The sequence below is a fragment of the Myotis nattereri genome (assembly GCF_964212035.1).
Source record: "Myotis nattereri genome assembly, chromosome: X".
NCBI lineage: Eukaryota > Metazoa > Chordata > Mammalia > Chiroptera > Vespertilionidae > Myotis > Myotis nattereri.
Genome location: NC_138078.1, coordinates 110,560,516 through 110,704,694, shown reverse-complemented (window position 1 = coordinate 110,704,694; position 144,179 = coordinate 110,560,516). Strand labels below are relative to the sequence as shown.

The 144,179-nt window shown below is 44.3% G+C and overlaps 2 protein-coding genes across 2 annotated transcripts; one reads left to right on the top strand and one right to left on the bottom strand.

Annotated features, from left to right (window-relative positions):
• The first annotated feature begins 30,741 nt into the window (after positions 1-30,741).
• Positions 30,742-87,029, top strand: TMEM255A (transmembrane protein 255A). The gene is made up of 10 exons (XM_081115224.1): positions 30,742-30,990; positions 37,397-37,539; positions 49,123-49,185; positions 51,311-51,400; positions 56,414-56,482; positions 57,932-58,003; positions 58,384-58,472; positions 67,743-67,905; positions 74,498-74,641; positions 84,640-87,029. The coding sequence occupies exons 1-10, from the start codon at positions 30,933-30,935 to the stop codon at positions 84,796-84,798; spliced, it is 1,050 nt and encodes a 349-aa protein (XP_080971350.1). The 5' UTR covers positions 30,742-30,932; the 3' UTR covers positions 84,799-87,029.
• A 1,792-nt stretch (positions 87,030-88,821) lies between these two features.
• On the bottom strand, positions 88,822-95,966 carry ZBTB33 (zinc finger and BTB domain containing 33). Its single transcript, XM_081115223.1, has 2 exons — positions 95,800-95,966; positions 88,822-92,455 (listed from the first exon to the last, which is right to left on the bottom strand). The coding sequence occupies exon 2, from the start codon at positions 92,451-92,453 to the stop codon at positions 90,435-90,437; it is 2,019 nt and encodes a 672-aa protein (XP_080971349.1). The 5' UTR covers positions 92,454-92,455; positions 95,800-95,966; the 3' UTR covers positions 88,822-90,434.
• Between the last annotated feature and the right edge of the window lie 48,213 nt (positions 95,967-144,179).

The window sequence follows — 144,179 nt, the reverse complement described above, 5'->3', positions numbered from 1 at the left end:
AGGAGCCAGTGTGCCCATGGTCAGAGTGGGACCATCCAGATTGCAGCTCCTCGGATTCATAAAGGACACACTCAGGGGGCACACTCAGTGAGCACCAAAGCCCCATTGAAGCAAGTCTTGCCCCGGAGGGGTGTCTCCAGCACAGAAGTTCTCCCACTGCAGACACAGCTGATTCTCACAGCCAATTGGCCTGGAGGTCAATCCCTCCCAGTGTTACCTACAACAATCAAGGCTTAACTACAACAAGACTGTGCACAAAGCCCACAAGGGGGTGCACCAAGAATGTCTACCTTGGGTAATTGGGGAGGCTGAGCCACTGGGCCCTATAGGACACCTAGTACAGAAAGCCACTCTATCGACACAGCAAAGCATAAAAAAATGTGGAGACAAAGAAACAGGACACAAATGACAGAAATGGAGGAAAGCAAACTACTGGATATAGAGTTCAAAACCACACTTTCAAGGTTTATAATGAATTTTCTAGAAACCGCCGATAAAGAAATCTAATGAGACTCTCGAGGTTGTGATAAAGGACCAACTAGAAATTAAGCATACACTGACTGAAATAAAGAATATTATACAGGCTCCCAACAGCAGACTAGAGGATCGCAAGAATCAAGTCAAAAATTTGAAATACGAAGAAGCAAAAAACACCCAACCAGAAAAGCAAAATGAAAAAAAAATCCAAAAATATGAAGATAGTATAAGGAGCCTCTGGGACAGCTTCAAGTGTACCAACATCCGAATTATAGGGGTGCCAGAAGAAGAGAGAGGGCAAGATATTGAAAACCTATTTGAAGAAATAATGACAGAAAACTTCCCCTACCTGGTGAAAGAAATAGACTTACAAGTCCAGGAAGCACAGAGAACCCCAAACAAAAGGAATCCAAAGAGGACCACAGCAAGACACATCATAATTAAAATGCCAAGAGCAAAAGACAAAGAGAGAATCTTAAAAGCAGCAAGAGAAAGAAAGTCAGTTACCTACAAGGGAGTACCCATATGACTGTCAGCTGATTTCTCAACAGAAACTTTGCAGGCCAGAAGGGAGTGGCAAGAAATATTCAAAGTGATGAATACCAAGAACCTACAACCAAGATTACTTTATCCAGCAAAGCTATCATTCAGAACTGAAGGTCAGATAAAGAGCTTCACAGATAAGAAAAAGCTAAAGGAGTTCATCACCACTAAACCAGTATTATATGAAATGCTGAAAGGTATCTTTTAAGAAGAGGAGGAAGGAGAAAAAGGTAAAGATACAAATTATGAACAACAAATATGCATCTATCAACAAGTGAATCTAAGAATCAAGTGAATAAATAATCTGATGAACAGAATAAACTGGTGATTATAATAAAATCAGAGGCATAGAAAGGGAGTGGACTGACTATTCTTTGGGGGGAAAGGGGTGTGGGGGATACAGAAAGAGACTGAACAAAAATCGTGCACCTATGGATGAGGACAGTGGGGGGGGGTGAGGGCAGAAGGTGGAGTGGGGGGAAGGGTGGAGGGGAAATATGGGGGGAAAAAGAGGAACAACTGTAGTAATCTGAACAATAAATATTTAATTTAAAAAAAAGAAAATGGTCAGAGAACTCTGAAGTCATGTGGAGTTATTGCTCATTAGGGTGTATAATAAATATAGTGCTTAAAAGCATGGTCTCTATAATTGAACATGGATTTGAATCCAGTTCTAATTATCAATAGCTGTGTAACCCTGGGGATGTTACATTACCTCTCTGAGCCTCAATTTTCCCATCTGTAAAATCACTGGATTAGAATAAGTATCAAAGAATGTAATTTATATAAAGTGTTTGGCTTAGTTCATTCAAAAATAATAGCAATGATTATTGATAACAATACAAACAAATCAGACAATCAAAAATACCTTGTTCTTTTCCAAGGGCTCTTCATCACAAGGCCAATGATCTGAGTGGTAAAGGGAGCAAGCAAGCCTCCTCAGGTTGAAGGCAATAAATCCATTTGGCCTACTACTGTCTCTCATGCTAAGGATTTGGGGTCAGGCAAGAGGGAGGGGGTATTTGGAGGTAGAGTGAGAGGTGAATGGTGAAAGCAGACATGCTAAGCTTGGAGTGAGTCAGTATCTTAAAGGTAGATAGGGCCTTTGAGGAGCCCTGTGATGTGATCAGACTTCAGTGCACTCAAGAATCACCTTGACAGCTTGTTAAATATGTGTATTCATGATTGTTTCATAAATTACTTATTAATTTCAAAGAAGAAAATGTACTTTTACAACGAAAAGTCCTAGAAGACACCACCTTAAATAAGTGATCAAATTTAGCATCACCAATAACAGGGCAATGGCATATGGACCTCCTGGTGTGGTGCAATGAGAAGTAAACAAGATTCTTTTGTAGTATTCTTGCCAAATATGTTTAATATGAATCTAATTATGAGGAAACAATCAGACAAATCCAGAGTGTAAACAAAACAACTGAACTGGACTCTTCAAAAAATATCAGCATCATTAAGAAAAAAGCTAAAAGTACCGTTATAGTATCTAGGTTAAAAGAGACTAAAGAGAAAAGATACTCATATGAAATCCATGATTCTTGATTTAATCCTGTATCAACAAAAAGCTGGGGTGTTTTAGAGATAATTTGAAAAATTTTTACATGGAATTGATATGGATGATATTATTCTATCAATGTTATATTTCTTGGATGTGATAATGCTATTAGATTGTGCAAGATAATGAGTGAATGCTCTTGTTCTTAGGAGCTACAAACTGAAATATTTAGGTGCAAAGTTATGTGATACTGCAATTTAATTTCAGATGTTGTTGAAAATACATATATATTTGTATTACATATGGGTGTATATTTGTATGGAGAAAGAACATGTGTGCAAATCTAAAACGTTAATTTCTAGGTAAAGGGTATGCTGGTATTCATCATAGCTTACTTTCAAATTTTTCTAAATAAAAATTTTGGTGTTAAACACAAATCCTTTCCTACAGCTCTATTCCAGGTGTGTTTTCTCATATCCCCCAAACTCCCCATGCACCCCAGCTCTTATACACTTAATATCCCCTATGCCATAGCAACTGGAGATAGTTGGAGTTAAGGAGACATGAAATCATGGAAAGCTTCATGAAGGCAGCTACATCTGAGCATAGCCTCCAGGGATGGGGCAGGATTTTGCCAAGCAGAGATAACAGGGAAAGAACTTTCCAGAAAAAAAGCAACAAGTCAAGTGAAACTTGAAGAATATAGAGCAGAGGTTCTTGACTCTAGTGTGCACAGAGTACGATAGGAACTTGTTAACTATGATGATTCCCTGATCCCAACTCCAAAATTCTGATTCTATAGGTCTGAATTAAAGCCCAGAAATTTGAATGTTTAAAAAGCACTAAGCCCTAGCCGGTTTGGCTCAGTTGATAGAGTGTCAACCTGTAAAATGAAGGGTCCCAGGTTCGATTCCGGTCAAGGGCACATGCCTGGGTTGCGGGATTGATTCCCAGTTGGGGGCGTGCAAGAGGCAGCCGATCAATGATTACCTCTCATCATTGATGTTTCCAACTCTCTACCCCTCTCCCTTCCTCTCTGAAATCAATAAAAATATTTTTTAAAAAGCACTAAGATAAATCTGATGCAGGGGTTCAAGGATAATGACTTGGGAAACACTGGCATAGACAGTTACCTATTCCATATACACAGAAAACTAGCCATGTTTTATCCTGTTCAGCTAAATCTCTCATAGGTGAATTGTCACCAAGGCTGACATAAACCTTCAGAGGGAAGTCCTCTGTACTAGATCATATTAGTCATGGTGACTGCCATGTCCAATACTATACTCACTGCATCCTGCTCAGGAAAGCAAATGCAGCTAGTTGTGGCCTAAAGGTGACCTTGATTATACCAGGAATGGGCCCAACAATTTGGTGACAGATAAGGTAGCGAGGCACAGAGAGCTCTGCCTGATAGAATTGATAGTAAAAAGCTAAGGCAATCCAACCAGCACCCTGTGAAACTCTTCCTATAGACTGTGGAGGGAATTTCCAGTCAGTATCAAGAGAAGACTAGCACATACGTATAGAGGGAAGCAGGAGCATTATACAAGAGGAAGATAAAAAGATGGTGATAATTAAAGCTGCTTTGGAGTCTCAGTTTTCAAGGCTATCTTCACCATAATCTTTCTTCTCTCAAGGCACCCCTCACCCCTGCAATCACCACACTGTTGTCTATGTTCATAAGCTCTTTCTTTTTCTTTTTTACCCAATCCCTCCCCCACAACAGAGCTGTCTGACTGCTCTCTATCTATAAAGCTGTCTCTCTTTTGCTTGTTAGTTCAATTTGTTCATTAAATCCCACATATGAGTGAAATCACATATTTGTCTTTCTCTTACTGGATTATTTCATTTAGCATAATACTCCCTAGGTCCATCCATGCTGTCGCAAAGGGTAAAATTTTCTTCCTTTTTACAACTGAGTAGTATTCCATTTTGTAAATGTTCCGTGGCTGTTTTATCCATTCATCTTAAAATTTATTTATTATTTTTTAAAATATATATATTTTATTGATTTTTTTTTACAGAGAGGAAGGGAGAGGGACAAAGAGTTAGAAACATCAATTGCCGGGGTCCAGCCCCAGCGGTCCAGGGGTTCCCAAAGGTATGGACGGAGTCGGCGAAGAATGTTTTACACGGAGACAGCGTTCAGAGCTCTCTAGCTCTCTTTAGTCTCCGTGGATCTTCCTGTGCCTGGCTGAGGCCACAGAGAAAGATCCCGAGGCAACCTGAGCCTTTATTTTATAGTCAGAGGTAAACCCGGTAGTGGTTTCCATAGTTACACTGTTCTTGTGAGTTTCACTTGTTTTGGCAGCATTTGCTGCACCTCCCACTGCCCATTAGCTACCCAGATAAGATCTAGGGAGCATTATAAGGTCAAGCCTAATTATGCTAAGAGGACTGTGCCCTCTAAGCTGGGACTTGTTTGTGACTTTGCCAACAGGTCAGTCCGAGGCTTAACCCTATATCGGCTCCCCACAATCAATGAGAAAGAAACATCGATCAGCTGCGTCCTGCAATGGGGATGTGCCCGCAAACAAGGTACATACCCTTGACTGAAATCGAACCTGGGACCCTTCAGTCTGCAGGCCAATGCTCTATCCACTGAGCCAAACTGGTTAGGGCTTAAAATTTATTTTTAAATTATAGTTCACATACAATATTATGTTAATTTTAGGCATATAGCATAATGATTAGACATTTATATACCTTATGAAGTAATCACCACAATAAGTCTATCTACCCATCTGGCACTATAGTACATAGCTATTTTTAAAAAATATATTTTATTGATTTTTTCTTTACAGAGAGAAAGGGAGAGGGATAGAGAGTTAGAAACATCGATGAGAGAGAAACATCGATCAGCTGCCTCCTGCACAACCCCCACTGGGGATATGCCCGAAACCAAGGTACATGCCCTTGACCGGAATCAAACCCGGGACCCTTCAGTCCGCAGGCTGACGCTCTATCCACTGAGCCAAACTGGTTAGGGCTATAGTACATAGCTAGTACAATATTATTTTAAAAATTAAAAAAGTTTCAGTTACAGTTGACATACATTATTATATTAGTTTCAGGTGTACAACATAGAGATTAGATATTTATATAACTTAGGAAGTAATTGCCCTGATAAATGTTGTACCGATCCAATACCATACATAGTTATTACAATATTATTGACTATATTCCCTAGGCTACATTTTACATTCCTATTACTCTTTTTATAATTGTCAATTTGTACTTCTTAATCCCCTTCACCTTTTTTGCCCATCCCCGACCCTGTCCCATGTGGAAACTATCAGTTTGTTCTCTGTATCTGAGTTTGTTTCCATTTTAAAAATACATATTTTTTATTGATTTCAGGGAGGAATGGAGAGGGAGAGACTGAAACATCAATGATAAGAGAATCATTAGTTGGCCGCCTCCTGCATGCCCCCCACTGGGGAGGGTGTCCACAACCTGGGCGTGTGCCCTGACTGGGAATTGAACCAAGACCTCCTGGTTCATAGGCCCGTGTTCAACCACTGAGCCACACTGGCTGGGCTCTATTTTTTTGTTTGTTTTTTAGATTCTACATATAAGTAAAATCATACATTATTTGTCTTTTTCTGTCTATTTTACTTAGCACAATACCCTCCACCCATGTTGTTGCAAATGGCAAGATTTCATTCCTTTTATGGATGAGTAGTATTCCATTATATATGTGTACTTGCAAGCTAACAAGTTAGCCTGCCACATTTTCATGGATGCTGGCATAAGACATGAGACTCCTGGATCAGAGATAAGGAAACTTATTTCTTGCAGCAAAAGCAATAGCCAGAGTACCAGTTTGTCATTTTCTTGTGTCAGTTCCCATTTCCCCCAAATCTCATAGGAACTACTTGAAAAGGACCAGGTGACATGTGAACATGCTATGGGTTGTGTTATAGGGAAGTAACATTGAGCTTAATGAATCTGGATTGATCTGAATGAATCTTTAAGATGGGCGGTAAGTATGTCTTTCCTGGTTTCACAGGGAGACACTATCTTCCAAAGCTGTTCACTATACAAATATCCTTGAAAAAATAGTCCAGAACAATGTTAGTCAGTGTCTCTGGTCAGAAGATGGGCAGAAACAGGAGAGATACACAGGAAATTAACTAACAATAGTGACCTTGAGCTAATTATATAACCTCTTTTAGTCCTGTTTCTTTAATCTCTAAAAAAAAATAAATCCCATTTAATTAATTCTTCATTCACTTAACAAATATTTGTAGGACAATTACTATGTGTCAGATACTGTGTTAAGTATTGAGGATACAGCAGAGAATAAAGAAGATATAGTCACCACCCTCCCAGAGTCTGCCCTTTAGTTAGGAAAATAGACATTAAACAAATCAATCAAAATTATTGGTCATCAGGAAAGCATAACATATGGAAGAGAAGATTATCCCCATTTCCCTTATTCGATTTGCACTGCCTCACTGACACTGTCCACAAAGGATCATATCTCTTACCACTTTTCCTTGATGGAGTCAAACTTTACTTCTGAGCCCTAACTAGGTAAAAGGTCAATCTAAACTTGTAGACCAGTTAGGATGTAGAACACTGTCCAAGGAGTGGAGTCCTATTACTTTCCAAGACAGGCAGCAGCATTGTGATAAAAAGGAGAGTCAGGAAAATAAGGCTTCTAGAATATGCTGAGGATTTGAAAAAACAGATCCCAGTTGAATTTAACAGAGTCATTCTTTAAGAGAAAACACAGCTTTCAAAGGAGTCTGAAAGTAGATCTTTTGGCCTTTACTCTTAAGGAACCTATGGAGTGCCCTAAATTTTTACAGTTAATTCGCTACACAAAACTTCCTCTCTTTCTTCCAAGGTGAGCCTCACCTCTGACTTACAAAGCAATGATCATGCACTCCAAACCAGTGACATATTTCAGTGGTTTGCTATCATCCTTCCTCCTCCTACATGAATTTTTTTTCTCTCCAGTAGGATTGTAAGTACCTTGAAGGCAAGACCTTACACATGTCTTGTAACACACTTTCACTCCTTTCCTTCCTAGCAAAGCCTGCATCTGTTGGGTGACACAATCTGTTTTGTTTTGTTTAAATAAAAAAAAAAACTAGCTAAAAAAAGGAATGATGCTGTAGAATGGCATGGTGTTTACAAGCCGATTCATGGTTATTTTATTTATAAAAATTCCCAGACTTCTCTGGTCAGTCACTCTTATGGTATTAACAAAAACATTTTCCCCAAGTATTTTGTGAGCCTAAATAGATTGGTATCTCTACTTTCACAGATAGAAAGTCAGGTGTTAATTTGAACCAATCCCATACTAGTACAGTACTGCTAAGAATAGAAGCAAGGAAACATGATCCCTGACTCTCTCTTTAATCGTTAGCTCGGCCTCTTTCTTAGTCTAATCCTCTTGATCACAAGTCAGGGACCTTTCCAAGTGGTATGCCAAGGCTTCTGTCACTGTTCCTCCCCAAAGCAGGGGGTAAAGGGTGATTAACTTCAGGGGAGGGCATGAGGGAGGAGGTCATTATCTCTCAGCTATTGTAACTTGGAGATCAAGGAGAAGAAGGAACTCTTTGGAGAGAATGATATTGGAAGGAACTTTCAAACATGACAGCAAGGAGACCCTTACAAGTAGGAAAGAGAAAGAAGCTATGACAACTGCAAAAATTAGCCCAGGTGCTGAATATGGCTGTTCACTTATCAGGACTGAACCTAGGAGAACTTGGCTAGTTAATAATTCCAAACTTGATCCTACAGAAGAAGGATGGTGTAATGGGAAAAGCATTGAATTTGGACACTGACAGCCCAGTATACATATTAAATGTAAAATTAATATATTGATGTATCGCCTAAAAAATGAGAAACTTAGAGCACTATAACTATAATCACGTCTTTCTAGACATTTCCTCTTTTAAAAATTGTGACATATACATACAGATTTTTAAATAGACCTTACTTTTGAGCAGTTTTAGGTTCACAGCAAAATTGAACAGAAAGTACAGAGTTTCCATATACCCTCTGCCTTTACCCTCACACACAACTCCCCGACTATCAAAATTCTACACCAGAGTGGTACATGTGTTTTAATAGTTAAGCCAACATTGACAAATCACATCACCCAAAGTCCATAGTTTACATTAGAGTTCCCTCGTGGCATGTACTTTCTATGCATTTTGACAAGTATATAATGACATGTATTTACCATTATAGCATCATATAGAATAGTTTCACTGTCCTAAAATATTCTGTGATACATATGTTCATCCCTCCCTCCCCCTAGAAACCACTGACATTTTCACTGTTTTCATACTTTTGCCTTTTCCAGAAATCATACAGTATATAACATTTTCAGATTGGCTACTCTCACTAAGTATATGCACTTAAGGTTACTCCATGTCTTCTCATGGCTGAATAGCTCATTTCTTTTTAATACGGATTACATACAAATTTGATGCATAAAATGTTATTGTGTAGCTTTAATGAAAGTTTTAAAAAAACGAATACCATAGGGAAAACACTACCCAGCTTAAAAAAAAAAAAAAAAAAAGATTGACAGCACTCTCAGTGGTCACACATGACAAAGAATACACACTTCAGAGAATTACTTCAGAAGTCATGAAACAAAGAACAGCAACAATAATAAAAACAGAGAAACAAAACAAAACATAAAGCACCCTTGGCATAAGAGAGAATCTAATTTCTAGTTACCACATTATATTATAGAAAAATATCCAGTTTTCAAAAAAAAATTATGTGACATGCAAAGAAACAAGAACAACTGTCCCTGAGAAAGACCAAGCTTTGCAATTACTAGACAAAAACTTTAAATGAGATGTTTTAAATATGCTCAAATAAAGGAACCCAAGTTAACAGATCTAAAACAAAGTATGAAAATGATATTTTACCAAGTAGTGATTAATAATAAAGAGATAGAAATTATAAAATAAATGAAATCGAATTTATGGAGTTGAAAAGTAGAATAACTGAAATGAAAAATTCACTACAGGGATTTAACAAAAAATTGAGCAAGCAGAAGAAAGAATCAATGAACTTGAAAATAGGTCAGTTGAGGTTTTTTAACCTGAGAAGCAGAAAGAAAAAACCTCCACTAGATCCTCAGAGACCTGTTGGACACAACCAGGCATAGGCACAATGGGAGATTCAGAAGGAAAAGAGAGAAAGAATGGAACAAAGAGTATATCTGAAGAAATAATGTCAGGCCCAGCTGGCTTGGCTTAGTGGTTGAGCGTCAACCTATGAACCAGGAGGTCACAGTTTGATTCCCAGCCAGAGTATATGCCTGGATTATGGGCTTGATCCCCAATGTGGGCTGTGCAGGAGGCAGCCAATCAATGATTCTCTCTCCCCTTCCCTCTTCTCTGAAATCAATAATAATATATTTTTAAAAGAAATAATGTCAGAAAGCTTCCCAAATTTTACATATGTAAAAAAGAAAGCATGAACCTACACATCCAAGAAACTAAAAAAAACAGCCAAGTATGATGTTAAAAGATCCACATCTAGACTGTCAAAAGACAAAGAAAAAGAGGTCATCTTGAAAGCAGCAAGACAGAAGTGACTCATTAAATATAAGGGTTGCTCAACAAGATTAACAGCTAATTTCTCACCAGAAATAATGGAGGCCAGAAGACAGTAAGATGACATATTAAAAGTGCTGAAACAAAAAAAGACTTTCAGCTAAAAAAAACCTCATTCCCAGATGAACAAAAAATAAAGAAAATGTATTGCTGGCAGACAAGCTGTACAAGAAATACTAAAGGAGATTTTTAAGCTTAAGTGAAAGAACACTATGTAGTAACTCAAATCCACATGAAAAACTGATTGAATAGGTAAATATAAAAGACAACGTAATTTTTTTTCTTTATAACTTCTTGTTTTTGATCATCTCCTTTTCACATCATTGGTGAAGAATGGATTGATTCCCTATCCTAGGGTTATAAGGATGGCCAAACACCCAACATCCAACACTGGACAGATGAGATGGACAGCAGTTTATCAGTCACATATACTCACAGCGCAGGAGAGGGCCATGTAGGGCCACCGGGGGTTGTATTTGGAAACATGGTGAACAAACAGGATCTGAAGGAGTCAAACATAGTATCAAGAGGGAGAGGTTACCCTTGTTTCCCACTGAAGTATGTGATTGTTTGAATAACTCCATGGACTGGCATGGAACTGAGTCTTGCTACTCAGGAATAAGCAAGAACTGTGTCTGGTCCCCATGATAAGGAGAGTTTTTGGCTAAAGGAACATTGTCCATGGCAGCAGAATGAGGAGGGGAACTTGCTATTTAAGTGCCTTCTGATTTTACAAACTATCAAGGCAGCATTTAATATTAATTTTAGGTCAGGTGACAACTGATCACTTGAACATTTTGACATCAATTTAAATCTTGGTTATGACTGAGATTTTAGGGAGTAGGAGAAGTGCCTCTCTAGGAAGAGAAGTAGGCATTTGACCAGAAGGAAAAGGGCTTCGTGGCAAGGTGATCATCACAAAACCTTAACTTTAGAGGTGTCTCCCTTTGGGGTCAATAAAGACATTTGAAGGACCTGTGTGGCATTGGTATAGGGAGTTTAAGTACCCAGGGGCAAGAAATTTAGATTAATCAATGCCTGTGGTAATTGTGACACCCAGTGGGGGATCCATCTGCCACTTTGAAATTTAAATAAGAGTTCTCTGAAGAACTCAGTGTGTCTTTCAATTAAGCCAACTTCCCAAGGCCTATCAGAGAGGTGGAAGTTCCACTGAATATTTTCTTTAAGAACCAGCATTGTGGATTCTGAGAAGTGAAATGAGTACTGTATTGTGGCCTTGTTACATGTAGAGACATACGTGACCTTAATTTATATTTATGAGATAAGAGATTCCCAAGATTTTGCAAATATGTGCACATGGGACTATCTTTTTGCCAAGGCATCCAATGTTAAAATGACTACCTGAAGTGTAGCCAATTCAATTTGCTGACTCTTGTTTGGTATCTTTTTCAGAGACATTCTGCTTAAGGGATGAAAAACAGCAACTGTCTACTGAACTCTATCAAGTATGAGGTGCAATACCATCTATAAAGTGTATGAACTCCCAGTGTTAGTCCTAAAGGGGTCCCTAGGTAGTCAACGCTCTGGGAGAGGATTGACCTCCTCCAGCTACATGGCATTGGGCAAGTGACTGCAGATAGAGATTACCTCTCCTGTAGGTGAGATCTACTAAAGAGCCCAGGTTTGGCTCCTTCTTGTGGCAGGATGTCTCAATAGCTGTGATGTGCTTGTGCGGTACTGCCTCCATGACACAAGGCATAATGGACAGCTGGGTATGGAAAGTCACACGCTAAAGGACTGTAAGAGCCTCGATGTTCAGACTTCAGTATGTGGCCAGCAATTGCTTCCCTAATGGTATATGTATAGTGCAGGACTATGAAGGATAATTTTTTGCATCAGAAGGCCATAACCTATGGTCACTATAGGTGGCCTAGAGATTGCAGGAGGCATGAAAGGAGGTTACTAAAGTGACAATGAAGAAGTCTTGAGGACACTAACAGGAATGGTTGCTGATTTAATTTGGACAGATTCTGGAGTTTATTATTGGAGAAAAACCTATTCAAGGTGGATTAACTTGCAAGTAACAGCACCAGTGAAATTAAGTAGAATTTTTAAATGACAAATATGGTACCTCCAGAACTAAAAACAAAAACAAAAATCCTGAAAGATGTTGAACTTGTATTAACATTGTGAGTTTGGAAAGGTTCAATAGCTGTTTCTTGACAGTGTCAGAGATGGAACAGCCCTCAGTTTATCAAATAATTTTAAGAATGTAACAGAGGAGGTGAGACCTTGCACTATGTATGGAGCTATGTTCTATCCCCTTTCTGAGTTCCTGTGTAAATATTTATATGTCCTTAGTATGTGTAAAATAAAACTCCTTGGAGGAAGATGTCATCAATGTAATGTCATATCTATGTTCCTAGAGAAAGGTGGATGCAGTCATGGACTGTATGTAATGACAATATTGCTGAGGTACCCAGGGGTAGCCTGGTAAAGGTGCCCTTTTGGAGGTAAAGCCAAATTGTACTCAAGAAGCTTTTGAAATAGACACTAAACAGAATATATTATCCAAATAGATAATAACAAAATATTTGTGAATTGCTGAGTGGATGAAACTAGTAATCCTAGTAATATTGGGTATTGGATATGGAGGCCTTAATGGATGGGACCACAGCATTAAGGTTGCAGTTATTCACTGTGAGGCACAGTTTATTCTTTCTAGGCTTAAGAACACACCAAATTGGAGTGTTAAATCAAGGAGCAGGGGGATAATCACCCCTTTAATGATTAGGTATTACAAGTTTTCATCCTTGAAGGCCCTGTTTTAAGTTATATTAGGCCATATTAAAACTTTAATATAGGAGCCGAAACCGGTTTGGCTCAGTGGATGGAGCGTCGGCCTGCGGACTGAAAGGTCCCGGGTTCGATTCCGGTCAGGGGCATGTACCTGGGTTGCGGGCACATCCCCAGTGGGGGGTGTGCAGGAGGCGGCTGATCGATGTTTCTCTCTCATCGATGTTTCTGGCTCTCTGTCTCTCTCCCTTCCTCTCTGTAAAAAAGGAATAAAATATATTTAAAAAAAAAAAACTTTAATATAGGAATCCATGGCATCTCATTTAGCCTAGTCAGTTTGTAAGTGCTAAGTACTTTGTTTAACTTTAATTTATTACTCATTGGGTCAGAGTGTTCATGCCCACTACAAGATATTTTATAGTAATGGTTGCTATAGCCATGGGAAATTTAGACAAAATAATAATTCTGAAGGTTAAGGTGAGGCATATCTATTTGTCTTCTATTTTATATTCAGTGAGTCCCTTATGATTATAGAGGGTACCTTGTTTAAATTTAATGTGTCCCCAGGTATAACTGTAATTTGAGCCTCAATATTGATTAAGACCACGAAGATTTGCCAACTGGTGCATTTTAACAATGTTGAAATTCATTCAGAATCTATGTTGTAGTGAAGCAAAAGTGCCCTTTTGTCCTTTTGCTGCAAAATTATTTTAGTAAATTTTGTATTTCAATTGTGTCAGTGTCGACTTTTGTTTCAATTTATGGCCATCTTTTATCCTGCAACCTTGAGGATCAAGCTTTTTGTTGCCATGGAAGCATAAGAAGCATAGTGGCATAGCATAGCATTGGGTCCACAATTCTGCTATGGCCCCAGTCTTTTTCCAACAGGGGTTTCTTCCCCACCCCTTTCCTCTCTTTACAAATTCCCTCATAATAATTTAGATTTCTAGTCACAGAAAGCCATTGCTTTCAATTTTTGTCATTGCCCAGTTTCCTATGATGTGGACCTTCTGATGGTTATTGGAAAAGGTTCAGCAGTTCATAGACGGCTGCCTCCTTCTCCAGGAAATGCCAGTCAATCTTCCCAAGCTTGAAGTTCACATCCAGTAAAATCATTTCATCTATGTAGGGTCCGGATAGGGATCTATCAAGCCCCATGGTCACAAGATTAGCCCTTTGGTGAGCTGGTAAGCAGCAGCTCCAGGCAAAGCCTAGATACATTGGCTAGGAGTTATGCATTAAGAGAGTAATTAAGTATGAAACACTCCTTCCCATTTCTTTTAAATCATCAGTACCTGGGCCATGGGCCACTGTGGCTGTGCAAAATATCTTTGGGGGTCAGGAGAGCATACATGACAGCAGCAAGGGAAGCCGCAGCACAGGAGAGAAGCAAGGATGCTACCCTTGCCTGAACAACAATGACTACTAGGCAACTTGGGTGCTATGCTTAATTCTCCCCAGGATGGTCATCTCTTTCCTTTCCACAAACCTCACAAAGAGGTGTCCCCGGGGCTGTCCTTGTCACAAACAAGGTTTGTACGGCTGCCTAAGCTAGGCACAATGACCAGAGAGCTACAGCCCCACCCTTGGTAACTGAGACTGAAGTGCCAACTGGCTAAGATGCTGTGTGTACTGCCTCCACAGGCCAGAGCCTAAGAGACCACCAGCTAAAAGCAGGCAAAACCCAATGGCATATCCTGATGTGATATAGTCAACTAGCAGCAATTTTTGGTTTGAGGATTAGAGCATTTAGACTGGAAAGAGATGACAATACCTGGCAAAGACAACACAATGCCATGCAAGCCAAAGTGCAAGACCACCAGCAATTGGCAGTTCTGTCCCAGACAGCATTTGCCACATCATGGAACCAGTTAATTAGCCAGTAGCAATTAATTAATGCTGACCAGATGTCCTTGGTCATGGTTGGTTCATCCTGTTCATGATGCCAATTGTTCCTCCTCTTCACTCCATTGGTGAGGGAGAGATCTTGCCCTAGGGTTATGGGGACCACTGAACACCAAATACTGGATAAATGAGATTGACAGAACTTTTTAAAAAATACATATTCTATTGATTTTTTACAGAGAGGAAGAGGGATAGAGAGTTAGAAACATCGATGAGAGAGAAACATCAACCAGCTGCCTCCTGCACACCTCCTGCTGGGGATGTGCCTGCAACCAAAGTACATGTCCTTGACCAGAATCGAACGTGGGACCTTTCAGTCTGCAGGGCGACGCTCCATCCACTGAGCCAAACCTGTTAGGGCTTAGCTAGGTTTTTATACGTTAATATGTTCATTGCAATCCTCAGAGAATCCACTAAAGAAGATGACTGATGTAGTCCCATTTGTTTATTTTCTCCTTAGTTTCCTTTGCCCTAGGAGATGTGTCCATAAGCATAGCTACGAGAGATGTCTGAGATTTTGCTGCCTATGGCTTCTTCTAGGATTTTTATGGTTTCACGACTTACATTTAAGTCTTTTATCCATTTTGAGTTTATTCGTGTGTAAAAGAGTAAAGTAGTGGTCTAGTTTCATTTTTTGTATGTATCTGTCCAATTTTCCCAACACCATTTATTGAAGAGACTGTCTTGACTCCACTGTATGCTCTGTCCTCCTTTGTCAAATATTAATTGAGCATAATGCCTTGAGTCGATTTCTGGGGTCTGTTTTGTTCCATTGGTCTATATGCCTGTTCTTGTGCCAGTACCAGGCTTTGTTGATTACGGTGGCTTTGTAGCACAACTTGAAATCTGGTATTGTGATATAAAAAGCTTCTGCACAGCCTGGCCGGCATGGCTAAATGGTTGAGCATTGACCTATGAACCAGGAAGTCAAGGCTCAATTCCATGTCAGGGCATATGCCTGGGTTTCGGGCTTGATCCCCAGTAGGGGCATGCAGAAGGCAGCCGATCAATGACCCTCTCTCTCCTCATTAATATTTCTGTCTCTCTGTCCCTCCCCCTTCCTCCCTGAAATCAATAAAAATATACTTAAAAAAATAAATAATAAAAATTAAAAAGCTTCTGCCCAGCAAAAGAAACCATCAACAAAATGAAAAGGGAGTCCATTGTATGGGAGAACATAATTGGCAATGATACAACAGATAAAGGGTTAATATCCAAAATATATACAAAAGGAAGGCAAACAATCCAATTAAAAAAATGGGCAAAGGACCTAAATAGACACTTCTCCAAAGAGGAGATACAGAAAGCCAAGAGACACATGAAAAATGCTCAAAGTCACTGATCATCAGAGAGATGCAAATTAAAACGAAAATGAGGTATCATCTCACACCTGTCAGAATGGCTGCCATCAACAAATCAACAAATGACAAGTGCTGGCGAGGATGTGGAGAAAAGGGAACCCTAGTGCACTGCTGGTGGGAATGCAGACTGGTGCAACCACTATGGAAAACAATATGGAGTTTCCTCAAAAAATTAAATATGGAACTGCCATTTGACCCAGTGATCCCATTTCTAGGAATATATTCTAAGAATCCCAAAACACCAATTAGAAAGAATGTATGCACCCCTATGTTCATAGCAGTACAATTTACAATAGCTAAGATCTGGAAACATTCCAAGTGCCCATCAGTAGATGAGTGGATAAAAAAGCTGTGGTATATTTATACCACAGAATAATATGCAGCAGTAAAAAAGAATTTCTTACCCTTTGAGATGGCACGGAGGGACCTGGAGAGCATTATACTAAGTGAAATAAGTCAGTCAGAAAAAGGTAAGTATCACATGATCTCACTCATATGTGGAATCTAAATAACAAAATAAATTGATGAATGGAGTGGATCCAGAGACATGGGAGCATGGAAGAGAGTGCGGAATCTCAGAGGGAAGGTGGGGGAGGGGGAGTGAGTGGGAGGAAATCAACCAAAGACCTTGTATGCATATATGCATAACCCATGGACACAGACAATAGGGTGCTGAAGGCCTGGGGTGGGGGGCAGGGACAGGCTGGAGGTGATCAATGGGGGAGAAAGGGGGACAAATGTAATACTTCCAACCATAAAAATTTACTTAAAAATAAAAAATAACTGAAAATATAGTAAAAAAAGAAAGAAGCAGACAACAAGGCAAATAAAATTATAAACTATAAAATACCAGTAATGGAGGAATTGATGAACAAAAAATACGTGAAATATAAAAAATAAAAGCATTTTGTTATTGTTGTTGTTGTTAATCCTCACCTGAGGATATTTTTCCATTGATTTTCAGGGAGCATGGAAGAGAGAGGGAAAGACAGAGAGAAACATCAATGTAAGAGAAACACATCAATTGGTTGCCTCCTGCACCAGGGCCTGGGCCAGGGAGGACCCTGCAAACAAGGTACATTCCCTTGACCGGAACTGAACCCGGGACTTTTTGGTCCGAAAGCCGATGCTCTATCCACTGAGCCACGCCAGCTAGGGCAAAAACAAAAGCATTTTGATAAATTATTACATGAGCAGAAAAACTGATCACACTGACTGGATCTGTCCACAATACGGAAATAAACTGGATTTTCAGGAGAAAAAAAAAAGCAAAATAGCAGACATAAATCCTATATTTTTGGTAATTACATTAAAGTCAAATAGCTTAAACACTACACTCCAAAGACAGAAATTGGAAGAGTGGATTAAAAGGCATGATCCAATTATAGGCTTACACAAGAGACATGCTTTGGATTCAAAGACAATTGAGTCGAAAGTTAAAGAATGTACAGTTGACCCTTGAACAATGTGGGGGTTAGGGATGCAAATCCCTCGTGCAGTTGAAAATCCACATTTAACTTTTTACTCCCCCAAAACTTAACTACTAAGAGCCTACTATTGACCAGAAGCCTTACCAATAACAAACAGTTGATTAACACATATTTTGTATGTTACGTATATTATATACTGTATTTTTATAATAAAGTATGCTAGAGAAAAGAAAATCCTATATAATAAAGAGCTAATATGCTACTTAGACCAAACAGCAGAACAACTGTCCAGACGACTTTCCAGATGAAGCCAGAGCTGTGAGGGCCGGCAGCCGCAGCTGTGAGGGTTGAACCCCTTGCATGAATTTTGTGCATTGGGTCTCTAGTGTTATTAAGAAAATCGTAAGGAAAAGAGACTACATTTACAGTATTTATTTACAAAATCTGCATATAAGTGGACCCATATAGTCCAAACTTGTGTTCAAGGGTCAACTGTATCATGAAAACAGTAACCAAAAGAGAGAACGGATATACTAATATCAGATAAAATAAACTTTAAGACAAAAATTGTTACTAGAGATGAGGAAGGACATTTTATAATGATAACAGGGTCAATAAGTCAGGGGAGGTGTTATAACAATTATAAATATATACACAAAAGAAAACAGAAACCCTTCCCCCATGTATACAAAGAAAATCTGACAGAATTGCAGAGAGAAATAGACAATTCAACAATAATAGTGGGGGTCATTACTAGCAATCTTACAAAAGAAAAATATAAAGGAATACTCTGAACAATTGTATGTCAACAAATTAGATAATCTAGAGGAAATGGACAAATTTCTAGAAAGACACAAGTTATCAAACTGACTCAAGAAGATCTAGAAAATCTGAACAGATCTATGCAAGTAAAGTGATTGAGTCAATAATCAAATATTTGAAGAAGAAGGAGGAGGGGGGGAAGGAGGAGGAGGAGGAGGAGGAGGAGGAGGAGGAGGAGCAGGAGGAGGAGGAGGAGGAGCAGGAGGAGGAAGAAGGAAAGTCCAGGACCAAAGAGCTTCACTGGTGAATTCTACAAAGCACTTAAAGAATTAACACCAATCCTTGTATTCAAGCCAGAAACCTAGAGAAATCTTTCTTGATTCTATCACCCTTTCCCCATGTATCCCAAGTGCTGAGCACAGTGCTTGGCACATAGTGGGCATGTATTCATTTAGTCAATAAATACTGCGCTCTTACCATATTCCATGCATTATTCTAAGGCATTAGACCTACAACAGTGAACAAAACAAGTTCCCGACTTCATAGAACTTATATCCTAGAGAATTAGTGAAGAATGAGTAAATCTTTTAATACTTAAATCAGGCACTACTTCCCTCTATTCCTCCTGCCTGGGTTAGTTAGGAACCCTTTCTTAGTCCTCTCTCAGTATTTAGTTTTCTGTGCTGAAATTATATTTTTTTTTATAAATCTCTCTCCCAATTAACTGTAAAATCCTTGAGAACAGGATCTGAATCTTACTTATTTCTAGGACATGGCACATTGAAAGTGTTCAATAATAGTTTTTTTTTCTAAACTACTCAAGGTGTTTTCTAACTTTGAGTACCATCTCTACCCTCTATGGTTCAATTCCACCTCCAAACCCTCCTACACACATACACAACTTATAGTGGCCAAAAACACTAGTCAGTTTTTTGGTTCCTGGATTCCAAATTTATTTCATACAGAGGGCTGTGGGGTGGTGCCTCAGGCAAAACCTAGGAATCTTGCCCAGAGAGAAGAAACTGCTGAGTTGTTTTTGTTTGTTTGTTTGTTTGTTTTGAGTTTAGAGAGAGTTGTTTCAACCATATCTATTTTAATCCCTTTGGTCCTCAAAGACTACCCGTTCACTGTAAACTGGGGCCTTAATTACAAGCACAGCTGTCATCCTGGTGTAGATCCTTGTGGTGACTCTGGGGTATACTCTGGCAGGCTTATGTGAAAGTTTTTCATACTAAAGGGAGAGAAATATCTGCAAGAAAGTGTGACTAGCTCATTCAACCTATCTCCACTACTGAACATCTCAAACTACAGAAACTAGTGAGGAAGGCCCAGCATAGTCAGCTTAAATATAAAGGACACCATGTCATTTGAGTGATGGGACATGCAGTCACTTAGGTCTCTGCTGTATGTACTACCTGTTAGGGAGTATAATACCAATTACAGAATTTCTGCAAGTCAGTATAATAATCCCTGTGTTTCTAGTGGAAAAATAGGCCAAGAAGGGTTAATTAGACCAGGGGACTGCCGTCATTTTGTGAGAAGAGGCCATTTTTCATTTCACTTAAGCCTTGAGAACACCTGTGGGAGGAGGGGAGCTGTATGCTTGAATGTATGTGTCAGTGCTTTGGAAGAAGCTGTGAGCGAAGGTCTTGAAGCTGGGGGTGTCTTAAGAGGGATGGATCTGAGGAGGCTCAGGGAATAGATAATAATGATAGGAGGGGGTCAAAGGAGCTGACAGGAAAGACTCTGATGTGGGGAGGGAGGTTGACAGTAAAGGTCCTTGAAGTGAGGAGAAACTGACAACCTGATAGTGATGATCCTACATGGGGCCATAGAAGGTCTGCTGGTGTTTGCTGCATTTCCTTACTAGTTGATCCAGTGGCCCAGTTGGGACCCCCTGGGCTGGACTAATAATGTACGTGCCCTACTACAATGCCAACACATCAAACAAGCCACCATTAGAACAGGATCGTTTTCCTTCAGGCAGCTGCTTGCTGCAATCATTCTGCTGATTAAATTTCATTCTGGAAAGTACTGCACAGACATTAATCAGGTGTCACAGTCACTCCATCCTATAGAGCCAAAGCCTCTCTGACCTTTAAAAATACACCAAACAGTTGCTAGAACACATCTCCTTAGGGAGGACAGGTCCTTGGGCCAGCCCACAGAGATCTACACTGTCCTCACCCCCTGAGCTGATCTTCCTCTTCCCTAGAGAACTTTCTGACATTTTTGCTTGGGGGACTCTGGCCAGTTTTCTGTCTTGGTGGTGCCAGAACCCCCCTATATCTGTGAATCTGAAGGTCTAGAAGGGTTTCCACGTTTTAGAATAGCTTCCCCACTGGCCTGCTCCACCACCTGCCATTTTTACTGTAATAAGTGCTACTCCCAGTTTCAGTTGAAACATTGTAGTCTCCAGAAATCCCATGTTTTAAAAAAATCAAATAAAACATTTATCTGGAAGAGAGAATCCATAAATAATAATGGAACTTAACAATCACAGAGCATTTTTCCTTGCTTTTAATGTACTTTTCCATATTCTATCTCATTTCATTTTACATCAACAATGTGAAGAAGTTATTATTGCTATCCCCATTTTACAGATGTCAAAATGGAGGCTCAGAGAGATTAATTGATTTGCTCAAAGGCCTCGGGCTAGAAATTGGTCTCTCGATGCCAAGCCTTAAGCACTCTCTGTCACACACAAATTAATACTGGCAACAGAATTCTAAAAAGAGACGTGTTTTGATGGGAGTGTAGGCAATGGCTGAGGTCACCTCTAAGTAGGGTGTCAGAGAAAAAGTCAGCAAACAGCCAGGAGGCTTTGTGGAGACAATGAACACCTGAGTAAAGTGTGGGGAGGGGGGGCGGGGGAAGATGGGGAGGTAAGAGGAGTAGAAAGCAGCTTGGTCTTCAATACAGATGTTAGTATTCCTGCTCCCCTATTACTTTCCCTCAAGCCGGTAGGTGGCAAATAAAGTGCCTTATGTCTAGTTGAGTCTTCTTGCCAGAAGTAGTGGAGAGATGATGGATGTAAATGGAGGCAGAAAGATCACATATGTGTGTTCCCCTGGGTTGGGCTGCCCTTGATATGTACCAAAAGCCTCTGGCCGCCCACTCTCTTTAGGCAGTAACCATTCAAGTCCAGGTAATTAGAATAAAGAGCATAACAGTGTATCAGTAATGTAAGACAGTGTCCTGTCCTTAAAGCATAATGTCATTTAAAATGCAGTGTGTAGTAGACTGCAACTTAATTGGAAAGGATGCTTTTGACCATTTGGGACATTACAGAACATTTGGCATAGCCATTAAGATCTGTTTTCCAGAGCCCAGGAAGCTAATTGCAAATGGTTAGGTAATGCACAGCTGATGGAAAGATTTCCCCTTAAATTGATTCCATGGTATATGTACAGGGATGCTTATTGCAGTATTGTTTGTAACTATGAAAAACGAACTAAATCAAATGTCCAACCATGGGGGCTTGGTTAAACAAATCTGAAACATCTGCAAGATGAAATGCTATGCAGCTGCTAAAAAAATGAGGTAAATCTCTATATATGACATGGAAATATGCCCATTAAATAATATTGGGGAAAATAGTATTAGGTTTTTAAAAAGGTAAGTTACAGAATAATATTTATAGTTTTGTTCCATTTTTTAAAAAAAATATCTATGTGTTTAACTCTGTGTGTATACACATATTTGTTGTATGTGCATATGAAAAGTGGAAATCTCTGGGGAAATATACACCAGACATTTTAAAATATACTTTATTGATTTTTTACAGAGAGGAAGGGAGAGGAATAGAGAGAAACATTGATGAGAGAGAAACATCGATCAGCTGCCTCCTGCACGCCCCCTACTGGGGATGTGCCCGCAACCAAGGTACATGCCCTTGACCAGAACTGAACCTGGGACCCTTCAGTCCGCAGGCCAATGCTCTATCCACTGAGCCAAACCGGTTATGGCGACCAGACTTTTTTTTTAAATATATTTTATTGATTTTTTACAGAGAGAAAGGGAGAGGGATAGAGAGTCAGAAACATCAATGAGAAAGAAACATCGACCAGCTGCCTCCTGTACACTCCCCACTGAGGATGTCCTGCAACCAAGGTACATGCCCTTGACCGGAATCGAACCCAGGACCCTTGAGTCCGCAGGCCGATGCTCTATCCACTGAGCCAAACCGGTCAGGGCTGAGCGACCAGACTTTTAATAGAGGTTACCTCTGAGGAGATTAGGGAGAGAAAGACTTTCACTTTTTAATTTATATATGTCTGTATTCTTTGAAATTTAGATGCATATTTTATTTTTGTAATTATTGGCTGCTTGTTAAAGGACGGCTGCCTTTATTGAACAGCCCCCTCCTTGTTATAGCAGGATTCTGAGTTCCTGAGCAGAGCTGAGGGGCAGACATGAAGTTAGATGCCTGTCACCTTCATTAGAACTTCTTACAGGTCCAATTGAACTGCAATGCAAGCATTTCATTTAAACAGCAAAACACTAAAATACAACCTTACCCAAAAAATCCTCTCTAATAAAGTTGCTCATTTTACCTTTTTCTCTATTCTATCTGTCCCTCAAATTCCCATCATCCCACCCCAGGCAGAGTTCCTTTATCTTCCCAGACAGGTTAGTTTCCCAGAAAGCTGTTCCCTTCCGGCAATCCACAGAGTAGACAGCCCCCTGTCGGTGTAATTCCAGGGGCATAGGAAGAGCTGGACCAGAAAAAGTACTTGCCCACCTGCCAGCGCCAATAAGGTTTAATGACAGGATGAAAGAGTAATACAAATTCCTTTGAGAGAGGCGACATATTGCCTGAAACTTGAGAGAGGTGGGAGGTGGGTCCTGAGCAGCCCTCAGGGAGAACAGAGTGCAATTAATGAAACATTCACTTGTTTACTTATAAAATGGAATTCTGAGTTTTTTCCTAATTTTAATAATAATACATGCTCACTGAATATATTTGAAAGATACAGAAAAATATAAAGAAGAATGTAGTTACCTGCAATTCCACCTCCCAGAGATAAAGTGAATATTTTCATGACTTTCCTCAATTCATTTTTCTCTGCATATATATGCAATTTTAAACAAAAATTGGGACCAAACTATACATGCAGTCGTTAGCCTGCTTTTTTACTCATTATTATGGATATTTCTATGTCCTTACCACTTGAAAACACGATTGTAATAGCTGTATATAATATATGCATCTTATGGCTGTGGTGTCATCCAGTTAATCATTTCCCTAATTTGGGGCACTTCGTGGTATTTTTCCAATTTTCATCCTTATTATAAATAGTGTTGCCATGGACATCCTTGCACACAAATTGTAGTCCAGATTTCTCTTTCCTCAGTACAGATTCCCAGAAGTGGAATTACTGGGTCACAGAGTGTAAACATTTTTACAGGCTTTGTGGAGCTGTTTGAACTGGGAGCAAATCTACTGATTTCCCAGAAACCACGGAACACAGAAATCCTCTCTAGTCCAAACCTGAACGAAGCAGTTGGACATACACACACATACCTTGCCTGTAACAATGCCACATCCAATTAGGTGTGTAATGAATGTTTTTTTTTATGGGGATAAAGGAAAAGGATGTATTGAGCTCTGTAATTAATTAGAGGAAGGAAACAAGGTAGTTACAGCTTAACTGAATCCTATCATCACCAACCGCCATCTCTGGCAGGTAAACCTCTCTCTCTCTAAACTGTGAGACCCCCTTAGTGATCTCCAAACCCATTCCTGTGGACTTAAGGCCACTCATCCTCACCTCCTGCCCTTTTATCCTAATTAAAAAGTAATACATGTGGTGATTTTTTTCTGTTTAGATTTTTGCTTCAATACCTAGTTTACTGTATAAAATATGTTGTTTATTCATTGATTGACCTCACTCTATGCTTACCATTTGTAATTATTAACCTCTGTTGCATTCATTCTAAAATTCCCCAAATCATTATCTAGCCTTTTTAAATATTGTTCTCTGTTGTTGTTTTATGCCTTCAAATTAGGAAAATATGAAATTCTGTGGAAAAAAATACTTTGATCTTAAAAAGAAACTACCTCCTTTGTGTAGTAAGAAACAGATTGTTCTTCTGAACTTGCCTATCAAGAATTTACTAGATGTATGCCTGTATCATTTTAATGTTTTTGTTAATGTTTCCAAACAATGTATTTTAAAATCAGAATAATTTATATTCACTTTCCTAAAGTTCTCCTTATGTTCTTCATCACGCTTTAATGATCAGAAACAAGATGCAATTTTCATCCCCTGCCCATAAAAGCAAGGTAGGTATCCTACCTAATAATAGAAAAACATGGTAATTAACCGTTCCTCCGACACGCTTCCCATTGGCTAATCAGGGTGATATGCAAATTAACTGCCAACCAAGATGGCAGTTAACCGCCATCAAAGATGGCGGCTAATTTACATACTACAGGCAGGGCGGGAAAGTGCCATCCCGTCTGCCCCCCTGCCATCCAGGCCTGCTATCTGTGACCGGGGTGGCAGGCAACCCGTATGGGACCCGACCCAGGGCTGGCCAGCGGGACCACAGGGATCCGTTACAGGACACTCCCATAAATGGCCCTCTCGCAGGGATGTGTGGCTGGCAGGTCCTAATGCACCGATCAGCCACCGGCTTAGCCCACAAACGGCCCTCCCGTGGGGATCTGTGGCTGGCAGGTGCTAATGCACCGATCAGACACTGGCTTAGCCCACAAACGGCCCTCCCGTGGGGATCTGTGGCTGGCAGGTGCTAATGCACCTATCAGTCACTGGCCACGCCCACAAACGGCCTTCCCATGGGGATCCTAGATTGGCAGGTGCTAATGCACCCATCCGCCAATGGCCACGCCCACAAACGGCCCTACTGCGGGGATCCCTGGGTTGGCGGGTGCCAATGCACCGATCTGCCAACACGCACACCCGGGCAGCCTTTGCCCTGTGCATACTATGCAGCTGGGAGAGGGGAGTGGGGCTGCTGGGAGCAGGGTGGAAACTGCCCAGGGTTTGCGTCAGGCAGCCCAGAGTGGAGTGCGAACTATCCCGACAGGTAGCTGCTTGCTCATTCACTTACTTGCTCAATCATTCACTCATTCACTTGCTCATTCATTCACTCATTCACTCACTCAGCAAACCCTCTCAGGTCCCTGGCACCAGGCCAGACACTGAAGTTGAAGCAGAATAAGACAGAGCTATGTCCTCAAGATGTTAGTAATTCAGTATGCAGCCAGGAGAGGGGCGCCAGGACGCTGGGAGCAGGAGGGAACTTTCCCGCTGGGCTTCAGGGAGCCGGGGGTGGGGCCAGAACTTCTGCCGTGTTGCCATGGCAACACGGCAGAAGTACCCCCTCCCCCTTAGCTGCTTGCTCATTCACTCACTCGCTCATTCATTCGCTCATTCACTCACTCATTATCCACTCACTCAGCAAACCCTCTCAGGTCCCTGGCACCAGGCCAGGCACTGAAGGTGAAGCAGGATAAGACAGAGCTATGTCCTCAAGATGTTAGTAATTCGGTAGGGCGAAGCAGGCACATGAACGAGGCAGCTGTATGCACAGATGCACTGTACTGGGTTCGGTGAGGGCTGTAACTAATGCTGACATTGTTTTCTTGATAAAATGGGACCTCGGGAGCCAGGCCACCCCAAGCCTGTAGGCCTGTGCTTAGGCCAGGAGTGGCCGGGGTCCAGGAACATGACAGAGGGTGCAGGTCGGGCTGAGGGGTCTGGCCCCACCCCTCACCCTCATCCCTGAGTGCACAAATTTTTGTGCACTGGGCTACTAGTCCTAATATAAATTGAAGGGAATTTTATTATACAAGAATGAACTACTGTTCAGTTTGATTGATTTAAGATGGACTTTGATATGGTGTATTTGAAAGCTATTAAATGCAACTTACAATGCTTAACAAAAATATATTTTATGATTGAAAAAGTTTACTTTTTCAAAGAAGTATTTAACTTTCACAATAAATAAAAGTAGAAGTACATATGGAGAAAAAAATTTCGGGGAAAATGCACTCCAAACTGGAAAATTGTTGCTATCTCTGGGGAGAAGCATTGTGGGGGGAGGATAAACTTGCTACACTGTGCACCTCTGCAGTTTGGGGAATTTTTACAGCGTCATGTTTTATTCTAGTAAGCAGAATAAAGCAAGATTAAAAGTGCCATATATTCACCAAGTATTTTAAGTGCCTACTATGTACCAAGCATAACTAAGTGATCATTAGAGAAATTTTGATAGCTACATAAAAAGAAGACTTTGGGTATGTGCAACAGAGACGAATAATGAATAGGACAATGCAAACAACTGAGATCTCTTAAGTTGCAGGTCTCTAAGGGACTTGTGAACTATGGCATAGTGTTGCCTGCCTGCTGGGACTGCACTCAGCCTCTGGCTCTTAGATCTGTGCTTCCCACTGGCTGCCTAGTGCCCAGCTGAACTCCAGTGTGGCTTCTTGACTGCCCCTGCCTGTTTCTAAGTGTAGCTAGGTGTGTCTTAAGTGCTAACATATCTCCTTTGGCAGGTAAAGCCAAGAGGGTGTGAGGACCCAGGCACTTTCACTTGCTGATGGTGGGAATGTACTTTGCCACAAATATTTCGGAGGACAATTTGGCAATATGTATTAAAAGCCTTAAAAATATTTGGATTTGATGATAAAAATCAGAAGAGCGTTTATCTCTAAGAGGGTTATTGCCTTGGAAGGGGGCTCAAAGAAGCCACCTGGGATGTTGGAAAGGTTAAACATCTTGATCTGGATGGTTAAAGGGTGTGTATATGTAAAAAAAAGCATCACTATATACACTTAAGACACTTCACTATGTACATGTTGAAAAAAATGTTTTCATTAGAAAAATATATTTTGATTTTTTGAACCAATATTTCCACCATAATATGGTATCCTATGGTAATAAAGATGCAAAGATTTAGCTCATTGAGTTATTCATAATGGTGAAAAATTTAAAACCTTTAAAATATTCAATAATAGGGAATGGTAAATAAATGATGCTCCATCCATTTAAAGTCATGTCATCAAAAATGTCTTACTGGTATTGGAAAACACTTACGATATAGTGTTTGGTAACCGAAGCAGGTTGCAGAATAGGAAGGAAACAATAACAAAGTAAAGACAAATACCAGTTTTGCTCCCTGATGCTATGGTGATTTTCCTGGTACCTGCAGAAAATGACCAGCTGACAATGGGAACCAGTCAGGCTTCATGGCTGAAATCTCACCATCAACCATAGTTCTCTTCAGTTAAAATTCAGCTGCTTGTGGTGTGAGCACTGGGTGCCAGGCATTAACCTGAAGTCGTCCAGTAGGCACAACTGCAACCTCAATTTGGCTGTTTAGAACTTTTGAGGTTCTCCATTATTCTGAAGCTTCCTTTATATCCTTGGTCAACTCAATTCTGGGAGTTGAGAGGTGGGTGGTGATAATCAGGATAATCAGGCTAGAGAGACAATGGCTAGGATGTGTGTGTGTGTGTGTGTGTGTGTGTGTGTGTGTGTGTGTGTGTTATAGTAGCCCTCACTGGCATGAAACATCTGTTTTCCTGTTCTTGCATCTAGGTGGCTTGTGTATTGATCAGTTTTGCTATGAGTCTATTAATGTATCAAATCCACATGTGTTTTGAATAAAATCAGAATGGAGCTCATGAAAAAAATGCCTTTGCTTTTTAATTGTCCAGCTCATTCTGAGTTAAAATAAACTTTCTTTTGGGGGTCTTTGTGCCAGGCTTGGTTTAAATGTGAGCCTCCCCCGCACCCCAGTTCCCATTCTAGTCCTTCCCCTTATCTCAGCTCCTCCTCTGTCCAAACAAGCATACAATCCCTGGAGAAAAGACTGCTACTATTTTCTGAGCTGCCACAGCTGCTGCTATTGTCACTACCACTGGACTCAAAGTCATTTTTAACCTGACTTGCTGTGTTCCAAGTTCCATAAGGTACCTCAGGAGACAGTCTAAAGGAAATATACATAGTTCTTTTAAATAGTCAGCTCCTGTAGCAATTTCTAAAATAGCTTTTAATCTTCACACAGGATTCAGTAATACAGATGTTGCATAAAGCAAGGCTTACCCCCATTAAGGGCATCTCATTAGTATATGGCTTTGATTACAAAGGTCAAATTACATATGCCCTCTGTGTCAATTGATGAGTAATGTGCTTCTCTCTAAAATGAAAAGACCTCATTCTCTCCCTTGAAATCAGCATGGTAACAAGTTTCTATTTGGCTTCTTTAGGGATCTCTAGCTATATGGTTGCTATAGGGAAGCCAAACATCTCTAAAGAAGGTGTAAAACAGTCTTTTCCAGCCTGTATAAAACCCTCTTTTCTTCCAGGCTACTTTGACAGAGACAAAATCAGTTCATTATGAAGTACTCCTGAGAATTCAGTGCTGATTGTCAGAGTTTTTTTTACATTAACTATATGAGGTATTTAGAATGGGGGAGGAAGAGATAAGTAAACAGACCTGAAGACCAACATGGAAAGAGTGCAAATACGGGATTTCTCTCTGCCTTTGTGCAGCTCATGGAGACGGACACATAGGCCAAGCATGCTTAAGACACACATTTCTACAACATCTCATCTCTATCTAGGACATATATCACAGATTTCTAAACCACATCTATAGCGTAGGGTTGCTAATAATACCTGACACAGCATTCAGCCTGGCCCCTGGGGTGTGCCCAAGATCTTTACAAAGTGTTTCCTTTTTAACCTTCAGGAAGCATCTTTTCTTCCTTTGGAAGATTGGAAAGGGCCAGGGCCCTTGGTTCCATTTCCTGCAAAAGGAAACAAAGTCTCAGAGTAGATTAGCAAAACAGAGCTGGGAGAAAACAACTACTCTTCTTCATCAACTCTCAGCAGTTCTATGCTCAGTTCTGAGATGGATTTTTGTGTGTGAGGTGGTGGTGGTGGCAGCGGGGGGGGGGGGGGGGAGGGTAGGGTGGTGGTAGGGTAGTGGGGGGAGTCACTCACCGAGAAAGGGCTGCAAGCAATCATCAGGGGAAGGTGGTTGGAAGGAAACCTGGTAAAAGGAACCTGGGAGCTCTCACTGGGAGAGATGGATGCCTTCAAACAGGTCAATTCCCTGGTATGCACAGAGCAGAGTTTCTTGAAGGAGCTGGCACCCACTGTTATCCCCTCCCTCGCCTTCCACTTCCTGTGGCCACCAGGCAGATGTCTCTGGGGGCTTCAAGGAAGCCTCATCCTGTTCTGCGACTGTTTTGAGGGCATCAGAACCAGCCTTCTAGGCTAACAACATAACGCTCCCAGCCCAATATTCTAATGGGGTCCAAAAGGACGCATTGGAGAAGGACTTGGCTGTCCTCCAAGATTAAGGACATTCCCACCTCATCCCCAGTTTTCCTCAACAATCCACAGTGGATCTCTCAGCCATGACTTGATCCTCTTTCCAAAGCTACTTATGTTTTCATCCTATTGCACCTCTTGGGGCTAATGAATTCCTTAGGTTTTTAATATGGCATATAGAGTAATAATAATGTTAAGCTGCCATGGTGGGAAGATCACTGACCTGGGAGTCCAACAGAACTGGGTTCTAATCCCACCTGCTAGCTGAGTGACTACAGGAAATTTTCATTCCTTTTCTGAGACTCAGGTTCTTCATCTGTAAAATGGGGTTCTTGATACCTCATCTTTCTGCCTTGCATGGCTGCTAAGATGAGAAAATTAGGTGTTTGACTTAAAAGCTCCTTCAACAAAAGCACAAACGGGGGAGCTGATACAGAGTCAGATTTCTTTTAGCTGGATCTCCTTCTAGCTCTTGGATGCTGTTGGTTCTAGAATTCTCAGATGTGGCGAATAAGGAAGGCTGTGTTCCCTCTTTCTATCTCTGCATAATTTTATACACTCTGGTCACATCCCTTCCTAGCCTTCATCTTTCTAGACTGAAGAGTCTGCGTTTGTTTAATCTATCTTCATATGGCAGTGCCCTCCACCCTCCTCCATCCCCTTGATTATAGAGTGGCCCTTCTCTGGATTATGTCCAGCTCCATTATGTCATTCTGGAAGCACTAAGACCAAACCTGCACAAATGTGTGTGTGTGTGTGTGTGTGTGTGTGTTTCTCAGCTCTGAACCTCAGACTCTACCCACTCCCCAATTATAAACCCTAGAACACAATGCTTGCCCAAGACCCTCTCTCCAAACTACAGAGAAGGCCATTTGGCCCCAGACTGTAGCCTCCCCCTCTTTCTCTGCGCAGCCTTGGCCCCAAGGGGCTAAAACGGCTCCCTGTCTGGCTTGGGAGGCTGGGAGGTGGATAACTAGGATGGGGGGGGGGGGGTTGAGGGGGAGGGAGGGGGGTCTTGCGCAAGCGCACACCAATGCTGGACCGCCAATGCTGCTGCCTCCCGTGCCAGAGGGAGGCAGAAGAGGAGGGAGGGAGAAGAGGAGAGGGGAGGAGGAGGCGGCACTTGGGCTGCAGCTCGCAAACCCAGGCAGTCTCTCTCTGAGAGAGACGGGGAGCGGCTGCCACTGAATAGGATGCTCTTCGGGGCGCCCTGAGCCAGGGACGCCTGAAGCAGCGTCGTTGGCTAGGAAAGCAGAGCAGCTTTCACCATGCATCAGTCCCTGACTCAGCAGCGGGCCAGCGATATGTCCCTGCCCGATTCTATGGGTAAGTCCAGCCGCTCTTCCTAGGCAGCGGCAGCAAGGGGTGAGTGCACTGCCTTCTGGACAAGGAGTGCCCTGACTGCCTGGAGAGGCGGGGAGCTGGGTTCAAGAGGGGGTCTGCATGCCCCAGCCTCTGGGTCTAGGACCAGAGCCCCAGGGGAGCGGCCCAGCGGGGGAGGGGGTGAAGTGCTGAGGTTGGAGCGCCCAGCTAGCCTGGGAATCTCCCTGCCCCTGCCGGAGTGTGGGTGTGAGTGTGTTTGTGTGAGTGTGTCGACAGACTTGCAGCCGGTGGTAAATCCCAGCTGTCTGGGGATCAAAACAGTTCCCTGCAACCTGCGCCTTCGCTTTCCATTCGACGGTCTCTCTTTGCAAAGTCCGCGTCACTTCTAAGAGCTCTATAATAACAATAATTAGAAGAAGTGGGGTCCTCACCCCCTCCCAACTCCATCGAAGCTGCCCTGAAATTCAGAGCTGTAGTGGGAGGGGGACTGACTTGCACCTCGCTGACGGGGAGGTTTGCGCAACCCTGGGGGATGGGCGGGTGGGAGAAGAAAAGAGGGGGGCTGGCCGGAGGGGAATTCCTGAAGATTCACTCAAGACAGCCCAGCCCTGCCGTCTGCAGTGGCAGGATCAACATTTCTTGAATTTGATTCCTGTTATGATCCAAATACAAGATATGCAATGTGCGTGAGTGTGTGTGTGGGGGGGGGGGGGGCGGGGGGAGCCAGAGCGCGAGAAAAAAAAGATCGAGCGTGAGCCCGCGCATCTTCTGAAATCGCACTTTCCCTCTCTGGGTGAAATAGAGGTGGGGCGGGGGGTGGGGGGAGGGAAGGGGGGAACCCACTAGCCTGATTTGGTTCAACACTTTCCTCATCAAAACTGGGGGATGGCTACCTCCAGGCACTAAATTGGCTGCCCCTCAAAGCTGCTTTCTCCTGGTTACAAACAAAACACAAACCCAGTTCTTCTCAGCTGTTAGGCACCTTCCCAAGCCCTATGATTTCATTGGGCGGAGAAATTAATTTGGAGCCCAGGAGAGCGGGAGGGGATTGTTAAACCCTGATCCCACCTAATCTTAAAAATTGCATCGGATACACGTTAACCAAATCGAATTCTCTCTTTCCAACATACTTTGCATTCTGCAAAATCCCTCCGTCTTGAATTCCTGCCATCTAGTCTACTCAGGTCTTCTCCGAAGAATTTGCGGGAACATCTGGAGGGGAAGGGCGGGGAGAGGATTGCACCCAGTCTGTGAGCTCCCTATTGCTGGCAAAAGACTAGGTCTCAGCAAAATTAGTTCACTGGAGGGACCTCATAAAGTATAGTCTAGATGGGGGAAAAATTCATATTTTTATTGGTTTTGCATATTCAGTATAATAATTTGCTTTTTTTAAAGGGCGTAGTTATTTGCAACGTGGTACAAATGAGGCCAAGGACTTGGGTCTGAACCAGAACCCAGCAGTACCAGACTCCCCCCAGCTCTCTCCCTAACGTGCACACACACGCACACATAATGCACTCCTCACCTTGGCCAGCTGTGGCGCCAAAGCTGTCCTGGCTCCCAGAGGCCAGGCAGCTGCGCAGGAGGGCTGGAGCGGGGAGGGAGTGTGTGTGTGTGTGTGGGGGGGGGGTTCTGCAGTACACTGCCTTCAGCCACCACAACCACCTGCCAAGCAGCCCACCCCCTCCATCGCGCCTGGCCATCCAGTTGGGGAGGAATAGGCAGGTTAGTAACCCAGGGCTTAAAATGTTGCTAGTTGGCACACTGCTCTGTGGGTTGGGGAACAAGAAGAGATTCTTGGGCTCCCAGGGGCCTTCGGCCAATCTTGTGTTTCCTGAAAGGTCTGCGCAACAAGAAGTTAAATGGGCTTCGTCCAGATTCTGCAGGGAAAGAATCATGGATCCCTTATGGAGCGGGAGTATGCTCTATGCATCCCTCTTTGGAAAGTCCGCAGATCCAGGGCTCCAGCAAATTCCTGAGTGGAGTGGTAACCATGGATTTTCACACTTTGGACAACTGAGTCTCCCCGGAGTTCCCTGGCGCTGGCCCTGTGCAGCCCAGGCCTGAATCAGCTCTGGCAACACCATCTTCCTTTGCATGGAGTGGAAGGGTAGTGGGTGGGTCAGTCTCCAAGGGCAGAATTTCTGAGGGGATTCTCCCTACAGGCAAGACACAACCACAGCCAAACAATAAAATTTAAAATTTAAAACACACAGATACACTGAACCAAGGTGTCTGCACTATATGCTGAGTTACTTGCTTACTCGCTGCCTGGGGATGAATGGTTAGTCCATAGCTTGGAGCTGAGCAAAGTGCTTGGCAATAGAAAGATGGTAATCTGACTCCAGCGTCCCTTAATCCTTTCCCAGTACCCCCTTTTCGCAACATCACCCCAAGGGGCTAAGGCACCTCTACTACAGCAGGGCACTCCTTCAAATAACACTGCAATTCACCGATGCGTGTCTCTGGTCAAAGATTTGCCAGTGAGGGTGGGGGGATTTCAGTGCTTTTAATGAAATGTTTGGGAGACTGGCAGAGCCTTGAGACTCTTATGTGGGCAGCCACCTGTTTGCATAGATGCTCAAGGCTGGGACTTCCTGGGACCCCCCTGTGTGGCAAAGCTAAGGTAAGCAAATCCTAATCAGTTCAAAAGATCAGCCTCGAAAATTAGTCAGTCATCAACAACAACAAATTAGTCAGTGCAAAAACAGGATTCTGGGCCCCCATCCTCCCTGCACTGCGATTACATAATTTATAATCAGGAGGGTAATCAAGAACATGTACAAGGTAAAACACAAGTGAGCAGAGACTATCACTCTACCTACTGGCAACCCACACCTTGGTGTTGTGTCAGATACATAATCCTGAAACTGGTGGACATCAGATGTGTTGTGACCCAGACCCACAATTACAATTATAATTGTAGCAGTTATAATTAATATACTTACTGAGTAAGGTACCTAGGAACACAGGGACATGAACTAATGAGTGATTCCAGTAGAGTGAGCTTGGCCAAGGTGACACTTGGAGGAGGTGACTTTTGAACAGGTTTCAGAGGAAGGGAAAGACCAAGATGTGGGGACCAAGATGACCAGGGGGGAAATACAGAGGAAGGAGAAGCTGGCTGTATTTGAAAGGGTGTAGACAGCAAATAATTGGGTGCTTCTAGAGCTGAGCATCCTGGTCCTCACGAATCTGGGGTGGAGGTGGGGCACTGCGGAGAAGGAGGGCTGCAGCAGTCCTGCAGGGAGGCTGCCAGACTGAGGGGGGCAGGCAATGCCAATGATGGGATTTCAGACTCTCGTTGCTGTCGTCACAGGGGAGGTTGTTGTTATTCAAACTGGAATATGCTGGGCACCAAGTAGACAGGCTAGTGAGAAACATTGGGGTTGTGACACTAGTTGGCAAGAAAGCTTTTAGTTCTAAAGAGCCATCAGGTGTGCCCTATTTTAAAAAATCAATTCCATGAAAGTTACCTATATTTATTCATACACACCCCCCCATAGCCTGTTTTGTTAGAAAGGAAGCAATTCTGAGATGTTGCCTCTTGTTTATTCAACAAGTATTGACTGCTCACTAGGTATCAAACACTGATAAGCACTGTTTTCAAGTACCTGCTGCTTTATTTAAGTACCTGGTGGTATTTGAGGGTTTTTTATATGTTCATTTACTAGACATATTCAGAATCAGATGATCCTCTGTTTACAGGAACATCTAAGACAGGTCCCAAATAGTACCATAATAAGAACAGGGCTCTACTTCTTTCCAAAATAAAACAACCACCAGGAAAGTGTCCTCAGCAGACACATGAGTTGCCTTTTAGGAGACTGGGCCACACCTTCAGAGAAAAGGTCTGTCTTGCTCTAAGTAGAGGTGACTTTTAAGTCAAATTAACACTGAAGATAAATGGAGGGATGATTCTTCACTTTTCAATAGAATTCACCCCCAGCATTCCTTAAAATGGTCCATTCCCCAAGTGCAACTAGAAATGATTTCATTTACACAAGTATGGTCTTTATAGTGTAAAATAAGGGGTGACATGGGGGAGGAGGAGGGGACAGAGAATAGATATTCAACCTAGTGATGGGAGAGTTTTCTTAGGAATTTTACCCAAAGCAAATCCTAACTAGAGGCAAGGCCCCGGTGGAGCTCTAGGATCTTTGCCTGGGTTTCTCAGCTGACTGGATTTTCAATTCAGGTTCTAAAGCAGGGGAAAAAAATAGATTTTCAAATGACACCATGTGGTTTGCTGAGTCACTTTTCTGACCTGGTTCCTGTGCTTTTAAGAGTTAGAGTGATATTTGCAAAGGAGACCCAAAGGCTGTGAATAGGATCAAAAGCCATGTGGGGAAGAAGCAGGTGAGTGATACAAAAAAAAAAATCAGAAAGACCATGCACACATACACTCCCCCAATTAAGTCTCTAAGGTTACATGTGAGGTGTAGAGATACTTTCATGTGTCACAAAGATAACCTTGGTATATCTAGATGTTTCCCTTACTCTCTTCTGCCAATTTGGGGCAGAGATGGTATGAGTGACAAAGGAGAAAGGCAGACAGGAATGGGAGGTGATATTGGTAAGTTTAGCTCAAAGTCCCTCTGTGAAACCAACTGAAAGATTCACTGAGTAGTATCTATTATTGAATAGACGCAGGGACCCTGGTTTAGAGAATCATTTCGATCCCCTCAAAATCCAGAGGAAGGATTAACTAACCTTCAAGGTAAACAGGTGAAATAAGTCCTGCTCCTCTATCCGCTCCACTTGTAGCCTGGTTTCTCCCAGGATTGCTCATCCTGTTTACCATCAGTCTGCTTGCCAATTGCATCCCAAATAGCCCTTTCACACAAAGGGCCCTGATGTCACAGATCTCTCTAGTGGTCCTTTCTGTTTTCCCCGTGGAGGCTGGACTTGGGCACCACTGGAGGGGAGCCTCATTTCCCAATTCTCCTTACCTCTCCTCCCTGGGTGCAATAGGGTGCAGCGTGGGTGCCTATAAATGCTCATGCCACTTCTACATTGCAATGTAAAGTAGTCTTAGACTAATATCCAATTAGAAATGACCCTGATGAGTCATGCCCTCACTTTCAAGGCTGACGTCAGGGGAGACCGCCAGCCCCTCCCACCTCCCTTGGAGCCTTGCAGGGACTGCACTGGGGAAGACAAGGGGATGTCTGCTGGGGGCTGAAGGGTCAGCAACCACCCTTCCCTCTCACCATCACCAGGCCTCTTAAATCCCAACAGTTCCCTCCTCCCTCCCTCTTTCCTCAACCCCTCTCCCCCCTCCTTCCTAGTGGTGCAGTCTAGGCGGCTTCATTGGGCAGCAGCTTCCTGAGGCTACAGTGAGGCCTCCCCAATGATGGGATCCAGTGAACAGACCCAAGCGGCCCCTTTTAGGCCCATAAATGACAGTCAAGCCACTGGGTGGGCGACCCCATCAGAAGGCTCCCCACTGCTTCATCCTCACTAGAGAGCTAGATTCTCATAGGATAACTCGTGCCTGGTATTTCCTGTTGAGAGCCCCTCCCCAGGTCAGAGAAATGAAGAGTATGGAGCAGCGCTGCTGTGCTCCAGTGCTCAATTCTTTTAAAAAAAATTAAATTGAAAAGCTAGTCTAGATATCATTTTTCTATCTGACTTAATAAGCCTGTTTTCGAAAAAAATATTGGTTTGTGTGATCATGTCTGATAAGCACCGAGTACGAGAATGGGTTTATCATTTATATTTATGTCACCCTCACATAAGCTTATACACGTATAAGTTATAATCCTCTCCATCTACCTCCCCTGATACATATCTTTGCAGACTAATGGCCTCCAAACACTTACTTTATTACACACATTTGTTATGTGACAAATCTTGTCAACACACTGTTTTAAAGTTTATGAGGTAGCAAATGTCAGAGATAAATGAAAAAAAAATCCCAGTTCCTAGCTTGGTTCTGATATTTACACTGAAAATGAAATTTCATATCTCCAGCTTATGAAAAAAGCCCTTCTTAGTTACACATTGGCTTTAAAATATTTTCATTTAATACTTCCACACGCACACTTCCCATTTATCATATGCCTTATAATTTAGACTAAAACACACTCTACTAAGTGGGTATGACACATCTTTTATAGAGTGCTGAAAGCACAAAAGTTTGCTCTTGTTATGTAACTGGTAAGATTTCTTCTGTTTTTTTTTTTTTATTTTCAAACTGGAAATATATATATTTTTATTGTGAATGTGGCACCTGATGATTGCCAAAAAAACTAAAGCTCCATTTCTTCCCCACAATTCCACTCCCCAGAGATAACCCCAGTTACCAGTTGGAATAGGAAAGGAAAACCTTACTAGTAATTTTTTCTTTGTGTCCATCTCTTCTCCAGCCAAAATGAACAATTTCAGTTTCTCTGTGTACTTTCAGGAGCCTTCAATCGGAGGAAACGAAACTCCATCTATGTCACCGTGACTTTGCTGATTGTGTCCGTGTTAATTCTCACGGTGGGCCTTGCTGCAACCACCAGGACCCAGAATGTGACTGTTGGGGGTTATTACCCAGGAGTTATTGTAAGTATAAAATACATAGTTGGGCCTCAGTAGCTTGCTGGCTACAGACATTTGGGTTCTACTTCAATAGTTTTTCAATTCGGTTTGAGTTTCTAATGTTTGCTCAGTTTTCCTCCTTTATATATCTCTATATGAATATATACAAAGACAACTCTGAGCTCATTAAGAAGAACACTGGACTAAGCATCTCCATCCCTAAATAGCAGTGTGATTCTGAGCATTTCTCTCTGGGCATCTGCTTTTCAATATATAATAGAAGTCTCCTGATCTTACCTGAAATCTAAGGTCCCTGGCAGCTTGACACTCTGTGATCCAAAGTGATCCTACACTCCTATCAGGAAAAATGTGCAGAATATTTATTCCTAAAATATGTATATTTGTTTTTTATAAATTATGTACATGTTTATAAAATATACAAAGTGGGCATTCAAAATTTAGATACAGTGAAATAAACAGTAATTTTAACATCTTTATATTAACACTAACTAAATTACAAAGAATGATATGCACATAACATGAAGTCTGTCATTTAAGATAGTGACTATAAATCCTTATTTAAATAATCCACTAGATAATTTTGAATATTTTTGTCTGACTTCTTACCGGATGATTAGATTGCTGTTGCATCATTGACCCGATGCATGGATTCGTGCACATTGAAAGGAAATTAATTAGAAGGTGGCTGGTGGGGGAGAACTGGGTGGGGTCAGACACGCCCTGGAGCCAAACTCCTGCGGTCCCTCCCCAGCGTCTGCTGAGTGAGTGGGATCCCTCCCGCAGGTGGGGTCCATTGGCCTGGCCTGTGGGGATTGGGCCAAAATCGGCTCTCCAACATCCCCCAAGTAGTCCCAGAGTACAAGAGGGCACTCTGCAAAGTTGCTGTCATACAGGGCATGGGACACAAATGCAAGTGTGCAGTAAACCAGATTCAGGGCCAACAGTGCCCCAGAAACAACATAACCCATGGCTGAAGATGGGATCGCCCAGCCCCGCAAGGAATTGGGCTCCCTCTGCTCTGGTTTTGGGGTGCATCACCCAAGAACCTCTGCTGCCAAGTCACTGGAGCTTGGCAGCTCCTGTGTTGAGTGTGTGGGCCCTGGTGGTCAGTGCGTATCATGGTGACCAGTCAGACAATCAGACACTTAGCATATTAGCCTTTTATATACATACTAAAGGCCCAGTGCATGAAATTCGTGCATTCGGGGTGGGGGTCCCTCAGCCCAGATTGGGAGAGGGCACAGGCCAGGCTGAGGGACCCCACCAGTGCACAATCAGGGCCTGGGAGGGATGTGGGAGGTTGGCCAGCCAGGGAGGAACCGTGGGAGGGCTCCAGGGTGTGTCTGGTCCATCTTACTCAGTCCTGATTGGCCAGACCCCAGCAGCATGCTAACCTACTGGTTGGACCATCTGCCCTCTGGTGGTCAGTGCATGTCATAGTGATTGGTCAACCAGTCGACTGTCTGCCCCGTGATGGTCAGTCACATCATAGTGAGCAGTTGAACAGCCTTAGCATATCATTGGCATATTACACTTTGATTGGTTGAATGGACAACCAGACACTTAGCATATTAGGCTTTTATTATATAGGATGTGTGTGTGTGTGTGTGTGTGTGTGTGTGTGTGTGTGTGTGTTGATTTTAGAAAGAGAGGATGGGATGGGAGAGGGATAGAGAGATAGAATCATTGATCAACTGTCTCATGCATGCCCCACACTGGAGATGGAGCCCACAACCCAGGCATGTGCCCTGACTGGGAATATAACCAGTGACCTCTTGGTTCATGGGCCGAAACTCAACCAATGAGTGTCATTGTTTTTTACTGTTGCTCTCACCATGTGGCTGGCAAAAAGCTCATCCTAAGAGTTACAAGTGTCAACTCTATTGTTTTCTTATTGCTGGCTTGTGCTTATATTATTAGGATCATCTTCAATTTGTGGTTTCTCAGCAGGAGTCTTTCTGAACTACTTGTCCATTTTGTTGGGACTAATTTAGTTAAAACTAGATAAGACAATCTGGTCACACATAAAATGCTCCTCCATCAACCCTTTGCTGCTTGGAACTTGCCCTCCTCCCTCAGGTAGCTCACCTTGTTGTCTGATATTCACATTGAGGGAGGGTGCCAATGACAGTTTCTTTATTGAATATTTGTAACACTTAATTCCTTTCTTATCTATAATAATAAAAGCTTAATATGCTAATTAGACCGGATGTCCTTCCAGACGACCTTCTGGACAAAGCTAGGACTGCGAGGGAAGCCCAGGTCCCGGGTGCCAGAGGGAAGCCGGTGCCAGCAGCTGGGGGAAGGAAGGCCTACTCTTGCACAACTTTTGTGCATCGGCCTCTAGTTTTAAATAAACAAATAGGAAACTAAAGTTCTAATAGTTTATTTCCATACTTCAGTGGATTGTTTTACCCACTCCCAGGGTGCATGCAATCCACTTTGGAAACTTCTGCACTCTTTACATACAAAACCTTATTTATTTATGTATGTATATATATATATATATTTATTTATTTATTGTAATCCTCACCCAAGGATTTCTAGAGAAAGTGGGAGGGAGCAAGGAGAGAGAGAGAGAGAGAGAGAGAGAGAGAGAGAGAGAGAGAGAAGAGAGAAACATCTATGTGAGAGAGACACCACGGTTGGTTGCTTCCCCCACTGGCCCCTACCGGGCTAGGGAACTGGCAACCTTGGTACATGCCCTTGACAAACCTGCAACCCTTCAGGCCGAGGGCCGACACTCTAACCACTGAGCAACTGGCCAGGGCACACAAAACCTCATTTTTTTTAAAATATATTTTATTGATTTTTTACAGAGAGGAAGGGACAGGGATAGAGAGTTAGAAACATCGATCAGCTGCCTTCTGCACTCCCCACACTGGGGATGTGCCCGCAACCAAGGTACATGCCCCTGAACGGAATCGAACCTGGGACCCCTCAGTCCGCAGGCCGACGCTCTATCCACTGAGCCAAACCGGTGCTGGCACAAAACCTCATTTTATATAAAACCATCACACTGTACACTTTAAATATATACAATTTTATTTATCAGTTATGCCTCAATAAAGCTGGGGGCGGGGGGAAGGAAAGAAAAACAAACAAAATCTCATTTGTATCCACACTCCACACACACTGCTGTTAAACCCCAAAACCTAACTCTAGAATTTGGCTCATATTTTCAATATCAAATGAATTCCCAATTGTAATTGTGGGAAAACAGGAAGGTACTTTAGGATGGTTCGTTCTTTTAATATATTTTTTTAGGATAGCAAAGAGTTCAGATGTATTTGTTGTTTTCTTTCTTTTCCTTTTTTCTTTGAGAGGTGGGGATGGGAGAGAGAAGCATAGAGAGGGAAAGGGGTAAAAGATGGATGCCTTTGACAAGCCAGCAGTGAACAAGCCTGATGCCTGCTGCTTAGGTCACTAGTTCCATAGTCAGCCTCCTCAAGAGCCCAGCAAAGCTAGGGCATGACGTGGGCTGGACTCCCAGGAGCTGAAGGTGGCCTGGGGATGTGACTTTACAGTTTTAGGACCAGCAGAGCTCCCCTAGCCAGCCAAGAGCAGGTGTCCCACAGACACAGTTTGGTGCCCTCTGTTAAACATATGATGTGAGAACTCAGTCCACTTCCTGTGGTGAGGCAAGAAAACCAGTTGTCAGCAAAATTGGATTTTACCTTTAAACACAAGCAAGGGGGGCGGGGGGGGGCGGGGAGGAAAGGGAGGGAAGATTGCGTTTTGGTGGCTTAGAAAAGCAATCTATAGGGTCTGTGTGCCTTTGTGTGTTTCAGGTAGCTGCATTTAGTGAAATATTTCTGACTGATGAGCTAATAATGCTTAAGCCAAGATTCAGAATCTCCATGGGTGAAGGAAAAGCATTTTCCATGTACTTTAAGAGTAGGAACTCCTATTCACGAAGGGTGGCTATGAACTTTCTCTGTAGAAGACCTGGCTGTGGGTGGCTAGGTGGGAATACATTAACAAAGGAAGGAGGGTGCATGATTGTTGTTATTTGAGTACCTGATGTTCAGCTAGAGCTGCCAGTTGAAGCCGTGGGGGCGTGTGTCTCTGTGTGCGCTCTTCACTAAAAGCTAATCTGGAAATGTTAATAGGAGAGCCATCTTTAACAGACAGTGTGCCCCATGGTTTAACCTTTAAAAATTTGTTCTTATAGTTTCTGTTGATTTTTAAAGGGTGTTAATTATAGAAATCGAAGGGGGAAAGTTACAGTTTGAAAAGCAGAAAAATCTATTTGAGTCTATAGGTCAGATCATGTTGTAACAAATAAAATTAGGATTCATACCTGTGAAACAGTAAGTGCCTGAGAATCAAGACTTGTCCAGGAATGGGACACTTTCACTAATTGAATAGTTTGGCTATTAGAGAGGTACTATATAAACTCCAAGCCAGTAATTTCCCCACCTTGGCATGCATAGAAATGACCTGGTGAACATGTGGAAAATACAGAGCTCTGCTCCCTACCCCCAGAGATCCTGATTTAGTTTGTCTGGGTGGGATCCTAGGACCTGAGCTTTCTTTTCCTGCGCTAACCTTTGATTGAAAGAGTAAGACATGCTGAATATGCATTTTAATGAACACCTCAGGGAAGTCTAATTCAGGTGGACAAGCAACTAAAACAATAAGTAATAGTATGCTTAGCAATAAAACCAGAATGAGCATAATGTGGCATTTTAAGATTTATACTGTCAAATTGGTCACTTTGAATATAAAATTCTATTGTATAGGACTGTGAAAATTTTTCAGGTTATTTGTAACCCTACTGTTTTGGACTCTGGTTAAATGTGTTAACAATATATGAGAAGTTAAATTTCAAAACAGATAAATTAGGGAGCAATTATTAGATTAAGAGAAGACTTACCATACAATTTATTTAAATATTGAGATCTTGGGCATTTTAAAATATAACGTTTGCATAACTCTAAGTCATGTGAAACTTTTCTAGGGCATACTTATTTTGCCAAAAGAGATGCCCTTGTAAAACAAGGTGCATTATAATAGTTAGCTACTCACCTGAGCTAGAATGTTATCATCGCCCTAAGACACACATGTACACATGCATCTTTAAAATTATACTCATCTATACAGGCTGAATTGTACAATTTTAAAAAATTTAAATCTCCAAAGAAAAACATCAATTTTGCATTTTTACTGTCTTCACATATTTAAGACATCCTATTCCAAAAGAATTTTGGTGAACTTTCTACTCTGAAGGCCGCAAAAAACAAGAGCCTGGTTGTATGAAACTGAAAAAGGCAGGGGAAAGAACCTGCTCCTTCCCTATAATTCTGTAACTTTAGATCCAGAAGAGGGAGGCCTTTAAATGTGTTTCCCAATCAACCCACAAGATGGAGTTGGCCACCAGATCAGTGCGGAAAGCCTTTCATTCTTGAACCCTCTCCCCAGCTTTTGTACGATAGGGCCCACACCAGCCTGGGTTTTCTTTCAGGAAAAAAAAAAAAAAACAGGAGTTTTTACCCCAATTCCTTTGGAGGATGTGGGGTCAGTTAACTGAAAATTATATCAGGAGACAGGGACAACAGGGATCATTCAGAAACAATTAATAGCCTAGAAACCTTCATTAGGCCAGTGTGACTTGAGCTTCACAGATAAAGACTCTTGATAAATCCAACCAAGTTTTGACTAACTTGAATGCTCAGGAAATACACGGAGTTCTGGATAGTGGGATTTGGTGGTTTATTATGAATTAGGCAGAATTTTTGTCCACCTCGTGTTGAAAATGTTTCTAAAATATAAGATCATTCTAAATTAAAGTTGCTACTATAGTAAGTACATTTAAAGATGACATGCAAAACTTGATTTGCGAGATAAGACTTATAATGCCAGAAGGTTCTAACCTTCATTGGTTCCTTGTTGCTTCTTGAGTGTTCTCATTCAAAGCTCTCGCAAGATGCCTGGTTTCCCATGACCTCTCTTCTGCCAAAATTGTTAATTCACAGTCCCCTGAACATGACTTGGGCTTTTCTGCCTTGATATTGTCACTTACATGGTTACCCCTGTCCCGGAACATTCACCCTTCTTTCTCTTTCTGTATATCTAAAATTCTAAATGCTCTGTCTTATCCCAACTCAATGACACAGTAGGGACATTTCTCAGCTACTAAGGTCCACAGTGATGTCTACTGTATTTGAACTTACCATAGATTCCGACTAATGATTCCTAGAAAATTCTCACATCCTGCTGTGTGGGATATTGCACTATATTTTCATTTAGCTTTGTTTATACAGGTCCACAATCCCTTATCTGAACCCTTGATTCGGGCTAGATGTGTTTAGACTTTAGACTTTTTTATTTTAGAAGGCAATATAGTGCACATATCATATGTTATCTAACATCCCAGTGGGGTCATGAGGAACACCCCATAATTGAGCACCTTCATATTTCTACCATAAACTGAATTTTTATACTAGGCCAATAAAGATGATTTTTTAAAAAACCTCATATCAGTTTAAAGTCTGGTTTTGCTACCAAGTTAGTTATGAAAAACCCTTCTGGTTTTCAGGGCGTTGTGGATTTCAGGATAATGGAAAGGAATTGTGGACCAGTTCACCTAATTATAGTTCCTGAAGCTGAATCTTATTGGTGGTCTTGGTGTCATACCCCTCCCCGCCTCCCGGATTCCAAATCACAGTGCCTGCCACAGAATAGGTGTCCAATTGATATCTGTGTATTGAATGACTAATCCTTCTGAGCTTCAGCACTGGGTCTCTGGGGCAATAGATGGAAATAGGCATAGGTTATAGGGCCCAGCCCCAAAAGAGCACTTGACACTCTGACTTTGATTTCTAATGATTTATCTTTTTTTCTTCTACAAGTGGAGGGTAGCCAAAATAAAGCAAAGTGGTTATTTGTTCATGTAATAGGGTATCAAGCTGGAGGTCCAAAGGTCTGAATGTTCCATGAATCCATGTAGCTCTCAAGGGGTGACCACAGAGATTACCCTTCTTTTTAAAAATAGTTAATTTTTTTGGTTTTTTAATTGAATTTACTGGGGTTACAATGGTTAATAATATTATATAGGTTACAAGGGCACAATTCTATAATATACCATCTGTATATTGTTTTGTGTGTTCACCACCCAAAGTCAAGTCTCCTTCCATCACCATTTATCCCTCCTTTACCCTCTTCTACCACCCCCACCTCCCGTTCCCGCTGGTAATCACCATACTGTTGTCTGTCTCTGAGGTGTTTTTTGTTTTTTTGTTTCTTAATTCCTTCACTGTTTTCACCCAGCCCTCCAAACCATTCTCCTCTTTGACAGTCTGTTCTCTGTATCTGTGAGTCTGTTTCTATTTTGTCTTAGTTTATTTTGTTCATTAGATTCCACATATAAATGAAATCATGTGGTATATGTCTTTCTGACTGGATTATTTCACTTAGCAAAATAATCTCCAGGTCCACCCATGCTATTGCAAAGGGTAAATTTTCCTTCTTTTTTTTTTTTTTTACAGCTGAGTAGTATTCCATTGTGTAAATGTACCACAGGTTTTTTTAATCCACTCATTTACGGATGAGCTTTTGGGCTGCTTCCAAATCTTGACTATTGTAAATAATACTGCAATAAAATTAAGAGTGCATATGTTCTTTCAAGTTAGTGTTTTGGGTTTCTTCAGATATATTCCCAAAAGTGGAATCACTGGGTCATAAGGCAGTTCCATTTTTAATTTTTTGAGGCCCCTCCATACTGTTTTCCACAGTGGCTGCACCAGTCTGCATTCCCACCAACAGTGCACGAGAGTTCTCTTTAGAGATTGTTTTTCTGAGGCTTCGGGAGAGCAAACAGTTGATTAGAAGCAGCCGCCCTTGCCATAACTGGTTTGGCTCAGTAGATAGAGCGTTGGTCTGCGGACTGAAAGGTCCCAGGTTCGATTCCGGTCAAGGGCATGTACCTTGGTTGCGGGCACATCCCCAGTGGGAGGTGTGCAGGAGGCAGCTGATCGATGTTTCTCTCTCATTGATGTTTCTAACTATCTCTCTCTCCCTTCCTCTCTGTAAAAATCAGTAAAATATATTTTTTTAAAAAAAAGAAGCAGCTGTCCATTTTCAGGAAATTCTGTTGATTTTTTTCTTCTTCTTTACTTTCAACCCCTCAGCTCTTCCTCAAATAGGACTTCTCACTCCATCCCCAGAGAGAACTTCTTCCCTGAGGGGGTGGGGGAAGGACAGCTATAAAGGTGCCTATACTTACAAACACTGGCCACAAATGCATCAAAGCATGGTTGAAAGTACCCCGACTCTCATAAGATCTGTGGGCTAGTCTTGGCCCTTCCAGTAACTTGCTACAAGAAGGAACATGTCCACACAATGCTATAGACCTCCATTTTCCTGTCAAATGGGAATGATATGAGCATTACCAAACTCCATAGCATTACTATGGCCAAAATAGAGGACAAGTGCTTCTCAAAATTAAAATACTTTTCTAAGGTACGGTAGTTTTAGCGACACTGCTGAGGTCATCAACCTGTCATCCAGGTGAGTGAATTCTTCCAGCCAGGATTCATAATTACTTTCCTGCCTAGTGAATCTACCTATCATTTGAGCTCATGTTAAAATGCCTCCTCCTCTGTGAAATCTTAGACCTGCCATGTATTTAGCAGCCTCCTTTATGCAAGTCACACTACACACAGGCATATCTCATTTTATGGCACTTTGCTTTATTATGCTTCACAGATGTTGTGTGTTTTACAAATTGAAGACAAGAACCTCCACCAACATATAGATTACAACTCGCTTTACTGATATAGCGGCTTTATTGTAGTTGTCTGGAACCGAACCCACAATATCTCCGAAGTATACCTGTACCTTATCACATTTAATCCTCATAGTAGCCATGCATTATAGGTAACATTATGAGTCCCATTTTTAAAATGTAACTTATTTTACTTTTTAAATATATTTTTATTATTTCAGAGAGGAAGAGAGAGGGAAAGAAAGATAGAAACATCAATTATGAGAGAGAATCATTGATAAGCATGCCCCACCCTGGGGATTGAGCCCGCAATCTGGGCATGTGTCTTGACTGGGAATAGAACCATGACCTTCTGGTTCATAGGTCGATGCTCAACCACTGAGCCATGCTGGCCAGGCATGAGTCCTATTTTTTAGATGAGGAAAATGAAGCACAGAGTGGTTCAAAGACTCGCCCAAGGCCACACAATTTATAAGTAACAGAGCCAGGATATAATAAAAAATGAATTATTCTCTGCTCCTATAGCACTTTGTTTATACCTGTAGTCCTTAACCCACAGTCTGAATCTCCTTCACTAGATTATGGTTCCTGGATGTCAGGGCCATATCTTCTTATTTATCTGACAAAATACTCAGCGAATGTTTGAAAATTGGATGAGTTGGAGTAGAACAGAATGGGATGGAAGGAGATGTGAGGGAATTGAATGAAGTAACTGGCTTGCCTGGGATTTCCAGTCCCAGTGTGCCTTGTCTTGCCAGTCAATCCCCTGAGACTTTAGCCCATCTCTTCTGGTCACTGCCATTAGATAGCCATATGAGAGTGCAGAAATAGCTAATGTCTTTGCTTCCCATCTTAAGGCAAGCTGCTGCTGGCGTTCAGGAGACATTCAGTGAATACCTGTGGAAACTGAACTACTCAGTAAAAGCATTTATTTTCCATGTAAGAAGATGCCTTCAACTTCCTCTCAATGTCCACAAGTGGCCCAGAGTTCCATAAGCACAGACTATTCATGGAGTTCTTCCTAAAAAAAATAAAGCTGTGAAACATATTGGAGGGGAGGATGAGATAGAACATAAGTCTACTATGGAACACAGCAAATCTATAATAATAAAAGTGTAATATGCTAATTAAATCAGACAGCTGAATGACCTTCCGGACAAAACCAGGGCTGCAGCGAGGGCCAAGCCCCTTGCACGAATTTCGTGCATTGGGCCTCTAGTAATGATATAATTTTCTAGCTCAAATCAGGTTAGAGCTGCTCAAAAGTTAATTGTTTTTTGAAACAGTAATAATAATCACTAGAAGAGTAATTAATATTTACTGAGTACTTACTATGTACCAGGCACTGTGCAAAGTTCTTTGATTGTATCATCTTGGTTAATCCTTATAAAAGTCCTATAACAGGGCCACTACTACAGTCACTGTTTTCCAAATAAGGAAGCTGAGGTTTAGAGAAGTCAGTCAGTTTGTTTAGAATTGCACAAACATAAGTGGAACACAAGCTGGGGTTAGAAGCCAAGCTAGTCTGATAACCAGGTTTTTTATATTTTTTAAATAACCAGGTTTTAATCAGTATACTTTAGGACAACTCTTTTTAATTACCTTTGAAATAAGACCAGGTGGGAGATAGGTATAGTTTAGCTGTTGAGTGAGGATGTTCTTAGTAGAGTATTGGATGGCATGGGATCTGTACAACCTTATGCACTTCAGCATCTGTTTCCCAAGAGGGTTTGCTGGCTGAGTGGCCCTGCGGAGTGAGTCTTTGTACATTTGTATTCATTCCTTTCATTCTTGGGTTTCTGAGACAACCACCCTGTCCCCCTACACTGCCCCACCAAACTCCTGCCCAGTCCATGGGTCCATTCGATTTCCAAGCCTACGTGTAAAGTTTAGGGCCTTGGACTGAAATAGATGCCCCTGTGAGCCAAGGTAAGGCTGTAGATGGAAATCCAGACCATTAGTGAGGCTAAAAAGATATGTAACTACATCACTGAACTTGTGTTAAGGTTTATTGGTCCATTCTCACCACTTTTTACTTCTTTCATTTTCATCCCCATCAACAGCTATCAGTTAGTGATCATTTTTAGCTGAGACTGGCAGACTCAGTCCACTAATGGCAGAACTGAGACGAAAGTGGGTTCTGCTACACCAAACCATCAGCCCAGCCACTTACTAGTAGATAGGGAAATTGTTTTTCAGGGTTTTATGCTGCCATTTCTGTACATCCTTTAATGAATGCTTTCTGTTCGTAAATGAAGCAGAGATGGAAGGAGAGGTGAGTAAGTACTAACATAAATTGCAGTGGGTCAACCACAAATACAGGCTTTCAAAAAAATTGTTCTTTTTTTTTTAAGTTTAGGTTAAGGTGCTTGCTGATTTCTAAAGTACTTCCTGGGTTTTATTAGTGTGCCAGATGCATCAAAAATTGTTATTTCAAACCTTTATTTTGTAATCCATACATCAAATTGGAAGGTCACTTTAAAGAGGATAAAGATCAGAATATAATTCGTGCTTTTCCCATTATATGTCTCTTACTGATTCACCACTTACATGCTAGGTAATGAATATTGAAATTGAAATTAGCAGGCTCTGAAAAGCTATGGTTGACTTTGACTTTTAGTTTTTGGGAGATACATTTCTTTTTAGGCGTGATTCCTATCTACAAGGAAAAATTGGCAACTGGTGGGAGAAATACTTTTACTGCATACACTTTATTTGTGTAAGTAACGACTGCATATGGTTTTAGCATCTATACCCTCGTCACTTTCCATTAACCTGAATCATATCTAGAAGCTGAATGATTGTGCGGTCAGGCTGACCATTTCCTAATATGCTATGTGTGCCTTGTTGCTTTGCAGCTCGGCTTCGGATCATTCCTTGGAATCATCGGATCCAACCTCGTTGAGAACAAACGACAGATGGTAAGTTTTCATTACTATAGAATCAGGTTCTTCATCTGAAAGTAACACATTTCTTAAGGTTGCCCAAATTGGGCCACAAAAAAACTGCTACTTTGCCTTTTCGCTTAAGCCTCCAGGGAACTTGTTTTTCAGTGACTCTGTGGTTGGGACTTGTTCTCATCTTGTCTGATGCTCCCTCAGGGACCTAGCTAGTCTCCTCAAGTCACAGGGATACAATATTTTGGATCTTGCCCTTAGCTTTCCTCCTCACTCCCAGAGGACTGCCCCAGACTATCCAGTCAGGAGACTATCCTCACCTAAAATCCCTTTGCTTCTGTGATTTTCATTGCCACAGCCCTGGATTTTTGGTGACTGTCACATCTTCCTCTCTGATGCATAATCTTTTGAAGAAGTTTTTGCAGAGGGTTCCCACTTTTAGGAAGTTATAATCTAGAGTACTTTGATTAAGAGAACAAATATACTTGAGGCACATAAAAGACAAAATAAAATATGGAGTCTTAAAGTATTTCCATTATCTGTAGTTCAAAACTAAGTATGTCGTAAATTTGAAAGGGAGGATGAGCATATATAACAGGAGTTAAAATTTAGAAAGTTCTATGTCCTAATGGGGTCCCACAAGGGCAAGCTGTTGTATTTTTCTGGTTCCGTCTGAGAAAGCTTCCTAGAGGGCAGGAAAAGAAGGTATAGACTGAATTGCAATCATATTGTAGTTTTATAGGGCTTGTAAATCAAGATGCCTGATGAGTGGTCAGATGGTGGACTGATTAGGCTCCCCCAGTATAAGTCTCTGTGCATCTTGACTTTGATAATGGGGTCTATTTAACAGTAAGTTTAATCAGATAATGTAATAGCTCTAGGGACAGAGAACTCTATATGCTCTCCCCTAGCAATGTGGGGAATCGCCCTCAGGGGAGTTCTAATAGTTCTTGTTTTCCATTTCATCTGGACTCCCCCCTGCCAGTTGTGTTTGCACTTTGGACCTAAATTATTCAAAATAATGGGGGAGTTTTAGTTGTAGAGCTGATCATAGCATAGCTAATAATGCCAATTTCATGACATTGTTCATCCATTATTTACCAATTCTCTTTAGTGCTGTGAAGTGAGATTTATGGGGAGAGGTTTCTCAACAACTCCCAAAGGAGATAAACATTTCCTCCTAGCCTGTTGAGGTGGGAGAAACTTAGGGTGGCCTTGGCTCTGATTCCTCCTTCTCCCTGGAGAGCTGCTTAATGCCATGCTATTTCCCCCTCAGTCCCCCAAACACCTCAAGGAAGGAAAACGCTGAATCTATCTAGTTCTGAGGGTCAACACGAGTAGATGGTGGACTCGGGCTGCACCTATCCATGCCCCTGGAAGCACCTACTCCCTACCACCTTTGTAATGGAAGATAAATTATTAAGAATGTTTCTTTTGTCTAACAAGGTCAGAGACTAGGGCAATCTAGTTCAAGCAAATGTTTTTCTTACTTGAAATTCTTCATATGCACCACACAGAGGCTTCAGTGTCAGAGGCTTCAACCTTTGTAAAATGTCTTTGACATTTAAGTTTTAAGTTGAATGTTCTCTTTATTTAATGATGCAGAAGACCATGTTGGGTTATGCAAGGCCTCAGAATCATCCCTGTATTCATCAATGCCCACTATGAGGGGTTGGGAAGAACATTGGACTAGGAGTTGGTGGGCACCAGACTCTTGCATGGACTAGATGGTGATCCTGGGCGCACACACACCACTTCCACTCTCTGAGCCTCTAATTTCACAATAAATTAAATAGAGAGTTGGACTACATGATGTCAAAGATCCAACATTTTTCTGAATCTGAGAATGGAAGAGTCACACAGTCAAATTCTGCCATGGACAGCATGCTGGATACCAGCAAGCAGCCTCTTTGGTGCTCACAGAGTGAATTTCTTTATTTGCCCTAAAAATGTAAAAGGTGCTTCATCAGCCCCTTCTCTGCCTCGCCCTTCCTCAGCTCCCACTAATCCTGCATGGCTGCAAAGAGCATCCTCATGGAGCAGCAAGCCAGAGTTCTGCTTTGTCTGGCAGTCTATTGGGGATCGTCTATTCTCCAGAAGCAGCAAGAGTGGAAAGCTAACAGACACTTTTGTTTTGTTCCCTTCACAGTTGGTGGCTTCTATCGTCTTTATCAGCTTTGGTGTGATTGCAGCCTTCTGTTGTGCCATAGTCGATGGGGTCTTTGCTGCCAGACACATTGTGAGTATTTTTAGTCCTGGTTTAAAGTAAGTGTGCACTACAGCAAGGCTTCACTGAATCTGTGCTGGATGTGTGCTGAGTGCCCTGAGAGGAACAGAAGAGAGAGAAGATAGGATCCCTGTACCAAAGAGCTGACAGTCAAAATGAGGACACCCATGGACACACAGGCATCTAGAGAACTGAGTCTAGGCTGAGGGTACAGACTCTAAGTACCAGAGTGTTTTATCTTGGACTTCAGAGGTCAGGGCAGGCTTCCCAGTAGTGGTGGGGCTGGAGTTAAGCCTTTGGCATGTGGGTGAGATTTGGAAAGGCAAAGGCAGGGCAGTGGGACCAGGGGAATGGCTTAGAACTGATGTTGGTAAAGAGGAAGTAGGGAGAGAAGAGCAGGAAACCACATACTAGTAACTTCCTGAGAGACTTGAACTTTTCAATAGATGACCTCTCTCTCCTTCAACAGCAACAAGAGCAGACCACCTTTTCTTGGATGCCTGAACTTTGCTGTCAACTACAGCAGTGATTGGAGAGTAGAGATGTGATTGGGGTCTAGGGAAAGTCCCAGAACAAGAAGCTTCCATTCAGAGCCCAGTCCTGGTGTTAAGATGCCAAATGCTTCCTACTCTGGAGAATCTGTGCCTTGAAAAAGGCCATTTTACTCCTGAAACCCAAATTTGTGCTTATTCTCTGGGGATAAGGTAGACACATAGGATTCAGAGCATTCCTATGTGGCTCTCTATAGGAGAGGATGGCATCATGAGCTAAAATGGCTTTCTCCATTTCCCTTTTTCAGCACTTTCTATTTCATACTATTCTAGACATCTGGCCTAGGGCCAACTTCTCCATTAGGCACAATAGGCACAAGTGCCTGTGATTCACACTATTTTCAGGGGCCCATAAAAATATTATTTTTTTTTCAAATCAGAAGAAAATGATGCATATTTAGGTCAAAAGAAAGTTTTTGTATAATATGAATATATGGTGATTAAATAATAAATAATTAAAATAAATAAAATATAATTTTCAACATTTTTTAAAGAAGGAGGGGGCCCACAAAGGCAAAAGTGTCTAAGTCCCAGGGAAGTCATAGTGTAGTTCTGATCTGGCCCACAAACAAAAATCAAGCCACAGCAAATAACTGAGCTCCCACAACAAACTCAAATAGTCATTTGATTCCAACTGAACCAACATCAAAAATGAAAACATGTCATGAACTAATTTGACTTTGTTTTGTTTTGTTTTTCTAAAACAATTGAATTGGAGCAAAATTGTATTATTGAGATCTTCTGTGGATCAATGATATTTAAGTTCATTTCAGTCATGGGCTAATAGTGCGGGTCATCTGAGGGAGTGTCATATGTATGGTTGGATATGGAAAACTATGATTTGCAACATTATTCTTTTAATTTAAACTTGTTCTTGGACCCTCCTCCCAGACATAACAGTTAGTTCCTCCTTTGCCAAGATTAGAGAAATTCATATGGTCAGTGCTGCCACCCAAGCAGTATCTGAAATGGCATCTCTGGAAATGATTTCTGGGAAGGGGTAAAAGAAAAAGGTGGGAGAGAGAGGCCCTTTGCCCAATTTTCTTTCAGGGCCAGGATATAAATGTAGGCCCTTAGATCAGACCCATCCCCTCTGATTTGCGCTGAGAGCAGCCATCTTGTTCTTCATCGTTTTCTTCTTAAAAAGGCAAATGACACATCAGGAACTTATCCACAATCCTATCACCCTCATATACCAATTATTATCATTTTTGCATATTACCTTCAGAGCACATACCTATTTTTGTAGCATGGTTGCACTCAATCATAATATGCATGCTATTCTGAATTCAATAGGAGCCATCTTGATAACAATAATGCCTTATTTTTGTGTATGCATGTAGCGTTTCATTGTGCCTTCACATCTATTATTTCATTTGAGACCCACAGCAATCCTGTGAGGTATGTAGGGCAGGCATTATTATCCCCACTTGACAAACATTATTCACTCTGCGGTGGTCTCCATGGCAACATAGGCCTTGTGGCTAAGAAGCCTGCAGTAGATTTTGATGACATCATAAGCTAAAATGGCTTCCTCCATTTCCCTCCTCTCCTAATTTTTTAAAACATCTTTATTGAGATGTAATTCACATCTCATATAATTCACCCATTTAAAGTATACAATTCAGTGACTTTTATATCTTCACAGTTAGTGCAAACTATCACCACATCAATTTTAAAAGATTTTCATCATCCCACCAAAGAAAACCCATATCTTTTAGCTGTCACCTCCCCATCCCCTACTTTCCAGTCCTATGCAACCACTAATGTAATCATACAATATGTGGTATTTTGTGACCTGATTTTTTTAACTTAGTATAATATTTTCAAGGTTCATCCATGCTATAACATGTATCAGTGTTTCATTTCCTTTTATGGCCTAATAATATTGCATTGTGTGGATATACCAAAGTTTGTTTGTGCAGCCGATGGACATTTAGGTGGTTTCTACCTTTTGGCTATTATGAATAATGCTGCTATAAGCATTTATGTACAAGTTTCTGTATGGACATATGTTTTCATTTCCCTTGGCTATATATCTATGAATGGAATTGTTGAGTCATGTGGTAACTATGTTTAACCTTTTGAGAAACTACCAGACAGTTTTCCAAAGTGGCTGTGCCATTTTACATTCCCCTTGGAAGTGTATGAGTGTTCCAGTTTCTCCACATCCTTGTCAACTCTTGTTATTATCTGACTTTTTAATTCTAGTCATCCTAGTGGATTAGTGGGTATGAAGTGATATCTGATTGTGGGTTTGATTTGCATTTGCTGGAAACTCTTAATGTTTTATTACTGGCTTCAGTCAAAGGCAATGGGTAAAAATCAAATTATATTTACCAGAAGTTTCCTCTAATGACCCCTATCTGCTTTTGACTCCAGGCTCTGTGTACCTCCCACAGATAGTGGCCTGAAGTAGCACATTTGACTCAGTGGGTTGGGGTAAGGCTGGATAAATCTTTAAGAAACCCTTTGTGTTTCCACGGTACGTGTCCTAAGACATCTGCCAGTCCTAATTGACACCCAGAGACTTTTGAGGAATGAGGCTTTATTCATTTATAGTGATATCTGTTGGCCAGTTTAAATTAAAGGTTCATCTTGACCCTGGTTTTGCTTGGATGGGTTAAAGCCAGCTTTTCCTGTTTTTGAGGCCCTTTAATGTCATCTTGTCCTGTCTTTTGGCTTTGGTCATATGAACTTCTAAAGACCTACTTTCCTACACACCCCTGTAAATGTTTCTTGTTCCTTCTCTCTCTCGCCTCCTAATTCCTCCCTTTTTCCTCCCCCAAATATAGCCATTAACTAGATGGGAAAGTCATATTACCTTTCTGTGCCACAGTTTCTCCTTCTCCAAATGGATATAATAATAACCTACCTGTCAGGGTAAGTATGAGGACAATATGAAGTCATGGGTGTGTACATGCCCTAAGAGGGCTTGGCACAGAGCAGATACTCACCACAAAGCAATATCTGTTTCCATCCCTTCACTCCAGAGATGGTGATCCTTTAGATTAAAAAGGTTGCTGAGCCCTGGCTGAGTGACCTTTCCTTACCTCTCAATTGCATAGGCTTGTTCTTCCTCTGGGATCTCAATGTAGAATAGCAACCAGAAACACCAAATGGGCAGCCATCGCATATGTGTATTTTCATTTAGGGTATTTGATGGCTGAATGCTTTTTGCAGAACCAGGAGGTCAGGAGTGCTGTGACCAGCAAGCACATCAAGCCTCCCATTCCACAGGATAATAATAACTTCTGCTATCACCCGAACATGGAAAATAAACCCTGCTGGGTTTGAACATGAGAACTCTCATGCTTTTCCAGCCCAACTCCAGGCTAAGGCACTAGAACAATGTACTTTTAGAACACTGGGCAGCAAGGAGGTTCATGTAGAAGCAGCTGATGGAAAGTCCTAGGTCCTTGATGGTATGGAGGCTAAGAGGCAGGAAGCACTTGGGTGCCAGGAACAGGAGATGCTAAATCACATATGTGGGGAAAAGCAGCCACCAGGATCATTGGAAATGCTGAGAGAACTGGGGGCAGGGTGGGAAGGAATTGGTAAACTCCCATTGCCTGGATGCTTTGGCCAAACCCTTAAGGTCAGTTTGCATAAACCGATTGTCCTGTCCCAACCTGTTTTTGGCCCAAGCCCCCTACCACTCAGGGGATGTTTACTGTTACCCTGAAAGTGAACAACATCCCCTGCCTGCAAGCTTCCCGGCAGCATTGTATCTATCTGTTCTATGCCAACCCCCACCCCCTGTACCTCGTGCCTGAGAGCTTCCTTACGAGGAAGCTAGCCAAGCCAGTGGGTAAATCAACTGTTCTTAAGGCCCATGTTAGTTTTCTGGGATTTTGCAGTATTTTTGGAGTTCTCTGTCTTTATCTAATTTGTGAAAATGACTCATAGTTTGGGTAAGTTAAAATCTCAGTAGCTGCCCATCCCCCTGGAGCTTGCTTCTTGAGCTCTTCCTTCTGGAAAAGCTATGGCCCTGACAGCAGGGAGTACATGTCAGCCAGCCCGGGTCCTGTCCTCAGGTGATAATGAGACCTCATTGTTAGAGCTATGCTGTCCAACCCCATTCCCTCCCCATCATTTAGGAGTGTGATGTTGCAATTACCTGGAGCTTTGAAGCTCAGTCCCTGGGAACTCTGTGCAAGAAGAAAAAGACTAGGAATAAAATGAGAGAGGAAATTTGAGGAAACCCAATTCTCAATTTCCTAATTTCCCATTAACCAAGTGGTCCGATTGAAAGCAGTTATTAGAAGATTTTTATCTGATCTTCACATTCTCAGTCTTCTTAGCTGAATTAACTCAACCCACTGCTTACTCTCTCAGGGGTGTGTGTGTGTGTGTGTGTGTGTGTGTGTGTGTGTGTGTGTGTGTGTTTTCAAATCTTTTATTACCCATCAGACCATTTGCTGCTTTATTTTCCAAAGCCAAAACCCCTTTGGTTTGGTGTTTCCATTTATAGGATCTGAAACCACTCTACGCTAACCGGTGCCACTATGTCCCCAAGACATCCCAGAAGGAAGCTGAGGAGGTGAGCCAGAATGAGGCTATATGTCTTACCTTTGGGAAAGTCTTCTGTTCTGTATAAAACCTTTGTCTTTTACTCCTTTCCAGGGGCCTAAGGCTGGCTGCTAGGTATCTGTTTTTGATTTGCTCTGCGGATCAGAGCACAGTGCTAATAAGGCTATGGTCATAGGTTGGAGCCTCATGAGGCCTAATAAGATTTACTTTGTTTTATGGGCACAGGCTGTCCCTCTGCCCCTGCAGGCAGCCTCTCAGTTTGTGGCTTTGATCACTAGAGAAACAGATAAGAGTACAGAGGCCACAGTGCAGGGTCCTCCCCCATCTCTGTGGATAATGATTCAGTTGCCTATGGTTCAGGTGCCCAAGCTGGAAGAAAAACAGAAGCTCCACCAAGGCACTAGGCCTAGGCTAGGGGGCACATCCTGAGTCCTCCACACACGAGGGGTCAGGAAGTCAAATGAGGGTGATTGGGAGGTCTAGTTCCCTTGGTGGCTCTGGGGAGGGCTGGACTGTTAGCCTGGCCCCTTTCATGAGACCGGTCTGATAATGTTTGAATGGGTACATGAGATTCTCTCTCCTCTGACCCACACAGCTCTCTTTGTGTTCCATGTCCTTTCATGCAGAACTAGAGGTGGTGGACGGTGAGGTGAAGCACGGCTCCATGTCATTTTTGGAGAGCTTCCATTTCAGTACACAATAGCCCTTCCCCAACCCAGAGGTCACTTTCATAGGATATTGTACTGTGTGCTTCTAGGAACCTTGACACTTTGGTTCTCTGTTAATCTCTAAATTGAAAGTCAGCCCTCCCCCGCCACCACCACCCCCACCCCACGCCAAAAGTTAGAACAAATTTAAGCTTGTGATTGGGAGAAAACAGAGACGAGTGGATATAAAATGACCACTGCATTACACAACTTCAGGGGAAGCCATTCTATATAAAACATAATGTGAAGTTATATTTTATGGAGTTAGGCAGAGCGATAGCCCTGCTCCCAAGGCATCAGGGCAAATACTTTTTTTTATGGCCCTGCCACCCACTTGCCTTCTTTTTCTTTCCCCAATTACAAATTTACCATTTTTCTAACTATCCTCAGGTTAGAAGGGAGGAGTAGAAATATTGTATGCTTATCAGAAAGTCCGTGAGCATTTGGATGAAAATGAATGCTCATTTACTATGAATATTCTCTATAACACAACTGAACAAATTTACAAACACTTCATTGCATCTATATAGCCATATGGGGGAGAGAGTCTGGAAAATTTCTTACCAACAACAGTAAATGGAAATTAATCTTTAAATTTTTTTGCTAATCATGATGGGTAAAATGTCATTGCTCTTGTCTCGATTTCGTTGTCATTGCTTTCTTGTGTTAATTTGGTGACTGTAAAAATGTTAATAACTTCCATAGGTTCTCTGATAATCCTTGTCCCCCTAACCCTATTTTTCCTATATAAGGTCATAAGTTCCTCAACCAAAAATTCTCCTTCCGCGAGGGTTATGAGGAACCTTACCCAGGCAGCTAGAGAGGTACCATTGTACTTCAGGGTGCATGTGACAGCCCCTGTCTTCCTTCCCATCTGGTCCCCTTTCCTATACCATGATTTGCCTTCCCTGTCATATCCTCATTTCCTACCGTCTGTTTGTTCTTCTGTCTGTTCTTCCATCCATCCTTCCTCCTCTCCATCTCCACCTTTCAGGGATGGGACACTGAGGGCATGGCTGAGGCTGGATTTGAGCCCAGCTACACAGTGAGTTGCCTCATGCACAATTCAGCCAGTCCCCTGCCCAACCCTCCCGTGCATTGGTGTGTTCATCTCACAGCATGTCGCTAACTCACATTTCCAATCCCAGAGGGTCCTGCCTCCCATGCAATACCAGCTCATCTCCTCACTGTTGTGTGCCCTCAGGTGAACTGCCCTCACCTCACCCGCGGATTCTGCACGCCTCGCATCCGGGGCAACACCTGCTTCTGCTGTGAACTCTACAACTGTGGCAAGTAAGAGTGGAGCCTCCAGGCATGGGAATATTGGTTTGATCACAATGGATGATAGAAGGGCTAGGATGGGGGAAGGGCATGCCATAGGGATCAGAGAAGTAGAAGACACTGGTCAGTCACCAGGTTTCAGCCCAAATGCATTACCTGCCTTCTCTGTGCCAGGAAGCATGTCAAGTGCTTTTAAATATTTTATCTCATTTCATTCTTGTCTATGATGTCTGTAGAATTATTATCCCCATTTTACAGATGATGAGAGTGAGGCTCAGAGGAAACAGACAATTAGCCCAAGGTCACACAGAAGTTGAAAATTATAGAGATAGGGTCAAACACAGTTCTAAGTCCAAGTTGAACAATACTGAACAAGTTGCCCTAGCCAGTTTGGCTCAGTGGATAGAATGTCAGCCTGCGGACCAAAGAGTCCTGGGTTTGATTCCGGTCAAGGGCACGTACCTTGGCTGCAGGTTCCTCCCTGGCCCGGGCCCTGGTGAGGCTCATGCAGGAGGCAACCAATTGATGTGTTTCTCTCACATTGATGTTTCTCTCTGTCTTTCCCTTTCCCTTCCACTCTCTCTAAAAATCAATGGAAAAAATATCCTTGGGTGAGGATTAACAAGTCATTATTGAGTACTTTCTCTGTGCATGGCCCTATTCCAGCAGCAAACAAAACAAAAATCCTTGCCCTCTTGGAGCTTCTATTTTATTAGGGAAATCAGTCAATAAACGTGAATATACAGGGTTAGGCAAAAGTAAGTTTACAGTTGTTCAGCTATACCAGCGGTTCTCAACCTGTGGGTCGCGACCCCTTTGGGGTTGAAAGACCCTTTCACAGGGGTCGCATAAGACCATTAGAAAACACATATATAATTACATATTGTTTTTGTAATTAATCACTATGCTTTAATTATGTTAAATTTGTAACAATGAAAATACATCCTGCATATCAGATATTTACATTACGATTCATAACAGTAGCAAAATTACAGTTATGAAGTAGCAATGAAAATAATTTTATGGTTGGGGGTCACCACAACATGAGGAACTGTATTAAAGGGTTGTGGCATTAGGAAGGTCAAGAACCACTGATCTATACTAATAAAAGGATAATATGCTAATTAGACCAGATGTCTTCCAGACATCCTTCCTGACAAAACCAGGGGCTTGGCCAACCTGTGCATACTGCCCCCGGACCCCTCACCCAGGCAGCCCCGCCCCCCAGTGGAGACCCCCACCCCGTGGGGGTGTAGATAGACAGCAAACGGCCCTCAGCCCCTCACCCAGGCAGGCCACGCCCCCCCATTGGGGACCCCCACCATGATGGGGGCATGGCCAGCCTGCAAATGGCCCTCAGCCCCTCACCAGGGAAGCCACGCCCCCCAGCGGGGACCCCCACCCCGATAGGGGCGTGGCCGGCCTGCAAACCGCCCTCAGCCCCTCGCCCATGCTGGCACCACCCCCAGCGGGGACCCCCACCCCGATGGGAGTGGGTTGGCCTACAAACCCCCAGGCGCCCCTCACCCAGGGCAGCCTTGCCCCCCGCGAGAACCCCTACCCTGATTGGGGCAGCCAGCCTGCAAACCGTCCCAGGCTCCTCTCCCAGGCTGGCTCTGCCCCCCAAGGGGACCCCCACCCCAATACAGGACCCCCTTCAGGGCAGACCAGCTGGCCCCCACCTGTGCACCAGGCTTCTATATTAATAAAAGGATAATATGCTAATTAGACCAGACATCCTTGGTCTAATTAGCATATTATTAGCATAAAGCCATGGTGGTGGGGCTGAGGCAGAGGCAGTTAGGGGCGATCAGGACAGCAGGGGAGAGAAGTTAGGGGGATCAGGCCAGCAGGTGAGGGCAGTTAGGGGGATCAGGCCGGCAGGCAGGCAAGCAGTTAGGAGCCAGTGGTCCCGGATTGCCAGAGGGATCCCGGATTGGAGAGGGTGCAGGCTGGGCTGAGGGACCTCTGCCCCCTCCCCCATGCACAAATTTCGTGCATTGGGCCTCTAGTATGGAAAATAATACAATAATTTAAAAATATTAGTAGAAGAATAAACTTGGTGTTTTGGGTACCCACAACTATAAACCTACTTTTGCACCACCCTGTATAACATGCCAAGTATTAATCAGAGCACTGAAAAAAAAGAAGAAGTATAAAAGGCAGATAGATAGTAACAGGAGGGGAATGTGTGTGCTGTGTTAGATGGAATATCAGGAAAGGCCTCTTTGAGGAGGTGACATTTGTGCAGAGACCTGAGTAATGAGAGAGGGCAACCCAAGTAGATACCTGTGGGGGTAGAGTTTTTCAAGCAGAGAGAACAGCAAGTGCAAAGGCCCTGAGGCAGGAACAGGATTGGTGCTATTTCTGCTACAACCATTCTGGCTCTCTGCCCTCCAATTGTGAAAATATCATTTACTCTTTCTTTCAAAACATTTAGGAGCTAGGAATACAGAGACTACTGCTGTGGAGTTCACAAGTTTAGTAGGGAAGACAGATATATGAACAATTGATTGCAATATAGTGTGGTGGGGAATCAGTGGGTGGACTGGGAACACTGGAAACACAGATGATTGAAAGTCAGAGCTGCTGGGGGGTGCAGTGCCAAGGGGGAGTTGGTGTGGGAGCTGAGACTTAAAGGATAAATAGGAAGTTAAGAAACAAACTAAAAGTGGGTGGAAGTTGGGAAGTATTCCAAAGCATTGTGGGGGTGGGGTTATACAAGGGGGTAGGAGGTGGTAAGAGCAGAGTTGTAGTCACAGGTCAAATTATGGAGGGCTCCTTGGCCAGAGAAATGCCTTTGGACATGACTCTGTAAACAATTGGGGTCCATTGGAGGATATAGCATGGAAAATGGATTTGAGTGTTTAGAAAGGAGCTAGGGGGCCACTGCAAGAGTTTAGACCAAAGAGAATGGACCCTGGATTAAGTTGGTTTGGAGATACTAGACAGCAAGGAACACTTTCAAGAGCAATTTAGAAAGTAAAATTGACAGGAATGCATGAGCAAAAGATACAGAGTATAAGTGAATAGTCCTGCCTATGGGGTGTGTCAGCCAATTCCTGCCCAGGCACATATTTTCTCTAGACTCTCAGTGCAGGAGTGCTGAGGGCCAGGAGAGGGAGGAGGAAGAGGGGAGTTAGCAGAAGAAGCCTGAATGGAGCTAGATCCAGAGGGGTCTTCACTCACATTCTCTACTTTCTGTATGGGAGGGGTGTAGTTTCTCTAAGTTGAGGATTAAAACCAGACAGATGAACAGACTGGAGGCAGGGAAGAGAAGGGGTGAACTCACACCAGTCCTTTACCTTCTTTGCTAGCACCAGTCTCATTTCGTTAAAAGGTTTGGTGGAGGAAAGAAACTTAAAGACGCAAATGAGGTTTGGGGATTATCTGGGAGGTTTAATTATTCATGTTATAATAATAACTAACACTTGTAAAGGACTTCCCTCCTAGCAACAGTGATTGAGAGCTGGCTATAATTGTACTTCTTGAGTCCATCCTTTCAAAAATGATCAAAGGAATGTAAAATAGGTCCCAGGGGAATTGGGGTTCTGTTGCTATCTTTCCTTTTGCCTCTCTTTATCCCTCCTTCCCCTGCTCTGCCATTTCTTCTCTTTTTTCCTCCTCCTTCCTCTTAACAGCCTCCTCCCTACTCCTTGCTCCCCTCTCCTTTCTGGCTTCAAGGCCTCCTGGGGCAGGGGGCTGGGAGCTGGCCAGAATAGGGCCTGAGATCTGAGAATGAAACAGGAGGCCCACTGAGGAGGCTGAGAAGCGATTCCTTGTAGATACACCTTTCTCTTTGCAATTAGGTGTATTTCTGACAAAGTTTTGAATAAACTAAATCCTATTTTAAATTCCATTTAGCTGAGCCCTTAGATTTGTTTTGAAAGTGGAGACTCAAGCCCAGTTTATCTCTCTGTCAAATCTAATCTTAATAATAACCGACTTTCTGGTTTTTTTCTTTGTTAATTCTCACCCGAGGATATCTTTTCCATAGATTTTTATGCACTGGTCCAAATGTAGTGAGTTATCACAAATGCTTCTACACAGTCTGTTACAGATTGAAAGCCTCCATAGATTTTTAGAGAGAGTGGAAGGGAGGGAAAGAGGGAGAGGAAGGAGAGAGAGAGAGAGAGAGAGAGAGAGAGAGAGAGAGAGAGAGAGAGAAGAGAGAAACATCAATGTGACAAAGACGCATCGATTGGTTGCCTCCTGCATACACCCAGACCATGACCAGGGATAGAACCTACAGCCTAGGTATGTAAGTGCCCGTGACTGGGAATCGAACCCACAACCCTTTGGGGTGTGGGCTAACACTCTAACCACTGAGAAACACCATCCAGGGCTGACTTTTTTAAAGCAAGTTATGCTAGTATTATCTTCAATGGTCTAAAGGAATTTTATGAGGAGCTGTGCTAAACTCTGGGCTCACTAAAGGCAGTGAACATGACTTCATGTTATCTATATCCCAGTCCCCACCCAGCACTGGCCCAGTCATGAGTAAATACCTGATGAAAAGGGAGTGACATTTGTTGAAAAGGAACAAAAAGAGGAACATCCTTTTCACCAGGAAAATAAAATATGGGACTAGGCAACTAAGAGGGTCATGGAGACATTGCTCTTAAAGATCTTCAAACCTGGAAATGGTTTTCACCTACCTGGTGCCTGGTGACCAGCCTCGGGCAGCAGTCAAGGCCCTTTGCAAAGTCTGTCATGCTAAGATTCCAAGGGCAAGGCTACCAGAAAAGCACTTACTAAGCTCTTCATCAGGAAACTGTCACACTAGGTCATAAATCAAGATCATGAGACTTAAGAGGTGATGATCCTACAATAGAGGAAAAAGTTTACCTTGACCCAAGGCTTTTTCCAGCCAGTACCCAAAGAGTCCTAAACTCCAGGCCTAAATATAGCTAGCCGCAAGCATTCTGGGGCTCAGAGTCTTTAATTTTGCCGAATGTGTATTTGTTTTCCTCACATGAAGACTATTTTTAATCAATTGCCAGCTCCTTTAGTCCGTTTCCTGGAAAGGAGGCCAAGAGAAAAAAAAGTGGGAACAAACACATCAGGCAGTCATTTGTACAGTGCTACGGAAACACAGAGTTGCTACTGTCCCCTCAAAGCCACAGACCTTCTCTGACGTCAGGGGCAGTGAGGTTTTAATAGCAAACATAGATTATTTTATTTTGCCTTGTGCAGGAAGGTGGCTTTCTCTAGGACACAGATCCCCAGTAGCAGCCTTTCAGAGCACTTTACTCAGCTTTGGAGAGGCCAAGTCAATATCACTGGTTTTCACTGTATAACCTAAAGGAAGTGAAAGGAAACGGGGGTGGTTTGTGAACTGCTTCAGCTGGTAATAAAATGAAAGATGATAGCTTATTTTCACTCATTTCTTCCTTTGACAAACTTTTATCGAGCTCCTACTATGTGCCAGGGACTATTCTATAAGAATACCTATCAATAAAACATAATTTTACCCTTAAAGAACTCAATTTACCAGGGAGATTGTGGAAAGGGGTGGGAGAATGCATGCAGTGAAAGAGAAATGCACAGAGGCTGCCCTTGTCATTGCCTGCCAGTCAAGAGTTGGCATATGGTTCCAGGCTGTTATCAAAGAGCAGAAGCATTCCCTTCTGCCTTATCCAGGATCTGATGCCTCCTACTTGGGTAAATTGGTCCAAACACAGAGAGGTTATCTGTTTCTCCAGGTACACCCAGCAAGGGGATGAGAGCCCATATTGAGTTATCAATCTCATGATCAATGCAATGATCAGTCTTTGAACTGTTACTCATTCACTAAGTACCTATTGATGACCTATAACATTTCTACAACTGTGCAAGGCAGTGAGGGAGTCACAAATGTAGGTAAAAGACCACCCTTGACCACAAGAGGTTACAATTTAGACAGAGACATCATGTCCACCTTGGCTTGGTTGTAGCTTCAGTAACCAGCACAATACTCAGTACTGAGTTGGCTCTAAATAGACATTGGATTAAATGAATAACTGAATTATTGACGTATGTAAAGTGCAAACTAAGAAAAACAGACTCGCCCTAGCCAGTCTATCAGTGGATAGAGCATCACCAAAGGTTTCTGGGTTCAATTCTGGTCAAGGGCACTTAACCTCGGTTGCAGGCTCCTCCCCAGCCTGGACCCTGGTTGGGACTCCTGCAGGAGGAGGCAACCAATCAATGTGTTTCTCTAACATCAATATTCCTCTCTGTCTTTCCCTCTCTCTTCCACTCTCTCTAAAAATCAATGGAAAAATATCCTCGGGTAAGGATTTTTTTAAAAAAGAAAAGAAAAACAGACTCCGAGGCTATGGGAGTCCAGGGAAAAGGCTAATGTATCAGCACTGGAGTCCTTGAAGAAGGCACTAGTGAGGTGACTATTGAAGTTTTGAGCAGTGGGAGAGATTAGGATAGGCAGAGAATAGAAGGCAGTACCTTGCACATGGGGAGAAATCTGAGCAAGTTTTGGAATAAGTGCCCAGCAAGGCCAGTTGGGGACTCCAGCCTGGCTGGAGTGTGAACTCCATTTTGGAGTCAGATTATGGCAGGCTGAGGAATTTGGACACATTTTCCTGAAGGTAATGGGGAGCCATGGAAGGATTTTGATTAAACGCATGACTTAGTTTTTAAAATGTTTTAGGAAGCTGAATCAGGCAGTGGTGGTGTCTGGCAAGGGATCCCTGCAGCCATGGAGGCTTGAGGGTAGGAGTGCTGAGAATGCAAAAGATGAAATTCCAGAGGAAGTTCTGCAATTCCAGAGACTAAACCAAATGGAACCATAAATCTCAAACAGAAACAAACCACACTAATTTGCTAAATCCTGAACCAGATCTAAGTATTAATGGTCTTTTGCTTCATAGCTCAGTAAAAAATATTTCAATAGCTACTGAACCCACTCAAACAGAAACCAAACATATATTCTCTACAATTATTTAATATTTTTAAATGAACTGCTGATCTATCATGTGGTGGCCTGTGCCTTTAAAGCGTTAATGCCTTTAACAACAAGATTCAAAGTTAAATCTTGTTGCCAGTGGCTGGCTCTTAGAGGGGAAAAATATATAGCTGTTTTGGTGGGGGCTCTTATTATGTGCTGGAGTGCTGCTTTTATACATTCTCTAAGTCCCCCAGGCGCAGAAAGGTTAAGAAAGTTGCTCAGGGTCAGACCGCAAATAAGTGACAGAGCCAAGGTTCAAATGCAGTCCTACTCCAGAGTTTGCTATGCCATACTGCCTATCTATATGTACTGCCAGCCTGCCCTCAGTGTCTTAGGAGGTAGGCATAGAAAATTTGGGGGCAGTCAGAGCTAACTCTCAAGCCTCTCCTGGGTCCCTACAAGCCCACACTTTCCCTTACACCCAGGCCTATCCTTTCCAAGGGGCTAGTCCTTGTCCAGCTGTGCCTTTTTGAGTTTAAGTAATCTGTGTGTCCTCCCTGCCCCATCCTCAGGACTGAGTACAGTGCCAACTAACAGAAGACACTCAATGTATGCTTATGGATGGTCTCTTCAATTATGTTCTGGAAAATACTTAAATCCAATTAAAATTCTGATGAATTGAAATACCTTTAAAATTCCACAACGGCAGCTGACTATGTAAAACAGTGGTTCTCTAACATCAGTGATCATGTTAACACAGATTCCTGAGCCTCACCCGCGCCCCCCCCACTCCCCGCCCACACACACACACAAATTCTGCCAAATTCAGTAGGACTGAGGCTGGGCCTAAGCATCTGAGTGTTAACTAGTTCTTTCTCAAAGACATATAATCATACACAAAGACACCCATAGGCACACACAAATAATGCACTGACACACACAGGCAGACACACATACACACAAACACAGATGATTCTGACCCAGGCTGTCCTGTAACCACACTGATTTCAGTTTGTTAGAGAAACACCGATTTTAAGGAATCCTAAGATAAATTCATCTGTCAGGTTTAAAAGTCTTTTCTCGTGTGACTAATCCCTCCCTGATTCATTCTGAAGGTTAACCTTTAACTTTTTTCCCTTTTTTCATTTTCAGCGTTCTTATAGCAGGGGAGTCACGTGTAATAACCATCTTGATGCCAGGACGATTGGTTCTGACTTTCATTTTATGAATCACAGTGTTTTAGTATTATTTTTTAAAATATATTTGTATTGGTTTCAGAGAGGAAGGGAGAGGGAGAAAGATATAGAAACATCAATGATGAAAGAGAATCATTGATCAGCTGCCTCCTGCACACCCCCTACTGGGAGTTGAGCCCGCAACCCAGGCATGGGCCCTTGACCGGAATTGAACCTGGGACCCTTCAGTCCATAGGCTGACGCTCTATCCACTGAGCCAAACCAGCTAGGGCTGTTGGTGTTTTGTTTTGTCTGGAGAAAGGAAACACTGATATCTTTGAAGCCTGAATTCAGATCCCAGCCCTTCCTCTTGCGATTTGAGCAAGTTCCTAACCTCTCTGTGCTTCAGTTTCTTCATTGGTAAAAAGGGAATAGTGATAGTAACTACCTCACAGAGTATTTTAAGGATTTACCGTGCTGTCTAATAGAACTTGATGTGATGATGGAAATGTTTATAATCTGCTCTGTCCGGCACAGTAACCAGCCACTAGTGTGGCTATTGAGCATGTAACATGTGGCTGATGAGACTGAAGAACTGAATTTTAAAAATTTTACTTTATGTTAATGAATTTAAATTTATATAGCCACATGTGACTAGTAACTGCCATATTAGCACAGTTTTAATGAATTCACATATGTAAAATCCTTAGCACTGTGTCTGGCATATTGCTAAGTGTCAATAATGTCATCTAGGATTAGTGTTAGTGATAACAAGTGTTTCTCTAGCAGGTAGTAGTTTTTTATTGTTGATTTTTTAAAAAATATATTTTATTGATTTTTCACAGAGAGGAAGGGAGAGAGATAGAGAGTTAGAAACATCGATGGGAGAGAAACATCGATCAGCCGCCTCCTGCACATCTCCCACTGGGGATGTGCCCGCATCCCAGGTACATGCCCTTGACCAGAATCGAACCTGGGACCCCTCAGTCCGCAGGCCGACGCTCTATCCACTGAGCCAAACCGGTTTCGGCATATTGTTGATTTTTAATAAACAGCAATCACACTTGGATTTATTATAGTATCTTGCTCCCCACGTGCAGTCATACCTGTGATATCCCTTACAATAGTTCACCTGTTTTTCATTGAGCTGGGTGGTAGCCAAAGCCCTAGGGCCCAACCTGCTCCCCTAGGACTGACTGAAGTGTGCTTCTCCCTGTCCAGCAGGGTGGAAATTACTGGTGGGTACTATGAATACATCGATGTCAGCAGTTGCCAGGACATCATCCATCTCTACCACCTCCTCTGGTCTGCCACCATCCTCAACATCGTCGGCCTATTCCTGGGCATCATCACTGCCGCTGTCCTTGGAGGCTTTAAGGACATGGTAAGGAAGGGTCTTCCCTTTCCACAGAGGCCCCTGTTGGGGGTGAGAGCCAGGCTTGGGGTAAGGAACAATGGGCATATTTTGAAGGGAGGAATCAGAAGCAATTGCTTCAAGCATGTAACTGCCTTCAAACATCTGCAAATATTTCTTGTTAACATGAGTTGCTTGTGTTCTTATGGTACATTCTGGGGTGGAAGGAGAGGAGGGTGTTATAAATTCTCTGGTTCATTCTGGTTATGTAAATACTACGGGCCCAATGCACGAAATTCGTGCAAGGGGCTTGGCTCTCGCAGCCCCTGCTTTGGCCGGAAGGTCATCCAGAAGGACATCTGGAAGGTCGTTCAGCTGTCCAGTCTAATTGGCATATTATGGTTTTATATAGATAGATAGCCTTTTCAAACTCTCCCCCACCCTAAACATACTTTTAGCAGAAACATTTTTGGGTAGTTTTTCCCCTAACAGACTTGGGGAGAGATGGAAGGCAAGAGTTGGTTTTTCAAAATCTTTATTGTTGAGAGTATTACAGATGCCCCCCCTTTTTTCTCCCCATTGCACCTCTACACCCAGGTCCTGTGGGTTTTTTTTAGCTACAGGTAAGAGTAATGGTAGTTTCCTCTTCTCAGGAATTTCATCCTGGAGTTTCTCCAGAAGAAGCATCTGGACTCTTTTTTTTAACTCCCCCCTCCCCCCCCACTGCCGCACCCCCTGCATTTGAAGAGCCAGCCCTGGGCTAAGCTGCTTGCCAGGTCTTGTCCTCAACCTCAACCTCAGCCTCCCCACATACCCTAACCTCTCTTTCAACTCTTTTCCATCTTTGTGTGTGTCTGTAAAGGCACGCCAGGACTCAGCACCCAGTAGGTGCTTCATAACAGTGGGCTCCTTTCTTCTTTTGTTTTTAAAGCATTTCTAAGCTTTTATTTACTTATTTAATAAATCTTGATCTCAAATTATAGAGATAATAGCTTTAGAACTTATTATCCTTCTGGCTTCCTATGAGAATATAATCAATTGAGGTGCTTAAAAAAACACACCCAGATTCCTGGGCCCCCTCCTCCAGAGATTCTTATTTAAATGGTCTAAATTGAAGCCCAGGCGATTCTGATCTACAGCCAGGGCTGTGTACTATTGCTTTAAAGGAATGTCCCTCATGTGTTTAGGGAATTATTTTGTACCTAAAAGCGGTTTTCCTTTAACCTCAGAAATGAGACAGATAACCTCTAGGCCCTTGGCTATTTCTGTCCCATTTTGGGGTCCCTGAGGAACAAGAACCTGAAAGGCAGTTTTAATTTGACTCTGGACTGTCAAAAGGCTGGGTAATAGAAAATGAAAGATGGGCTAAAAAAAAAACCCTGCAGTTTTGGGCAACAAATCCCTGGCAGAATCATGCTGACTGGAAGCATTGAGTGTTCCTGCTGGTGACCCTAAGTCAAGAGAAATCCTTTCCTGTTCATGCCCAGCCTGTCTGTCTGTTTCTCTCTCTCTTTTGTATGTGTACTTCTCATTCCCATGCCCCTTTTTCCATTCAGGAAAGCCCAAGCACAGAGGAGTGGGGGAAGCATCAACAAGGTGGGGCCCTCAGAGGTAGAAGGAGGAGGAAGAAGGAGGAGGGAGAAGGATTTCCTGTTTGGACCTGAGGGAACTTTGGGTGTGAGAGCGGAAAAACTGTTTCTGGGTTGGGGCTTTTTTGGAAAAAAGAATGTCCTTTGTTCTTGAAGAATTTCCCCAGGGTATAGGTGAAAGCCAAATCTGAAATAGGCTGGCTGGTGGAGAAGCTCCTAGGTTGGTGAGTTGAGGAGATGGGTCATGAGGACCAGTGTGAAGAGTACTCTGAATCATTCCTAGAGCATTCAGACATGGGCACAAATGGAGTGGATGGTGGCTACTTGGTAGTTTCAATGGGGTTCCTGGCAAGGACCCCTGTCAAGACTCAGTGAACCATTGATGTCTAGGTTTATTTCTGATTCATAACTTCACTGTGTCCTTGCCTCTCTAAGGGGAAAGGGAGGGTTGTTGATGGTCTGTCCTCATAGGTGGCAGCAATGGCCTGTACTCTCTATGAAGTGCTTTTACACAATTACTTTCTCCGCTCTGCTAGTAACTTGTGAGGTAAGTAAGTATTCCTGCCCCCATTTCACAGATGAAGGGCCAACAGAGGTCAAGTGACTTGCCCAGAGTTAAACAACAGAGCTGGGACTGGAGCCCAGGTTTCTCAGATGCCAGAGCCTTTGCTCTTTCTACTCCATCCCAGCTTCTCTTAACTAGTATTTGGATAGCCCTTTCTAATTCTACAAGGGTTTTAACAGAAATTACCTCCTTTGTTTCGATGCTTTAATTTCAAAAAATTAAAGCAAGTTGTTTACAACTATTGGGAGCTTCTTTAATAGTAGAGGAGGAGAGCAAGGGAAATTTTGTTCATTATCAAATGCCAACCAAGCCCAGGAACTCAGGCAAGGACCAGTGAGGAAAATGAAAGATGAAAGCAAAGAACAGGGGGGCAAAATATTTGAGTCATAAGGTGAGAGAACACTAGTAGGAGTGTAAGATGGGGCCACCATGGAAGAATTACTTAGCTCGCTGTATTAAAATTATACATGGTGTAGAAAATCCTGGAACATCAACCAAATGAACCTAACTAAAATCCTCAGTCTAGGTCCAAATGTGGCTAGTGACTTTCGATGTACCTTCCCTCTGAGTAGAATGGCCTGAGGTCTGCACAGAGACTCAGGGGTGCTGGCTAATGAAAGCCATTCCCTAGGGAGTGAGGATAGGATCCAAGGGCTGTGAGCTGGCAGTCCTCAACAGGATCAGCTAGGAGCCACCATTGCCGGAGTTGTGGGATCTTGAAAGGAAAAAGGACAACTTCATTCCCTGACCAGAGGTGCTTGGTAAAAAGGATCCTAAAGAAATGTTTGATAAAGTATTTGCTGACCAAAGCTATAAGGATTAGAAATATATCTTGCAAAAGTGATAATATCTTGTCATTTCCTCCTAATTGTTGTCTCTGGTTTGGAGTAAAGTGGGGAGGAATAAAAGTGGCATTCTTTCCAAAGTCCGCAATTATTGTCTCAGAATAGACTCCGTTTTATCCAGACTAGATTGCTTTCAATGTTTCCTGTGCTACCTAGCAGCCTTTATTTCACTGGAGTTTAGAATGCTACTGATCTGTAATGGGGGTCTTATAGCTTAAACTCCAGAAATTTTAATAGAAATACACACATTCCTGTATACACACACAAATAGAGACAGTGCCCAGCTCTTGATTATCCATACAAATGGAGAAGGTGTCGATTACATGGAAATGGAAAAAGTATTTAAATTTATTGTAAAAATATTTAAATGTATTGTAAAATCAGAATTATTGCTTTAAAACATAACCAGACCATTATTTGGGACCATCTCTTTTGCTCCTTCCTTGCCCAACTCTGCACTCTACCTTCCTTCAATCCCTCATCTTATCTTATTGCCCTGTCCATTTTCTCTATCTGTCCTCTACTCTTGACTTTCTTCTCTCTGTGGCTTTTCAGTGTTCATTCAATCTTCCTCTAATATTTTGTCTGTGTTTCTTTCTCTATAATAGTCAACTTCTTTTCAAAGATTATCCTGGCCCCCTGGACTTGGTGAACACACACAAAAAAATTTTTATAGATAGAGTTTACATTGCGTGATGGTTTCTCTATAGTTAGGCTTAATTTATTTGCATAGAAGAACTTTGCAAGAGCTGGAGGGTATGTTTGTTCGTTTGTTTGTTTCTTGGTGGATATTACTGAGATTTCATTGGTGACCTTTCATTTTTAGGAAAAGAAATATATGAAAACAAAGTAATGACAATGATAAAGCACTGAATCTAGAAATACTCTAATTGGATGCCAAGTTATAGAAATACTATTTATCTTCTTACCTCTTTAACTCAATACAAATAATTAATTCATTATTTGTTGAATTACTACATCAAGAATTAAAATTGGCCATATGTTAGCTATACAGTTGGAAAAGATATTTGGAAGTATTTGGTTGTTGTTCTGAGAAAATACACAATGAACCATTGATTTATTATGATGTATTTGATAAACCATGCTATTGTACCCAAAGCATTAGCAGCCAAGTATAAGCATGTATTCTGATAAAGATGGATAATGACTATCTAATCCACCTTGGTTAGTCAAATCTCTTGATTATAGATGTGGGTTTTTTTTAATTGACAGAAGGCATAGGGAATATGATTTATGGGACTTCCTCCAGGGATGAAATTGATTCTTAGAATTCTGGTGGAGAGGTAGGGGCATTTCTGAGCACTCTTTCTCTGTAAAGCAAATAAAGCCTTGGGATCCAAGATCTCAGCTCTCTCCCACAAATGAGAGAGGCTAACAAACATTTCTCTGGTTGCCTGTGAGCTGCATCATAATGACTGATGTTTGTAGCTCTTCAAGCCTCCTAGAAATGTAAACAGTAACCCACACCAAAGAAGAGAGCAACAGAACTGTGTTGAAACTTGCTATAAGGGACTTTCCCCTGCCAACACCCCAATATGGTTGCCTGTGCCACTGCCAAAGCCTGCCCACACATTTTTATAACTTTGAAAGTAAGCTGCTGCTCTCTATTAATATAGAGTATACTAGAGGCCCAGTGCACAAAAATTCCTGCACTCGGGAGGTCCCCTCAGTCCGGCCTGAGCCCTCTCACAGTCTAGGACATCTCGGGAGATGTCCATCTGCTGGCTTAGGCCTGCTCCCTGGGGGGATCGGGCCTAAGCTGGTAGTCAGACATCCCTCTGGCAGCCCAAGAGCCCTTGGGGGATGTCCACCTGCTTGTGGGGGGAGCGGGCCTAAGCCATAGTCGGACATCCTTAATGCTGCCGAGGAGGAGGGAGAGGTCAGCCCAGCTTGTGGCTGAGTGGAGCTCCCCCTGTGGGAAGGCACTGACCACCAGGGGGCAGCTCCTGTGTTGAGCGTCTGCCCCCTGGTGTTCAGTGCGCATCAGAGTGACCGGTCTTTCTGGGTTGTTCCGCCCTTAGGTTCAGTTTGCATATTACCCTTTTATTATATAGGATGTGTACCAGAAACAAGACACATTGATTTTGAAAACAGCTCTTGATTATCCATACAAATGGAGGTTTCAATGACATGAAAAATGGAAAAAATGTTTGCCCCACACCTTGACCCATGTGGCACTCAAAAGATACAAATCACAATCCTCTTTGGGAACTAATGAGCTGTGATGACTTCCTTTAGCAATGCTTTGGCCTTGTTGGGAGCAGGACTCCCATCCGGGACAAGATTAGCCTTAATCTTTAAAGGGCTATACACATCACCATATTAAAATAGTATTTAATTTTTTTCTGCATTATTTTGTTTGCAAAAAAATAATCAGTATACTCTGCTTGTTCTTTCATGGTTTCTGTTCACTGCTAGGGTTTTGCCTCCAGCCTGCAGGGCTGATGAGAAATAAATACACTTCATGTCTACGTGGGAGCTCCTTCAAAGGATTGGAATCTACCAGAATCCTCACAACTCTTAAAATCCCTTTGTGACCCATTACATTTTTTCATAGCAAAAGCAGTAGCCTGTTCAGCCTTGTCTATTTGACATTGTGTATTTTGGATCTTTTTTTTTTTCTTCAAAATATCACAAATAAATAATTTTAACTTTTCTATAGGTTTGAATTTTTCAAAATAAGCTGAGGGGAAATGACACAAGTATTCATATTAGTTGTAAAAACTCTGGCTATATAACAGAAAGTGAAGAGTCCTCATTTACCTCCTACTACTACTCCCCTTCCCAGAGATAACCACAGTTAACAGTTTGTTGTGAATCTTTCCAAATTAATTTCTTTTCATTTACAAACATACATATATATAATTGTTTGGGTCTTTATTTTTTACATAAATTGGGATCATGCTATATTAATATAACATGATGGCTTCCTTTTTATTTATTTTTTTGATTTTGGAAAGAATTTATTCTGAGTCAGTCCATTGTGTATCTCCCAGATATTTTCATGTTTCCTGTAGTGATTTGTTAGATGTGGTGGCTTCCTTTTTAAAGACTTATTTTTTAGAGCAGTTTTAGGCTTTCAACAAAATTGAGAGGAAGATACAGAGATTTCCCATATACCCCATGCCCCCACACATACATAGCCTATTATCAACATTCCCCACTAGAGTGGTACATTTGTTACCAAGGATGAACCTATATTGACTCATTTTAATCACCCAAAAGGCCATAGTTGACCATATAGTTCACTCTTGGTATTGTATATTTCAGGGGTTGGATAAATGTATAATGACATATCCATCAGTGTAACATCATATAGAGTATTTTTACTCCCCTAAAAATCCTCTATGCTCCACCTACTAATCCCTCCCCCCAGCCTCAACCCTTGGCAACCACTGATCATTGACTCTATAGTTTTTCCAGTGGCTTATTATTTTTTTTTATTTAACAACATATCCTGGACAACTTTTTCTGTCACTAAATTATTTATCAATAATAGTTATTTCTGCATGGTATTCTGTAGTACAGATGTACCACTGTTTATTTAATCATTTTCCTAGTGATGAACTTTAATGCTGTTTCTAATGTGTGGTTTTCTACAGAATCCAACTCTCCCGGCACTGAACTGTTCTGTTGAAAATGCCCATCCAACTGTTTCTTATTATGCTCGTCCTCAAGTGGCATCCTACAATACCTACTACCATAGCCCTCCTCACCTGCCACCATATTCTGCTTATGACTTTCAGGTATGTTTTGAGGAAGAAAAAAAAAAGGACTCTCCAATACCCTTGCTCTCATTCATGTTCTCTTGTTCTCTCCTTAGTCATGGAACCTCCCTAATATGTATGAGGTAGCCATGCTCTCTGTCCCTGACGGCTTTTAGCAACCTTTGGATACCAGTGACTAGCATAAGGACTATGTAGGCATGCAAAAATAGGATAGATGGGAAGGGCAAGAAAGACATAACTGGAGAAGAAACAGAGAGATGGAAGAATAGAGGAAAGATCAAGTTATCTCAAATTGCCTTGACCTACACCAAGGAGAAGATGGTACTCATTAGTACCTCACCATGGACCCCTGTCCAATAGTGGCATTTTCTATTTCTCTGCCACAGGAAGAGACCTCATCCTGATCCTTAGCACAAAGACATTCTGAGCCACACAAGGGTTTGAATCAAATCTGTAAGAATCCCTTCTTTTTCTCCAGACTTCCTAACTAGGACTACACAGAGAAAATATTTTTATAACTCCCCCCTCTCCTTTGTTGTCCTATTATCAAATAGGTCAGGAATAACGTTACCAAATTTGCACTTTCCCTATTTTCCTTTGAGCTGAGACTAAGCACAGAAAAATGGAACCCAAAAAAGGGCTCTTAATTAAAAGGAATTCATTGTGTGCAGGGCACTTTGAGAAAACAAATGAAACGATCCTTTAGGCATTTTTAGTGGTGGTAAACTTGGCCACAGAAAACTAGAATTACACTAAAATCTGGTTAATTCAAAATTTGGGAACCAAAGGCAATATCTTTGAAGGACAGGAGGCTCATAATGAATTTACTTCTATTGATTAAGAGCCCATAAATGCTCCAAGGGGACATAAAAGCAAGAGTGTTTGGGGTGCTTCCAGTTAAACAGCTAGTTTAGAAATGCAAAACCCTTGGGAAACCTAATTTTAGGTTCATATTAACAAAATAATTGAAACTAGAAAACCCCATATAGTTGAATAAATCATATTTTTGTTTGGTTTAGATACAGTTTGGGGAGGTCTAGGACTCTACATTGCAATAGTAATACTGTTGACCCTTGAACAACACAGGTTTGAACTGCACAGGTCCACTTATACGTGGATTTTATCAATAAAGAAACAGTCAGCCCTTTGTATCTCAGGCTTTTGCATCTGTAGATTCAAGCAACCACAGATGGAGAACAGTATTTTCCATCTGCGATTGGGAATCTGTGGATATGGAGGGCCAACTGTCTGCATTGTCCTATGCCATTTTATATAAGGGTTTGAGCATCCGGGGATTTTGGTATTCGGGGAGGTGGGTGTCTTGGAACCATTCCCCATGGATATCAAGGGACAACTGTACATATAGTATGAACATGGACTTGTTCACTGTTATAAAATACAATACTAGAACCAGGAGGTGTCCATTAAAACTTGGAAAACATAATGTTAGAAACTGTTTTAAAACCTACATATTCACAGGTAAACAATTCAGGGAACTTATTACCCAAATAGATGATATAAACCGGAAAACACAGGTATGTTCAAAAAGTGCATAGATAATTTCAGTTGTAATGGAGGCAAAAAAAATCCTTTAAGAGAATGAAAGGATGTTAAAGCCAACACGAGGAGGGTCATCATTCTCTTCAGTCCCTGTAATAAAAAGTCATCCTGAGATAGAGGGGCAATACATGGATTCAATGAAGAGGCCGCCTCCATTTTTTTTATATCAAAGTAAACCATACTGATTACAGGAATATTCACTTTATAATGAGCCCCTTAAGTAGGAACAATGATCTCCCTGGTGATGATGGTTGCTGCAAACTCTAAGATAGGAAGCGCTGAGAGGAACCAAGATGGCGGCATAGGTAAACACCTGTACTTGCTGCCTCGCACAACTGCATTAAAACTACAACTAAAAGACAAAATGGATATCATCCAGAACCACGGGAAGGCTGGGTGAGTGGAAAGAGAAAAGCGCATTGAGACTGGTAGGAGGTGCGGAAGTGCGGAGGTACGGAGGCGCGTGCGAAACGGGCTGGCAACTGGGTGCACTGTTGCCTTTTCAATTGGGAGGGAGATACAAGCTCCCAAGTGCTCTGAACTCCAGTTCTGGGAGAGACTCTGGGGACCCAGACTCATACGGGGAGAAACTGGACTGTCTGGCATTGGGACAGGACACGAGGGCGGCTTTCTCGCAGAGGTGCTTGCAGCGATCATTGTTCATGCACGGGGTTGCAGGACACAGAGACCCAGGGACCTCTCCGGGGCAGGGCTGACTGGCAGCCATTGCTGTTTGCTCCACCCTGGTGATTCCCTAAGACCCCGCCCCACCCAATTTACAACCCCACCCAAGCTGTGTGTAGAGGCTTTTAAATATGAATGGCCTGTCCTTTTGCAATTTAAAACCTAATAAACTGCAGCTGGGTCAGAGAGCCCCAGAGCTTCTAAAATAAGGCCTAAGGCTCAACAGCAGCCTGCATTGCTTCACAGCTGGGCCTCATCTGGGCACCTCCAAATCCCAAACAAAGAGGAGGATTCTGTAGATCTCTCTGTAGCTCCTGCTGGGTGGCCTCAGGCAGTGGCTGACTTTGCACCTCCTTGAAGATCCAAGAGCCAGTGTACGCAGTGGTCAGTGTGAGACCATACCAGATTACAACTCTTCACATCCATAAGAGACACACACTCAAGAGGCAGACTCAGTGAGCACCAAAGCCCCACTGAAGCAAGTCCTGCCCCATAAGGGTATCTCCAGCATAGCAGTTCTCCCATTGTAGACACAGCTGGTCCTCACAGCCAATTGGCCTGGAAGTCAATTCCTCCCAGTGATACCAACAGCAGTCAAGGCTTAACTACAACAAGACTGTGCACACAGCCAACAAAGGGGTGCACACAGCCTCCCTAATTACCACCTTAGGTAATTAGGGAGGCTGAGCCACTGGGCCCTATAGGACACCTAATACACAAAGCCATTCTATCAACACAGGGAAGCAGACAAAATGCGGAGACAAAGAAACATGTCACAAATGAAAGAAATGGAGGAAAGCAAACTACTGGATATAGAGTTCAAAACCACGGTTATAAGGTTACTCAAGAATCTTCTAGAAACCTCCGAGAAATTCAGTGAGACCCTCAAGGATATGAAAAGGGACCAATTAGAAATTAAGCATACAATGACTGAAATAAAGAATAATATACAGAGATCCAACAGCAGACTAGAGGATCCCAAGAATCAAGTCAAAGATTTGAAATACGAACAAGCAAAAATCACTCAACCGGAAAAGCAACAAAAAAAAAAGAATCCAAAAATATGAAGACAGTGTAAGGAGCCTCTGGGACAACTTCAAGCATACCAATATCTGAATTATGCGGGTGCCAGAAGAAGAAAGAAAGCAAGATATTGAAAACCTATTTGAAGAAATTATGACAGAAAACTTCCCCTACCTGGTGAAAGAAATAGACTTATAAGTCTAGGAAGTGCAGAAAACCCCAAACAAGAGAAATCCAAAGAGGACCACACCAAGACACATCATAATTAAAATGCCAAGGGCAAAAGACAAAGAGAGAATATTAAAAGCAGCAAGAGAAAAACAGTTAGTTACCTACAAGGGAGTACCCATATGACTGTCAGCTGATTTCTCAACAGAAACTATGCAGGCCAGAAGGGAGTGGCAAGAAATATTCAAAGTGATGAATAGCAAGAGCCTACAATCCAAGATTACTCTACACAGCAAAGCTATCATTTAGAATTGAAGGTCAGATAAAGAGCTTCACAGATAAGAAAAAGCTAAAGGAGTTCATCACCACCAAACCAGTATTATATGCAATGCTGAAGGGTATTCTTTAAGAAGAGGAAGAAGAAGAAAAAGGTATAGATAAAAATTATGAACAACAAAGTGACAACAATTACATATCTATCAACAAGTGATTCTCAAAATCAAGTGAATAAAAAATCTGATGAACAGAATAAACTGGTGAATATAATAGAATCGGGCATAAAAAGGGAGTGGACTGACAATTCTCAGGGGGAAGGGGGTGTGGGGGGTGCAGGGGGTGCTGGAAGAGACTGGACAAAAATCGTACACCTATGGACGAGGACAGTGTGTGTGGGGGGGGGTAAGGGCATGGGGTAGGATGGGAACCGGGTGGAGGGGAGCTATGGAGGGAAAAAAGAGGAACAACTAATAATCTGAACAACAAAGATTTATTAAAAAAATAAGATAAGAAGCGCTATCTTAGAGTATGGAGACATCTCTTTCTCTATCATTCCTCATTCAAACACTACTCCAGGGATGAAGGCAAGATTGACAATGCCAGTGGTGACTCAAGCTATTGGTTTCAGTTCAGCTAATATTTACATTGTGTTCCCATGTTCTAGGCACTGTGCTAAGAGCTGTGGATAGAGAAACTGAGGCATAGGCCCTGCATTATGAATTAGACAGTCTCTAGATTTGAGGGAGTGATAGGGGACAGCAGTGAGGACAAAAAAGTAAATAGACTATTACCAAGAGTGCTATGGAAACCCAAAAACAGGGTACCTAACCCAGCAAAGGGACCCAAATTTATTAAATGTGTTTTTATTGATTTTTAGATAGAGAGGGAGGAGAGATAGAAACATTGATGAGAGAGGAACATTGATAGGCTGCCTCCTGCATGCCCCCTACTGGGGATTGTGCCCACAACCTGGGCATGTGCCCTGACACGGAATTCAACCGGAGACCTCTTGGACCATGGGATGATGCTTAATTCACTGAGCAACACTGGCTGGGCAGGGATCCAAATCTAGCCACCTCACCCAGACCTACACTATGGGCTCATAGCAGGGCCTCCAGGGATTTGAGAAGGCCTCTACTTTTTAATAACATCTGCTATACATTGAGCACTTACTATGTATCAAGCACTATGCTAAGAAGTGTTTTTATATATATCATCTTGCTTAGTCCTTTGATGAAAATACCCTTGTCATTGTCATTTTTAAGATGAGATGACTAAGTCATGGAGAAAGTAAGTGACTACCCCACAGAGATGTTAAGTGGAAAAGCAAGGGTTTGTATCCAGGTCTGACTTGAGAGATTGGCTTGAGGTTCTTCGGAAAAGCTGTACATTTGAACACAGTACAGATCTTTCCCCCAGTTAATTTTAAGATATTTATATTTCTACTGGTTTAAATTATGGGCTTCCTAATCATGACTCAGAAAGGGTCTCTTATTACATTATTAAATTGCTCAACACTGCAGGGGCTACTGGGACACATACCTCTCCTAGTTCTTTCCCTAGGTTCAAACTGTCTTTTGTATTTTCCTTTTGGAGACTTTATAGTTGTTTGATGGGGATATGAGGGGTATGTTACGTGATTTGCTTCCCTTTAGAACTGAAATGGTATTTTGTTCTAATCTAGTGTTTGAGTTGAGCTTTTTTGTGTTCACTAAATTCCATTCCCCTATAGTTTCATAGGAGGAAATACCAGTCTTTACCCAAGAAAGCCAAAAGGACGGGGGACATCTGCTTATGTTCTCAGATAAATAGAAATCAGTCAGGTCCTGGCCAGGTAGTTCAGTTAGTTAGAGCATTGTCCCAATATGCCAAAGCTGTGGGTTCAATCCCAGGTCAGAGCACATACAAGAATCAACCAATGAATGCATAAATAAGTGGAACACAAGTCTCTCTCTCTCTCTCTCTCTCTCTCTCTCTCTCTCTCTCTTAATAAATTTAAAAAAATTTTTAAAAGTCAACAAAATGTACACTAACTCTTATAATAAAACCACCAGAAGCGCAGACCTCACCTCCCCACCCCAAAAAAGCCAGAGCTCCCTATGCTCTTCTCGGATTGTAAAAGGGCCCAAATCATATCAGGAAAACTGACCTTTCTAGACTTTCTTCTGGATGACTTCTCCTTTCTGCTCATTTCCAAATAGGACTATTCTGGTGACTTCTGCTTCCCTTTTACCCTGAAGCTGATAGAAGGAAGAAGAAAGGTTTATAGGGTTTTGTTTGAACCCCTCAAAGTCATGCCCTTACTGGGTAGCTGTCCAATTAGGAAGCTTGGGAAACATTTCTTGTGGACAGACATGAGCAGGCACTTGGTTCTGGTCACCTGGCCCCGAGGATTCTGTGAGAGCTGAGGTTGGAGAAACAGGATTCTTTCAAACATGGGGCTCCAAGGTGTTCTTGCTTCTAATGCAGCGGTTCTCAACCTGTGGGTCGCGACCCCTCTGGCGGTCAAACGACCCTTTCACGGGGGTCACCTAAGACCATCCTGCATATCAGATATTTACATTACGATTCATAACAGTAGCAACATTACAGTTATGAAGTAGCAACAAAAATAATTTTATGGTGGGTTCACAACATGAGGAACTGTATTTAAAGGGCCAGAAGGTTGAGAACCACTGTTCTAATGAAATCCCCATCCCCCAAGGCAGGAAGGAGATAAACAGACTACCTTTGCCTCCCTGCTCATCACCCCAATACCCACTTCTCTTGCCCCTTGCACTCATTTCCCCATTACCTGTCCTTCAGCTCCAGCCAACTAGTCCAAAGTCTATCAGGTCAAAAGCATCAGTTTCTACCTCTCCTGGGAAAGTCAACCCAGCGTAACTTTATGTAAACCACTTAAGGATTCCAGCCATACTTCCCGGTCTAGCTGCTGGGCAAGTCCCCGGGCTTTATTCTAACCATGGACTGATCTGTTTCCTGTCCATTTGGTGAATTGCCAAGTTTAGCTTAAAACAAAAGTCTAAGCCTATGAAAACTGTAAGCACCTCTGTTTATGCTCTTTAACTACATGAGGGTACACACTAGCTTTCATCTTAGCCATGAAAAAAATGACCCTTTATAAATTGGACCCATTTAATGAAAGGTCTGCTTTCCTGGGGGAGGTGGTGTATAGCACAGGTTGCTAAGAGCCTTAGAAGGTGTTGCTGCTGCTGCCACTCAACTTTTTCTCTTTATTTCCCTCCTCCTGCCAAGGTTTTCCTTTATTCTCCTTTCTCAGGTTTCTGACCTCTCCCTTCTTTTTCTTCCTCTTCCTTTTAGCCCCTCTCCTCTCAATCTTCCCTGGCTTTTCTTTCTGGGGAAGAAACAGAAGGGGAATGCAAAGACCAGGAGACTCTGGCTTTTCCCCTGGGAACACAGCATCTCTTGCTGGTAACCTTTATCACCTGGTCAGTGCCAGGGCTATTTTCTGAGTTACTGCCTCCCAGTACTTCTGAAGAGAGAAGCCCACTGTAACAGAAATGCAGGTTGGTCTTATAGAGTATGGGTCAGCCATCCTGCAGAGAGGGGGTAGGCAAAGATGCAAGAGAGCGGTGTGTGTCCTGAAAGGGTGGTGATCCTCTTTTAGTGCCATCAGCCTGTAGGCACCCCAGCCTCTAAGAAGCAGCTTGGGTAGTTTGAGCAGGCTAGGCCTAGCAGTAGGCTCTTTAGATGGTTTTCATGCTTTGTGGTATGCAAGGATTCAAAGCTCTGTTCTTCTGAGTTGCCTGTCCCATTAGTAAAGTCGACTCTTAGGCAGGAACCAAAATGCACCAGACCAGCTCCTCGGCTGCAAAAAAGCCAGATCTTTCCCAAGGTGCCTGCCTGTTGCTAGGAAACTATGCACTGGTACTGTGGGCCTTTCCTCCCCACCCCCAACAACTCAAACCCCAAGGGTGTGTGGACTGCAGCCAATGAGCCCTGTAGCTCTGCCAAGAGCCCTTCAATTTTATCCTTAAGACTCCCAGCAGCCTCAAAGGAAGTGAGAATCATTCCACCTCTCCCCCTGCTAATACTTCCCAAACATGAAACTCAGAAGTGAAAACCAAAGGCTGTTGTACCACCCCCTTTTATTATCAAAGTGCACAACTGCCACCCACAGCAGCTGCTGCCCACAGAAGCCTTTAAATGCCTTTCAGCACAGAACTGCCTTTGGCTCCACTGTAGGAAATGTGCCCCTCCCTTTTGTGGCTGGGAACACATGAAAATGGCCTCCTGACTCTACCCATCCTAGAGCTGGATTCAAAGGACAGAGTTCCATACCCCCAGCAGAGATCTGGTTCCTGGTGGGGTTTTGCTCTTCTCTTTGGTTAAGACAGTGTTATCAGTTCAAGAAAGCAGCAGAAGAGGAAGGAGGGAGAGAAGGAGAAAGAGTTCTGGGGCACAGAGTAAAAAACTAGGGAATCACCATACTGATACATATTCCCTTGGAGGGAAGAAAAAATTGAGATTTTAGAAAGGAATCTGGCTTGAATCCATTGCCTCAAGTTGTTTTGCTTTGAACAGCTTTGCAGGTTGTACGAACCTGTCAATCCTTCATTCAAGATGAAATAATGGGTGGGGTGGGAGAGGAAGGGGGAGGATTGCAGCTACAATTTCTTCTCAGCCCTAACATTAGGTGGTAAGGGACAGATATTTCAGTGTCTCAAGTAAAGCCTAGAAACCTGGGCAGTGGTCAGGACTGGGGATGAGGAGAATCAGCCAGCTGGTCTCAGGCTGACTCTAGATTGTTCCAGGCCTGGAAAAAATACATAATCTACTCAGACTCTGGCAAGCTGAACAAAGTAAGGGTGTGACCTCTCCAAACAGTACTTGAACTCTTGAGAAATTTTGGTGTAAGTGGGTTTTTAAAAAAAGTATACCAACTCCTCCTAGAGTTGAGACCATTCTCCAGCCCTGTTTGTTAGCTTATGTTTGCTCTTCTGGAGAGCCTAAAACTGACCTCTTGCCTCTTGCCATCCCTCCAGCCTCCTCCAGCCTTCAGATCTCAGCCATGCTCCACCATTGGAGCAAGGCAATGATCCCCATGAGATGTGACCATATTCTTTGAAAATAGGTATCATTTAAAAAAATAAACATGCCAAGTTCATCTTACATACTCCTGAAGTTATAGTCACTCATTCAATATTTATTGAGTACCTACTACTTGCCAAGCTCTGTTCTGAACTCTGGAGGATACAGCAATGAACAAAACAGGCCAACTCTTTTAGAGCAGAAAAATCATTAGGGTCCAGGGAAAGAGAAGGGGTAAATGACTCCTAACATGCCAATTCATTTGGTATTTCTTAAATCCAAATCTGCTCCCTTTTCAAAGACCACCAGTTAGACAACACAAAGTAAAATGGAATCCTCAGTCTCTCTGCAACTTTACATATTGCTCCACCCTTTTTTTTTTTTAATTCTTTATTAGTTAAGGTATTACAAATGTGTCCTTATACCCCCCATTAACCCCCGCTCCACCCTCTTATTCATGCTTTTGTTCTTTTCTCTCCCACCTACCCTGTATTGAGGGTGTGGGCCAGTTAAGATGAAATTGAAGTTGGACTTAGATTAAGACTCCAGATCCAGCCCTGGCCGGGTGGTTCAGGTGGTTGAAGCATCATCCCATACACCAAACGGTTGCGGGTTCAATTCCCAGTCAGGGCACATACCTGAGTTGTGGGTTTGATCCCTGGTCAGGGTGCATACAGGAGGCAACTGATCAATGTTTCTCTCATATCAATGTTTCTCTCTCTCCCTTTCTCTCTAAAGATCAATAAAACATATCCATGGTTGAGGATTAAAAAACACACACACACAAGACTACAGATCCAAGAAAGCCATTTAACCTCTCTGACCTTAGTTTTTGTTTTGTTTTGTTTATGAGATGGGTTCTGTGTTATATTCTTGTAGCAAAGACTTCCCCATGCATTAGTGACTTAACATCAAATATTCTTAAGGCCCAAACTACCTTTTTGAAGACTAGTTGGGATGCTATTGCCATAACTCAGAGAGAGATATTGAAGGCTTGAGTTATAAACATGGAAAAGGGGTTCAACGAGAGAGGTAGGAGTCCAAGGTATCTCTGCATGAGCTTCACAGCTTGAGTGACCAAGAGAAAGTGAGACCAGCCCAGTTTCATGCCCCTCATTAACTTTGTGGTTTTAGCTCTTTGTTGTTCCAAACAGAAACAAACTTGGTCTACATTTCATTTTTAAATAACAACTGACTTTGGGGAATTACAACCTCACTGCCCAAACTGATGTTGTTTTATTTTCATTACACAGCATTCTGGTATCTTTCCACCCTCGCCTCCCTCTGGACTTTCTGATGAGCCCCAGTCTGCCTCTCCTTCACCCAGCTACATGTGGTCCTCCAGTGCACCACCCCGTTACTCTCCACCCTACTACCCGCCTTTTGAAAAGCCACCACCTTACAGTCCCTAAAGAGGAATGTCCGCTGGCTATTGGGATTATTGTGGCTTTTGTATTTCTGCTTTAGTGGAAGTGTATAGGGGACACAATTTCAAGTGTGATTCTTATGCATAGTTTCAAGTTTTACAACAGCTGCCAGGCTAGGGAAAGATAGGAATAAAGTTTATTTGTTATCAGTGCTGAGCAGGGGTGGCTAGGCTGAACCCAGGACTTCCATGAAGAACAGTACACATGCTCTAAGCAAGGCTGGGGAGACAGCCCAGCAAGAAGCTTGTCATGTTTGGACCTGTATTACCCTATGGCTCTGCCTCTGTATTCAGCTAAAGTGTGGTTGTCATCTGTTTCATTTTGTGTAAATGGAGTGTTGTCCTCAAGCCCTTGGCAGATTGCCACCCTAGTACCTCGGCTGACGTACCTGGCTTATAGGCCCTATCTTTCCCTACTACTAAAGTCAGTTCCTAAGGAAAATTTCCCAGATGATGGGGCTACACAGTAGTTCCAATGCAGAGAGTTCTGACTAGGACTTAGTTTACTTGTGTCTGGATGTTGTAAAAAGCTGCCCATAACTTTTCCTTCTCTATGAGTATTATAAAAATGGCTGTCGTGATCATTCAGCTCAGCTTTTGTTGTTGGTACCTCCCAAAGGGAAAAGTGCAATATCCATTCAAGTAGCGGGAAACAGGGTTGATTGTTCTGGAAGCACTGAAATACAGAGAGCAACATGTGAGTTGTTTTAAGGAGATCTGTTATACATCTGATAACTTAGGAGACAGTGGTTCTACTACATGTTGCAGTATTACAAAAAACTTTTGCTACAGATATAAATCTTATGGTTAAATTCAGAATTAAAATGCTAGATTAGAATCTTGGTTCATGACATGAATTGTTACTAATCTTTGTGACTATTTAATCTTCAAATATTGTGCTTCAACCCTAGCAAACCGCACGTATCCTGCACTCTACCCCAAAAGATCATCTGTGTTTTAATGCCACCGCTCTTATTGGTCCCGTTTCTGTTGAGACCAATTATGACAGTGTTCAAGATTATGAAAGTGTTACAATGCTGCTTTAAATCTGCAAAACCTCAAATGTAGCCAACTTGACAAATTATTGTGTTATTGTTGATTAAAAATCCATCTGGCACATTGTGGTAGGTATTTATGCAGTTCTTTTAATTAGGCGTAGCTTTAAAACATCAACCTGATGGATTTAACACTTTGGCACTCATGCCTTCACTTCAAAATGAACACTTCCATTGCAATCTTATGTTAACCTGAGGATTGATTTTTAAAAAAAGATCGATAACCCTAGACTTGTATCATGTAAAAATACAGAGGCTATAGGAGGGTACCTAATTAGACAGTTCTGCAAACAGAACATACTGGAAAATTTTCCAGCCAATTTAGCTACCTCCTGACTTGATGGATTAGAGTTTAGCAGGCAAATGCTGGTGCTCCCATCTACCTTGCAGACACCCAGCCATGAAGAATTATCAAGGCAAAAGTGCACTCACTGGTCACAGTAAATGTTTGCAAGACATTCAGTTTAATTTTCAGCACCATGAACGATGTCTCATCCAGATTTCAAATCTGAAAAACTATAATCTTTTTGTGTTATATAAAATTACTATTATTTTCTATAGTTCTGAGCACATTAAAATTCTATTGGATTTCAAAAGGGACTAATAACCAATTGACTTACAAGTATCAACTTGTAATATTCAATTAAATATTTTGCTGTTTACACTTTACCTTTTGCTTTAGTGAATCTGTATCTAATTTTTTAAAGGCACCATTACACAGTATATCCTACATTTATCACATTTCTTAAAGTGTTAAAATTCTGGCTCATTTCTATGTATTTTTCTTACTTTACAAAATAACTTGAAACAGTACAGATTTTGTAACACTTAATTTGAGCAGCTTCTTTTTTATTACATCAAATCACATGAAGTGTATGTTACCTTAGAAAAATTAATATTTGCTGCTTTACTATTTTGCAAAACATTTGCTGTAATGAAGGAATTTGTATTTCCATTATGTACCTTGACTGCATTTTGTAATCTTTACTGCTTTATTCCTAATTCTGCTTTAAAGTATTGAACTGGGCATGAAATATTAAAATATTAATCCAGAACCTATAAACTGGATGTTGCTTAAAATCTTTATCACTGCCATGTTGGAAATCCAGACTGCTTTTGTGATGTTTCAAAATAATAAAATTTTCCTCCTCCTTATCCACTTACATACGTCTTCATGGAAACTACAAAGGTTGTCACAAATGTTCTAAAGCAGTGATTTTCAACCCGTGTGCCACAAGAATTTTTAAAACACGCAGTACCTATTTAGTCAGGGACACTGACCTCTTTTCCCTTAGATTGTCAAATAAAAAAAAACTGACAACAGCTAACACACTACCTGTCCAGTGTGAATGAACCAAAATTATGCCTATTTTTCGTTATATTGGCAAAAAAATAGATGTTTTTTGGTGTGGCACAGAATTTTAGTAATTAGTTTATGTGTGGCATGAGATGAAAAAGGTTGAAAATTGTTGCTCTAAAGTGATAGACAGCAGCCGACTCACTTTTGACTATCAGGGTTCAAGATACATTGGGCATGCAAATAACCAGCATATAAAACCTAATGAAGAATTCTATCTTGCTGTCTTCAGATAAGTAGCTCCAATCTCCTGCTACAAAAAATTGAAAAAACAACAGAATATAAAGGTCTATATAATTTCTGACAGATAGTCTTGTAAAAAAAATGCACTCAAAAATCACAAAACATTTTATTTTTGCCATATGAATCTCTACGAACTAATATCAGGTAACAGTTGAAATGTAGAACTTAAAAGTCATGATAGGGAAGATTGTACAAGTATGAATATTACAGCATTAGGTGAAAATGACAAGGTTTCATATGATTGACAGAGGTGAGGAAGCCAGTGCTATTGAATAGCAATTAATTTTTTAGAATATGCATGCCTTGACCATACAAAATACCTTGGGTCATTTTTACCATTTGTTTTATCTTTTTTGGTACAATAGGAAACACTGCAGCATTAATTCCTCATAGTAGTCGCATGTGGGGAATAATTACCACCGAAATGATAATGATCATTTAAACATCTTCACTTAGTTTGAGCAGTTCACTTCCTGTCATCTTAACAAACTGCTATTTCAAATAGTTCCTATCTAGAATATTTATGGGTAATTTATCACAGAACCAAATTTGATGCAAACTTGAAAGAAAAAGTGAAGTTCAATAGCCAGAAAACTAAGGATAAAATAAGAAAACCCACGATAAGTTTTATACAATGTCTTGCTGCAGATTTCCAACCTAATAAATACTGGGAGTAAAGGGTGTTAACCCTTTACTAGAATATTCTACATGGAATTCTAAACTTCAAATAAACGTCTAGAAAAACTGAAGACCCTGATATACATGCAAGTAAGAGTCTTCTGGCAAAAATACCATTTAATTTTCTGGTTTTCCTCCTCCCCCCAAACTCCGGAAGATACCTTGGTAGGCACAGTTTAAATCTCAAGACTCAGAATTTACATAAAGCACAGCAGAAGCAAAAAATAATATCCATATTACTCAGAATGGATAGTGTTCCATTATAGAATTCCTGGTTTGACATAATAGCCCGTAGGAAATACCAAGTTTTATGATGACAAACTAATTTACCTAGCACTTAAGTCTAAAAAGTCTGGAAGCCCTGCTGGCATCAGTATCACACACTTGTAGAGTAATTATGTCTAACTGGTGAAATAGCATTAATGAAACTCAAATTTCTACTGAAAATATTTCAGAATGTACCTATAGCCAAAGAGTAATGGTATCAACATCTACACAGAAAGGAAACAGATATTGTGAATCCAGAGATTGCCGAGTCTTGAGTTATAAGGTAATTTAAAATTTTCCAAGGATTAGTTTACAAAATGGTTTTTGACAATATAGACTCACAGAACAGAAAACAGATGTACATCATTCTAAGCCTCAGTAAGCAACAGATTACTTTTTCTTTCTCCTTGTATTATTGCAAATACTGATGCCTGATACCCTCAGCTACCAACTTTAGAAACACTGAAACCATTATCTTCAAATCTAGTTTACCATCGGAAGAATGATGTATACATGAGAAATTACGATTAAAGCTTTAAGTTTGAAGTCAAGAAATAGACTATTTTTAAAAATACATTGTTAAGGAGAAAGAAAATATCTATGTTGAATTAAGAAATACTTAAGCAAAGTTACACATGACTAATAACTATGCACAACAATCTTTTTCAGTATCTATTAAAATTTTTTCTTTGCAAAGTCACTTACAGAAGAAGTTCAACAAGTTAATCTTGTTATAAATGCTAGGCTATATTTTCCAACCTGCTTCCTTTTAATTCTAGCACTTCAATAAGTTTTGACTTTATTTTCTAAATGTTTAAATATGTGTCATTTATAAAGGAAGAAAGGTGGTATTTACTGGTCTCAAGATAAATGGGGATCAACAGGCCTATATTACATTCCACATATAGTGTCTGATTGCTATAACATTGCAACAATTTGTAGATGGAATGGAGCTTATTTTCGAAAGGGTAAAAACCTAAAAGGTCCTGCTGATAAGAAAGTACTAGATTACTGATTCAGCTATTTCAAATGAAAACTTCCTATTAGAGATTCTAAGTAATATGAACATTGAAAAATATATGCCAGTAGCCTCCTACCCAAAATATGTAGGAGTCTCATTTCTGGAACGTATCATGTATAAAGATTTATACAGAATTAAAGATTTATTTTGGTGGCTTACAGATTCAAAATTTGAAAATTTTCATGGGACTATTTTTAACCATAATGAACAAAAAGGCAATATCCAATCACTCCCACTCTGCTTCTAACATGTAAGAGCAAAAATTCAAAAAATAATGCAACAGAACTTTTCATCTCCTCCAGTCTGCATTACCGAGATTAGTATTTTTTACCACAGAGACCACATAGCAAAGATATATATACACTAGTCCCAGCCACCAAAGTATTTTCCACACTATGGCAATAAAAGCAAGATTTAAATCTAATGAGCTAAACTAATTCTTCTGATGAGACTTGACTGCATGGCCATTTTCATGGAAGGAGGCAGGAGGTTGCTATCCATTTGGACTAGCAGAACACACAACCACACGGAATCTTGTTTCAAAAATTTCCAGAACAACTTCGGAAGTTCTTGTTTACTTTTTATGCCATATACAAACACAACACACATTTATAGTCTCAATATTAAGAAAATTGAGAATTGAGCAGTAAAGTGCTAACATAGAAGGGGAAAGTTTAAGATATACTAGGGTATGCTAATAACTCCAGTTATTTTCAAAAAACATTCAGACTCTTCGAATTCTATTCTGGAAACTATCTCTCCAAGCTTTATTTGCCCCTTTTAAATGAGCTGACAGCTATCTATATAAACAGATACTTGGGGGTGGGACTTCTCAATCTCTACAAACTTTCAGAATAATTTGCTTCTAAAAATTATCAACAAATAATTCAACTAAACTACCTTCAGATGACGTGTCACATAAAATTTCTTAATTTGTTTTATAGGTCTTCTGAAAGCCCTACCCCTTAATCCAAACCAAAACTTTGATATTTCAAAGGAGTTCAGTAAGATTCTGGTATTATAAATTCAAACTCAGTACTGCCATCTGTTACATTCTGTTTAAAAATTGAATCATTTTCCTGCTGAATAAAAATATCTTCCCAGGTCATTGGCTTGTTCTGCGGAGTGGATGTGGTCCCTACTGGAGGTTCTTTCCCAGCATCAACCTTATACCCAATACCATCATCCTTCATTACAGGCACAGTGCCTGACCTATCAGAAAGGTATGCGTATTGTCTGATCTGTAAAGACCTGCATGGATGTAAACGATAAAGCTTTGAGTCTCCAGAAGGATCTTGACTATGAACTGACTTTATGTGTGAAGACATAAATTGATAGTTGATGAAAGATTTGCCACAAGCCAAACATTGATATCTTCGCTCTCCTGTGTGATGAATTTCATGCTTTGTGCGATATTCTGCAAGAGGAAATACCTTCTCACAGTAACGGCAAGGATACTTCTTTTCCCAAGAATGAATGTTAAAATGTCTCCGCAAGCTTGTCAGACAGACATATGACCTTTTGCATACAATACAGATATAATAGACCCTTCCATCTACTATTAACTCATAGTGATCATCATGTTTTACTTTCATTCGTTTGTTGGCTGGCTCACTGCTAATTGTTTTTGGTATCTCATTCTCAAGTCTGGCCTCCCCTTCGTCAGGGTCATCTTTGACAGGGATCACTATGTCATAAGTATCTTCACCAATATTTGCATAAACCTTGCAACCAGTTGACAAGCCTTCAATTTCAGTTGCTGTATCTAAAGTAATGATCTTCTGACCCTCCATTAGATGTTTTGATTCTAAACCTGGATCATTAGTGTTTCTAGTAATTATATCTGAAACTTTTAAAGAATTGGAAAGTGGCTCTTGCAGAAGTGTAGGGATCTGCATCTTCTGTACCAGTGATCCATCAAAAGTGGCATTTTTGGGAGTATCAGCCTGTGGGACCAAAGATGTATTACTGACAGCCGAATCTGGACTGGAGCTAATAGTGTCGTCATCATCATCTATAATTTCCTCCTCCTCGTCGTCATTGGCCTTGTTTCCTTTCAAAACAGTACTGTTCGGTGTCTGCTGATTCTGCACAAGTAAATTGATTGAAGGAGACATATGATTTGGAAGTGAAGGACTGACATTTGGTGGCGTAGTATGTGGTGCCTGATTTAACAAAATGATGTTAGGAGTCAGATGTGTCTGGGCAGAAGATACCAGCACTTTTTCACTTCCTTGTGTCTGGCTCAGAGTTGCCTGGTTCACAGGAGTAGGAAGTTTCTGAGGAGGTGTGTTATTTGTTAAAGGGGGGGAGTTATTGCTAGCACAAGGTGCAGCATCTGAAATAGCAACAGAGCCTGAGTTAGGCTGGGCCTGTGCCACTGCACTGGTACTTGGCAAAGTCTCCTTTGCAGGCAGAATCTCAGAGCAGAAAATAACGTCGTCATCATCATCATCTGAATCAGTAACAATAATCTTTTTTGTCTCATAATCTTCAGCAGATAAGGAAAAAGACTCTGTTATAATAGGCATTATAGTTGCCCCATTATCTTGGGTTTCGTCTTTTGATTTTTGTACTTCAAGGTTCTTGTCACTAGAACCAGGAGGTAAGGTTTCTGAATTACCATCCTGAGCTGTACGTGAGATGCTTTTAACCTGTGACAATGGGACACCAAGCTCTGCTATAAACTTAACTCCTAACAACTGCCCTGATTTAATTAACTCATCCAGTAAATCTGATCTAACACGAACAATTTTAGAACTATAGATATAATTGAGAATTTCTGCAAAGATCTCTGCTCTTATAAAGCTTAGTTCAACAACTTGCCCAGCAACTGAGAAGAGCTGATGGAAGTAAGTACTAGAAGCAGAAAGAATATTCCTGTGGGCCCGGAATTTTCGATCTTCCACAATAACGGTAACATCACAGAAGAGTCCATGGCCACGTTGCTCATTCAAGGAGTTCAGCAGACTGCCAGAGTATTGAATGTCTGTAGCAGAAATCAGTTTTCTACTCTCCATGCCTATTAGAGAAAGGGAGAAGGTACGGGTGAAAGAATATTAGGAAAGAAAAGCAAAAGTATTTTACTATTCAGAATTTTAGCTACAGCATCATCAAATAATTTGTTCAAGTTTTAACTGAAGTTTGGCATAACTTTTTGGCTTTTATATAAATTGTTCATATGGGTTGGGTTTTGGACCATGTGTCAAATCTCATGACTTCCCCCTGAGAAGAGACAAGCAAGTTTTAAACTGATCTACAGATGTGAACAGTAATCTCTTCCTTTGCATCTCAAATACATGCATCACCACTAAGCAATTTTTAAATATTAGAATTAATTTTCTTAGTTCCAATTTTGTTTTCTCCTCAAGAAGAGTTAAGAATTAAGTTTTAGCTGTCTTAAAACTTTTTAAAGAAAAATCTTCATCATGAACACAAAAGTTATTTCACCTGTAAATGAATGATTTAAATGTCAGAAAAGTTTGTGGCCCGCTGGCCACAAGTTTGCTATGCGTGATGTATACAAAAATGAGTATGAAATATATACTCTTCCTAAATTTTAACTTATCTTTAAGAACATATTAAAAAAATACTCCCTGCAGCCAATCACTAAATCAGCATTTACAAGCACTGACAATTATTTCCTCTAAATGTCCCATTATTCTTCTATTCTTATTTAAATTGTGATGCCTCAGTTAGGATAAACCAGTAAACACCTTTCTTATCCTTTCCTTTCTTCATTCCCTTCCTCCTTCCCCTCACCTCTCTTACAATCTCCAGAGGTGGAATATTAAAGAGTGCCAAATGAAGTCAACAGATGCTACCATAAAAAGTAAGATAAAGGAAAAGAAAAGTTTACCATTTCTTAATGCCTATTTGCACGAAAACATTTTGTTAGTAAAGAACTATGTGCATTGGTATGAGAACATTCTCGCATCAAATGAATTAGTGAAAATGAAAATAAGCTTATTGGAACAGTGCAGATATTGCTCTAGAAAAAATGGGAGGATGTCAGTAAATAACATTTTTGCACTTCTTAATAGATATTCCCAGTCACAATGATCCTGAGTTGTTAAAATACATAGGGTGTCCCCCCAAAATGTATATACACACTTTGAATAATTATAAAGGCAATATTTATTAAAATACATTTCATTTCCAAAATTGAGCTATCAGCTGTTAAATTATATATACATATTTCAGGGACACCCTATCCTATCCTATATAATAAAACTATATATATAAAAGCCAAATGACCAGAACGACTGGAATGACCAGTCACTATGTTGTGCACTGTGGCTGGCCAACCAGCCTGATCAGGGGTGGGGCAGGCCAGCCAACCTCCCACGGCCCCTCCCACGGCCCCTCCCCCCCAGCCAACCCCATCCTTGATTGCCCCCCCCCCATGAATGGGGGCAGGGCTGGCCGGCCAACCTCCCGTGGCCCCTCCCCCTGACCAGCCCCGATCAGGGCGGGCCAGCTGGAACCCACCTAAGCCTCTAGTCCTCCTATATAATAAAAGGCTAATATGCAAATCGACCAAATAGTGGAACAACCGGTTGCTATGATGCGCACTGACCACCAGGGGGCAGATGCTCAATGCTCTTCCACAGGGGGAGCACTGCTCAGCCAGAAGCCGGCTCAAGGCTGGCAAGCAAAGCGGTGGTGGCAGGAGCCTCTCCTGCCTCCATGCCAGTCGGACATCCCCCAAGGGCTCCTGGACTGCAAGAAGATGCAGGCAGGGCTGAGGGCCCCCCATCCAGTGCACGAATCTCGTGCATCAGGCCTCTAGTATCTATAATTACAAAAGCATAATATGCTAATTAGATCGGACATCCTTCCTGACGACCTTTTGGATGAAGCCGGGGCTACGAGGGCAGCCGGGGGATGGAAGGCCTATTCTTGCATGAATTTTGTGCATCGGGCCTCTAGTATAAATTAGCTGATAAGTACTTTTGGTAAAGAAATACTTTTATTGCTAATATTTCCCTTTAGAATTACCAAAATAGTACCATTGTTGCAGTGCTTAAGGTATATATAGGATGTCCCAAAAAATGTATACACACACTTTGAATAATTATAAAGGCAGTGTTTATTAAAATGCATTTCATTTTCAAAATTGAGCTAGCAGCTGTTAAAATGTGTATACATTTTTTGGGACACCCTGGACACATCGAAGGCAGAAGCATTTCAAATACCTTCTCAATATTTCAAAATTATAGCTTTTAAAAAGTGAAGAGTCTAGAGATCAATGACTTAAATCATCATCAGTAACAAGGCATTGCTTGTTAACAGTACCAAGGAATTCCAGGTTAGGCATTCATCAGAAAGGGTGACCTTTGGACAGCGAGCCAGCAACCAGGGCTTCAGAAATATGGGGATTTGGAAAGAAGTCACTTTTCAGTGGATAGATGGGTTTTCTGAATAGGATCTCACAATTTTTGTCATTTGCAAATGTTCTTTTTTTCCAATGGAGGAATGCGTGAAGTGGACATGTTCCGATGACACTGGGACTTGGTTTCATTTTGTTTAGGTTTCCCCTCCTCCCCGTTAGGGTGGGCCCAGGAACAGCACAAACTGGTCTGATTTGTGACCTGACTGTGGAAAAGCCATTCTGCACCACTGGGAGAGAAATCCTTGACTGGGGGGTGCGGGGGAGGGGCAAGCGATGGTGGAAAAGCGAAAAACGACATCCGCTGCAAGGGAGTGAAACAAACCGACACGCGGCTCCCAACAGCAGCTGAACCCCATCTTCCTTCCTCCACCCCACCCCCCCCTTCTCCATTTGCACCCGGCCAGCTGCAACCAAGGTTTTTAACCCCCTTTCACGCAAAAGGGCAGCGTCTCTCAAACACAGGCAGAGGTAGGAGCAGCACAGTGAAAGCGGGGGTAATAAGGCTAGCTGGGGAAAGTAGAAGGTGGCGAAGAGGAAGGTGGGGGTGCTGGGAGGGGATAAGGCCGAGCAGGCGGCATTGTTATGCCCCGGAGGAGGACAGAAGGGGAGGATGGGCCCGGCAGAAAGGCTCTAAAACAAAGTAGGGACAAGGAGCAGAAAAAGAGGCACAAAAAGGCAGGTTATAGTGCAAGGGAAACGCCAAGTGGGCCTCCGTGGAAGGCTTCCCACGCTCCGGGCCTACCCAGGGCACCCGCAGCCCCCGGGCCCCTGACGGCGAAGGGGACCGCGCCGCGGCCTTCCCGGGTCGCCCCCTCCTTCACTCCCGGGCCCACACAAAGAAGGACCGGAGGAACGAAGCCTCCAACTCGGCCGCTTCCTGGTTCAAGTGAGGAGGAAGCAGACGCAGGCGCGGCCGGGGACAGAGGAAGCAGCGCGGCCCTCGCTGCTCCCGAGCCGGGCCGCCTCTTTACCTGCTTTTCCGCGTCGCCGCTTCTCCTCCTCAGGCCGCGCCGAATGGTGGGAGTCCTCCAACAACAAGAGGCCGGACTCCACGGCGATTCGGCTCCTTCTTTAAACGTCGCTCCAGTCTAGGGCGACGTCGACGCGGCTGCCGCCTCCTGCCGCCACCGCTGCAACCGCTGCCCCACGTCCGCCGACAGAGGGCACAGCGCGTGGGCGAAGCGCTGGAGTCGAAGGCGCCTTCCAACTCCGAGTGCACTCGGGTCTTTCCGGAACGGCCCCGGCTGCAGGCGGGCCGCTCTGGCGCCTCTCTCTCAGTCTTCGGCTCCTTCCGTAAGGGGGCAGAGGAAGCCTGGGAAGCCCTTGGAACGTTCAGCCCTTTCCGGAGGGCGAAAGGGTGGGAAAAAGGAAAGGGAAAGATAGGGTAATGTAGTCATGAGGAGCCTTAGGGATGCAAGGGAAGCTAGACGCTTTCATCTAAATTCAGTTTAAGCATCTAAGGCGTAAAAACTTTGAGAGGCTATCCGGGTTTCATTTCTTCAGCAAGTTTGGAACTGCTCTATTAGCCTGTTTCTTAGATGATAAACCACCTTGAAATATAATCTGAATAAATAAAATCAAATAGATTTCATCAACTTATGATAATTCAAGTTGTAGGATAATAACTACATTACAGTAACATTCCAACTGTCGTTTACTGACCACCTTGTTTGATCTGTACCAAATCTTATGCTAGGTTCTGTAGAATGCAAACATGAATAAGCCAAGTCTCTACCTTTTCAAAGAGCTCAGTAGATAGATACCTGAACATGGGCCAAAGTGTTTGTACAAGGTATAGAATACAGAGAAGGGAATAGTATATTGAATGCTAACATTTGAGCTGTACCTTGAATGATGAATAATATTAACACTTGCATTATTTATTATTTTTATTTACATAGCATTTCCTACTCAGAGGGCTTTAGTGTCAGTTGCATAGTAGGTGTTCAGTAATTGTTTAATGAATGAATGAGTTGTGGTAATTTTTTTAAATCCTCACCTGAGGATATTTTTCCATTGGTTTTTAAAGAGAGTGGGAGGGGGAGAGACAGAGAGAGAAACATTGATGTGAGAGCGATACATCAGTTGGTTGGTTGCCTCCTGCACACACCTCGACCAGGGCCCTGGGCCAGGGAGGAGCCTGCAACCAAGATACATGCCCTTGACTGGAGTCGAACCCAGGGGGGACCCTTCAGTCAGCAGGTGATGCTCTATCCACTGAGCCAAACTGGCTATGGATAGTTGTGGTAATTTTTTTTAAATCCTCTCATAATACACTTCCAACTGAGTACCATGATGAATGAAGCAACAGGACTGGTGTTTGGAGAGCAAAATATTTCCCTTTAGGTTGGTTAATGATCATATTCAACTAAGGAGCCAAAATAGTAGGTTTTTTTCTTTAACAATGAAAGGACTCATGGGTATAATTTTCTTTAAAAAAAAAAATATGTATAGGATAGTATTGCATCTGTTTCCAAAAACTTGAATTTGCACCTATTTACCTTTCAGTCAGAATCTCTGTGCTTCTTTCCAACAAACATTACTGAAAATATTCATCAGGATAAAACAGATCTAACTATATCTAATTTTCTTCAACATTAAATCAGATAAGGATATCCCCATCTATCCATCCCCAATCTATTCTATATTCTCTTCAATAAAGTAAAGCCACATAGTAAAGCATTAAAATAGTGTGATACAGTTGTATTTTCACATGGAAATAAGAAAGTCACATGAAATTACTTGATTACTTCTCCAAGATGTTATATTGTGGGAAAACAAACTATGTGAGACTTATTACATCACTAGAGGCCTGGTGCACGGATTCATGCACTGGTAGGGTCTCTCAGCCTGGCCTGTGGTGATCGGGCTGAAACCAGCAGTCCGACATCCCCCGAGGGATCCTGGATTGTGAGAGGGCACAGGCCAGGCTGAGGGACCCCACTGGTGCACAAATCTGTGCACCGGGCCTCTAGTATGCATGTAAGATCTTTGGTTAATTTCTTCCTGCCCTCCCCTCTCACCCCTTCCCTCTGAGATTCATCAGTCTGTTCCATGTTTCCATGCCTGTGCATTGAGTGTCTGCCCCTGGTGGTCAGTGTGCATTATAGCTAGCGGTCAAATGGTCAAACGGTCGGACAGTTAGCATATTAGCCTTTTATATATATATAGACTGGTTTTGTTAAACTAGGATTTAAAATTATGAAAGTTTCACTGTTTAATATAAATACATTTCATGGGAAGTAGGAGTGTGTTGTTATAAAAGAAACTAAAACAGATGGTAGTATTTGCCTGGCAACTGAGTACTTAACAAAATTAGTTAGCAGATTAATGACCATTTTTGAGTCATTCTCCCTCAAAATTTAGTAGCAAAAAATATTAGAAAATAGGACAAAGTACATCTTTTTTAAGAACTTTAAATTTTATTTTTTCAATTACAGTTTACACTCAATATTATTTTGTATTGGTTTCAGGTGTACAGCATAGTGATTAGACAATCATATACTTTACGAAGTGTTTCCCCCAATATTTTTAGTACCAACCTGGCATATATAGTTATGGCAATATTATTGACTATATTCCCTATGCTATAAGTTATATTTTCATGACTAATTTGTAACTGCCAATTTGTACTTCTTTTTAAAAATATATTTTTTATTGATGTTTTTTACAGAGAGGAAGGAAGAAGGAGAGGGATAGAGAGTTAGAAACATCAATGAGAGAGAAACATCGATTCAGCTGCCTTCTGCACACTCCTTACTGGGGATGTGCCCGCAACCAAGGTACATGCCCTTGACGAGAATCAAACCTGGGACCCTTCAGTCTATCGACTGAGCCAAACCGGTCAGGACCAATTTGTACTTCTTAATCCCTTCACCTCTTTCACCCAGTCCTCCAACCCGCCTCCACTCTGGCAACCATCAGTCTGTCCTTTGTCAATAAGTCTGTTTCTATTTTGTTTGTTCATTTATTTTGTTCTTTAGATACCACATATAAATCAAATCATATGGTATTAGAACAAAGTACATCTTGAAAGTTTAGGATCTGTTTACCTTTAAGTAGCTAAATTGACTAAAACTAAAAGGACTTAACTTTGAAATACAGATCACAATGGCAGTAACTGCCACACTTGATATCAAATGGGTTTTGGTTACCACTCAGATTTCAATTGGAAGACACACTCAATACAACTTCTTTTGCACCAGTATGATCAGCACTACAGCTGCCCCCAGGATTGCCTTGCCTTTTGGTTTCTTTCACGAAAAGACCTTAAAAGTGTGGAACCTTAAATGAAGTATGATGAAAATCTGTTAATTCAAAGCACAGGAAGCTTCTCTTCCCTTCTGTCCATGTCACTCACCCCTATCTCAGCAAAAACTAAACTAAAATTAAAAATTATTTGTAATTAAAGGGGATCCAATGGTTAGGGAATGAACTTTTGTAGGTAAGCAGAGCAGACCACTTAGGGAAGATAGAATTTACTAGGTGGCCACAAACTGCTGTTTATGTCTCAGTTTCCCTGTTCCGTTTGTCCTGGAATTTTCCTAGCTTCTTACTATTCTGTAACAGTTTCATATTTCAAATATAGAGAAAATGAGGGACTATAATACCCATGAGTTCGTTATAAAAATTATTTGACAATATGAAATCAAATAAGAAATGAATCAAAAGAAAGGATTAAGAATGGACATTTTGCAGTGGGCCAATCTATTTAAATGGAGGACTAAGACCAAACAGCAAGGTTGATTATGAATATGTGACAGAATGAAATTACTATTAACACTGACTGACACAAAAATCCATTCATTTGTTCATTAAATACATATAATTTAGTACCTACTTTGTGCCCGGCAATGTTGTAGGCACTGTGGATACAGTCATCATCAAAATGAAGTCTCAGTCCATGAAACTCAGACTCTGAAGGGAGGCAGCCAATCATTGATTCTCTCACATCATTGATGTTTCTGTGTGTGTCTCTCTCCTCTTCTTTCCTATCTGAAATCAATACAAATATATTTTTTTAAAAAGGGGAGAGACATACACTAAACATATGTGTATATATTACCTAAATATATAACATCAGACAGGAATTAGTGTTTGAAGAAAATTAAACAGTGTAAAGGGACAGAGAATGATGAGGGTGCCATTGCAGATAGTGTGGTCAGGGACCGCCTCTCTGAAAAGATGATGTATGAGCAGAGAATGGAATAAACTAAGGGAAAGAGCCATGCAAATACCATTTGTATTATTATTTATGGGACATACTTGTACTAAAACATTATTTGTTGTGTATCTGAAATTCAAATGTAAGTGGACCTACTTACTGCATTATTTCCTTTTGCTAAATCTGACAATAAAACACACTGTCAGCTGCTTAGGAAATAGTTTGAATACTTTGTGCATTTTCTTCTTATCCCATTTAGATTTTTCTTTTAATTCCAGGTAGACTTAAAAATATGTACAGTTGACCCTTGAACAATGTGGGGGTGGTGGTTAGGGGCACCGACCTTCCAGGCAGTTGAAAATCTGCCTATAACTACCTAATTATATTTTAGCCATTCCTATGTATAGGGTGGGGCAAAAGTAGGTTTACAGCTGCGAGTACGTGAAAGTTTATTCTTATATTATCACTTATTATTGTTATTTTCTATACAAACTGTAAACCTATTTTTGTCCCACCCTTATTCTTTCTATATGTATATATGTACACACATATTTTATTTACACTTATTATATTATTTATACATCTATTATTTATACATACATATATATACATACACATATATGAAACACAGTTAGTACGCAATAGTATAGAATATGTAACGCACAGAAAGCACTTGAAACACAAACAGAATTGACTCTATTGTTGATAGGACCACTCTGAAATATATCATGTGGCCTGTCATTCTTCCCTTTAGTTACTTCCAGTACAAGGCTGAGAAAGACATGGTCTCTGGTCCAATCTGGACCTGTCAGGGGACCCATGGGGAACCACAAGGATGCCCGGAACCAATTGTAACGGAGTCTTGTTCACACGATTACCCACACTCCTTTCACGTCCGCCGCAGGCCACGTAAGCCTGGGGAAGGGTTTTGCGGATGTACCCGGAAGGTTTCCAAGGTCTCCCAGCTTTGGGAGGTTGCGCAGTGGCGCGGTCTGGCAGTTAGGCGGGTTCCTAGGCTCTGTAAAGTGGTACCTATTTTGCAACAAGGATGGCGCTGGTGCTTGGCGCTCGAGCCTGTGCGGGGCGGAAGGCAGGCCTCGGGCTCCAAGGGGAAGCCTTGCAGTTCCTAGAGCCTGGGGCGCAGCTAGGCGGCGCGTTCGGGGAGTGGGGGTGGGGGTGGGGGTGGGGGTGGGGGGGCCCAGCTCTCGGTCAGGGGATCCGAGTAGTCTTGGGCATCAGCTGGGTGGCCTCCGCCAAGGTCCCGGAAACTCGCCCCACTGCTCCAGCTCAAGGTACGGTTCTCGAGAGCGGAGCTAGGCGCCGGGTCGCTTTTGCCTCCTTGGCTGCCTGTCACGGGCAACAAGCCCTGACTTACGCTGCTGGACACGGGCAGGGAGGAGTGGGTGGGAACTGCGCGCTTTTGATCTGAGGAGCGCACCCCTGCTTTCTGAGTCTCCATCTTTCACCCTGCTTTTGACCATTTGCATTTTGCTTCCTTCTACCTTCCTTGCGCCTATTTTCATTTTTTCTTCAGTCTACCCATGGTAGCCCCCTTTTTGGCCTTTTTCTCCCTTAATTCTCACTCATCCTCGGGCCCCTTCAGACAGTGCCCTGAGCTCCCTTCACACGCCCACCCCCTTCCACCTCTGGTCTTGTAGCTAATATGGCCAAGGCTCCCAGACCTATGTATAGCATTTATGTGCTTTGTGTTATTTGAACAAATTTCTGTTTTCCACCATACTGAGTGGGAAGGAGGAGTTATGTGAGTTATTCATCACAGAATTCGCTGTTCTTATCTATAATAATAAAAGCATAATATGCTAATTAGACTGGACGTTCTTCCAGACAACCTTACAGAAAAAGCCAGGGCTGCGAGGGAAGCCCAGGTCCTGGGTCCCTGCCTCCCTGCCAGCGGCCGCAGGGAAGCCAGTGTTGGCAGCCAGGGGAAGGGACTCTAGTCACTTAATAAGAGCTCAAGCATTGCTTGTCCAATATATATTGATAACAGGATGTGTAAGTGGAAAATCTTTGTAGGGTGTTGGGAAGGATTGAAGTTAAGGGTTGAAATTGGAAAGTAGAAAAACCTTCCTCCAAGCCATGATTAGCTCAATGTGGGAAAAGTGATGTGCTAAATTGCAGAGGAATCTCCCTTGAAAAGGGTCTTGTTAAGTGGTCTCTATCTTGACCTCGAGGAATGAGGGGAGGGTGAGATCAGTTTTCCTCTATTGAAACTGGGTATTGGAGTGGAAAATTAGTTTAAGAAGGAGAAGGAAAGAGTTACAATTATTTCTGTGTAAGTATTCATTTCTAATGTTTACTGAACGTGTCAGGTAGCATACTAAGTGCCTTGAATGTGTTTTAAAAAATGAGAAATTTAAAAACATTCCAGGCATTGAGGGGTAGGTTGAAATTACAACAGCTGGGACATGTCTTGATGGTGTGTGTTTTCTTCCAGCAGTGAGATGTAATAAAGCACAGTGAGAAGGAGTATAGTCGAAGGATTATGACTGCCTGAGTTTGAAGCCCTGCTTTGCCACTTAATACCTGTGCGGGGAGAGTTTAGCTAATCCAGTGGTTCTCAACCTTGGCTGCACATTAGGATCACCTGGGAATCTTTTTAAAATCCTGATTTCTGGGCCTCATCCTCTGGAAATTCTGTTTCTTTGTTATGGAGTGGGGCCACAACATTAGTAGCAAAGAAACAGAATTTCCAGAGGATGAGGCCCAGAAATCAGGATTTTAAAAAGATTCCCAGGTGATTCTAATGTGCAGCCAAGGTTGAGAACCACTGAGCTAAGTTATTCCATGATATTACTGCCTCAGCATCCATTTTGTTCAGCCAAGTGGCTTTCAGGGACCCTAAATCGGCACTATCCCCCTCATGCAAGCAAATGCCCTACGTAGCAGCACACAGTCACAAGCAAATGTACGTTCCTGATATGACTTCCCCAGCAGCCCTTGTGATCAACAGTCTCCCCTGCCTCCTAGCATCTGTGTGCTATATGGCATCTTAGATAAGACACCCTGGGGTTTAGCAAAACCTCACTCTTTTGTTTTAAATGGACTGATCTGGACCTAGCCCAGGAACCCTAAAGTACTCCACCCACAGACCTTAATAAAGGCATGTGCCCCAGGTCCTGTCGTCGTTATTTGTGTTCTGTCTTGACCTCCCTATGTGGACTGTCCAGGCATGCTGTGTATGTCCTTCCAGACCTGTGAGTAATAAACTACTCTATTTCAATTACACTTGTGGTCTGTTGTTGAACTTTGGCTCACCATCCACTTAACAAATGCTAATTTAACAAAGTCAAAACATTGGGTAAGTTCCTTAAACTCATTTCTTATAAAAAAGGGATAAAAATAATACTAACATTTGTAGTGTTGTGATGATTTAATACCTGGAACATAATACACATTCCATGTTAGCTATTATGATTTCATGCCTGGGAGTAGAAATGTAAAAACAGTCCTCTGAGTTATAGTGGAGACCTACCTCTCCAAGTTAAATGTTTCAAAAAGGTGCCCCCAGTCTGTCAATCAAAAACAAAACCGCTTCTTTTTCTTTAAATCCTCACCTGAAGATAAACTTACTGATTTATTTTTATTTTTTTTAGAGAGGGAAAGGGAGAGAGAAAGAAACATCGATGTGACTGGGAATTGAACCCAAAATTTTTCAGTGTACAGGACGACACTCCAACCAACTGAGCCACACTGGCAGCCAGGGCAAAATAGCTTCTTATTTTAGAATCTTAACCAAAAGAGGTAAGAACAGCGTAGATGAAATTGGCATTTGTGCATGTAGAAGATAATTTATCTTAAGGGTACAGATGAAACCAGTTAGCAGCAGGGACCATTTTAATGGTCTCCTACTCACCCTGTTGGTGAGAGAGGAATGGATGTCCTCCTTAGAGTTATGGGGAGGCTGAACACAGGATGCTTGACACTGGACAAATGAGATCCACAGACTGGCAGGGTACTCAGATTCACTACCCAGGCATATCTGGAACTGTATCTTTTGATAAAGAGGGTTGTTTGGCTAGGGGACCTATAGGCAGGAGCAAAGTGGGGAGGGAAATTTGTCATTAGGCCATTGGATGCCCTACTGGTTTCCCCAGAATTCTAGGCAGCACATAGTAGTGGGCCTTAATTTGATGCTTTACACCTTAAGGACTGTGTGTCTTTACAGTCTGGCAGGCTCCATTGGCCCCTACACTCATATATTAGAAGAACTATTATTTGCATGTTTACTTATGTTTACTTTTAGATTGTCTACTTCTCTTTTTGTTTCTTTTCTTTTTCCGGCTGCTTTTTGTTTATTTTCCACTTGGTAAAAGGCAAGAGGTTGTGGTTACAGGGTGTCAGGAAAGCTCTCCTGTGGCTTGGATATTAAAGAGCAGGCCTCCCTCAACACCTTTTTGGTGTTTCGCTGTTTTGACAAAAAAAGAACCCAATTGTTTTTTTGTGGGTTTTTTTCGTTTTTTTTTTTAATATATTTTATTGATTTTTTACAGAGAGGAAGGGAGAGAGATAGAGAATTAGAAACATCGATGAGAGAGAAACATCGATCAGCTGCCTCCTGCACGCCCCCGAGTAGGGATGTGCCCGCAACCAAGGTACATGCCCTTGACCGGAATCGAACCTGGGACCCTTTAGTCCGCAGGCCGACGCTCTATCCACCGAGCCAAACCGGTTCGGCAACCCAATAGTTTCTATTTGCTGAAGCCTGCCTAGTCTATGGGGTGAGGTGGGGAGGGGGAGAGGGGATAAAGGAGGAGGGGTGAGGGCCCTCAAAAGAGCCTAGTGCCTCTAGAAATCTTGTGCCTGGTGGTGGCCACTAAGGATGGGAGCCCCTGCGTTGGCTTTGGTGAGCTGGCCACCAGGATGCTTCCTTAGGGCCTCAAGCAATGCGTAATCACAGGTGGCAGGGACCAGAGCACTAGGCCAAGGAGCCCATTTGCAGAGCAGACTGCAGGAGACAAGGGGAATAGAGATGTGGGGGAGGAGATTGCCTGCTTCTTGAAGTGGGAGACATTGCATTCCAACCTTGCACAGTTCTATCTTTTTCCCTGAATAAAGAAGTAAAAATAAATTTATTCAAACAATGAAACCACATATATTTACTTGGTAAAGATTTAAAAAACACAAATAGAGACATAGCTAAACTTTGGGAAATTGAGACCCTGTTGTTTGTTTTCAGTTTATGAGTAACTGCAAAAATTAAAACAAAAAAATGACAAATATAAAGGAATTAAAGGAAAAAACAGGAAGGAAACCCTGAATGAATTTCATAGAATTTAATTTTTGTTACATGGAACTTCTTTTTCAGAGCTCCATTTATTTTCTAGTGCTTCATTTTTTACTAATTCCTGGGTTTCTGAAAACAAAAGTTTTAACCAAACGGAAACAGACTTTTTTATTTTATTTTATAAATGTGTGTAAATAAATGCAGTTATTTCCCAATGTAAAACTGTTTCTGTCACATGAGCAGTTGGCAGCTATGTCGTGCCGGTGACAGAAAGGATGCACTTGATAGGCTTCCAGGCTTCATTTCTGGCCCAGCCTCTCAGGCTGTCTATAGTCTGTACCATTTGGTATCAGAACATCAAATCCTAAATGTTGAGTTTACATTTATACCAAGTTTTATCAAAGTTTAAAATGAGAAGAGATACTTGGACTTAACTGGATCTATTGAATTTCACGCACGCGCGCACACACACGGATAAAACAGAATTCAGCCATTGAGTTATTGAGTTATTGACTTGCCTATATATTCTGAGAGATTAAGTGAGAGTTCCTGAAGTATGAGGACTTTCTCCAAAGAATCTTGTTATAGACTGAATGTGAACCCCTCACCCCCAAATTCATATGTTGAAGTCTAACCCTCAAAGTGACTATTTGAACATAGGGTCTTTAAGGAGGTAATTAGGCTAAATGATGGCATAAGGATGGGCCGTGACTTGAAAGGACTTATTAGAAAAGGAAGAGACACCAGAGATATCTCTCCTCCCCACCCCCATGCCCAATAGGAGTGCACAGAGGAAAGACCACAGGAGGTCACAGGGAGAAGGCAAGAGCCTATAAGCCAGGAAGAGAGGTCTCACTAGAAACCAACCTTGATGGTACCTTAATCTTCAACTTCTAACCTCCAGAACTGCAAGCAAATAATTTCTGTTGTTTAACCACCCAGTCTGTGGTGTTTTATTATGGCAGCCCTAGCTGACTAATACTATCCTGAATCAGAGTAATTTCTTTAAAAATATTTTAAAATTTTTATAACACTTGTTAAGTCCAGAATCTATTGTTAAATTTTATATTAAGAGCTTTAAGTACATCTCACATTTTTCTTATTTCATGTGACTTATTCTTTTATATCCCTAAAGTTTTAAAAACATGAAACATACCTAAGAATTAAAACATGCTGCCAGTGGATTTTACCATGCTAATTGTTCTCTTTAAATTATAATCCAGAGTGCTAATTTCTTATTCATAAAAGGGTTCAGTGTTAAAGCAAATAATACATTTAGCCCTGGCCGGTTTGGCTTAGTGGATAGGGCATCGGCCCATGGACTGAAAGGCCCAGTCCTGGGTTCAGTTCCAGTCCAGGCCATGTACCTAGGCCTAGTCACTTGCGGGAGGCAACCAATCTCTCTACATCAATCTCTCTCTCTCTCTCTCTCTCTCTCTCTCTCTCTCTCTCATTCCCTCCCACTCTCTCTAAAAAATCAATGGGAAAATATGTATGTGCAGGTGAGGATTAACAACAAAAATACATATATATTATTTTGAATTATTTTTTCTTAACTAACCCAATGGTAGACTGCATGCCAGATGTTAGCATTACAAAGGTATTTTAGCAATGAATGTACTGGTATGGTTTTGTTTACTTTTAACTTTCCTATATCTAATATTATCTGAAGTCTTAATGCTTCTTTTTACTTATTTCTTTTCTCTTTGGTGCTATTCATAAGCTGCTGTTTCTACTTTAGGTTGAGTTGAGAAAATGTACTTCACACGTAAACTTTGTAATTTGTGACAGGGTAATAAAGCATTATTATCAGGAACTTGTTCTTACAGATATCCTTATAACAACCTGAAATAGAATTCGAGTTAGAAGGAACCCTAAAAATAACTTTTCAGCCTGGCCTGTGTGGCTCATTGGTTGAGCATCAACCCATGAACCAGGAGCCCATGGTTCAATTCCTAGGCAGGACATATGCCCTGGTTTCGGGCTCTCGTCGTTAATATTTCTCTTTTTCCCTTTCCCTTCCTCTTTGAAATCAATAAAAATATATTTTTTTTAAAAAAATAATTTTCCAAGTGATGCCTAAGTTATTCCAAATTCGATCCCCAGAGGAAAAGATTATAAGATATAAAAATACCATTTTTAAACTGTTATAGAATTTTAATCACTTATTTTCAGATCTTTCTACAGCAGAATGAAATGTGTTTGTACTGTTCTGTGTGAGGTTCTTCTTGCTCTTCTTATATCTACTTTCTTTAATCTTTCCTTATGGTTCCCTACATTTGTTCTGAGGCTTCTTCTGAAAATATTAATCTTACATGCTGCTGTCAGTTTGAATAGCACTTTGTAAACTCTAAAGCAGGAGTCCTCAAACTTTTTAAACAGGGGGCCAGTTCACTGTCCCTCAGACCGTTGGAGGGCTGGACTATAGTTTAAAAAAAAACTATGAACAAATTCCTATGCACACTGCACATATCTTATTTTGAAGTAAAAAACCAAACGGGAACAAATACATTATTTGTATTTGCATGTGGCCCGTGGGCCGTAGTTTGAGGACCCCTGCTCTAAAGCATTATGCAAGTGTAAATAATTATATTATTATGAAGGTGGTAGACTATTGAACTGTATTCTTACAAAGTTATTCCAATGTTTGCTTTTAAAGGTTCTTGGGCAGTCAATGTCATTACTGAAATATTTTAATTTTACGTTTTTATATTCCATGGTTTATATTTCTAATTTTTATAACCATCTTCTTTAAATTCAGCTCTGATGAACATACACAGTAGAGGATAAAGATTCAACGAAAAGCACCACTTCAGAAGATATTTTTAAAATTCAGAACACTTTAAAAAAAATCCTCACCCGAGGATATGTTCTTATTGATATGTATTTTTTAAAGAATAGTTTATTCATTTTTGGAGAGAGAGAAAGGGAGAAGAGTGCAACATCAATCAGCTGCCTCTCACACGCCCCCTACTGGGGATAGAGTCCCCAATACAGGCTTATGGCCTGACTGGGAATCAAACCAGCCCACCTCTCCGTGCAAGGGATGATGCCCAACCAATTGAGCCATACCAGCCAGGGCTTTATTGATTTGTTTTTTAGAGAGAGAGAGAAAGAGAAACATTGATCCATTGCCACCTGTATGTTCCCCAAACTGGGATCCATCACGAAACTTAGGTATGTGCCCTGACTGGGAATGTGTACTGGATGAGGCTCCAGCCAAATGAGCCACCTGGCCAGAGCAGAGCGTTTTATATTGGGGAGTTAAAATAAGTTTGTAAATAATTGAACATTAAACTTTGCTTTTACTCAGTTTACCCATCATCTTTGCCTTGACAGTATTTCAAATATAATAAAATTGATACTCAGAAATACTTCTTTAGAAGTTAGTTTTTATTTGTATTTTATGTAGAAGAAAAGAAGAAGAAGTCTAGTCATTCAAAAGAAAGGTCCAAGAAAAGGAGAAAGAAAAAATCCAAAAGAAAACACAAGAAGTATTCTGACAATAGCAACAGTGACTCTGATTCTGAAACAAACTCCAGTGGTAAGAAAGTCAACATCATTCTGCAAAGCCTCACTTCAAAACTACTTTTACTTCTTAAAGTTTATTTCAGAAGTAGGTTCTTAAAACAATAATAATAATCAAGAGTTTTTTAACACTTAGTGACACCCTACTAAATGCTTGCTAATTAATCCACACAGTAACTGTAGGGTACATCTTAGAGATGGGGAAAGGGAGGCACAGAGCAGCTTAAAGTACCACCCTCAAGGTCACACATTTTGGATTCAGACCTAAGCAGTGTGATTGTTTGTGTGTAGTTATACAAGGCCCGTGGCACTGAACCAAGTTGGGGTTGGGCTGCAAGGCGTGTGATGCCAAGCCAAGCCATACAGGGCTGCATCAGCCCAGTGGAGCAGCTCTTTTGTGTAATTCTCACACTCAGTGGGAACCTTTGTGCAATTTTCAAAAGGTTATACATAAAGGTCCCCCTTCAGGCTGGGAGCTGATTTAAGGAAGGAAAATACCTCTGTGGGGTGACACATCAAAAAGCCACTTTTTTTGTGCCCAGTCCTGGCTGATGATTGACAGAGGGTATGTCCTTTGGGGACACATTACACAAAGTTGCCCTTTCCTCTCATATTACCTGGGTTTCCTGGCCTCCATTGTCACTTTTCTTCCTCATTGTTGGAAGACTGGACTTTCTTAAAGCACTGAGCATGCCAGTCCTCTACTGAATGCTTCATTCAGTAGCTCTGCATGGCCTTCAGGGTAAAGTTCAGACCTTGACTGATCTGCTCTAATTATATTACCCTCTCTTTCTTTTTGATTTTTAAATTTTCTTTTAATATAGGTTTATTGATTTCAGAGAGGAAGGGAGAGGGAGAGGGAGAGAGAGAGAGATAGAAACATCAATGATGAGAATCTTTGATTGGCTGCCTACCGCATGCCCCACACTAGGGACCAAGCCTGCAACCTGTGCAAGTGCCCTGACTGGGAATTGAACTGTGACCTCTTGGTTCCCACTGAGCCACACTGGCTGGGCCACATATACCATCTCACTTTATCTCAGAGCATCCTCTGTAGCTTGAGAACTACTTTCTGTCTCCTCAATATTCCATGTTTTTTCTCTTGATGTTGTTACTTGATACAGAGAGTCCATCCGCCTGCAATGCCAGTCTCTCCCTGCATGCGGCTTGGCTTACTCATTTCAACAATGGGCATGCATTACTTTTGTAACAGAACTGATGTTAAAACGCATTAGCTTAAGGGTCACCTTTGCCTGGCCAACAATTCCTGAACCACCCTCTCCAAATCAGCCTGATTTTGAGACTCCTCTGTAGGCCCAGAGTGCCCCAGGCTTCCCCCTATCACTCCAGATTCTATTTATCTCTTCACCTCTGCCTCCTCCATTAGACTGAGCTCCTGGAAAGCATACCCCCAAACACACATAGGGTTTTCTCTCTTTCCATCAGGAAGATACCCAGACATTCAGAAAAGTAAAGAGAATCGTATAAGTATAATACCATAAATATCACCTTGATTTTAACAATTTTTAGTATTTTGACATTTTTTTCAAATATAGGCTTTTTTGCTGAGGTATTGGAAGTAAGTTACAAATATTGATGCTAAATATTTCCATAAACAATTCTTTAAATACCTAGTGTGACTTTTTAAAATCCTTTTTATTTTATTGAATTTATTGGTGTGGCATTGCTTAATAAAATTATATAGGTTTCAGGTGTACAAGTCAGGTTACATCAACTGTATATTGTATTGTGTCTTCACCACCCCAGGTCCAGTTTCCTTCTATCACCATTTATCCGCCCCCCCCCCCATACCCTTTTCTACCTCCCTCTTGTAATCACCATGCTGTTTTCTGTGTCTATGTTTTTTTGGTGTTTTTTTTTTGTTTGTTTGTTTTTTTGCTTAATCCCTTCACCTTTTCACCAAGCCTCACAACCCGCTTCCCATCTGACAGCTGTCAGTCTATTCTCATTCAATGAGTCTGTTTCTATTTTGTTTGTTAGTTCATTTTGTTATTAGATTCCACATATGAGTGAAATCATGTGATACTTGTCTTTATCTGACTGGTTATTTCACTTAGCATAATACTCTCCAGGTCCATCCATGTTGTCGCAAAGGGTAAATGTACCACAAATTTTATCCACCCACCTACTGATGGGCGCTTGGGTTGCTTCCAAATCTTGGCTATCTATACTAATAATAGCCTAGGGCCATCACAACCATTCCGACGACTGAACAGTGGGCCCCGGGCGGCTGGGGTGTGGTAGCAAGAATGACCACTCCACCTCTCAGTCCCTTCCCTAGCCAGCAGCTCCCATCCCCCAATGGTGAATGGGGAACCAGGGGTGGGTGGCAGGGGACACAGGCCATGCCAGGCCAAGGCCTCCACCCTGCCAGTCCCCCCACACACAGAGGGCCGATTCCCTGTTGGGGTGGGCCGGCGAGCGAGTGGGAATAGCCGACCCTCTCCCTGGCCTACAGGCTCTAATCCAGCCGTGGGCAAACTAGGCCCGTGGGCCGGATCCGGCCCGTTTGAAATGAATAAAACTAAAAAAAAAAAACCATACCCTTTTATGTAATGATGTTTACTTTGAATTTATATTAGTTCACACAAACACTCCATGCTTTTGTTCCGGCCCTCCAGTCCAGTTTAAGAACCCATTGTGGCCCTCGAGTCAAAAAGTTTGCCCACCCCTGCTCTAATCCCTCATGGCAAATGGGGAACTGGGGGAAACCCAGGGGGGGTGACTGGGCATGCAATGGCGCCAGGCCAAGGCCCTGCCCCCCATCATCCCACACACACAGGTCGACCAGCGCCAAGGGCAAGGCCAGTGAGCGGAGGGGAATGGCCTGGCCAACCTCTTGGTCCCTCCTCCTGGCCCACAGGCTCTGATCGCCTATGGCAGTGGTTCTCAACCTTCCTAATGCCGCGACCCTTTAATACAGTTCCTCATGTTGTGGTGACCCCCAATTTCATTGTTACAAAGTGAACATAATTAAAGCATAGTGATTAATCACAAAACAATATGTAATTATATATGTGCCCTGTGAAAGGGTTGTTCGACCCCCAAAGGGGTCGCGACCCACAGGTTGAGAACCGCTGGCCTATGGCATACCAGTTTCCATTAGTGGAAAGAAGATACAATAGAACAACCTGGAAATGGTAAGTCTTTTTCCTTATTGATTCTTTATTGCTGGGCTCTGGAGAAATAATGGTCAGGTACCCTGTTGGGTCCCTCTGAGCCCCGTCTCTCCTCCTCTGCTCAGCCCTGCTGATCATCGGGTGTCCCAGAGAAAGAGGGAGAGAAAAGCTGGACTTAGCAACGCCACCCTCCCAAGGGTTGGGGGTAACAGAGGGATGTGGTGACTTTGGAGTCACACAGACTCTGCCAGTTAGACTTGTGTAACCTCTCTGAACCTCGGTTTCTTCATCTATGAAATGGGTATGATAATAGTACCAGCCTCAGTGAAATGTTACTGGGTGTGCATAAGATTATGCACATAAGGCTCACAGCCCCGTGCTTGAGAGGTGCTAAGCACTCACTGTTGTCACTGTGATTATCTTCCCCGTGCCCTCACTGGGCTTATGAACCCCAGTGTTTAACTGGCAATGTAGGCAGGTGTGGAAACTGCCTGCTCCGTGTCCTGGGGGCCCCTGGGAGAACTCGGATTCCGGATTCCCAGGCAAGATGGCTCTGCAATATGAAACTCCTGAGGATCAGGAGCCCAGCCGGGTCCCAGCATGTGCTCCCTGGGTCTCCGGGGCAATACCGCTGCCTTCCCTCTCTTCCCGGCACTGTCCTGTCCCGCCTCAGTTGTCACTCACGCCAGGAATCCCTGCGTCATCTGTGTGCACATCTGTTTCCCTGCAGCCCCCACTCCGTGTGCCTCCCAGCTCTGCCCTGCACTTGGGCAAATCACTTAACAACTCGTGCCTTTATTTTCTCATCTGACAGCTGGGAATAATAGTGCCAGCCTCCTCGGGTTGTTGATCAAGCCAGGTCATCAGGTGAAGCACTTAGAAGAGTGCTGGGGCCTGTATTAAGTGGCCATTCAGTGTCAGCTGTTCTGTTACTACTGCTGAAAGGCCAGTCTCCTAGGAGTAAGGGTTCTGTGAGGTGCCACAGTCCTGTGAAAACCCTGAATGAGAATCTTCAGCCTTTCAGAAACTGTGAACTCATTAGCATACTAAACCACCTGTGAAGGACCTTTGACTCCTATAAGCATTAACAACAACGAGTAAAAAGCCTGAGGCCTGAGCCTGGATGTCTGTCCTGTATACCAATAGGTTGCTGGTTAGGTTCCCTGTCAGGGCACATGCCCCGATTGTGGGCTCAATGTTTCTCTCTTCCTCTCTCTCACTCAAATAAATGAATACATATTTTAAAAAATAAAGTTAGAGGTGAAGCCATTATGGTCCCATGGCTGCAAACTAGAAGAAAATATAACTCAACAAGAATAAGAGACTCTTTTTTAAAAAAAAAACAAATTATAGCCATAAAAATAACATAGAATTACAATGAGGAAGAAAACGGGCATCTAAAGGAATACATGTGGCTACAGGGGAAATCGCTAATTAGCCTAGATTTTAGAAGACAGACTGGGAAAAATGTATTTGCAGCAAATATTCGATAAATACTTAGTATCTAACATATAAGAGCTCACACAAATCCTATACAATAAAAGCCTAATATGCAAATCAACTGAACTGCTGAAGGACTGGTGGAACGACTGGTCGCTATGACACGCACTGACCACCAAGGGGCAGACACTTAACACAGGAGCTGTCCCCTGGTGATCAGTGCGCTCCCAGAGGGGGAGCACTGTTCAGCCAGGAGCCAGGTTCGCAGCTGGTTAGCGCAGCAGCGGTGGCAGGAGCCTCTCCCACCTCTGTGGCAGCGCTAAGGAACAGTGAGCCAAGAGGTAAGGAGCAGAGAGCAGGCAGGTGGTAAGGAGCGAGGGGTCCTGGACTGCGAGAGGGATCCCAGACTGCGAGAGGGCACAGGCTGGGCTGAGGGACCCTCCCCCCCCAACACACACACACCCCAGTGCACGAATTTCATGCATGGGGCCTCTAGTTGTAAATAATGCTGCAATGAATATAGGGCTGCATATATTCCTTTGAATCAGAGTTTTGGGTTTCTTCATATATATTCCCAGAAGTGGAATTGTTGGGTCGTTAGGCAATTCATTCTTAATCCTTTGAGTTAACTCCCTACTGCTTTCCACATTGGTTGCACTAATCTGCATTCCCACCAACAGTGCACAAGGATTCCCTTTTCTCCACATCCTCGCCAGCACTTGTTATTTGGTGATTTCTTGCTGATAGCCATTCTGACAGGTATGAGGTAATATCTCATTGAGATTTTAATTTGTATTTCTCTGATGATTAGTGATGTTGAGCAGCTTTTCACATGTCTATTGGCCATCTGTGGGTCCTCGTTAGAGAATTGTCTATTCAGGACCTTTGCCCACTTTTTAATCAGATTGTGTGTATGTGTGTGTGTGTTTGTGTGTGTTTGTGTGTGTGTGTGTGTGTGTGTGTGTGTGTGTGTGTGTGTGTGTAGACAGAGATAGAGAGAGAGAAACATCCATATGAGAAACACCTGCCCCCTACTGTGGATTGAGCCTGAAACCTGGGCATGTGTCCTGACTGGGAATCAAACCAGAGACCCTTCTGTGCATGGGATGTTGCTCAAACAACTGAGCCACACTGGCCAGGGTGAGTTTTATAAGTTCTTTATAAATTTTCTTTATTTATAAATCTTGGACATTAACCCCTTATCAGATGTATTATTGGCAAATATGTCCTCTCATTTAGTGGGTTGTCTTTTCAGTTTGTTGATGGTTTTCTTTGTTGTACAGAAACTTTTAAGTTCAATGTAGTCCCATTTGTTTATTTTTTCTTTTGTTTCCCTTGCTGGAGACAATATATCAGAGAAAATATTGCTATGAGAAATGTCTGAGATTTTACTGCCTATGTTCTCTGCCTGGAGTTTTATGGTTTTGAGTTCAACCTTTAAGTCTTTAATCCATTTTTAGTTTCTTCTTGTGTTTGGTATAAGAAGGTTTCATATTTTTGCATGTATCCAATTTTCCCAGCACCATTTATTGAATAGACTATCTTTACCCATTGTATGTTTTTGCCTCATTTGTCAAATATTAATTGACCATAAAGGCATAGGTTTATTTCTGAGCTCTCTGTTCTATTCCATTGATCTATATGTCTGTTTTTATGCCAGTACCATGCTGTTTAGATTACTATAGCTTTGTAGTATAGTTTGATATTAGGTAGAGTGATTCCTCCAATTTTGTTCTTCTTAAGATTGCTGTGGCTATTCAGGGTCTTTGGTGGTCCCATATAAATTTTTGGAATATCTGTTCTAGTTGTGTGAATTACACCATTAGTTTCTTTCTTTCTTTTTTAAAAATATGTTTTTATTGATTTCAGAGAAGAAGGAAGAGGGAGAGAGAGATAGAAACATCCATGATGAGAGAGAATCATAGATTGGCTGTCTCCTGCACATCCCCCACTGGGGATTGAGCCCACAACCTGGGCATGTGCCCTTGACAGGAATCGAACCTGGGACCTTTCAGTTTGCAGGCCGACACTCTATCCACTGAGCCAAACCGGCTAGGACTCTTTCTTTCTTTTTTTAGAGAGATGGGGGAAAGGGGAGAGATAGAAGCATTAATGATTGAGAAACATAATTGATCAGCTGCCTCCTGCTTGCCCCATACTAGGGACTGAGTCTACAACCCGGGCATGTGCCCTGACTGGGAATCATACCATGATGTCTTTGTTCCTGTGTCAATGCTCAGCCACTGAACTACACCAGCTGGGCGGCCATTGGTATCTTGATAGGATTTGTGTTGAATCCATAGATTGCTTTGGATAGTATGGACATTTTAATGATGTTAATTTTCCTGTCCATGAACAAGGTATATGCTTCCATTTATATGTATCTTTTTCAATTTCTTTCTTCACTGTCTTATAATTTTCCAACTACAGGTCTTTTTACATCCTTATTTTTAAATATATTTTATTGATTTTTTACAGAGAGGAAGGGAGAGAGATAGAGAATCAGAAACATCGATGAGAGAGAAACAGCGACGAGCCGCCTCCTGCACATCCCCCACCGGGGATGTGCCCGCAACCCAGGTACATGCCCTTGACCGGAATCGAACCTGGGACCTTTCAGTCCGCAGGCCGATGCTCCATCCACTGAGCCAAACCGGTTTCGGCTCTTTTTACATCCTTGATTAAATGTATTCCTAGGTATTTTTTAAAGCAATTGTGGATGGGATTTTTTTTTTGTTGTTTCCCTTTCCAATAGTTCATTATTAGTGTAGAAAAATGCCACCAATTTCACCCTGGCCAGGTGGCTAAGTTGGTCGGAGCATCATCCAATACACCGAAAGGTTGCGGGTTTGTTTTCTCATCAGAATGCGTACCTAGGTTGCAGGTTTGATCCCCAGTCAGCGCACATCAGGGAGCAACCAATCAATGTCTCTCTCTCTTTCTCTCTCTCTCTTTCTCTTTCTCTCTCCCTCTCTCTCTCTCTCTCTCTCTCTCTCTCTCTCCCCCCCCCTCCCTTTCTTCTCTCTGTAAAAAAAATCAATAAAAAATATCCTTGAGTGAGGATTTTAAAAATACCACCAATTTCTGGATGTTTATTATCTACTAGTGTCCCGATGCACAAAATTCGTGCACATTAAAAGGGAATTAATTAGAGGAAATATTTTAATATTGCTATTTCTCTATAATAGAAGTGTGAGAGATGAAAGGAAATTAGTAAACTGTATATGAAAATAATATATAAATTTATTAATAAATAAACAGTAGCAAAAGGATATAACAACAGAGGCATGATAGAAAAACAATAAAAACATGATATGAAAACAACAAAAACATGATATAAAAACAACAGTGATGCAAACAATGACTGAATAAGAGTGGTGAGAGTGGGTGTCCTTGTCTTGTTCCTGATTTTAGAGGAAAAGCTTTCAGTTTTTCCACCATTGAGTATGATGTTGGCTGAGGGTTTGTCATATATGACCATTATTATGTTGAGGTACTTTCCTTCTATACCTATTTTATTGAGCATTTAAATCATAAGTGGATGTTGTATCCTATCAAATGCTTTTCTGCATCTAATGATAAGATCATGATTTTTATCCTTTCTTTTGTTAATATGTATACATTAATTGATTTACATATGTTGAACCATCCTTGTGGCCCTGGAGTGAACCCCACTTGAATCAAAGATTGGCTGCCTCCTACAAGTCCCCCACTGGGGCTCGAGCCCACAACCCGGGCATGTGCCCTTGACCGGAATCGAACCTGGGACCTTTCAGTTTGCAGGCCGATGCTCTATCCACTGAGCCAAACCAGCCAGGGCTTTGGGAGATTTTTGATGGTTGTTTCTATTTCCTCACTGCTGAACGGTCTATTTAGATTTCCACTTCTTCATAATTCAGTCTAGGAAGGTTATATATTTCTAGGAACTTGTCCATTTCTTCTAGGTTATTGAATTTGGTGGCATATAATCTTTCATAATATTCTAATATGATCCTTTATATATCTATGATATCTGTGGTGACTTCTCTCTTATTTCTAATTTTGCTTATATGAGTCTTTTCTTTTTTTTTTCCTTAGCAAGTCTAGCTAGGGATTTGTCCATTTTATTAATCTTTTCAAAGAAATAGCTCTTTGCTGTATTAATTTTTATACAGTCTTTTTGTTCTCCATTGCATTCAATTCTGCTCTAATTTTTATTATTTCCTTTCTTCTACTGACTTTGGGTTGCTTTTTTCCTTCTTTCTCTATTTCTTTAAGATGTAATGTTAGGTTGTTTACTTAGGATTTTTCTTGTTTCTTGAGATAGGTCTGTAATGATATAAACTTTCCTCTTATTACTGTTTTTGTTGCATCCCAGAAGTTATGATATGTCATATTGTCATTCTTGTTTGTCTCTATGTAGCTTTTGATATCACCTTTTATTTCTTCTTTGACCCAGTCATTTTTAGTAGTATGTTGTTTAATCTCCACATGTTCATTGGTTTCTTTACTTCCCTTTTGCAATTGATTTGTAATTTCAAAGCATTGTGGTCAGAGAATATGCTTGCTATAATTTAAATCTTCTTGAATTTGTTGAAGGTAGTTTTGTGACCCAAAATATGGTCTATCCTTGAGGATGTTCCATGTGCACTGGAGAAGAGTGTATAATATGATGTTCTGGGATGAAAGGTTCTGTAAATGTCAGTTATGTCCATTTAATTTGGATGATCTGTCTAGAGCTGTCAATGGAGTATTAAGGTCCTCAACTATGATTGTGTTTTGGTCTGTTTCTCTCTTTAGTTCTGTTAAGTAGTTACTTTATATATTTTGGTGCTCCCTGATTAGGTGCATATATATTGAGAAGTATTATGTCTTCTTGATGTAGTGTCCAATCATATGGTTTTTATCCTTTTTAAAATGTGGTGCATTATGTTTATTAATTTTCAGATATTATACCAACCTTTCATCTCCAGAAAAAGCCCACTTGATCATGGTGTATGATCTTTATGTATTGTTAATATTTTGTTGAGTATTTTAGCATCTATGTTCATCAGGGATATCTTATACTAGGGGCCCGGTGCACGAAATTAGTGCACTGGGTGTGTGGGGGGGGGGGAGTGTCCCTCAGCCCAGCCTGCCCCCTCTCACATACTGGGAGCCCTCAGGCGTTGACCCCAATCACCCTCCAATCGCAGGATCGGCCCCTTGCCCAGGTCTGACGCCTCTGACAGAGGCGTCAGGCCTGGGCAGGGGACCCTCATTTCCCCCCATCACTGGTTCTGCCCCTAGCCCAGGCCTGATGCCTCTGGCCCAGGCATCAGGCCTGGGAAGGGGACCCCCAGACCCCTCCGATTGCTGGCTCTGCCCCTTGCCCAGGCCTGATGCCTCGGCCAGAGGCGTAGACCCCCATCACCCTCCGATTGCCTGATCGGCCCCTTGCCCAGGCCTGACACCTCCGCCAGAGGTGTCAGGCTTGGACAGGGGACCCCCATCTCCCCCCGATCACTGGCTCTGGCCCCCGCCCAGGCCTGAGGCCTCTGGCCCAGGAATCATGCCTGGGCAGGGGACCCCCATCTCCCTCTGATCATTTGCTCCACCCCCCGCCCAAGCCTGACGCCTCTGACCCAGGCTTCAGGCCTGGGCAAGGGGACCATCCTATCCCCCCAATCCCCGGCTCCGCCCCCCACCCAGGCCTGATGCCTCAGCCAGAGGAGTTGACCCTCATCACCCTCCGATCACCAATCACCGGATCGGCCCCTTGACCAGGCCTGAGGCCTCCAGCAGAGGTGTCAGGCCTGGGCAGGGGACCCCCAGCTCCCCGCCGTTGCAGGCTCCACCCCTGCCCAGGCCTAACGCCTCTGGCCTAGGCATCCGGCCCGGGCAGCGGGGACCCGCAGCTGCAGCGCCCCGCGATCGTGGGCTCCGCTTTAGGCCCAGGCAAGGGACCCCTAGCTCCCGGGACTGCCAGCTTCGACCGTGCCCAGCTCCCATCGCTGGCTCCACCCCTACTTCCTGCTATCACTGGCCAGGGCAGAAAAGGCGCCTGATTCTCTGATCATGGCTGGGGGGTAGGGCAAAGGCAGCCCCAGGGCCGCCTTTGCCCTGCCCCCCAGCTCTTAGCTCCCCCCTAGGTTTCCGATCACTGTCAGTGGCAGGGGGCTTCTTCCTGCTTTCCCTTTCGCCTCCCTGCATTGTGCCTACATATGCAAATTAGCTGCCATCTTGTTGGCAGTTAACTGCCAATCTTAGTTGGCAGTTAATTTGCATATAGCCCTGATTAGCCAATGAAAAGGGTAGCGTCGTACGCCAATTACCATTTTTCTCTTTTATTAGTGTAGATAATAAAAGGCTAATATGCAAATCGACCAGATGGCAGAATGACCGTCGCTATGACGTGCACTGACCACCAGGGGGCAGATGCTCAATGCAGGAGCTGTCCCCTGGTGGTCAGTGTGCTTCCACAAGGGAAGCACCACTTAGCCAGAAGCTGGGCTCACGGCTGGCAAGTGCAGCAGCAATGGCAGGAGCCACTTCCACCTTTGCTGCAGGTGGGCAATAAGGAGTGAGGGGTCCCGGACTGTGAGAGGAATGTCCAAGTGCCGGCTTACCAGACATCCCCCGAGGGGTCCTGGACTGCAAGAGGGCACAGGCTGGGCCAAGGTATCCCCCTCCCCCGCACGAAATTTCATGCACCAGGCCACTAGTTAGTCTATAATTTTCTTTCTTTGTCATATCTACCTTGTTTTGGAATTAGGATAATGCTGGCCTTATAAAATGAGCTTGGGAGTCTTCCCTCCTCTTGAATTTTGGGGAATAGTTTGACTGTTTTACCTAGTACAACTTTAAGTTCTTTGTTCCCAGTGCCTATCATGGTTCCTGACATAAGTGTTTGAACAAATGAATTTATTTGTAACAACAAATGGTACAGCAAAAGCATATTTATCTGCTCAAAGGTATTGTGTTTAGAGGTAAGTTTTTAAAAATCATAACATGTTTTAATTTGCAGATTAAGATACAAAAGGTGTTATCATCGATAAGGGTTTAATCTCCAACATTTATAGGGAACTCATACAATTTAACAAAAGGAAGATAAACAATCCAATAAAAAAAAAATGGGCAAAGGACCTAAGTAGACACTTTTTAAAAGAGGACATTCAGAAAGCCAAGAGACATATGAAAACATGCTCAAAGTCACTAATCATCCGAGAGATGCAAATCAAAACAACAATGAGGTACCATCTCACACCTGTCAGAATGGCTATCATCAACAAATCAACAAACAACAAGTGCTGGAGAGGATGTGGAGAAAAAGGAACACTCGTGCACTGCTGGTGGGAATGCAGACTGGTGCAGCCACTATGGAAGACAGTATGGAGTTTCCTCAAAAAACTAAAAATAGAACTCCCATTTGACCCTGTGTTCCCACTTCTAGGAATATATCCCAAGAAACCAGAAACACCAATCAGAAAGGATATATGCACTCCTATGTTCATAGCAGCACAATTCACCATAGCTAAGATCTGGAAACAGCCTAAGTGCCCATCAGCAGATGGATGGATTAGAAACTTTGGTACATCTACACGATGGAATACTATGCTGCTGTAAAAAAAGAAGGAATTCTTACCATTTGCAATGGCATGGATGGAACTGGAGAGCATTATGCTACGTGAAATAAGCCAGTCAATGAAGGAAAAATACCACATGATCTTACTCATTTATGGATAATAAAGACCATTATCAACTGATGAACAAAAATAGATACAGAAGCAGAGCAGCCTCGAACAGACTGTCAAACTGCAGCGGGAAGGCCGGGGAGGGTTGGGGAGCAGGAGGTGAGGGTAAGGGATCAACCGAAGGACTTGTATGCATGCATATAAGCATAACCAATGGACATAAGACACTGGGGGTTAGGGGAGGCCAGGGGATTGTCAAGGGCGGGAGAAAAGGAGATATGTAATACTCTTTGTAATACTTTAAGCAATAAAACAAAAAATAAATAAAAATAAAATGATTGACAAAAAAGATACAAAAGTAATTTTTTTGTTAATCCTCACCTGAAGATACTTTTTCAGTGATTTTTAGAGAGAGTGGAAGGGAGGAGGGGAAGGGAGAGAGAGAGAGAGAGAGAGAGAGAGAGAGAGAGAGAGAGAGATCAATGCGAGAGAGACACATTGACCGCTTGCCTCATGCACGTGCCCTGACTGGGGCTAGGGAATTAAACCTGCAACCTAGGTAATACCTTTGATTAGGAATCGAACCTGGAACCCTTCGATGTCCGGGCCAATGCTCTAACCATAGGGCAATGCCAGCTAGGGCCAAAAGGAAATTTGTAAAGAGTCAAGAAGAAGGAAAGGAAGAAACACAGATGGCCAGGATTTTATCTTTAATTGTAATGGGAAATATAAAATATATATAAATGTACAGAGTGTAGTGTAATGATCACCCATGTACACGTTACCCTGCTTGAAAAAGTATCAACTTGTGGGAAGTTGCCATGGCCCCCAATTAATTTTGAAACAAATCTCAGATATCATTGCATTTAAAACAATTCAGCATGTTCCTTTAAAATATATTCTTTCTTCTTAAGGCATAACCACAATACCATTACAGTGCCTTAAATATGTAACAGTAATTTCTCAATTCTTATCTCATTCCATTTTTATTTTTGTTGTTTTCTAGCCTGGCAGTTTCACATGATAAAGACAACATGAATAAAACCAGGTCTGACTGCTTCTTTTCAATGATCCATTAAGCTGGAATATTAATCAGGGGACCATCTCCTTCTTTTTGCTTCCAGCAGCACTAAGAGGTTCATTTTTAGTGTAATCATCAAGAACCAGGAGCCTCTCAAGGATGTTGAATGAAACAAATAAACATTTGAAGGTGTCATGGTCACTTCATAGCTGGGGAAGGCACAACAATAATGCTCCTGTGGTGGGGGAGGGGAGAAGACTTTCTTTCTGGCCCTGTGGAATTTCCTCTTGAGTTTCTCGAAACATCAGGACCTTTGGGTCAGAATGGTTCACCTCTGGTCTTCACAAAAATGGATGGCAGTGAACAGAATTTGGAGCATACTAGATGAATGTCTAGATGTCACTTTACCATAAAGATCTATGAGTAGTTTCTTAGGAAAATTCCTTTAGAGTTCAGGATTGTGTCTAACCTCTTTAGCATGAGTGGGGCTCTGCCTCTACTTTCAATACAATGCTCCGTCACTAGAGATTTACCCAGCCTCATTTTGCACATGTACAGTATGTATCCAAGAAGTGTAGAGCTTATTGGTAGTAACTCAGGGATGTCACCTCAAGAAAAGAGGCCTCATTTTTATCCTTCAGCAATTCCTATTCATACACTACTAGCCCCACTTGGTACACAAAAACATGTATGCAAAGAATTCACATCTTTATTGAAAATACAAAAACATGCCCTATAAAACACAATGCATAGATTTTTTTCATTTATTCAATTCATTTAATAGGGAATTGGTAAACTGCTCTTGATGATGTGCTATGAAAAATCTGAATCTGGAAGAAAAATACGTTGGAAAACTGTCAGAATACACATACCTTGGAAGATAGGGATTCCGAAATGAATGCTGAGACAGGGACGCATGCTAGGTCAAAGCCAAGTCAAAGGAAAGCTCAGGTGGAGGAGGCAAGGATAGACAAGGCATGGATGGCTTGGAAGATATGGGTATTCTAGGCTACAATGATGCCAGAGGACCTAACTCAAATTGGGCTCCAGAATAAAAATGTCATTATAGGGTCCATCCAAGATTATGATAACGGTGACCCATGGCAAAGGGGACATATTTTTGAGAATTAAAGTCCTCTGATGTCTCCCAACACTTGGCCCTTCTGTACTTAAACTGAATCTTCAATCAGAGGGAAGAAGGGGATTGATTTAGTATATCAAACAATTAATATCATAATAGAAAAACACAGCATGCAAATCTATATGCTATTGAGATTTTAAATCACAATGGGAGAAGCTATTTCTTTATTGCTAAAGTATCTTAGGGAAGTTAATACTGTGCTCCCTAACTTCAGCTCACCCTTAGTAAGAGTGAACTATGTGCCCAGTTCTGATTAGGCTTACTGCTTTGTTTCTATCCTCCCACTTTTAATATTCTTTTTTTAAAAAATATATTTTATTGATTTCTTACAGAGAGGAAGGGAGAGGGATAGAGAGCCAGAAACATCGATGAGAGAGAAACAACAATCAGCTGCCTCCTTGCACACTCCCTACTGGGTATGTGCCCGCAACCAAGGTACATGCCCTTGACCAGAATCAAAGCTGGGACCCTTGAGTCCACAGGCTGACGCTCTATCCATTGAGCCAAACTGGTTAGGGCTTAATATTCTTTAATTATTTTCCAGGTCTTAGATGCAAGACTAACTAGTGAGTTTCACTATGTCCTTACTGTTAATACTTTGTCTGGTAGCAGGATAAAGAAATATTAGCATCCTGAAAGCAGACTATCAGCTTTCCAGCTGTTCTGCTCCCTCCTCACTAGAGAAAGTGTCACTCTGGTGATAGGGGGAACTGGGCATGGTAAAACCTCAACCCCTTTCAAAGTCATACTGAGAGAACCAGCCCCCTATTTGAAAAGGCCATCTTCATCCTTGTTGGGGAGCACAAGAGACTTGGTTGGAAAGTTGTAAGGAGGACATTGTGATAAAAGGGAAGTATATGGAAGGCCACCAGCCCTGTTATTGGAATTACAACTTAGGGGAGACTTAGGGGAGTGTCGAAGGTAGCGCCCCTAATTACTCCTTGACCTTTCCAAACAAGTCTGTGTACATGCAGACCCCCAGGTATTTACTGGAGTCCAGAATCTTAATCCCTGGATGACCTTGCCTAGAGTACAATGTAAACACGTGTTCTCCCAAGATTACTCACCCTACTGATTGTATCTAAAGATAAAAATTCCAATTAAGGCCTAATGAAGCAGGCAATAGAGGCTGCCTTGGCCACCAGAGCCAGGAGCCCCTTAGCCCTCTCTTTCACAGTCAAACAAACTGTGTGAGTAATCTGTTCATCCATTGTTCAGGAGCTGCATGTCAAAGTTGCGGTCCACAACAAATATTTTTGTGGCCCAGCCAATATAACAGTATGTAAGAAATTTTTATTTTTTTTAAATATATATTTTATTGACTTTTTACAGGGAGGAAGGGAGAGGGATAGAGAGTTAGAAACATCAATGAGAGAGAAACATCGATCAGCTGCCTCTTGCATACCCCCGACTGGGGATGTGCCTGCAACCAAGGTACATGCCCTTGGCCAGAATCGAACCCGGGACCCTATCCACTGAGCCAAACCAGTCAGGGCAAGAAATTTTTATTTTTTTTAATAAAAATTTCATAACTTGCCGAAACCGGTTTGGCTCAGTGGATGGAGCGTTGGCCTGTGGACTGAAAGGTCCCGGGTTCGATTCCAGTCAAGGGCATGTACCTGGGTTGCGGGCATAACCCCAGTAGGGGGTGTGCAGGAGGCAGCTGATCGATGTTTCTCTCTCATCAATGTTTCTAACTATCTCTCTCCCTTCCTCTCTGTAAAAAATCAATAAAATATGTTTTTAAAAAAATTTCATAACTTAATTTTTACAATATCCTGTTATACATAATCCTATCTAATAAAAGAGAAACATGGTAATTGGCATACGACCGCTACCCTTCCCATTGGCTAATCAGGGCGATATGCAAATTAACTGCCAGCCAAGATGGCCGCCGGCAGCCAGGCAGCTTGAAACTAACATGAGGCTTGCTTGCTTCAGTGACAGAGGACTCCAACGTTCCTGCCTGCCACTGCAGGCCTCTGAGCTGGCAGTTTGAAACATAGTTACAAAAATAGAGGCTAAACAAAACCCCAGAAACCAGCTTTCAGCTGGCCAGGATCTCAGACCTGGAGTTGATACAAAGTTTCAATTGTAGAACCTAAACAAACCAGATACCTGCTTTCAGGAGCGGAGGCCTAAGAGCTGGAGCCTCAGAGCTAAAGCTGGCTCAGAATAAAAAGAAAAAAAGGAGCGGTTGAGAGCTTCAGTCCCAGCCTGAAAACAGCCCTCATCCCCTCACCCAGACTGGCCAGGCACCCCAGTGGGGACCCCCACCCTGATCCAGGACACCCTTCAGGGCAAACCAGCCAGCCCCCACCCATGCACCAGGCCTCTATTCTATATAGTAAGAGGGTAATATGCCTCCCAGCACCGGGGTCAGTGGAGCCGCGAGGTCTCCGAGCACCGGGATCAGCATGACAGGGGGCAGTGCCCAAACCCCCGATTGCCCTGTGGCTCTGTGTGTGACAGGGGGCAGGGCCACAACCTCCCTATCGGCCCTGCTCTGTTCCTGACAGGGGAAGGTGCCCCAAACCCCTGATTGGTCCTACTCTGTGCCTGATAGGGGGGAGCTCCCCAACCTCCTGATCCCCCTGCGGCTCTGTGTGTGACAGGGTGCGGCGCCCTAACCCCCCCACCCCACAGGCCCTGCTCTGTGTGTGACGGGGTAGAGCCATAACCTCCCCATCGGCCCTGCCTGAGTGTGAGAGTGGCGGCGCCCCAAGGCCCTGATCAGCCCTGCTCTGTGGGTGATAGAGGGCAGCGCTCCAACCCCCCCACCCCACGGGCCCTGCTCTGTGTGTGATGGGGTAGAGCCATAACCTCCCCATCGGCCCTGCCCTGAGTGTGACAGTGGCAGCGCCCCAACCCCCTGATTGGCCCTGCTCTGTGCGTGACAGGGGGTGGCGCCACAACCTCCCCATTGACCCTGCCTTGAGTGTGACAGGGGGCGGTGCCCCAACCCCTCAATCGGCCCTACCCTGAGCGTGACTGAGGGTGGCATCGCAACCTCCCAATCCGCCCTGCTCTGTGCATGGCAGAGGGTGGCGCCCCAATTCCCCAATCGGCTCTGCTCTGATCCCGACCAGGGGCTGCACCTAGGGATTAGGCCTGCCCTCTGCCACCCGGGAGCAGGCCTAAGCCAGCAGGTCGTTATCTCCCGAGGGGTCCCAGACTGTGAGAGGGCACAGGCCGGGCTGAGGGACCCCCCCCCCCCCCGAGTGCACAAATTTTTGTGCACTGGGCCTCTAGTTATTAATAACAAACTACAATGTTTGCTAATGACTGATAACTATAATCGTGTTGCATTCGTTTCCCTTACGACCTTATGTGCAGGCACACCATTTGCATTAATACTAGCAGCGAATATTTTTTAAATATATTTTATTGATTTTTTACAGAGAGGAGGAGAGAGGCATAGAGAGTTAGAAACATGGATGAGAGAGAAACATCGATGAGCTGCCTCCTGCACACCTCCTACTGGGGATGTGCCCGCAACCAAGGTACATGCCCTTGACCAGAATCGAACCTGGGACCCTTCAGTCCGCAGGCTGACACTCTATCCACTGAGCCAAAATGGTTAGGGCAACAACAAATATTTTAACAGCCGATTAGTCTTGTACTGACTTGTTCTGTGCAACAGGAAATATTTCGCTTTTGGAGAACAGGAAAAATGGGTTTATTTGTGTTACACTTATTTGTGCAGTTATTCAGTGTCTGATAAGTTAATGTTCAAGAAAAATATTAATTTTTATTAAAATGTTCTATTATTTTATGATAATAATTATTCATTTATTTCAGCCCTTTGTATTCAGCATGTCTCTATCGAAATAAACCTACGTTTCTATGAAAATTGAAGCTTTTGTTTTTTTGCGGCCCACATAAACTTAAACCTTGTTTATTTGGTCCGTGTTAGCCTTTGAGTTTGACATGCTTGTTCTTGGGAGTTAAAATGGTGGTCTGGCAAGGGAGCCAAGTAGGTTTATCACTTGTCTTGCTGGGACATGAGGGTTGCTGAAGCTCTGGACACTGCTTTGGTATTTTAGCCTTTAATGCTAAGGAAAGTTTAGCCAAGCTAGGTTCAAATTTATTAAAACTCAATTTCTGCCCAGCCAATAGTTTGGAGGGAAAGAGGCATACCATTGTCAATTTTGCATGTGCCCACCCTGGATTCAGGACACTGTTAGCTAATCCAAGTCTAGCTGCAGGTTCAGGATTCCAGATGGAAGGTGATGTTGCCTGGGGTGGAGGAGCACCCTAGGCCCCTGCCATCCTTACTCCCCAACTAGGAGATCCCAATTCCATCACCAATTCCTAAGACAGGGGAGTGGAACTAGGCATTTTAGAACAAGGTTAATATTCACATTATATATATACTAGAGGCCCAGTGCATGAAATTTGTGCACTGGGGGGGAGGGGGTCCCTCAGCCTGGTCTGCATCCTCTCCAATCTGGGACTCCTTGAGGGATGTCAGACTGCCGGTTTAGGCCCGATCCTGCACCAGTAGTCGGACATCCCTCTCACAATTCAGGACCACTGGCTCTTAACCACTCACCTGCCTGCCTGCCTGCCTGATTGCCCCTAACCACTCTGTTTGCCAGCCTGACCACCCCCAACTGCCACCCTGATCCCCCCCAACTGCCTCCCCTGCCAGCCTGTTTGCCCCCAACTACCCCCTGTCACCAGCCTGATTGCTCCCAACTGGCCCCCCTCACCAGCCTGATTGGGGTTGGGGGGCCGATTGGGGGAGGGGCTGGCCATGGGGAGGGGCTGTGGTTGGTGGGCTGGGCAGCCACCCCCCAAAATGGGTTGGGGGGTGGTGATCGGGGCCAGTGGCCTGGGGGAGGAGCCATGGGTGGTTGGCCAGCCAGCCCTGCCCCTGATTGTGGGGGGGGGGGGCAATCTGGGGTCAGGCTGGGCAAGGGGAGAGGCTGCAGGAGATTGGCTGGCCAGCCCTGCCCCCTCTTGGGGTGGGGGGATCAGGGGTGGGACTGGCCTGGGGAGGGGCTGCAGGACATTGGCCGCCCAGCCCTGCCCCCTCTTGGGGTGTGGGGGGGAGTGCAATCAGGGGCAGACAGCCACGGGGAGGGACTGTGGGCCTATTGTGGTGGGGCAGGTTGATCAAGGGCGGGGCTGGCGGGGGTGGGGGGGCGTTGTGGGAAGAGAGGGGGTATTTGGCCAGCCGGCCTGCTCTTTTCTTTTTTTTTTGGCAACTTCACAACTTTTACTTGTGGTGCCTGTGCTATGTCTGAAAAATACCTTCTCCCCCTGCCCGGGACAACGATGGGAAGGGGGCAGCAAAAAATAGAAGACATCGCTTCCTATTGCACACAGGCCCTATATACAGGCTCACCTGGCCCAGGCCGGCAGGATGCTTGGCACATTCTAGGATCCCTGCTCAGGGGCTGGAGGGGTGACTGGTGGCAGCACACGTGAGAGGGGGCCTCTGGGTGACCACTCTGGTCCTGGCTACTGGTCTTGGCACTTCCTGGTCCGCAGTTCCTTTCTGGTCCTGCCTGCAGCCCTGGTCCCCCTACCTGGATCAGCCTCCTGTCTCCATCCTGGACTCAGATGGTCCCCTTGGCTCCTGGGGGCTCTGTCCTCCCCTCCTAACCTGGAAATCTCAAGGAAGGTTATGGCTTCTCAGAGACTCCTCGACAGCCCTGTCACTCATGTTCACACAGGGAAGGGGTGCATGTGGCAAGAGCAGCTGTATAAATGCAGGTGCAGGGGCAAGTCCTCCAGGGTCACTTGGACAGTTTGCTGATGCCTCAGATCAGGGCCACATTCTCATCCTTGAGGCGCTGGTTGTCAGCTCGGAGGTTGGACAGGCCCTTCAGCTCCTCTTCCAGTTCAGCAGCCTTTCACTCCAGGGCCCTGCACTCAAATCTCGCCAGCTCCAGGATGGCCGGCCTCTCTGCAAAGCGCTCTTGCCTCTGCATGGCGCGCTCCAGCTCCACCTTGATCTGCTTCAGCCGCAGCGTGGTCTGGGTCAGGGCCTCACGAAGTCTCTCGTTCTCTATGTGCAGCTTTGTGTAGAGCTTCCTGAAGCTCCCTCAGGCTCTTCCAATTTGGGCCGGGGTTTTGGGTTTAGGTCCTGCTGCCTCCAGAGGGGAAGGGCTGGATTCTGGGCTGATGTCCACTGGCTTCACCTTCTCCCCCTTCACAGGCCCTCTCCTCTCATCGCCAACTCTGCAGTGCTCCCTGGAGGCCTGTGGTCCCTCTCCCTGCCCCTCAGGCACCTCTATTCTCTGGGCAGGGCCATCAGAATTCTCAACCCCAGGGACTGGGGCTGCCAGGAAGGGTCCAGGCTCTGAGCGCCCTGCTCTTGATGTGGATGGGAGAGTCTGATCAGGGGAAGGCCTGCAGCGGGGAGGGGCTGCGAAGTTGGCTGCTGGCCCCACCACCTGATTGATCAGGCGTGTGCTGGCTACAGTGGGTGTCATAGCCACTGGCCCAATCAGGGCCATGTTCTGCTGGCTCACCACTCCCCAGTCCCAACACCGCCTCCACTGCTGGGCTAACAGGCCTTTGGGATCACCAGCTCACTGCACCTGCTTTCCCACAGGCTTGAGGCTCTCAGGCCTGTGGGAAAGCAGGCGCCGGTGACTTCACCTGCATGCGTGTGCGCCCGGTGGGCTGATGGAACGCACTGCCCGCTTGGGGCCGCTCACACCTGGACGGGCAGGTCGAGGGCACTGCCGCCACCGCTACTGCCACTGCCCCTGCTGCTGCTGCTGCTGCTGCTGCTGCTGCTGCTGCTGAGGCTTGAGGCACTGACGGAGGCTGCCTGCGACCTACCCACCCCGGGTTGGGTGACACATAGGATGCACTGTCAGGCCGATCGCTGCTGCCCCCCAGGTCCCTTCACACAGGGGATACCAAGGCGGGAACCCTATCACTGCGGTCTCACCAGCCAACCGCCAGGTCCCCGTTGGGAGCGCCTGATGAGGGAGGGGCAGGTCAGGATCAGCAGGGTCTCACCCACTAGCCCTGGATCCCCCGCGGGAGGCCCAGATGAGGGCGGGGGGGGGGTGTCCAATCACCGGGGTCCCACCCGCCAACCCTAGGTCCCCGGAGGGAGGCCCGGATGAGGGCAGGGCGGGTACCGGATCACCAGGGTCCCAACCGCCAGCCCTGAGTCCCCCGCGGGAGGCCCAGATGAGGGCGAGGCGTGTGCTGGATCACCAGGGTCCCACCCGCCAACCCCGGGTCCCCCGTGGGAGGCCCGGATGAGGTCGGGGCAGGTGCTTGATCCACGCGGTCCCACCCGCCAGCCCTGGGTTCCCCACGGGAGGCCCGGAAGAGGGCTGGGCGGGTGCCCGATCACCGGGGTCCCACCCGCCATCCCTGGGTCCCAGCGGGAGGACAGGATGAGGACGGGGCAAGTGCTTGATCACCATGATCCCACCCACCAGCCCTGGATCCCTGGCGGGAGGACCGGATGAGGTGGGGGGGAGGTGTCCGATCACCGGGGTCCCACCCACCAGCCCTGAGTCCCGAGTAGGAGGCCCGGATGAGGGCAGGGCAGGTGCTGATCACCAGGGTCCCACCTGCCAGCCCTGGGTCCCACACGGGAGGCCCGGATGAGGGCGGGGCGTGTGCTTGATCACCATGGTCCCACCCACCAGCCCTGGATCCCCACCTGGACCGCTGATGAGGGGGCGGGGCGGGTTCCGGATCACCAGGGTCCCACCTGCCATACCTGGGTCCCCCGCCGGAGGCCCGGAAGAGGGCAGGACGGGTGCCCGACACCAGGGTCCCACTCGCCAGCCCTGGGTCCCCCGCCGCATGCCGGTATGAGGGTGGGGCGTGTGCCAGATCAGCAGCATCCCACCCGCCAGCCCTAGGTCCCCCGCGGGAGGCCCGGATGAGGACGGTGCAGGTTCTTGATCGCCGGGGTCCCACCTGCCAGCCCTGTGTTCCCTACAGGAGGCTCGGAAGAGGGCTGGGCCGAAGCCAAATGACCGGGGTCCCACCCGCCAGACCTGGGTCCCCCGCGGGAAGCCCAGATGAGGGAGGGGCGGGTGCCCAATAACCAGGGTCGCACCTGCCAGCCCTAGGTCCCCGAGGTGGCCCGGATGAGAGCAGGGCAGGTGCTTGATCACCATGGTTCCACCCACCAGCCCTGTATCCCCAGCGGGAGGCCCGGATGAGGGGGGGGGGGGTGTCAGATAACCAGGGCCCCACCCGGAGGCCCTGGTTCCCCCGCGGGAGGCCCGGATGAGGGCGGGGCAGGTGCCCGATCACCATGGTCCCACCCACCAGCCCTGTATCCCCGGCGGGAGTCCCGGATGATGGCGGGATTGGGGGGGGGGGGGTCCGATGACCGGGGTCCCACCGGCCAGTGCTGGGTCCCCCAAGGGAGGCCCGGATGAGGGCGGGCAGGTGCTGATCATCAGGGTCCCACCTGCCAGCCCTGGGTCCCCTGCCGGAGGCCCCTATGAGGGTGGGCGGGTGCCTGATCACCGCGGTGCCAGCCTCCAACACCGGGTCGCCTGCGGGAGTCTCGGATGAGGGCAGGGCGTCTGCCGGATCCGCAGGGTACTACCCGCCAGCCCTGGGTCCCCCGTGGGAGGCCCGGATGAGGTCGGCGCGGGAGCCCGATCACCGGGGTCACACCCGCAAGTACTGGGCCCCCTGCCGGAAGCCTGGATGAGAGCAGGGCGTGTGCCCTATACCCAGGGTGCCACCCGCAAACCCTCGGTCCCCCACGGGAGGCCCGGATGAGGGCAGGACGGGTGACGGATCACCAGGGTCCCACCCGACAGCCCTGGGTCCACCGCGGGAGGCCCAGATGAGGGCATGGTGGGTTCGGGATCACCAGCGTCCCATCTGCCAGTCTTGGGTCCCCCGCAGGAGTCCCGGGTGAGGGCGGGGCGGGTGCCCGATCACCAAAGTCCCACCTGCCAGCCCTGGGTCCCCCGCGGGAGGCCCGGATGAGGGCGGAGCAGATGCTTGATCACCATGGTCCCACCCACCAGCCCTGTAGTTCCGGCGGGAGGCCTGGATGATGGCGGGGGGGGGGGGGGGGGCGGTGTCCAATCACCGGGGGCCCACCCGCCTGCCCTGGGTCCCCCGCGGGAGTCCTGGGTGAGGTTGGGCGGGTGCCGGATCACCAGGTTCCCACCCGCCATCCCTGGGTCCCCCGTGGTAGGCCAAGATGAGGGCGGGGCGGGTGCCCGATAACCAGGGTCCCACCCGCCAGCCCTGGGTCCCCCACGGAAGGCCCGGATGAGGGCGGGACGGGTGCCTGATCACCAGCATCAAACCCGGCAGTCCTGGGTCCCCCTCAGGAGGCCCGTATGAGGGTGGGCGTGTGCCTGATCACTTCGGTACCACCCGCCAACCCCAGGTGCCCCGCGGGAGGCCCGGAAGATGGCGGGGCGGGTGCCTCATCACCAGCTTCCCATATGCCAATCCAGGGTTCCCCGTAGTAGGCCCTGATGAGGGCGGGGCGTGTGCCGGATCACCAGGGTCCCACCCGCCAGCCCTGGGTCCCCCACCAAAGGCGCGGATGAGGGCAGGACCAGTGGGGATCACCGGGGTCCCACTCGCCAGCCCTGGGTCCCCTGCGGGAGGCCGGGATGAGGGCAGGGCAGGTGCTGCTCACCGGGTCCCACATGCCAGCCCCGGGTCCGCTGCAGGAGGCTCATATGAGGGTGGGCGGGTGCCTGATAACCCACATGCAACCCGCCAAAGCCGGGTGCCCCGCGGGAGGCCCAGATGAGGGCGGGGCAGGTTCTCGATCACCAGGGTCCCAACCGCCAGCCCTGGGTCTCTGGCGGAGGCTGGGGTGAGGGCGGGGCAGGTGCTGTTGACCCCGGTCCCACCTGCCAGCCCTGGGTCCCCCACGGGAGGCCCGGATGAGGGCGGGGCAGGTGCTTGATCACCATGGTCCCACCCACCAGCCCTGCATTTCCGGCCGGAGGCCTGGATGATGGCGGGGGAGGGGGGGTGTCCTATCACCGGGGTCCCACCCGCCAACCCCGGGTGTCCCGCGGGAGGCCCGTATGAGGGTGGGCGGGTGCCCAATAACCGGGTCCTACCCGCCAGCCCTGTGTCCCCCGCAGGAGGCCTGGATAGAGCGGGGAAAGTGCTTGATCACCGGGGTCCCAACCGCCAGCCCTGGGTCCCCCGCAGGAGGCCCGTATGAGGGTGGGCGGGTGCCTGATCACTTCGGTACTATCCGCCAATCCCGGGTGCCCCGCGTGAGGCCCGGATAAGGGCGGGGCGTGTGCCCGATCACCAGGGTGCCACCCACAACCCTCGGTCCCCCACGGGAGGCCCGGATGAGGGCAGGGCTTGTTCCGGATCACCAGGGTCCCACCCACCAGCCCTGGTTCCGCCACCAAAGGCCCGGATGAGGGCGGGTCAGGTGCTGGAACACCTGGGGTCCCACCCGCCAGCCCTGTGGCCCCCCGCGGGAGGCCCGGATGAGGGCGGGGCAGGTGCTTGATCACCGCGGTCTCTCCCGCCAGCCCTTGATCCCCCACCGAAGGCCCGGATGAGGGAGGGATGGGTGCCCGATCACCGGGGTCCCACCCGACAGCCCTGGGTTCCCCACGGGAGGCCCGGATGAGGGCAGGACGGATGCCCGTTCACCAGTGTCCCACCCGCCAGTCCTTGGTCCCCCGCAGGAGGCCCGTATGAGTGTGGGCGGGTGCCCGATCACCTCGGTACCACCTGGGTTCCCCGCGGGAGGCCCGGATGACCACGTGGAAGGTGCCCGATCACCAGCGTCACACCCGCCAGTCCTGGGTCCCCCACGGGAGGCCCGGATGAGGGCGGGACAGGTGCTTGATCCCCATGGTCCCACCCACCAGCCCTGTAATTCTGGCGGGAGACCCGGATGATGGGGCGGGGGGGTCCGATCACCGGGGTCCCACCTGCCAGCCCTGAGTCCCCAACGGGAGGCCCAGATGAGGACGGGGCAGGTGCCCGATCACCAGGGTACACCCGCCAGCCCTGGGTCCCCCGCGGGAGTCCCGGGTGAGGGCGGGGCAGGTGCTTGATCACCGCGGTCCCACCCGCCAGCACTGGGTTCCCCACGGGAGGCCCGGAAGAGGGCTGGGCGGGTGCCCGAAAACCAGGGTCCCACCCGTCAGCCCTGGGTCCCAAGCGGGAGGCCCGTATGAGGGTGGACGGGTGCCTGATCACTGCTGTGCCAGCCGCCTACACCGGGTCGCCTCCGGGAGTCCCGGATGAAGGCAGGGCGTTTGCCGGATCCCCAGGGTCCCACCCGCCATCCCTGGGTCCCCAGTGGGAGGCCCAGATGAGGTCGGGGCGGGTGCCCGATCACTGGGTCACACCCGCAAGTACTGGGCCCCCCGCCAGAAGCCTGGATGAGAGCAGGGCGTGTGCCCGATACCCAGGGTGCCACCCGAAAACCCTCGGTCCCCCACGGGAGGCCCGGATGAGGGCAGGACGGGTGGCGGATCACCGGGGTCCCACCCGCCAGCCCTGGATCCCTGCGGGAGGCCCGGATGAGGGCAGGGCAGGTGCTTGATCACCGCGCTCCCTCCCCGAGCCCTGCTTTCCCCACCAGAGGCCCGGATGAGGGCGGGGCGGGTCCCCAATCACCAGGGATCCTCCCGCCAGCACTGGGTCCCCTGTGGGAGGCCGGGATGAGGGCGCGGCAGGTGCTGATCACCGGGTCCCACCTGCCAGCCCTGGGTCCGCTACAGGAGGCTCATATGAGGGTGGGCGGGTGCCTGATAACCCACATGCAACCCGCCTAAGCCGGGTGCCCCGCGGGAGGCCCGTATGAAGGCTGGGCAGTTGACCGATAACCAGGGTCCCATCCGCCAGCCCTGGGTCCCCCGCGGGAGGCCCTTATGAGGGTGGGCAGGTGCCTGATCACCGTGGTGCCACCTGCCAACCCTGGGTCCCCTGCGGGAGGCACAGATGATGGCCGGGCGTGTGCTGAATCACCAGGATGCCACCCGCAAGCCCTGGGTGCCCCAAGGGAGGCCCGGATGAGGGCGGGGCTTATGCCGGATCCCCATGGTCCCACCCACCAGCCCTGTAATTCCGGCGGGAGGCCCGGATGATGGCGGGGGGGGGGGGGGGGAAGGTCCGATCACCGGGGTCCACCCGCCAGCCCTGAGTCCCCCACGGGAGGCCCAGATGAGGACGGGGCAGGTGCCCGATCACCAGGGTACACCCGCCAGCTCTGGGTCCCCCGCGGGAGTCCCGGGTGAGGGCGGGGCAGGTGCTTGATCACCGCGGTCCCACCCGCCAGCACTGAGTCCCCAGTGGGAGGCCCGGATGAGGGTGGGGCGGGTGCCCGATCACCGGGGTCACACCCGCAAGTACTGGGCCCCCCGCCGAAAGCGTGGATGAGAGCAGGGCGTGTGCCCGATACCCAGGGTGCCACCAGCAAACCCTCGGTCCCCCGCCGGAGGCCAAGATGAAGGAGGGGCAGGTTCCGGATCACCAGCGTCACACCCGCCAGTCCTGGGTCCCCCGCAGGAGGCCCGGGTGAGGGCGGGGCAGGTGCTTGATCACCAGGGTCCCTCCCGCCAGCCCTTGGTCCCCCACCGAAGGCCCGGATGAGGGAGGGACGGGTGCCAGATCACCGGGGTCCCACCCGACAGCCCTGGGTTCCCCACGGGAGGCGAGGATGAGGGCGGGACGGGTGCCCGTTCACCAGTGTCCCACCCGACAGCCCCGGGTGCCCCGCGGGAGGACCGGATGAGGGCGGGGCGGGTGCCGGATCACCGGTGTCCCACCCGCCAGCCCTTGGTCCCCATGGGAGGCCCGGATGAGTGCTGGGCAGGTGCTTGATCACCATGGTCCAACTCGCTAGCCCTGTATTTCCAGCGGGAGGCCCGGATGATGGCGGGGGCGGGAGGAAGTGTCTGATCACTAGGGTCCCACCCGCCATCCCTGGGTCCCCCGCGGGAGGCCTGGATGAGGGCGGGGCGGGTGCCCGATCACCGAGGTCACACCTGCAAGTACTGGGTCCCTCACAGGAAGGGTGGAGGAGAGCTGGGCGTGTGCCCGATCACCAGGGTGCCACCCGCAAGCCCTCGGTCCCGCATGGGAGGCCCGGATGAGGGCGGGGCTTGTGCCGGATCACAGGGTTCCACCCGCCAGCACTGGTTCCCCCACCCAAGGCCTGGATTAGGGCGGGACGGGTGACAGATCACTGGGGTCCTCCCCGCAAGCCCTGGGCTCCCCACGGGAGGCGCGGATGAGGGCGTGGTGGGTGTCGGATCACCAGCCAGTCCGGGTCCCCCGAAGGAGGCCCGGGTGAGGGCGGAGCGGGTGCGGGATCACCAAGGTCCGACCTGGGAGGCCCTGGGTCCCCGCGGGAGACCTGGATGAGGGCGGGGTAGGTGCTTAATTACCATGGTCCCACCCACCAGCCCTGTATTTCAGGTGGAGGCCGGGATCATGGCGGGGGCGGAGGGGTGTCGGATCACCCGGGTTCCACCCGACAACCCTGGGTTCCCCGCGGGAGGCCCGGATGACCACGTGGAAGGTGCCCGATCACCAGCGTCACACCCGCCAGTCCTGGGTCGCCCGCGGGAGGCCCGGATGAAGGCGGGGCAGGTGCTTGATCACCATGGTCCCACCCACCAGCCCTGCATTTCCGGCCGGAGGCCTGGATGATGGCGGGGGAGGGGGGGTGTCCTATCACCGGGGTCCCACCCGCCAACCCCGGGTGTCCCGCGGGAGGCCCGTATGAGGGTGGGCGGGTGCCTGATCACTTCGGTACTATCCGCCAATCCCGGGTGCCCAGCGTGAGGCCCGGATAAGGGCGGGGCGTGTGCCCCATCACCAGGGTGCCACCCACAACCCTCGGTCCCCCACGGGAGGCCCGGATGAGGGCAGGGCTTGTTCCGGATCACCAGGGTCCCACCCACCAGCCCTGGTTCCGCCACCAAAGGCCCGGATGAGGGCGGGTCAGGTGCTGGAACACCTGGGGTCCCACCCGCCAGCCCTGTGGCCCCCCGCGGGAGGCCCGGATGAGGGCGGGGCAGGTGCTTGATCACCGCGGTCTCTCCCGCCAGCCCTTGATCCCCCACCGAAGGCCCGGATGAGGGAGGGATGGGTGCCCGATCACCGGGGTCCCACCCGACAGCCCTGGGTTCCCCACGGGAGGCCCGGATGAGGGCAGGACGGATGCCCGTTCACCAGTGTCCCACCCGCCAGTCCTTGGTCCCCCGCAGGAGGCCCGTATGAGTGTGGGCGGGTGCCCGATCACCTCGGTACCACCTGGGTTCCCCGCGGGAGGCCCGGATGACCACGTGGAAGGTGCCCGATCACCAGCGTCACACCCGCCAGTCCTGGGTCGCCCGCGGGAGGCCCGGATGAAGGCGGGGCAGATGCTTGATCACCATGGTCCCACCCACCAGCCCTGCATTTCCGGCCGGAGGCCTGGATGATGGCGGGGGAGGGGGGGTGTCCTATCACCGGGGTCCCACCCGCCATCCCCGGCGGGAGGCCCGGATGAAGGCGGGGCGGTTGCCCGATAACCAGGGTCCCATCCGCCAGCCCCGGGTCCCCCGAGGGAGGCCCTTATGAGGGTGCGCGGGTGCCTGATCACCGTGGTGCCACCCGCCAACCCTGGGTCCCCTGCGGGAGGCCCAGATGAGGGCGGGGCGTGTGCCGAATCACCAGGATGCCACCGGCAAGCCCTGGGTGCCCCAAGGGAGGCCCGGATGAGGGCGGGGCTTATGCCGGATCATGAGGGTCCCACCCGCCAGCCCTGGTTCCCCCACCAAAGGCCCGGATGAGGGCGAGACGAGTGCCGGATCACCGGTGTCCCACCTCCCAGCCCTGGGTCCCGCGGGAGGCCCGGATGAGGGTGGGGCAGGTGCTTGATCACCATGGTCCAACCCGCTAGCCCTGTATTTCCAGCGGGAGGCCCGGATGATGGCGGGGGCGGGAAGGGGTGTCTGATCACAGGGGTCCCACCCGCCATCCCTGGGTCCCCCGCGGGAGGCCCGGATGAGGGCGGGGCGGGTGCTCGATCACCAGGGTCCCAACCGCCAGCCCTGGGTCTCTGGCGGAGGCCGGGATGAGGGCGGGGCAGGTGCTGTTGACCCCGGTCCCACCTGCCAGCCCTGGGTCCCCCGCAGGAGCCCCGGGTGAGGGTGGGGAGGGTGTCCGATCACTAAGGTCCCACCTGCCAGCCCTGGGTCGCCAGGGGAGGCCCGGATGAGTTCGGGACAGGTGCTTGATCCCCATGGTCCCACCCACCAGCCCTGTAATTCCGGCGGGAGGCCCTGATGATGGCGGGGGGCGGTCCGATCACCGGGGTCCCACCCGCCAGCCCTGAGTCCCCCACGGGAGGCCCAGATGAGGACGGGGCAGGTGCCCGATCACCAGGGTACACCCGCCAGCCCTGGGTCCCCCGCGGGAGTCCCGGGTGAGGGCGGGGCAGGTGCTTGATCACCACGGTCCCACCCGCCAGCCTTGGGTCCCCCGTGGGAGGACCGGATGAGGTCGGGGCAGGTGTTTGATCACCTCAGTCCCACCCGCCAGCACTGGGTTCCCCACGGGAGGCCCGGAAGATGGCTGGGCGGGTGCCGGATAACCAGGGATCCGCCCGCCAGCACTGGGTCCCCTGTGGGAGGCCGGGATGAGGGCGGGGCTGGTGCTGATCACCGGGTCCCACCTGCCAGCCCTGGGTCCGCTTCCGGAGGCTCATATGAGGGTGGGCGGGTGCCTGATAACCCACATGCAACCCGCCAAAGCCGGGTGCCCCTCGGGAGGCCCGGATGAAGGCGGGGCGGTTGCCCGATAATCAGGGTCCCATCCGTCAGCCCTGGGTCCCCCGAGGGAGGCCCTTATGAGGGTGCGCGGATGCCTGATCACCGTGGTGCCACCTGCCAACCCTGGGTCCCCTGCGGGAGGCCCAGATGAGGGCGGGGCGTGTGCCGAATCACCAGGATGCCACCCGCAAGCCCTGGGTGCCCCAAGGGAGGCCCGGATGACAGCTCGGCAGGTGCTTGATCACCGGGGTCCCTCCCCCAGCCCTGGTTCCCCCACCAAAGGCCCGGATGAGGGCAGGGCAGGTGCTTGATCATCGAGGTCCCTCCCGCCAGCCCTTGGTCCCCCACGGGAGGCCAGGATGAGGGCGGGGCTTGGGGCGGATCACCATGGTCCCACCCGCCAGCCCTGGTTCCCCCACCCAAGGCCCGGATGAAGGCGAGAGGATGCCAGATCACCGGTGTCCCACCCGCCAGCCCTGGGTCCCCGCGGGAAGCCCAGATGAGGGCGGGGCAGGTGCTTGATCACCATGGTCCACCCCGATAGCCCTATATTTCCAGCGGGAGGCCCGGATGATGGCGGGGGCGAGAGTGTGGGAAACTGATATAGGGTTAAGCCTTGGACTGACCTGCTGGCAAAGTCACAAACAAGTCCTAGCTTAGAGGGCACAGTCCTCTTAGCATAATTAGGCTTGACCTTATAACACTCCCTAGATCTTATCTGGGAAGCTAAGGGGCTGAGGAAGTGCAGGAAGTGTAACCATGGTGTAAACAAGTGAAACTCACAAGAACAGTGTGACTTTGGTAACCACTACCTTGTTTGCCTCTCACTATAAAAAGCTTGGTGAGGCCTGAGCACAGTGGAAGTCCTTCCTCTCAAGTTGGACTTGCCGCCTGGTCCCGCAATGTTCCCAAATTATCTCTTGTCTTTTCTTTTTCATTTGTTGTGCCGCTCCTCTTCCAGACACGAACCCTGAACCACGCAGGACGTGGAGGGGAACATTTATGACATCTGGCGCCCGACGGGGACTCTGGAAGTGAAGGCAAAGTGAGGAACAAAGAATTCACCGTAAAGGTGAGGGGTTATTTCACCGCACACAAATGGCCACAATCAGCTACAGTAGTCCGGAGCTGTAGGCGGTGTGGGAACGTTTTCTCAACCAGGCTAATGGGGCAGGATTCGGCTTTAAAAAGATAGATTCGGCTTTTTTAAAAAAAAAAGTAAGAAACTTTATTATAGACTTTTGAGTTGTATGTTTAAGGAGTTAAAAGTTTCAGAAGGTAATCTCTTATAGTTTTTGCATGTTGCTGTAGAACATAACTTTTGTTTTCTTGAAAAAGGTACATTAGTTCTTAACAGTTTGCAAAAAAGTTAGTTAGAACTTGAAAAAAAGGTCAGCAGCAGGGAAAAACTTGCCTCCAAAAACTGTTTTTCCTTGTGAAACACAGTATTTCATTTGCTAGAGCCTTTGAGAGAGGCCAAGGAGGATAAATCTCCTCCCCTTGCACCCTCCACTCCTATAGAGGAGCAGAAAGAAAAGAAAAAATGGGAGGAATGGCTTTCATGGCTCCCTCCACCTCCATGTCCTAATCCTGAAATGTTTACTTCTCCGTTAATAGAATCACCTGTGCAAAAATGCCAAATTATAAAGAAATTGGAATATTAAAAGGTACTCTTTTAAATCAGGCAGAAAGAAAAAAGAGTGCCATGGTCACCTCAATGTGGTTTCTTGTTCAAATTAAAATCTTAATTTGTATTTGGAATCTAAAATCTGTAATAAGAAATGAAACCCTGCTGCTGAGTCCTCCTCTGGTGTGGAGAGATTCAAAGGTGGCAGGAGAGGGCAGAGCTATAAGCTCTCCCACAATGAGATTACTTAATGTATTGTTTAAAAATTACCGGAGAACATGTCGGGAAGTGCAAAGTTTGGCCAAGATAACCTTGGGTGCTAGCCATAACTTTGGAAAGCGAAAAAGGAAAAAAAGTTAAAATGTCTTTTTCTATTAAGCATGACTTTTGGAAAAATACGCCATCTGAGTCATTTGCTGAAACTTCCCCCAAAGCAGGATGTGGGGAAAGCGAAGAAGGGAGCACATGGCGATCCAATATGGATGCCTCCTCCCCAAGTATTCTAATTTAAACTCTTCTCGTGATTGAAAAGTTTTACAAAATTTAAAAAAAAAATGCATCTGGGATTTCTGTGCACGTGTAAAGAGAAAAACTGGCTTGGAACTAACGCACGCATCGTCCGATTTTGGACATTTAGATAGAGTTTTGAGCTGAAATCTCTTTCCAAATGTACAGAATAAAACCCAAGACTGATTATTTCCCAAGAAAAATGGCAAATTTTACCCAAAGGAAAAAAGATCTGGCTAGATTCTAGCAACAAGATTGGTATATTTCCATAATAAAGAACAGTTTTTAAATATTAATGAAGCCTGTTCAAAAAGCTAATTTTAAGACCTCTAAAAGAAAATTCAGTAAAATTGTCTGTTACAAAAATTTGCTAAAGAGTATGCCTTAAAATAATAATTTGGATTTGAATCTCAAGAATTATTGAACTATATTAATTATAAAAATCTAAGTAGCCCAGGTAAAAGATGGCTATGCCCTTTAATTAAGGCTGCCTTCCCAAGGCAATTTCTAATGGAGGAAGGGCTAGCCTCCCTTCCCCCAACAGAACAAGCAGGTAGACCAAAAAATTCCTGCCAGTGGCTACTTCTAAAGACAGGCTTGCTTCCCAGTTTCCCATCCTTGGGAGCAATGGCAGCCTAGGACTTTGGGAGTTTGCTAAATTGCTAAATCTGCCTCATGAAAAATCTAGAGGACAGAATAAAATCTGTTGGTTGATTATGTCTTGCATTTTTGAAGTTTATTCTTAAAAATGTTATTGATTGAGAAATGCTAAATATTTAACTTGCCAGCTAAGAGTTTAAAGTTCTGGTTTAATAAATTGGGAGAAATCATATAATTATAGTAAAATTTCAACATTTGTCTAATTGAAAAAAGAGGGTAAATTCTGTGATCCCAACCAAAATTTTTATATGCTAAGATCAGTTTTAATTTAATTGATATCTCTTAATAATTATAAAAGGTATATAATCTTTAAGTCATATATACACATATATATTTGATGGTCTTTCAAGTTGTATTTCACAACCATAACCAAGGAATGACTTTGGGACATTTCATGGGCCCTGGAATGCTTTCAAAAGTTTATTTTCTCTTCTTAAACGATTTTTAATAAAGCCAATTTAATATACTTGAAATCACATGGAAAGATTTATCAAATATAAATTAATAAATATATTTTAAGTTTTTGCCTCTAAGAAAGGGCAAAACAAGTTATTTTGTTGGATATTTCTTAAAATGCAGCAGAATTTTAAGATGTAATTTAAAATAGCGAAAGCTCCTTGCCGCTGCATTTTAAATTTGGCTGAAGGTGGGGCAGCATTTGCACCTCGTGAATCAGACATAAAACTTTACTAAATTTACTAACTTTATTAATAAAAGTACCTACTATAAAAAGCCAGTATCTTTGTAAGCAGTTGAATCCTAGTAAAGTAAAATTCTTCTGAAAAAGTTACTGAAGGCTTCCCATGATCCCTCCGTATATGCGAATAAGCCGAAGGGGAATGCTGTTTAAAATATTATCTTAAATTTAATAAAAAGGAGAAATTTTAAAATTTTGAAATATTTTCCACTAATATTTATAGGATAATCTAATGATTTGCTGTTAAAATACCAAATTTGAAAATAAGTACAGTCACCATAAATGTGTAATGACTTTGACTTGAAATACATGGATTTGCGGCACTATCAGTCAACATCCAGGAAGTAACCCTATAGGTTACTTAGTGTAAAAGAAAAGGATTTCTTTTTAAATTGAAGTTTTCCAAGTCTAACCCAGCAGGAGGAGGACGAGTCAGACAACAAACAGCCTGGAGACCACCTGGAGCATGGTAAAGAAGACTTTACAGAGAATGTCTTTCTTGCCATGCTAGCAGTAATCATCTATCTGTACGGTAATATTACCTAGGGCAAATGTGGGAGTATTTCAGACTTATACTCCTGACCCTTCATGGGTAAGAATCCTTGCGTGGGCTGATCCTTCCAGGAGGACCACAGGTGGGGCAAGGAAGCATATGAACAAGGTATTATTACACAGTATTGCCACCCAGCTTCCCGTTTGTATGACTCTAAATCAAGCCACTGCTCTTGTGTGTAAAATTAAAGAGAAGTTTTTGGCCAGCCTGGACCCCAAAGAACGGGGAAGAAACGGCTCAAGTACATGTATTATCTCTACTTGCTCTGGGGAAAGGTGCAGAAAATATAAGTGTGCTAAGGCACACCCCCCCACCACCCCACTAAGCCTTTATGTAAATAGTCTTATGTATAGAATCCCACTGAGGAAGAAGTTAATTGGCAAGATTGTTATAGTAATTATTCTACCACCAGCAAACTTAATAATTTTTTTTCTTTATAGACTGGAGCCTTTATGGTTCTCTGTATAGTAACAACTGCACCCCTAAATGGAAGGTAATGCATCCTATCTATATGTTGAAGAAAGTCACTCCATCTCATGGAGGAGACTTTGTTGGGCCTCAATTACAACATGACAACTGGCCTCTACAAAGTACGCAGTGGAAATTAGCTGCTGCACTTGCACCTATAAAATGGTATAGTTTCAATTATAGCTCAAATAGTTCCATTTTTTTTACGAGGAACTCTCAATAAGACAGTGTTTGCTACTGCCTGTGTGTTTGATCTGTTTGTGCGCCGATCAGGCCCCATTCAGATGCATCTTAATGTTACAAGCCATCTGTATGAGGTGTCATACACAGCTTGTCATACACAGCTTGAGGTGTCATACACAGTGCCGCAAATCCATGTATTTCAAGTCAAAGTCATTACACATTTATGGTGACTGTACTTATTTTCAAATTTGGTATTTTAACAGCAAATCATTAGATTATCCTATAAATATTAGTGGAAAATATTTCAAAATTTTAAAATTTCTCCTTTTTATTAAATTTAAGATAATATTTTAAACAGCATTCCCCTTCGGCTTATTCGCATATACGGAGGGATCATGGGAAGCCTTCAGTAACTTTTTCAGAAGAATTTTACTTTTGGGATAATTGATATCCCGTTGTATCAATTCTATTGTTCAAAAAAACTTCCTCATGATTTTAAAACAACCAGCTTTTGCTTGGGTTCCCACTAACTTAACCGAACCATGGGAATCTCATCAACCCTACGAACTATTGCATGATCTAGTAAAAAATCTTAAA

Coding starts and splice junctions, on each gene's coding strand:
- TMEM255A (XM_081115224.1), top strand. CDS start 30,933: ATGCATCAGTCCCTGACTCAGCAGCGGGCCAGCGATATGTCCCTGCCC. Junction 51,401..56,413: donor TCTTTGCTGCCAGACACATT/GTGAGTATTTTT, acceptor TTCCATTTATAG/GATCTGAAACCACTCTACGC. Junction 74,642..84,639: donor ATTCTGCTTATGACTTTCAG/GTATGTTTTGAG, acceptor TTCATTACACAG/CATTCTGGTATCTTTCCACC.
- ZBTB33 (XM_081115223.1), bottom strand. CDS start 92,453: ATGGAGAGTAGAAAACTGATTTCTGCTACAGACATTCAATACTCTGGC.